The sequence below is a fragment of the Marmota monax genome, unplaced genomic scaffold, assembly GCF_021218885.2.
Source record: "Marmota monax isolate L192 unplaced genomic scaffold, Marmota_monax_Labrador192_F-V1.1 WCK01_AAM20220418_F8-fsc00117, whole genome shotgun sequence".
In the NCBI taxonomy this organism is placed as follows: domain Eukaryota; kingdom Metazoa; phylum Chordata; class Mammalia; order Rodentia; family Sciuridae; genus Marmota; species Marmota monax.
In genome coordinates, this window is record NW_026693023.1 from 85,570 (window position 1) to 217,722 (window position 132,153).

At 39.5% G+C, this 132,153-nt stretch overlaps 3 pseudogenes; 2 read left to right on the forward strand and 1 right to left on the reverse strand.

Moving 5' to 3' along the window:
• Positions 1-22,108: 22,108 nt before the first annotated feature.
• Positions 22,109-24,734, reverse strand: LOC124098469 (E3 ubiquitin-protein ligase SH3RF1-like; annotated as a pseudogene).
• A 179-nt stretch (positions 24,735-24,913) lies between these two features.
• Positions 24,914-31,174, forward strand: LOC124098471 (melanoma inhibitory activity protein 2-like; annotated as a pseudogene).
• An 18,682-nt stretch (positions 31,175-49,856) lies between these two features.
• LOC124098472 (neurofilament light polypeptide-like) lies at positions 49,857-101,290 on the forward strand (annotated as a pseudogene).
• The last annotated feature ends 30,863 nt before the right edge of the window (positions 101,291-132,153 follow it).

A 132,153-nucleotide genomic window follows, 5' to 3' on the forward strand; every position in this document is an offset into this window, starting at 1 on the left:
TGGCTAGCTTCACTAAGCATAATCTGCTCTAGTGCCATCCATTTCCCTGCAAATTCCATGATTTTGTCATTTTTTAGTGCTGTATAATACTCCATTGTGTATAAATGCCACATTTTTTTTATCCATTCATCTATTGAAGGGCATCTGGGTTGGTTCCACAGTCTAGCGATTGTGAATTGTGCTGCTATGAACATCGATGTAGCAGTATCCCTGTAGTACACTCTTTTAAGGTCTTCAGGGAATAGTTCAAGAAGGGCAATAGCTGGGTCAAATGGTGGTTCCATTCCCAGCTTTCCCAGGAATCTCCATACTGCTTTCCAGATTGGTCGCACCAGTTTGCAGTCCCACCAGCAATGTACAAGTGTACCCTTTTCCCCACATCCTCGCCAGCACTTGTTGTTGTTTGACTTCATAATGGCTGCCAATCTTACTGGAATGAGATGGTATCTTAGGGTGGTTTTGATTTGCATTTCTCTGACTGCTAGTGATGGTGAGCATTTTTTCATGTACTTGTTGATTGATTGTATGTCCTCCTCTGTGAAGTGTCTGTTCAGGTCCTTGGCCCATTTGTTGATTGGGTTATTTGTTTTCTTATTGTTTAATTTTTTGAGTTCTTTGTATACTCTAGATATTAGGACTCTATCTGAAGTGTGAGGAGTAAAAATTTGTTCCCATGATGTAGGCTCCCTATTTACCTCTCTTATTCTTTCTCTTGCTGAGAAAAAACTTTTCAGTTTAAGTAGGTCCCGTTTGTTGATTCTTGTTATTAACTTTTGTGCTATGGGTGTCCTATTAAGGAATTTGGAGCCCGACCCCACAATATGTAGATCAGAGCCAACTTTTTCTTCTATCAGACGTAGAGTCTCTGATTTGATATCTAGCTCCTTGATCCACTTTGAGTTAACTTTTGTGCATGGCAAGAGGAGGGGATTCAGTTTCATTTTGTTGCATATGGATTTCCAATTTTCCCAGCACCATTTGTTGAAGATGCTATCCTTCCTCCATTGCATGCTTTTAGCTCCTTTATCAAATATAAGATAGCTGTAGCTTGTGGATTAGTCTCTGTGTCCTCTATTCTGTACCATTGGTCCACCCGCCTGTTTTGGTACCAGTACCATGCTGTTTTTGTTACTATTGCTCTGTAATATAGTTTTAAATCCGGTATCGCTATACCACCTGATTCACACTTCCTGCTTAGAATTGCTTTTGCTATTCTGGGTCTTTTATTTTTCCATATGAATTTCATGATTGCTTTATCTATTTCTACAAGAAATGCCTTTGGGATTTTGACTGGCATTGCATTAAACCTATAGAGAACTTTTGGTAATATCGCCATTTTGATGATGTTAGTTCTGCCTATCCATGAACAGGGTATATTTTTCCATCTTCTAAGATCTTCTTCTACTTCTCTTTTTAGGGTTTTGTAGTTTTCATTGTATAAGTCTTTCACCTCTTTTGTTAGGTTGATTCCCAAGTATTTTATTTTTTTTTGAAGATATTGTGAATGGAGTGTTTTTCCTCATTTCCGTTTCAGAAGTTTTGTCACTGATATACAGAAATGCCTTTGATTTATGCGTGTTGATTTTATATCCTGCCACTTTGCTGAATTCATTTATTAGTTCTAGTAGTTTTTTTGTAGACCCTTTTGGGTCTTCTAGGTATAGAATCATGTCATCTGCAAATAGTGATAATTTAAGTTCTTCCTTTCCTATTTTTATGCCTTTAATTTCTTTCATCTGTCTAATTGCTCTGGCCAGTGTTTCGAGAACTATATTGAATAGAAGTGGTGATAGAGGGCATCCCTGTCTTGTTCCAGATTTTAGGGGGAATGCCTTCAATTTTTCTCCATTGAGAATGATGCTAGCCTGAGGCTTAGCATATATAGCTTTTACTATGTGGAGGTAAGTTCCTGTTATTCCTAGTTTTTCTAATGTTTTGAACATAACGGGATGCTGTACTTTGTCGAATGCTTTTTCCGCATCTATCGAGATGATCATATGGTTCTTATCTTTAAGTCTATTGATGTGGTGAATAACATTTATTGATTTCTGTATATTGAACCATCCTTGCATCCCAGGGATGAATCCTACTTGATCATGGTGCACAATTTTTTTGATGTGCCTTTGTATCCGATTCACCAGAATTTTATTGAGGATTTTTGCATCTAGGTTCATCAGAGATATTGGTCTGTAGTTTTCTTTCTTTGAGGTGTCTTTGTCTGGTTTTGGAATCAGGGTGATGTTGGCCTCATAGAATGAATTTGGCAGAGCTCCCTCTTTTTCTGCTGAGAGCCATGGCCGAGTCTGTATGGCCCCTGGCATTTTGCCAACAGTATTGATTGACAGGCGAGGCATTACTATCCGCCTCTGCCGCAACTTTTGAGTTCTCGCACTATTTTGGAGTTCTCATGGGGATTTCCGGGGATTCCCCGAGAGTTCCCATTGGTTGGGGAAGTGCAGGAGGAGGGATTTCCGGGAGAGAATTCTCCAGCTGGGGGTTCCTGGACAAGCCTCCTGGCGCGTTCGGGAGGATTCCCCGGGAGCTGTGTGAAGTGTTTTCCTGCAGTTTAAAAATAAAGTTTGTTCCTGCTTCAGTGGCTCGTGATTTGTGCCCAGCCAGACTGTGGCATTTTTCTATTTCCTGAAATACCTTGAAAAGTATTGGTATTAATTCTTCCTTAAAGGTTTTGTAAAACTCCACTGTATACCCATCTGGTCCTGGGCTTTTCTTGGTTGGAAGTCTTTCGATTGCTTCTTCTATTTCATCTATTGATATTGGTCTGTTTAAGTTGTGAGTATCCTCCTGATTCAGTCTGGGCAAATCATATGACTTAAGGAATTTATCGATGTCTTCACTATCTTCTATTTTATTGGAATATAGGTTTTCAAAATAATTTCTAATTGTCTTCTGTATTTCTGAAGCGTCTGTTGTGATATTGCCTTTTTCATCCCGTATGTTAGTAATTTGAGTTCTCTCTCTTCTTCTCTTCATTAGCATGGCTAAGGGTCTGTCGATCTTATTTATTTTTTCAAAGAACCAACTTTTAGTTTTGTTAATTTTTTCAATAGTTTCTTTTGTTTCAATTTCATTGATTTCCGCTCTGATTTTAATTATTTCTTGCCTTCTGCTACATTTGCTGTTGTTTTGTTCTTCCTTTTCTAGGGCTTTGAGATGAAGTGTGAGCTCTTTTATTTGTTGGTTTTTCCTTTTTTTGAGGAATGACCTCCAGGCGATGAATTTCCCTCTTAAAACTGCTTTCATTGTGTCCCATAGATTCCGATTTGTTGTGTCTGTATTTTCATTTATCTCTAAGAATTTTTTGATTTCCTCCTTTATGTCTTCTGTAACCCATTGATCATTCAGTAACATATTGTTCATTTTCCATGTGATGTAGGATTTTTCCTTCCTTCTTTTATCATTGATTTCCAGTTTCATTCCATTATGATCAGATAAAATGCATGGTATTATCTCCACCCCTGTATATTTACTGAGGGTTGCCCTATGGCATAATATATGGTCTATTTTTGAGAAGAATCCATGTGCTGCTGAGAAAAAAGTATATCCACTTGATGATGGTTGATATATTCTATATATGTCAGTTAAGTCTAGGTTGTTGTGATATTGAGTTCTATAGTTTCTTTATTCAACTTTTGTTTGGAGGATCTGTCCAATGGTGAGAGAGGTGTGTTGAAGTCACCCATAATTATTGTGTTGTGGTCTATTTGATTCTTGAACTTGAGGAGAATTTGTTTTATGAACGTCGCAGCACCATTATTTGGTGCATAAATATTGATAATTGTTATGTCTTGTTGGTGAATGGTTCCTTTTAACAGTATATAATGTCCTTCCTTATCCCTTTTGATTAACTTAGTCTTGAAGTCGATTTTATTCGATATGAGGTTGGCCACCCCTGCTTGCTTACGAGGACCGTGTGTGTGGTATATTTTTTCCCAACCTTTCACCTTCAGCCTGTGTATGTCTTTTCCAATCAGATGTGTCTCCTGGATGCAGCATATTGTTGGGTTTGTTTTTTTAATCCATGTTACCAGCCTATGTCGCTTTATTGGAGAGTTTAAGCCATTAACGTTTAGAGTTACTATTGATATATGGTTTGTACTTCCAGCCATGTTTGATTATTTATCTTCTTTTTTTTATTTGATTTAGTTTGTTTCTCCATGGTTAGCTTTCCCCCCACCCTCTGTTTTTATAGAGGCACTTCCCACTGATGGTTTTGGTTATTGTTTTTCATTTCTTCCTCGTGTAGTGTTTTGCTCAAGATGCTTTGCAATGCTGGTTTTCTGGCTGCAAATTCTTTCAGCTTTTGTTTGTCATGAAAGATTTTTATTTCGTTGTCATACCTGAAGCTTAATTTTGCTGGATACAGAATTCTTGGTTGGCATCCATTGTCTTTCAGTGTTTGAAATACGTTGTTCCAGGATCTTCTCGCTTTCAGCGTCTGTGATGAAAAATCCGTTGTTAACCTTATTGGTTTACCCCTGAATGTAATCTGCCTCCTTTCTCTTGTAGCTTTTAATATTTTCTCTTTGTTCTGTATATTGGATATCTTCATAACAATGTGTCTTGGCGTTGGTCTACTGTGATTTTGTGTGCTTGGTGTCCTGTATGCATCTAAAATTTGTATATCCGTTCCCTTTTATATTTTATAATTATGCCTACAAATATTATACTAGTGTCTTGTCCATTATATAACAAAGTTTCTGTTTGCCAATTGGATGGTGAATGAAATCATTTTCTGTTGAACTTGGTTTTGGTGAAGACTCAGTTTCTGTTACAAGTGAATATACCTGGAACAGTGTAAAAGCATGAAGGTATTCAGTACTTATATTGATGAGTACATCTTTAGATTTATGGGTGGTTGATACACAGATCACATCAGAATTGATTTGGTTGTTTTGGAAAAGTTAAACAGCTTGTGGGGGGGGGGGGCAGTGTTGCTTTAGAGTTCTATCAAGTGAGCCTAGGTTTAACCCATGTACTTCTTCATTTGAAGCAACAATTATATTTGTAGCATGTGCCTTTAGTAATTTATTTTGCTTGGTCTTTATAGTGTGTTGGATGATGTACTTCCCAATTCATGTTCACCTTGAACTTAAGAATGTGAGGTTCATGGTCTGCAGATGTAGTTTATTTAGGATTATTAAGGCTGTACCCAAATTCAAAGATTAGTAACCTTCTAAATAAAGAAGATGACACAGAGAGACAGAGAAGAAGACCAGGTCAAGATAGAGGAGGCCCTGGGTTTAGCAGCACCAGCTGAGGACAACTAGCCAAAGAAGAGACCAGGAGAGATGAAGAATCCACCTATGATCATAGTCTCTAAGGATCAGATAAATGGCAGCCACCAGGCATTCATGTGAGAATAACCAGGAGATATAGAACCATGTGGTAGCCAGCCTTTCCCAGGAGAAAAAACATTATCTGTCTTTTTTGAACTATTTCTAATTTTAAAAATAATTTTATGCTATACATGAAATTATACAGCCACATAACAGAATAGATGAAAAATGAAGGGGAAGAAAAAGCCCCCATTGTCCCACATCCTAACACATGGTGCAGTTCCTCCTCCTTCCAGACTTTCTCCTCATCTCTAAGTTCTGCATGGTGCTTGCCATTTCCCCCTTTTCTCTTCACTTGATTTGTTTGAATATTCTAATTTGTTGAGGTGCAGAGGAGGTGTATCTAATATCAAGTGGAATGGAACCTGCCCACCTGCCACGGGGCCTCCTCTTCCAGCCTTGCTTGCCCACATTGGTCTCACACTGCACCAGAAACTCAGCCATGTTTCTTGATAGTATTTCTGGTAATTGCTTCCATAACTCTAAATGACATGTTCATGACAATTAATTTTTTTATATTTTTTTATTAGTTGTTCAAGATAATAAAATGATCTTAACATATCATACATTTGTTTCAAATGGGGTATGAATTCTCATTTTTCACCATGTAGAGATTGCAGGATCACATTGGTTATACAGCCACATATATACATACAGAAGTACTCATGTCTGTTGTATTCTGCTGCCCTCTCTATCCCCCAACAATTTATTTTTATTATGAATTATTTTTAAAAAACACATCAGAAGTGTGGTATAACAACCACCCAGCTCCACAGGAATGCTAAAATTCTGTACCTGGATTTAGTTTTAAAGAAAAAAGTTTGCAGATCCATGTGAGCCCTGCCCTCCACTCACAGACCCTGACCCCAGTGACTTTACTGTGTTCATCTTTCCCAGGAACACTCCTGTTTCAGCTCCTCCCAGTCCTGCAGAATCCCTTCACATTCTTAAAGATCATAAGGACCCACAAACTATTTCCTGTGAGTGGATAATAACTATCAATATTTGCAGTGAAACAAAGATGGGAAGTTTTAGAAATATTTATTAATTTGTTTTAAGTTATTTTAAACTCATCGCACATTAGAATGGATATTTTATGAAAAATAGATTTATTTCCAGAGTAAATTAAGAAGGATGAAGTGTTGTTGTTGTTGTTGTTGTTGTGTTTTTTTTTTTTTTTTTTTTGGTTTTTTTAATGTCTGGCTTTCTGCAAGATAGCTGGCCTCATAGGTCAGCAATGTTACCCAAGTGCTGTCACGTTCAGCTCCATGGCATTTGGAAAACAGTCCCACGCTCATAGTAGAAGGAGAGTGGAAGAAAGGTGCCTTAGTCTCCTGATGTTTTCCTCATTGTTGTCTTTAGAGTAAAATTCCTGTATCATAATGCCTGACTAGAACCAACCTTTGTCCCATAGCTGTGGAATGGCTGCCCACAGGTCCTGGAGTTTGGGTGGCAAGCTGCAGCCAGATGGAGCCCATCACATTGGTGTGGGCCTGAGACACCAAGACCAGGCTTAGACCAGGGTGGATGCTGACTGCACACAGCACTGCTTCCAGAACTCCAGCCTCTACAATCCGAAGACCTCAACTTCCTGCTGGCCAACCAATAGTGAGAAAATACCATTGGGGTGAACTATAATGGAAATTCAGGCTTCAGTGTGGTGACAGTCACATTAGTACTTTTCCAAACTCTTGATTATCATGAGTCTGAACCAATATCACTGACCCAAGTGCTAGATAATCCCCTAGACTAGCTCACTTTGACTGAAAACCTGCTGTTGGATTCCTTCTTGCCATTGCAAGAGTTCTGTTTCTATTTTTCATACTTAAATAAATTCTACTGCTTTCACACATATCTTCTGGGACATTCTTTGGATTTGTGTGAGAACAACCTGGAAATAAGTTGGTAGTAAATTTCTAGAGTCTGTGCAATACTGGAGACCCTCCCCAGGCAGGGAGTTCTAGCACAAAACTGAAACACACTGCTCAGTGGTAGTGGAGGACATGGCCTGGCCTGTTCTGACCCTCAGAGCTGACAAGGGCAGGCATCCCCTGCTGTGATTCACAGCAAACACTGAAATAGGCTTTCTTGGCTGAAGAGGCCTGCAGTGTGCACAGACTCATCCCACCAACAGAAGTGGTAGAGTTTCATCTCAAACTGGTCTTATGACTGTGCTAGAAAGGAGGCCATGTCCCCCTGTGATGCAAATGCAGTGACTGCAGTCCTCTTCTGGAGGTGATTCTGAATTCCAGCTTGATTCCTCCCAACACAGCCTTCCCAGAGCAAGATGATTTTCTATATGATAAATTCATTCCTGTAGATCAATGGACTTCAGCATAAGAAAATATAGTGAAATAACAATAAAATGATGAAGTAAACCACTACACATGCTGTCCATAAATTGCAGTTATACCACCAGGTTGGTTATTCAGGTGATGTTCAGCTTACTGGCACTAGGCACTATTCTGCTCTGGCTTGGGTATCAGGGGAGGATCTGGGGCTTCATAAAGTGTTTTCTGTAGTAATCCCAAGGGGCTGGAGCTACCATGGTCATTTTCTGCAAGGGTTTTAAGTACCCAGTGTGGAAAAGTCAACACAACAAAACCTAGCAGAGATCTTTAGGTCCCTGCATTCTGGTGCAGGGCTCCCTCTTAAAACTTGTCTTAAATCTCAACACCACATGCAGATAAGGTAGCCACTCATTAGAGTTGTTGTCTATACCCAAGCAACAATGATAGAAGTAACACAGCTAGAGTTTAAGAAGCTGAATTCACCAGTTCTGCTGGTGAGCAGTCTGTGAAGATGCAGATCACTGCAGCCAAGCTGGCTCATTTTAAGTGTTAGCAGCTAATCAAAGAGGGGATGCCTAGGAAACCACAGTTTTGAGGTGAAACTTAATTCACTTCTGCTGCTGCCAGGTGGGGTCTGCACAAGCTGCAAGCATCTGAACTCAGAAAGTGCTTACAGCTCCTAATGGCAGGCCCTGACCACCAGTGTTGCAGTATAACCCAGCAGCTCACCTTCCATTTTTCTTTTGTTTATTATGAATTCAAAGAATGAAATTCTCAAACCAGGATGAGTGAGTGTAATATTAGAATTCATTGAGTTACAGGAACACAACTCATGCCACACAAGAGAGGAACAGACAGCCGGGTTTCTCTGCAAAGTGTGCTAGTTTAGGGATTTATAGAGACCTTGGTTCACTGCTCTTGGTCCAAACTTATGCTAACTAGGGCTTGGAAAATCAATAATGAAATTGGTTAGTCCCGAATTCCATCCACATTTAGCTTTACTTTGCTCCCTGCATTGGGAAACAGAAGACTGAAGTCATTGACTGCACATGCTCAGTGGGTATCTGAAGCCATGGCACTGCTATAGAGTGCTATAGAGTGTGCTTATGTGGAATGTGTTCCCCCATGCATAATCCAGGCTTCAGCAGAGTGACAGAACAGCTTGCCCTGATCTACCTCAGCACTGGCCTGCCCTGCCTGAGGACCTCCTTGGCTACATAGCAGTCTCCTCAGGGCCACAGGCCACATGAGCTCTATATCTGAATTTTGACAAGAACAAGTAGGATGGCTTATTTGGCTCAGCAGCCAGGAATCCACATCATCTACAAGTGTCAGCTTTGAAGGTTGCAACCAGTAAAGTCTGAATCTTCTCAACTATGATTAAGTGGCCTATCATAGCTCTCAGTGTTATAGCTCTGAACGTCTGCTATGCTCTCCAGTGCTGCAATAAGGTCTAGCAGTTTACCTCTAATGTCTTTCCAGGTTTGCCTCACACATCCAAAGAATTAAATTAATGACATAAGGAAGGCAAGAGTAAATTGAATAGAATTTAATTGGAGTGAAAATAAAAGCAGAACTCCTGTAGAGACAAAAACATACCCAATATCAGGTTATCTCTAAGTGTGCTAGGCAAGGGTTTATATAGCACTTGGGTCAATGCTGTTGGTTCAAACTTATGCTAATCAGGGTTTGGAAAAGTACTGATGCTATTGTAACAATGCTTGAGCCTCAATTTACATTCATGTTCACCCCACTCCCATTTTCTCACTTTTGTCAAGCAGGAGGTTGAGGTCCTGGGATCATGGAGCCTGGAGGTTCTGGCTGCAGTGCTGTATAGAGCAGGTATCCATACTGGGCCCAGCAGGGCTGCCTCAGCTCAGTGGATCTATGTTCCCTAGTTTGCCTTGGTGCTGGCTCAGCCCACCTTGGGCCCATTGCAGCATGGTGGACTCCGGGTGGCAGCTCATGCTCACTGCCCATGCTGCAGACCTGGGGGCAGCTATTCTGCAGATCTAGTTTAAGGATTGACTTTAACAGTGGCTCTCTCCTGAGAGGCAGGCACAGGGAGGAGGTTGGATGGGAGCAGGAGCAAAGCACTGTGAAAACACAGAAGTCCCAGTAGGCTGTTTCCCCATGAGGGTTCACAAAGGCCCTCAGTGTCCCTGGGTCCTCAGAATGGGCCTGAAGCCTCTAAGGTGTTACACTTGGCTCCCCATGGCAGTCAAACAACCTTGCCTCTACCAGCAATTGATGTCTGTGGTCTTCCACGGCTGGGACTTTCATGGTCCCTGACAGGCCATGCTATTTGTTGATAAGCCTCAGACAACCAGGTGGGGCCATGTATGGCTACCATGTTCTGTGCTGTTTCAGGAAGGCTTCCTTCTCCCTGCAGCTGGCTTTGGTCACACAGGGCTCAAGGTAGCTCTACCTTGGGCTCTTTACTCCACTGCCTCCCACAGACATTGGCCCCAGTGGCGAAGGCAAAATGAGGAGCCAGAGTGGAGTCTGTGTAGCACATTTCCTTGCAGGACTCAAGCCGACTCCTTTGTCCTGCCAACATTGACTTTACCTGCATGGAACTGTGTGTGAAGGTCAGCGTCCTCTTGTATGGAATGAATCCTGCTGTGCCTCCAGAAGGCTCTTCATCATGGGGGCCTCTGGAGGGCCCACCTGCACCTGCCACCCAGGTAGCTGCCCATTACCCTGCCAACGGGAAAGCACAGCACACCAGGGACCCTACAAGGCCTTTGTTTACCAGTGGCCTTTGTGCACTGAGGAGAGTATCCAGGTGTATGCCCACCATGCAGGCCAGATTGTAAAAAGTCCAGTCTTATTTCTGATGTTTTGTCTTGTTTTAGGGTCTTGTTGGCTGGTTCTTGAACATGCAGTATGAGGCCGAACCCATGTGGTCTGGACTCATTTTAGTCCTCTCTGCCATGTACAAATATAACAGAATGTTGGGTGTGTCCACAATTTTTTTTAAAATTAATTTTTAGATAGTTTCCATGTGTGTTTTTATACCTGGCCTACAGTGTGTAATGATCCTAGAACCTGAGGAACCATTCATATAATTGTTGTGAAGATCTTCCTTTGTTAGCACCTTTTTCCATTATTTATATATAAAGTGTCTATTTTCTGCATTTTTCTCAGAATGTCATAGCTGACATCTTTCTCATGTTACTCCTTGACAAGTCAGTCTATCTTGTTAATTTCATGGCTAATAATAACCATTAATGCTCCTCTTCACTGTCTGGATTTGTATGATTCTTATTGGAGATGACTGGAGCTAGAAGGACCTGAGGCTTCCCACTCCACCTCCCACTTGAGATCTGAGGAAATAGGTTCAGAGTGGCTACCTGTCTTCAGGTGACTTCTAGAGAGTGTCTCTTGCTGAGTACACAGGGCATGGATTGGATACCATCAGCATCCTTTCAAAGGTGTAGACACTCCCTTTCCTGTGGACCAGAGAGCAGGCATAGAAGGCTCCAGGCACCTGGATAACCACTCTTCATTAATGTATCAGCAGCAGGCAAGCCTCTGCCAGGTGCTGGCACTTGAGGAATACTTCCTGAGGAGCTGTGAGCCAGGCACAATGTGCCTGGGACTCTGGAGAACAGAACAGTCGAAAGTCTCCAGCACACAGTGCACACGGATCTTAGAATGTTTTCAGAAGGCATGTTCCCATCATGGACCCAGGAAGGTCCCTTTTCTCACTCTGCTGTGTCCTCCCCGTCTGGCCTGGAACCTGTAAGGATTATAGAACCCAAGGAACTGTCTTCAGACTGCCAAATTCACATGGTTTCCATCTTTGCCATTCTGCCTACCTCAAGTGGGACCTTCATGGGACAGATGGAAATGTCCAGTTTAACAGACTCTTCTTGTTAGAGTCACAATATATAACATGTTTAGTGATATTTGTAACATTCCTGGTTACACAGTTTTGTGAAGTGCAGAGTTTCATTGAGTAGGTGAGACCTTGAGAGGGGAAAAGAAGATGCTTTAAAACATTAACATCTGCAACAGTTCCTCCCACCTCTGTACCTCCTCACTGGCATGTAATTAATGGCTTTGGACCACATCCAGAATCATTGGCTATGGTCTAATTTATGGGAATTAAAAGACTCTATCTCCAATCATCGAAATTACATTATATTCCACAGGGCAGTATTTATGGCCCACACAGAAAAGGGAATCAGAGCCTGGTGAGAGCGCAGCTGCTTGACGTGGGCATGGAGTTTCTTACCACAGTAGGTCTGAGTGGAAGAAGCTGTCCTTAGAGTCAGGTTCAGGCCTTGGGGGCTGACGCTAACTCAGCCACAGGGGACATATGACAGCCTGAAGCTCTCACTACCCCAGGATGTCTAGACTACCAAGGCAGTCTTAATGGTGACTATTTATTTTGTACTTTCTCCTGTCTTATCAAACTATCTGTGTTATGAGTTTGCATTTCTTTATCTCTTAAGGTCACACTTAATAATAAGGAACTTGCTGTGGCCATTATGCTTCCTGTGTTTTTGATTCACCGCATATGTTCATCAGTGTCTGAAGATCCACCAGACACTGATGGACATATGCGGTAACAAACAAAGTCCTTGCTCTCATTTCTGGGGAGAGAGGCTTAAGCAAGAATGCAGGTAACAGGGTAGTGTCTTCTGCATTGCTTAGTACTGTGAAGCCAGGTTAAATGTGTCTTAGTCTATTTTGTGCTGCTGTAACAACATGTAAACAGATTGAATAATTTATAAAGAAAATAAATTTAGTTGGCTCACAGTTTGGGGCTGGGAAGGCCAAGGCTAAGGGAGAGAAAGAAGGGTGGAACCTTCACAGACCAGTCAGCTCTTAACGATTTCTCATCCTAGAACTGTTGCCCAGAATGAGGTTTACAGCACATGAACTTGGAAGGACATAGTCACACCTAGGAAGGGGTCAGAGAGGGCATTGAGAGAGGAACTCAACACTTTCTAGGGATCCCTGATATGATGATAGATGATAACAGCAGAAACCTGAAGAAAGGTGTAGGAGGACTGTGGGTCCTGAGGATTCAGTGCTGAAGGCAGGGAGTCTGTGGAGCACAATGAAAGAGACAGGTGTCCTGGGGGACACAGTGCTGGTGGCAGGGTGTTCTGTGGGACACAGTTGTAAAGGCAGGAGTTCTGGGGGTCACAGGGCTAATCAAGGGACTGTGGGACCCTATGGAGCTCCTGAGTGAGGTTGTATGTGAAGTACTAGAGGAGCAAGGGGAGCCAGGGTGAGAGGCAGGTGAGTCAGAGACAGTCCAGTATGAGTGTGAGGCAGAGAGGGCCAGATCATGCTGTGCTCCAGAGGTCTTGTGAAGATTGTGGTGTGGTGGGGAGACAGTTCCTGGGAGGCTCTGACTAGAGAGTGACATAACAGGTTTTAAAGGAATCACTTTGGTTGATAAATGGAGCAGATGGTGGGAGGACCAGAGTGGGTGCTAGGGCAGCTGGGGCCTTTGCAGCAGTCCTGAGAGAGGCACCATGGTGGTGGCAGCAGAGGCAGAGTGATTGTAGTGACAGCAGTCTCTGGTGTGCCTTGGCCTTTCCCACCATGGGGCATTCTTTCCCTTTACAATGGAGTGTCAAGGCACAGTGCTTGGCTGGCTGCTTACTCAGTACACCCTGTTGGCCTTACCTGACTATGGGATCATGAGGAGCCTTTGGAGAACCAGGCTGGGTTCCAGGGTGGCCAGCAGGTAATCAGAGGGTGGAACTTTGAGCTCACCCCTGGATCTCCAGGAAGAGAGGGAACCAGGGATTGATATTCACTTCTCTCAGTGAGTCCCCATCCACACCACAAAATGGAACCTCCAGTTGACCCTAAAAGCTACAGTTCTGAGAGCCTCCAGAGTGGTAGACACAAGGGGCTGTAGGGCACCAAGGAGAACAGAGATGCCCCACCTCCATTAGTCCTGTTTTTATTATGTCACATCAGGGTAGACTATTCAAGGAGTGGAACTTGGGAGTTGCCATGTAACCCAACAAGTCTCCTCTAAGTATACACTCTGGAGAACTAAAGCCACACAATGAGATAATAGTGAGTGTGTAGCATCTATAGCTACATTACAAAACCTTGGCTTTGAGACAAAACCAAGCTCACTATCGTTGTTGGCCAGTAGAGCCATGAAGTGCAGCAGCAGACCCCAGCAGCTCACCAACACTTTTTTTCTATTTGGGCTTATTACCTTGTGCATTTGATGAATGGAATCCACAAACCAGGATGAATCAATGTAACCATAGCATTTATTGAAGAATGAAAACCAAACACTTGTCAGAAAACAGAAGATGCTGGTGACAGAAACAGCAGATTTGACCTGTCAGGGAAGGCATGTTTCAGGTTGTATATAGCTCTTGGGTTACTGCTATTGGTCCAAACTTATGCTAATGAGAGCTTGGAAAGGCAATAGTGCTATTGGTCAGCTCTGGAGTCCTGACTTCCATTCAGATCCGCCAACTTCCATTTCCTCAGGGCAGGTCATAAGGGGAAGGTTTAGGTGCTGGAATGGGAATGCAGCACTGCAGGAAGCAGGCTTCTGCCACAGGTCTCAGTACTGGGCCCAGGCCTGGCTGACCAAGGATTACAGGTGGGCATGGCTTGACTGGCCTGGGCTATGGTTAACAGTGCCAGGTTCACATGGCTTTAGGTCCTGCTCACCACCTGGACCCCAATGGGGCCACCACTCCTTGCTCCACTGCTCTGTTGCCAATTTGCTTCATGAAAGGGACCAGTAGACTGGCTATGCAGCTGCAGGGAGCCATGTCAGTTGTCCAGAAAGCCTAAAAAACAGAAACAACCCAAATAAAAATGGAGAGAACAATGGAGAGGATGAGGGAGGTGGAATATGGAATATTCCAGTTGAAGAGGAAGACAGTTGTGGTATGTGTCCCGCAGGGCTCTTCCACACATTGAGCTAAATAAAGACACCTCCATCAAAGAATAGGTGTGATCCCTCTATTTGAAATGTCAAAAACTGGTAAATTCATAGAGAGAGAAAGTAGGGGAGCTATTGGGGGATGGGGTGGGAGTTCTGGTAGTGACTGCAGAAGCTGTGGTCTTCTTTCGAAGGTGATGGAAGTATTTCAAATATGACATGGTGATGGTTGTCCAGAGGCCAGGGGTATACTACAAACTGCTTTCTCATTCGTGTACTTTAGGATGATGAGTTTTATCCCAGTAACTAATTTCAAAAAAGGAAAACACCTTCAGAGTCATACCTCTCTGGTCTTCCCTCCCCAACAATTATTCAATCTTGCAGTTCCCTGTCATACTTGGCAACCTCCTGAGAATTCCATTTCCTTCCAATTTCTGTGCCACGTGTTCAGTAATTGCCTTCTTGCTGCACGCCCTCCATCCATCTCTTGTTTTCCACCAAATAATCCAGCACCTTGCCACCAAATTTCCCCCCAATGCTCTTAAACCCAGCAGGAACTCATGCCTCCAACCAAATAATACCAAATAATGCAGGGTGTAAGCAGTTTGCAAATGGCATGACATGGGCTAGATATCCATTTATACAACAGGGCTGGTTGGGATGCCAATCCTCCATTGCCATAAAAATGATACCCTGTTGCAATTGGTTTTTAAGTGAATTAGGCAGACACATCTGTGGAAGCCAAATGTTTGATAGATACCTTGGTAGGACACCTAATTGATTTTACACAGCCTCTCCAGTGCCAGCAGGCCAGATACTGCTTTGAGGTTGGCTTAGAGTCTTTTCTCTTCCTAAGGTTGCATGATGTTTGTCAGGATGAGGAGAAGGGTAACCAGTTTGTGTTCTGAAAAGAGGAGGCACATGGACATTCTGCAAGGTGAATTTCTTTGCTTTTGCCACTGTCCACATGTCTGGATGAAACTGGTGTCTCCATAAAGCAAGCATGAACCACCTGTATACTTACTTGGGGCATTCTGGGAAGCTGGGCCAGACATGTACGCAGTCAGAATCACAGTGACTGAGAGTGAATGCTTTGTAAACCCTGAGAGGCAAGTGGCTATCTGTACTCAGCCATGGTGACAAGCTGGATGTTCTGCTGTGATCTGGGCATTCTGAAGAGCCCATTATGAGGATTAAGATTTCTTTCATGACTTGGGAAGCATGGTCACAGGGAGGACAAGTAAAGTTCTTCCAAAGTGAAGTTCTAAATATGAACTTTCTCAGTAATGAGACTGGAGGAAAAATTTAAAACTAAAGTTGATATTGTGCATGTGCTTGTGGGTTGTAGCTTCCATCATGGATGTCCACAAATGTTAGGCCTTCTCTGCTGTGTAGGTGCTGGGAGTCATTTGGGTTTGAGCCATTCAGTTGGTTTTGGTTAATGAACAGGATGCTTTATTTTCCAGTGACCATTCTGGTTTTTAGGAAGCAGAAAAAGGCTCAGCATCAGTGCTATAGTGAATATTACTGTAAACATGTCAAGGTTATTTGGAGGAGTATAGATTTGATCTGAGGAATACATTCCATAGTTGACTTTAAATGGAATGAAGTTGTGGAAATAATTCTGATGTTCTTGAGAGAAAGTAGACAGTGTCACAAAGCTCTGACTTGTATGGCTTCAAGTTTTCCTGGACAGTGTAAGTCTTTTACTGACAGCTCTTCTATTACATTTGTGTTGGAAGAAGGTTGTGGCCCAGAGAGAGGAGTCAGAATTCAAGTCTCAGAGCATTGCTTTTGAGGGTCACTGGCAGGTTTTTTCCCACTGACTCACATGTTCTGAGAGTCCCTGCAGAAGGCCTATCACTGTGGAAACATGAAGTTGGTTTGACAGGATGAAGTGTTCCAAACCTGTGTGGGGTTTGAGGATCTTTAAGAGATCATAAGCTGTTCAGGAAGTCCATGCTTGAAGAGTTTGATTCGAGTTAAAGGCATGAAAGAGTTCACAAATCCCCAGTGTGTGAATGTTTATCTAGAAATTGCCATGAAAATGCTAGAATATTCTAGATGATATGAGCAGGTGTATGATCATAGATTTGTGTTCTTTTATGAGTTGTCAAAATAGAATACAGATAAAAACAATTGCTAAGAAATGTGCCTCAACTAGAGAGAATTCATCATATGTGAGACCAGTGATGCCCTCTTGCTTATTTTAAATTCTCGCTGTGTTCTTGAAATCATGATAAGCTCTTCATGTACTCTGTCTCCTTATTTTTAAAAACAGCCTTATGAAGGTGGTATAATTTTTATGGTGTCTTTTTTAAGAGAAGGAAATAAAAACAAATAGAAAGGTAAGAACTGGTAAGTAGTTAGGCCAGGATTCTTTTTCAGAGGGATCATTTATATAGAAAATATGCACTTAGCTATTTTACTATGCTGACTTTAAAGAAATTCATGAATGTCAGTCTGAAATCATTCCAAGGACATGTTAGAAACAGCTTATCCAGAGTCTTGGAGTTGTTTGTTCAGTATCTAAATCACTTTATCAGATTTACCCTTAGAATATTCCTTTTATGGAGAAGACAGTCTGGGTTTTATTTTGTGTTTATGTATTTATAATGTCCTTTTGTTATGAAAATATCTTTTGAGCACCAGTCCATATTCAGTTGGACTATGTGCATCCTGGATCCTGGTTATATCAAGCAGAAGCTTGAATGATTAATAAGGCTCAGTTCACTAAATCACCCATCAGTTCTTATTCTGGTTCCTTCTTCTCTTTGGCAGTCACCTTTGGAGATTTCCTGAATGTATGGTTTTCATTAGATTGGAAGGTTAACAGAAAGAAAAAGGGAAAATGATTGATGAGAAGATAAAGCATCACACATGTGCAGAACGGGGAGCCCAATGACTATAACCCAGATTAAAGGCAAAATGTGACACCCAGTGAAAGTGTTTATCTTTGTGCCTAAGCAGAAGCAGTGTAAATGAATATTGCATACCAGTGCAATTCTATATTTGCTTAACTGCATTATCAATTTGAGGCAAGCATTTTTCCCTGTCCCTTAAATGTTATTTATTTTTTTGTGGAACATTAAATTTTAATCTTAAAACATTTTATCTAGTCTTCAAATTATTAAATAAAAAGAATGATAAATTATGATTTTAGTAACAAGCCCTTTTTGCAAAATTCATCTACTGTCTCAAAAAAACAATAGAAAACCCATATATGATATTAGCTAATGATCTATTTACAGATGAAATTTTATACAAATTTATACTAGTAAACTAATAAAAGATATACTTCAATCATATAGCTTAAAATATAAAGAGAAGACAGGTGAAAATTAACTCAACGTGTAGTAGTCTTTATACATTTTAAAATTCGTATAAAATACAATAATTTATTAAAATAAAGAATATTATGACATATTGATGTTAACTTACACAGATGAAAGCTGGCATCAATTTTTTTGCCTAACTTGTTTATTTCACCAAACTTCATATATTATATGGATATGCCAGTATTTTTTTTTTACTTCAACACACAGGAACATAATGTACAGTGTTTTATAAAATCAGTGGTTAGCTTAGGAATGATTTTATTTTCAACCACATCCTACATTTTTTTTAGTTGTTGATAGATCTTTATTTTATTTTCCATATATGGTGCTGAGAAACAAACCCAGGGCCTCATACATGCCAGTCAAGTTTGCTACCAGTGAGCTGCAGCCCCAGCCCCACATTCTACATCTTTTTAAGATGATGAACCCTCTTGCTATTGGATGAAGTCTTTTCAGTTCATGTTTCTATTTCCAAGCATTAATTCTTAATTTTTTTTTAAATTTGTTGTTTCAGTACTTAGTTCCCATGGTAAAACTGTGGTAACTACCTCACTACCAGGCTGCTTTCCCTAGTTTTGTTCTCAGGACTCTGAAAACCCATAACTATATGGCACCATAATGAAATTGGTGGAAGAGGCCAATGACAAAGAATGGATATAAATATTAAAAAGTAGGCTGAGCTGGATCCTGCCACAATTGTAAGGTGTGGGCACACTGGCTCCCTCCAAGCCTTCCAGAGCTTCCACAGAACAGCTCCTGGGTAAACTCTTCCTTTCCTTCTGTCTGCTGAGAACACAAAGAGCATTTTTATTCATGACTCCTCTGATGGCTGATGGACATCTTAGCCAGGGAGGGAGCGAGAGTGCTCAGCAGACCTTGGTCAGGAGTGGCTTTGGGAGTGACTGATGGCAAGATTAATGTTGCCTACTTTCCAACCAATGAATTGATCTGCTTCTGTTATAAAATTAAATATTATTTCTGAATACATTTCTAATCAATGATTTGAAATCATCACTTTATTGGTTTCATTATAGGAAAATTAAAAACCTATAAAGTTGAGGATTAAGTCTTTAGGTTGACTCATGATCAAACTAGAAAGAAAGAATCACTAACTTTTTTTTCTTGAGTTTTTCCTCCCTACCATAGGCCCTTACTGATACTGACTGAGTTGTATGTTTAGTTTTCCAATGAGGAAAACCCAAGTTAGAGTACCAACATTTCTGTCTTAAGGAAGCAAAATGTAATGATGGGGAACATGGGTGAGAGAAGGAAGATGCATTCTACAGCACAATGAATCTCTTGGCTTAAGTAGGAGATAATACAGCTTCTCCTTGGCTCTTATTTCATAAATTAATTTCTTAAAATCATAATCCAAAGAGTTTATCTATTACAAGAAAATTTCAGTTTTAAAGAATCAAATACATTAGCTAAGCCTTGTAAACAAGTGTCCATTTTAGTTATACATTGTAAAGACAAGTCCCATTTGTTTATTCTTGTATTTAACTCTTGGGCTATGGGCATCCTATTAAGGAATTTGGAGCCGGACCCCACAATATGTAGATCGGAGCCAACTTTTTCTTCTATTAGGCACAGAGTCTCTGATTTGATATCAAGCTCTTTGATCCATTTTGAGTTAACTTTTGTGCATGGCGAGAGAAAGGGGTTCAGCTTCATTTCATTGCATATGGATTTCCAGTTTTCCCAGCACCATTTGTTGAAGATGCTATCCTTCCTCCATTGCATGCTTTTAGCCCCTTTATCAAATATAAGAAAGTTGTAATTTTGTGGATTAGTCTCTGTGTCCTCTATTCTGTACCATTGGTCCACCTGCCTGTTTTGGTACCAGTACCACGCTGTTTTTGTTACTATTGCTTTGTAGTACAGTTTGAACTCTGGTATCACTATACCTCCAGATTCACACTTCCTGCTTAGAATTGCTTTTGCTATTCTGGGTCTTTTGTTTTTCCATATGAATTTCATGATAGCTTTATCTATTTCTACATTATCTATTTCTGATTGGCATTGCATTTAACCTGTAGAGAATTTTGGGTAATATCACCATTTTGATGACGTTAGTTCTGCCTATCCATGAACAGGGTACATTTTTCCATCTTCTAAGATCTTCTTCTATCTCTCTCTTTAGGGTTCTGTAGTTTTCATTGTATAAATCTTTCACCTCTTTTGTTAGGTTAATTCCCAAGTATTTTTTTTTTTGAGGATATTGTGAATCGGGTGGTTTTCCTCATTTCCATTTCAGAAGTTTTGTCACTGATATACAGAAATGCCTTTGATTTATGCGTGTTGATTTTATATCCTGCCACTTTGCTGAATTCATTTATTAATTCTAGTAGTTTCTTTGTAGACCCTTTTGGGTCTTCTAGGTATAGGATCATGTTGACTGCAAATAATGATATTTTAAGTTCTTCTTTTCCTACTTTTATGCCTTTAATTTCTTTCATCTGTCTAATTGCTCTGGCTAGTATTTCAAGGACTAAACTTAATGGAAGTGGTGAGAGAGGGCATCCCTGTCTTGTTCCAGATTTTAGAGGGAATGCCTTCAGTTTTTCTCCATTTAGAATGATGCTAGCCTGAGGCTTAGCATATATAGCTTTTACAATGTTGAGGTATGTTCCTGTTATCCCTAGTTTTTCTAGTGTTTTGAACATAAAGGGATGCTGTACTTTGGACGCCCATAGCCCAAGAGTTAAATACAAGAATAAACAAATGGGACTTACTTAAACTAAAAAGTTTTTTTTCTCAGCAAGAGAAACAATAAGAGAGGTAAATAGGGAACCTACATCCTGGGAACAAATTTTTACTCCTCACACTTCAGATAGAGCCCTAATATCCAGAATATACAAAGAACTCAAAAAATTAAACAATAAGATAACAAATTACCCAATCAACAAATGGGCCAAACACCTGAACAGACACTTCTCAGAGGACGACATACAATCAATAAACAAGTGCATGAAAAAATGCTCACCATCTCTAGCAGTCAGAGAAATGCAAATCAAAACCACCCTAAGATACCATCTCATTCCAGTAAGATTGGCAGCCATTATGAAGTCAAACAACAATAAGTGTTGGCGAGGATATGGGGAAAAGGGTACACTTGTACATTGCTGGTGGGACTGCAAATTGGTGCGGCCAATTTGGAAAGCATTATGGATATTCCTGGGAAAGCTGGGAATGGAACCACCATTTGACCCAGCTATTGCCCTTCTTGGACTATTCCCTGAAGACCTTAAAAGAGCATACTATAGGGATTCTGCCACATCAATGATCATAGCAGCACAATTCACAATAGCTAGACTATGGAACCAACCTAGATGCCCTTCAATAGATGAATGGATTAAAAAAAATGTGGCATTTATACACAATGGAGTATTACACAGCACTAAAAAATGACAAAATCACGGAATTTGCAGGGAAATGGATGGCATTAGAGCAGATTATGCTAAGTGAAGCTAGCCAATCCTTAAAAAATAAATGCCAAATGTCTTCTTTGATATAAGGAAAGCAACTAAGAACAGAGCAGGGAGGAATAGCATGAGGAAAAGATTAACATTAAACAGAGGCGAGTGGTGGGAGGAAAGGGAGAGAGAAGTGAAATTGTATGGAAATGGAAATAGACCCTCAATGTTACACAAAATTACATATAAGAGGTTGTGAGGGGAAAAGTGGGGGGGGACAAGGGAGAGAATTGAACAACAGCAGATGAGGTAGAGAGGGAAGATGGGAGGGGAGGGGAGGGGGGATAGTAGTGGATAGGAAAGGTAGCAGAATACAACAGTCACTAATATGGCATTATGGAAAAATGTGGATGTGTAACCGATGTGATTCTGCAACTTGTATTTGGGGTAAAAATGGGAGTTCATAACCCACTTGAATCAAATGTATGAAAGATGATATATCATGAGTTATGTAATGTTTTGAACAACCAATAAAAAAATAAAATTACATAAAATATAAAAAAAAGTAAAGACAAAACAAAATAAACAAATACAAAAATGGTTACTTAGCAAAAGTACACCTTACAATCCCAACTGAGTGGTGAAACCCAGACACCTGCTTCACTCTGCTGACTAGTGTGGCTGTGCTAAGACTCAGGAGCCACACACCAACCCTCTGCTCAGCTCCTGACCTTGGGGAAATCCACACATGTGCTCTTTCCATCAGACTTCTTTGTGCTCTTCATTTTTGTGATGTGATTTCAAGTCTTCTCAGTGTTTATTTCCTCTGATGTTTTCCACAATGCCTCCTTGGGAAAAGCCCAGTTTTCCCATAGTGTTGTAATGTGCCTTTGGACCAGCCATCCTCTCACTTTTTATGAACAAACATAATATCTCCTTCAAGTCCCCAAGTTCTGCCTCACTTTGGGGAGGATAGAAAACCACCACCTAGGTGAACAGGCTAGATTCATTCATGACAGGACCCAGTGAGGAACATGCTTGATGAGGAGGTGCAGCAATGGGCCTGCAAAGTCCAGGGAGCTAGTCTTCAGATGGAAAGCTTCTTGGTTCAGGGCTGTTCCTGCTGGTGCTACAGTGACTGGGCCATTTCCATCCATGGGGCTGTAGCCGGCCCTGCCATGGCCTCCCTCCAAATGGTAGCTCAGGACCCATGGCTCCCTGTAGGGGTGACTCATCACCATTTAGCCCTGCTTCCAGCTCCACTTCAACTTCAGCAATGCTGGAAGGGATACTCAGGGCTTCCATTTGGTGGCAGAACCAGAAGGCAGCTTCAGTAACCCTGTTATTCTATTTTACTGTCCTTGTCAAGTTTCCTTGCTGAACTGCTCCCACGAGCTGATGAAGAATCATGTGGAGTTGTGGGACGTCCAGGGAGAATGGTCACTGTCTAGCCACTGGGCTTGGTTTCATGAGAGGCAGCGATGATACTTGGGGAGGTCAATTAAGTGGCTGAAGCACAGGCCAGTGAGGTACCGGCTTGACTGAAACTGACAGCAGCAGCATGGGCAGCAGAGCCTGCCATTGGTGGCAGAGGCTGTGGGGGGGCCAGCAAATGGTGGGACAGGCCCACAAATGCTGGTAGCATTCTAAACCTGGATGGGCATCAGTGCTCCTGTTTGGTATTCTTGATTATGTGCCACAACTGCCATCACTGCATTGCAGGCCTGGTTGACTGTAATCTGCCCAGGAAGGTGCAACAGGACCTTACTTTGACCACTTATTTGGTTGTGAGCTGCTGACACCATAGCTGGAGAGACAACCATGGGTGTAGCAGCCACACCATTTCTCTGGAGCTTCTGGGAAGGCCCTCCTTCAGTGGAGGACTGACCTTTGTCATCCCCTAACTTGTCTGACCCACAGTAGACATAGGAAATTTAGCATGGGTAGCATTTATCACTTCCCTTCTGACAGATGCCACATAATTGCCAAGGAAAACCCCAATCTCAGTGGTATGCATTGACATCCCTTTGAACCAGCTATTCTGGCAATGATCAAACACTAAAATCAGCTCCCCTATTCCCAGTTCTAGCTCGTCTGCTTTCTGGGAGTCTATGGGTGGATAGCCACATACACACTGGGTGAGTCTGAGTTTGAAAATGTGCAATCTGTACAGTGGATCCATGGGTCCCATTTCAGCAGCAGGAACACCAACAGTAGTGTGGAGATGAGGACAATGACAGCCAGGATATGTGGTGGTAGAGGGGAGGATTCATAGTTCCAAGGGCAGCTGGAGGGGGGACATCTAACAGGAAAATGAATGAGGAGCCAATTGTCACTGGGCTGCTTGGGAATGAGGTCACAGTTAACTCAGTGGTATTCATATGAATTTGAGAAGGGACATTGCAGGAATTCCAGACAGTTCACTGATTCTCGCAGCAGCTGTGGGGTTGCTGGATCTGATGAGGACAGGAGGGCTAATCTCCATGGAGTGGCAGTTCTGGGATGTATGGGAAGACTTCTTTGCCATGGTGAGGGAAGTGAAGGAGTGCCACTTTTCATTGTTCTTCTTGGTGTCAGAGAGCTTTGGGGCAGTGCTGCTCTGGACTGTTGCTGAGGGACATTCTCCGCCATCAACTTCTGGCAGGGGATGCTTATCCCATTCCATCAGCTGTTTAGCAGCTGAGTTAAACTCAATGTGGGAAATCAGAAATATGCCTACTTTCTCTGCCAACATTCCTTCAGCCAAGTTTTCATCCACTCTGGGTATCACAGTCAGAAAAAAATATCCTTTGCAAACAGAAGGCAATCTTTGTCTACTTCTTTGTCTTGTACTTAAAAGTCATAAAGTTCTTTGCACTAAGGTGGGGGTGGAGGTAATGGTTGAACAATGTGCTAAAAGTTGGTGGGGGAAGAGCCATGGGTCCCCCTGACTTGCCCAAGTTACCAGATTTCATCAACTTGTTGCAAAATGATGATGTCATTTTGGTGAATTTGAAGTCACCAGGTTCCTTTCCCTCATAGTTATATAATGTTTTGGCACATGGTAACTGAGGTGTACCCCTTACTGGGGGACTCGAGGCTTGCACCTGAGGCTGCTGTCCATACTGGGAACCCTGTAAATCATTTGTGCTACAATAAGCCATAGTGCTGCCCTGAGCTGTGAATGCATTTGTGCAGTTGGTCCCACTGCCCCCACCAGGGCTAGGTTTCCAAGGCCTTTGCTTGATGCTCTCCAGAATCCTGTCCATCAGGATGTCACTGGGATACTCCTCAACACCAGAGTCAACAAGGGTCCTCCACTCAGAACAACTGAGGGAACCTAGAATCCCCAGCAAACATCACTTGCAAAACTTGTGCTGGCAAGACAAAACTTTTGCAGAAGCATCCAGGTACTCTAGACACACAGGACATTCCAAAGGATCCAAGAAGGCAGAGTCATCCATCTTGATTTACTGTGCTGAGAAAGAGTCTTCAGAAATGTCCATAGTTGTGTGTAGCTCTTAAAATGTTTTGTGTAACATGCATTTCAGACTTTGCTCTTGTGCCTTGAGTGCTCCCCTTTGTTTTTAGGCCCTTGTGCAGCCCAGTCTTACCCACTGTTAGCTGTGTCTCTGATGCCACGATGCCCTCAAGACTCTTCTATGCTGCCCCCCTTCATGCACACACACAAGTATGTCACTGCCTCCCACTTGCCAACCTTAAGTGTTATTTTTTAAATCAACAGAATGCTTGGTAGGTTTGAAACCAATATGTGAGAATTGGAAAATCCAACTTTTATGCCTGGCTTGATTATTTTGTGACTGTGTGACTTTAGGAAAGTGACATAACTTCTTTGTTTTCTTATTCTCTGGTGGTAGAAAGAGTCCGTGTTGTAGAGAACAACAGGAACTACAGACAAAGCTACAGTGCAGTGTGTGTTAGGATATAAACTCTAGACATGGCATGCTCTTAAACAAGAGCAGTAATGACAGTGTCTTGTGGTGATGGGCAGCTGACAGTGCAGAAATAGCAAGCACCATCACTCTTTCTGTGACAGCAGCTGGAAGACACCAAGGTAGATGGGCCTGGATGCTTGACATTTGTGACATATTTATGCCTCTCCCACTTTCCTTGCAGAACATCTCCCAGGACTTGTCCATCTGTACCTTTGTGCTAGAGCAGTTCCTCCTGGTGCAGAACTTGCAGGAGATGCTGGCTAACATGGTGGAGAAGCTGGAAGGGGCAAATACACTTTAGACTGGAGTTTTTTAGTGTGTTCAGCTGCTGTTGGATGGTGGCTCTTACAGGTATTGGAAATCATGTTTGTGGAGATAAGTCAATGACTTTAACTTGTGACTCCCTTGGGGTTGACCTTCTGCTTTACCCAGCACCCCATCATATCTTGAACATGAAAACAGAAATCCAAGTGCAATGTGATCTGTGCGGCTGCCTGTTGTGCTCATGGAAACAGCCTTTCTTGGGCATCTGTGTATCTCCCTGCATCTTCAGAGGTTTGTTCCTGTTTTGACCAGTTGTTTTGTGCATGGATCTTTGTTGTATACCATTATTGATTGTCAAATACTGTTAACTGTGTGGTTATGTTTTAAGCTGTTGTTTGATGAGGAAAATTTCATGACACTGTTACATACTTTTTTTTTTTTTTTTTTTTTCTTCCCTGGGGAGGGAGCATGGCTCCTTCTCCATTGTTCAGTCTGAAACAGAAGAAGGGAGGATGGGGACCGACTGACCCACCTCAGAGCGTGTGAGGGCGGGTTCTGGTCAGAGACATGGCACAGGTTGTGCAATGCCAACCCTGGGCTGGGCGCCTCTTAATGAATGTGATCACTCCTCCTGTCTAAGCAGGTGCCTACTGACAGGCTGTTACATACTTTAGATATTGAAATCATAGTGATATGGTTTTAAGGAATTGTAAATTTGCAAATAGCTAATAATTTTCTTTTGAAAATTAAGACTTTTATTTCTGTCTTCAAATGCAGATATTTTCCTTCAAAAATCTATCTGGTTATTTTAATTACTTTCCATGTGACAAACTCTTACTGACTGGGTAGTACCCATTGGTAACAAATTCATTGTTTAGAATTAAGGAGAAGGGTAAATGGTCACATTTTTTGGTCTTCTCTATAATTTTTAAGGGCATTATAAGTGCTGCACTGTTGTGTAGTTTAATAAACTGGAGTATTTCCTGGAGTAGAACCAAAATTTTTCTTTTGTCATTAATGATCTGTGTAATGCTATCATTGTTGAATTATTATTCTAGTTGAGATCAGAATAGAGATTAATAATACATGGTTCCAAAAAAATGAATGATTAATTGTGTTGTAACATATAGTTTTACACATGTACAAAACTTATAGCTCTATATTTTAAAATATATTAGCATCACAGCTTAGGACTTTTAATCAGGCTGTGAATGAATTCTAAATTAAATTTTAACATGCATAATTTGATGAAAACTTAAGATAGGAAAGAGATGCATTTCATGGAGCTGGATCTTTCTTTCAGATGCTAGTATTTCTTAGGAAGAAAACACTGTCAAATAGCTCAAGGGAAAAATGTATGAGTTTTTAGGGGTGAGAAAGATTCTTATTTAAGCAGTTTTGATGATACCCAGGAGATATTCAAAATATTTTACAACTGCTTTGGCATAAATACCAGTGAATCAGAGTGGCTGGCAGCCAGAGTACTGGAGGTTGGGTGGTCTGAGTGATTTGTGTAGGGTTCTTGGAGGACCCCTGGGGAGGTCCACTGATGTACACCAAGAAGGATAGTTATTTTCTACTGTAAAAATCATGAGAGCTGATTTTCCCTCCGTTTATATTTGATTAATGGATGCTGCTGGAACTTACAATAGCCATCTTTCAGATTCCCTAGATGCCAATATCATCTCTCCTTGAGTCTTCTTCTGTCTCCTTCAAACTCCTTATGGTACTTTGATGGTGGGAATCCTTTGTCAAGCAAATTGACATCTCTCAGTTAACAATTTATACACAGTACCTTCTCTGGAATGAAGATTCCCCATTTCCTAGGGTAACACGTGGCAAAAAGGAAACACTAATCTTTTTTTTTTTTTTTTTGGGGGGGGGGGAGCAGAATACCAGGGATTGAACTCAAGGGCACTCAACCACTGAGAAACATCCCCAGCCCTAGTTTGTATTTTATTTAGAGACACAGTCTCACTGAGTTGCTTAGCGTCTTGCTTTTTGCTGAAGCTGGCTTTGAATCACAATACTCTGTCTTAGCTCCTGAGCTGCTGGGATTAGAGGCATACACCACCACACAGAGCTTACCATTTTCTAAGTATAGGTGCTACTGATTTCCTACAAGACAATGCATACCTTTTATAAAGCAAAATTTTCAGTACTAGAATTTTGGTAGGAAATGAAATTATAAGTTGTAGAAAAGTGCACAAATAGCTGTTTCTGAACTCTGGAAATATTCAAGAATTGCATGGGGTACTGCATCTGTCATCATCATCTCTGGTGATCTGGAGAATGATTATATGAATGGTGCAAAACTTTCTTAAATTTAAATAAGTTGTAAGACCAGGTGCCCTTTCCACAGAGTGGAAAGTCTCAAAGGTAATTACCCCAGACTTCAATTTTTAGCTGGGTGTGGTTCAGTATCTTATTACTATTTGATATGCTATCAAAGTTTCTTTGCCATTTCAAAATTATACAATCCTTCAAAGAGAAATTATTTTTAAGAATTCTTCCTTTTTTTCCCCTCTAGTTAAAAACGGGTAAAGGAGAGTGGAAATGAATGGAACAACATTTGATGTCTGTTCTGTCTGTCCATTTAATTATGAGAATAACTCTATTAGTGAATATTATTATTAGCATTACTAAAGTGTGATTGAGCTGCATGTTCAGATGAGGAAAAGGCTCAGGAAGTTGATTTGAAAGTAGGTAGATTGATACAGGTGCAGTAGATGCAAAGAAGCTACTCTCATTTAGTGGCTTTTACATCCAAACAAAAACAGCTCTGGAAAGTTAAGAGGAATCTGCAGCCTGGTTTCTGTGTATTTCACTTGATGGATAACTGCTTCTATTGGGGTATAGAACTAAAGACAATTGTTTGAGTCCCAGAACTGTTGCTTTTTAGTGGTATGCATTGACCAGTAATCTCTCTGAAACTTAGTATGATTTGTGTTGCTATAATTAAATATCACCCTTAGTAAGTTATAGAAAAAAATACATTTATTTAGCTCTTGGCTCTGGAAGTTCAAGAGCATGCTTCTAGCATCTGCTGAGTCCTACTGGGTTATAAGGTGGTAGAAGATAGCACATGGTGTGGTGTCAGAGGGAATAGCCAAAGTAGCCTTAGTGTGATGGAGGGGCATTGGCTGCCCCTCACCCCTACATGGGGTGGTCCTGGAAGAAGTAAGCAGGGTTGTGGTGTGCATTGTTGGGAGACATGGAATCACACCCTATTCCTTATGGCTGTCTGTGGGAGTTGGTGATATGTACAGCTATTGGGTTTTTTGTTGTTCTTTTGTTTATGTGGAGAAGTTATCAGTCTCTGAGAAGCAGGTATTGCATAAGAAGAGAAAAAAGCTTGCTCTAAAACACTCTGGATTAAATGAAGAAAAATGTGATCTACTTGAAAAAGTTATCCTTGTTCAAAAAGAGTATGAAGGCTTAGAGTCATATTTAAAGGATGATATTGTGGTGAAGGAGTCAATAGAAGCAGAAAATTTGGAGGCAATTTATGAAAACTTGGATAGGTTGGTATTTAAACTTGAGGATGAAATACTCTTTCTAGAAAAAAGAGCTAAAAGAAGAGAAAACTAAACATTCTCAACTGGATGAATTGATGGTGGATATATCAAAAAGGATTAAGTTCCTAGAAGATGAATCAAAGTCCCTCAGACCACAAATACCTGATGATAAAACAATCTTGAGACTATTTCAAATGAATGAAGGAGGATTAAAGGAAGCAATAAAAGAGGTTTTGAATGAAAATTCCCAACTTCAAGAAAGTCAGAAACAGCTTTTACAAGAAGTTGAAGTATGGAAAGAAAAAGCAAATGGTCTTAATAAACAGAAAATGACATTTGAACACTCTAAAGTACATGCAGAACAAGTTCTAAGAGATAAAGAAAATCACATTAAGTCTCTGACTGAACACTTGCTGCAGATGAAAGCTTGGGCTTCTGTGGTTGGAGAAGACCTAACAGATGATGGTAACTTGGAATTGGAAATGAAGAGTGTTGGTGCTCACTTAGAGGGTCAGCCAAAAGGAGATTTGAAGGGATGATTTTATGCTTCTAAGTTAAAGACCTCTTTTAAAACCTTAGAAGGAGAACAAAATCAGGGCTGGGGATATGGCTCAAGTGGTAATGCACTTGCCTGGCATGCGCGGGGTGCTAGGTTCGATACTCAGCACCACATAAAGTAAAATAAAGATGTTGTGTCCACCAAAAACTGAAAAATAAATATTTAAAAAATTCTCTCTCTCTCTCTCTCTCTCTCTCTCTCTCTCTCTCTCTCTTTCAAAAAATAAATAAATAAAATTTTTACTTTATTTTCTGAATTCATTTAAACAAAGGAAGACCTTATAGAGAATATTAAAAATATTAAGACAGAGCAAGCATCTTTGCAGTCAAAAAATTCACAATTTAAAAGTGAGAATCAGAATCTGCAGCAGCAACTTAAAGTCATAATTGAACTATATCAAGAAAATGTAATGAAACTCCAAAGGAAATAAATAGTAGAGGAAAATTACCAGGTAGAGAGAGAGGAGACACTTCCAAAATGGAGGAAAACATCAGCTATGTGACTAAACAGCTGGAGAACTTCAGAAGCCAAGTCAAAGATCTTGAAGAAGAATTGGAGAGAACCATTCATTCTAATCGGGGGCTGATTATGTACTATGATAAAAAAGCATATGATAATGAGTTGGCAGCTCAGAGTGCTGAAAGATACCTCAATGATTTAAGGAAACAAAATGCCCACAACAGACAAAACTTAACTTAAAATGTTTGAATTTAAGCTTGTAGAAAAAGACCCTTCTGCACTTGATGATTCAGATACAGCTTTTGGCAGAGAGAATTCCCCAAATGGTCCCTCACCATTGGGTTGACCTTCATCTGAAGTGAGAGATCCTCTTTTGGAAAAGAAGTGTCCACTCAGACTCTTACCTTTGCTTCCAAGGATAGGAGGAAGAGGCTGAAGAGGCTCAGAGGATTCTCTGGACCCTCAGATTATCAATGAAAGAAGAGAATCAGGCTATGACGGGATAAGTGATCCTCAGAGAGTGTCTTATAACATTGGGTCCCTGTCAACTCCATGGGAACAGAACCCTAAGTTGATGATGGCTCCACCAGTCCAACCATATTCTGATCTACATATTACTCTACTAAGGCAAGATGGATGTTATTCCAATTATAGTAGACCATTTGGACAAACAGAACTCAGAAGTTCTACTATTTTGCCTTTGGATAAAATGGATGGGCCTATGTCTTCAGAAATGGAATCCAGTAGAAATGATACCAAAGTTGATCTTGGTGACTCCAATGTGCCTGATTTATCTCTCCCTGCTGAAAATGAAGCAACTGGCTCTGGCTTTGCTTTCTCACCTTTCCCTCCAATCAGAGGTCCATTGTTTCCAGGTAATCCAAGGAATGAGTTCATGATAAGAGTAACTTTTTTTCCTCCACCTCCTCCAGGAAACATATATGGAGCATTTCAACAATATTTTCCACTGGGCCCACCATCCACTCCATTCCCAATAGGATTGTGGTGTTTTCCTCATTATCTCCCCCCTGAAGAGCTGTATTTCCCCCCTCCCTCTCCCACATTCTGAAAGTAGAAGTGAGTTCCTTTCAGGGTTGATTCCACTTTCAAATGAGCCTGCTACTGAACATCCAGAAGCACAACAATAATCCTGACAATATTTTGTACCTGCCTTCAAAAGTACTTTATCTCTCATTTTTAGTTTAACTACTTTTACTCAAGTGATTATACTTTTGCTCCAATTGAAGCTTAATGGAATTACAATTATTAGAATAACATTTTGTAAATAAAGATGGTTTAAATATGAATCTTATTAGTCAATTATTTCCATTTTATTTTATTCTAGATAGTGTAACTTAATTTGATTAATTTACTATTACATAAGCAACAATGGGAATAATATATACATAATCTTGCAGTCAGGGATATTTTAAAATCTAAACAAAGCTTTTGCCTCAATATAATTAAATGTACTTATTATGATTGTAGCAAATGTGAACATAACTGTATGCTTATTGAAAAATTTTAATTGATTTACAGTTTTATTTGCCATTGATAATAATAATTAAAATCAGGTAGTTTTTCCATAAAAGAAGAATAACTAGAGCATATTAAGAGTAAAGAAGAAAACACAACTATGTCATGTAAATAGGAGATTTCAAATGTAAAAAAAAATCAGTTCTCAGAAAACTTTTCAAAATTGTAAATCACAATTTAAGTTCACTCAGCCCTCATTGTCCCTTATATCCTTTATTTTATGCCATTTTTATAAAATTAAGAGTTGTATTGTGCTCTGAGTTAGGTCCCCTTTTTTATTTTTGTATTGAGAGGCATGTCTTGAGGGTACAATGTGCTCATTCAATGAAGACTTGTGTGGTAGAATGGGGAATTCCATGGGTTAAAATTACATTCCCATGAGTATAAAATTGTGCAAAATACAGGTTGTATATGCAGGAATTTATGTGTCTTTAAATAAGTGGCCTTGTCCATAGTGGCAAAGCAGAGTAATAAATGAGAAATCTAAGCAGATACATTTTTAGATCAATAGGTAATAGCCAGATAAACCCAGAATGAGTATCAGTGGAAATATGAAAAAAATAAGGATGAAAGGAGGGAAATGTGTAATATGCACTTGTCAATGTGCATTAGAATGCAGGCTTCATGGATTGTCAGATTCGCACATAGGGGTCTGGAAGGGTGTACAGTAAAAACAATTATTGACAATGACACAAGCCTGTTTGGAAGAAATGGAAAACATCATCATTAGTGATTGAGCATTTTGATGAAAAAATCCATGAGATTCTACAGCATCTGAAAATAGAAGATAGAGTGATCTCACAGCTGTATCTGTGTGGGCATTATTCTCTATCAAAGGTCCAGGAATTTTAGTGTGGCTGTGTATATGAGCAAGGAAGATGGGGGACATATGATGCTGTGAAAAAGTCTGAAGGGTTAAAAAAAGAGACAGTCAGTTGGAATCCAAACGAGGGGATGACACAGCTACAGAAATATGAGGAACAGGTTTAACTGTATATTAAGAATCTGCAACAATATTTAAAGAAGTAGAAAATAATCTCAATGCCAGGATAATGGCAATCAATTCAGCTTGCTGTGGAGAGATCTGAGGCAGGATCCTGCTGTTTCTTTAACAATTGTAAAGAAAAAGGAGAAAGTAATTGGGATTCAGTTGTAATTTGTAATTTATTTATTTAAGAAACCATATTGATGAAACTTAATCCCAATTATTTTAAATTTAATTAACTTATTTTAATTATAAAATAATAATATCAAAACAATGTGATTAGCAGTATTAATAATATCTTCTCTGTTGAAAAATTTAAGAAGCAGTAGATGTTATATTACATTCTAGACATTTTTTAGAAATAAAGATTTTAATGTCTGACCATCTAGAAAAAATTTGTGAGCTAGAATTTTAAAGACATCTATATTTTTATTTAATTAATTGATTTGAATTGAATTATTTGGCTCCATTTACTTATTTAAATTTCAATTCATGAGTGCAAATTTGTTTAAATGCCAGTTTGATACCAAGTATGTAATATATAGACAGGACAGGCCTGTATAATTGGAAATGTGAGGTATAAAATCTAATAGCCATGATGGACACTGAAATCAATGGTGATCATAGACGTGGTGCCAGATGAAACTGCTAAGAAGCCTAGAATACCAACCTGTGGTCCAGTAATCATGAAGCTGATCTTTGCAAAACCAATTAATAGTAAAGAAGTTACAGAACAGACCAGTCAAGTATCACCATCAGTCATTGCAGATAGGGTTCTTTCAGAGTCTACCACTGGAACTCCATCAAAGACCATAACAAGACCAGCAGTTCCAGAGGAATTGGGAGCAGTTTCCAGAGGAATACTTGTCATAAATTGTGGTATGTTCACTGCTCCAAGAGTGGAAGTCTGCACAGCTGATTTCATTTCCTTATTTGGTGATTTCAGAGGTGAGATGGCTATTTTATTTGCTATCTGCATTGTAAAATTAAAAGTCAAATAAATAACAGCACATTCAGATATTGTTATCTGTCTTTGGGCTGAAAGTTATATTTTAAAATTGTGATTAACAGACAGTGGGCAGAGATTTCTGAGCCTCTTAAATAACATCTCAAGCCTGAAGTAAATTAAGTAAGTCAATTTTCTTTCCTGTGTCTAATCTTCGTCTCCTCTTAGTTTCAGCTGTACATAGTAGTCCAAGATCTGTGATTAAATGCTTCCAAATGCTGATTTTTCTAAAGATCTTAGTTTAGAAATTTCCAGTAAATTGAAAGATCTGTTTTTAGTAGGACCTTGTTAATATTCTTATTTTTATAATATTGTTATTATAAATACCCCAAATGTTGTAGTACTTTGTTGTATTTGATTGAACATAGAAATTGTTCTTCCAATTAATAGTCTATTGCTACGAGGTCTGAATGAAGAGCATTTATTACTAATGTGAGTTGTAGTATCAGCTACTCCACACCACTTTGTAGAATTCCTCTGTAGATTGCTTTGTACTCTCACAGAATATCGGGTTGAGTTGTCATTACAGAGCACTGGTTATGAGTTGTTATTTGTTTAACTGAATACATAGCTGAGGCTCTTTGCAGACTTTTTAAATGCTTTTTAAGGAGTTCTATAGCTAGTGTGTAGCATCTATAGTGCTGCAACCCAGGTTTTCTAATTTACAGTTGAGAACTGGTTTTCACTACAAAACTTGTCAAAGCATGTCCAGAAAATGAGATCCTTGCATTAACTAAACAACAGTTAGATGTTTGTTACATCAGAAAACACTTATTTGTTATCTAATTTGGTGTTGTGTGCATTGACTCTTAAAAATTGAGAAAGTGGATAAATGCTTAATAAAAAGAGCCAGCAGTTAAAATCAGTAGGAGAGATTGTAAATGTGTACATTGTTGATTGCCAGAGGAATTAGACAATAGTCACCAAAAGTTTCATGATTAAGGAAAGATGATTATAGGATAAGAAGATTGAAAAAAGAGCTCATGCAGAAAAGTAGAAGAGGAACTCCAATGCCCCTGTGGTAAGAGCAGCCATTCTCTGAGGCTGTGCTCAGTGACGAGACTGTCCTTTGCAAGCTCATAAATTACCTCAATGTTTATGCTTTGCAGTGAAGTGTTTGTTATGTATCTTCTTCAAAAACTGAGGGAAAGTTCCCATGACTGTTACTCTGGTTAACTTTGGTTCAGTTCCATTCAATGTCATAAGGGCTCTTCCTGCTGTATCCAAAGCACTCTGAGTTTCCAGATTCTGAAGTGGAACAGTCGCCTAGAGACACACACATATAACACATAGCCCATTGCCTCAAGTAACTATTTCTTGATCCAAGATGCTTTGAAGGAACTTGAGCTTCATGTGGCTCCAGGAAGAGATTGAGCCCTGGGTCCCTGAAGTCCTGCTGCCATCTGCCCATTTCATGGGCTGTGCTCATAAATACTTCCTTGTGTTTTCTCAGGACCCCTTCTGGGCAAATAAAGTATTCAAGTGTATGTGTGTCTTTAGGAATTTATGCTCAGCTGTCTGGTGTGTTAAATTGGTAGTTTTCTGCATAGATTTTGTAGTTGATCTGGGATACATTTCACAGGAGCATCATGTAAGGGCTCTGTGTTATAGAATAACACCAGGCAGGTCCCCTCTGTTATTTATGTGTCCCTTTAACATTTTTTGCTTGCCATCTGCTAGCTTGGCTGTGCTTGATACTAGGGAGATAAATTCAGAAAGACCTTGGCCTAAAGGTGCTCTGTTTACCTTTTAGGACCTTTCTGTTTAGCTCAGTGAAGACACACAAATAGTTACAGAGAGAAAAAGAATACATAGGACTTTTCTGAGAAACTAGGAAGTTTCCAGGAGATAAATGTTAGCCCTGAGTCCAGTACCAGTTGGAAGCAGTTGGTGCAGGACCAGATTGTGGGCCAAGGAACCAGCATTTGTAAAGTGAGGAGGGGAAGGAATTGGGCATTTGCACTGGCTTTTAAGTAACATAGCAGGGAGGACAGTGCTCTATGTACAAAGTAGTGGTAAGTCTAGCTACTCAGTCAGGAGCCATGTCACAGAGGTTTTGGGCAGTGTGCTTTTATTCTGTAAGGGGTAAGAGCTTGAATAATGCTGAGGAGGGAGGTAATATTCTCAGGTTACTACACTAGGCAAGCTGTACTGTTCTGCCCAGGGGATGGGCAGTGAGTGTCCCCACTCTGTATGGCCTGGGAACAGAGAGCATGATTGAAGGAGTTGGCTCAGAATTCAAGAAGGCTGCATGAAAGGGTAGGTTCCTGTTTCATTCCAGGCACCTGAGAGGACAGTGACATTCATTTTTCTCTGAAGCAGAAGTGAAGTAGTAGTTCCATGCAGGGATTACCTTGGGACTGACACACATTCACTTTTTATTTAATATTTAGATTTGAAGATTAGAGATTTCTAGAACTAAGTTTTAAAACTCAGTTTCATGTATAAGTCCTATACCTTTGTAATGATTGCAAGAAAGAAAAGAATGAAGACATTATTTCTAACTTGGTGATACATGAAGACTTTTTTTAAAAAAGTCCTCATTTGTGTTTGCAAAATTTTCCTTCAGCATTTAGAGAAACTGGTTATTATTCCCATGAAGGAATGTGTTTCCTAACAGCATATGGCTGTCATCCAGTGCCACTGTGGCACTAATGCTATAATTTTGGTTTTTAAGAAGATAGAAAATATAGTTACAAATGCAAGGATAGGGAATGTCTTCCTTACTCCTAAAATCTAAAATTTAGTTTAATGCCATGGCTGATAAGTTGGTCCTCTGTTATCTTTGGGTTCCACATCTATGGACTCAACCAACTGCAGATCCAAAATATTAAAGAAAAGTGATTTCATCTTCACTGAACATATGTGAACTCCTTTTTTTGTCATGATTTCTAAACAGTATAGTGTAATGACTATTTACCAATTAACTACTTTCTATCAGATTAATACAAGAATTTAGAGGTAATTTAATGTATCCAGCTGGGTGCTATCAGGTTATATGCAAACACTGCCATTTTAAAGAAGGAGCTGGAGCATCCATGGGCTTAGGTATACATGAAGAGGTCTGGAATCAACTCCCTGTGGATTCTGAGAGACAGTTGTATACACTTCAAGGATAACTATAAATACTGGCTTTGTTAAGCTAACTGGTTTTGTTAAGGCAGTAGAGTGATTTGTGAGAGTAGAGATGACTTTCAAGGGATGAAATGAACATAAGTTTAGTACAGGTTAATCATGTTTTTTATTGATGTCTCTAATCAGATTAGTGCTAAAAAGAAAAAAATTACAGCAAATTAAAACTAAGTAATTACCACACCCTCTTACACAGGATTTGTTTCAATTTATAAAACTTGTTAAGAGACTGCCATGCATCAGGCACCTTCTAGGTGTTTGGATAACATCAAAGAACAAAAGATTGTGGCTGGGATTGTGGCTCATTGGTAGAGCAGAGTGCTTGCTTAGCATGTGTGAGGCACTAGGTTCCATTCTCAGCCCACCACTTAAAAATAAAATAGAGATATAGTGTCCATCTACAAATATTTTTTAAGAAGAACAAAAGTTGCAAATTCTTGTTCCTTTGTTCTTCTCTTCCAAGTGCAGGGAGACAGACAATAAACCAACAAATAGTTAAGGATCTAGTCTGTTAAAGGTATTGAGTATTTTGGACAAATATAAAGGAGTATAGAGGGTGGGCATACTGCCCTGTGAGCAAGACCAGTGAGCCTCATGGAGAAACTGAGATCTGAGCAAATGCTGGAAGGAGTGAAGTGAGTGGCAGTGTAGGCATCAGGGGAAGGTTATGCATGGCAGAGTCCCACGGGAGCTTGAGGCATGGATGGGGGTTGACTGCAGGGAACACAGAGTATGGTGGCCTACTACTAACACATGATCTGACCTGGGCCAGGGATCCTGAGGCAGCTTCCCTGAGGCACAGCCCTGAGTGCTTCTTGCTCTGGCTCTCCACTTGCCACCCATTGAAGCACATTGCTTGTTTGATGCCTGAGAGTATTTTATTTCCTGTCATGTCCCAGGTTACAGATGACAATAAAAGACAGCACCCATGTCTGGTGGAGTTAATTTTCTAAGCTGCCTAATCAGGCACAGAATTACAACTTAAATCTGTCTCATTTTTCAATCTGACTTGCCTAAAAACAAACAAACAAACAAAAAAATAAAACAGAAAGAAATGTTTTAGTTTAAATTAGCTATGAAGTTAGCTGAATTCCAGCTAGAACTTTCCATTAATGTGTAGGGGGTTTGGATGGATATTTGTTGGGAATTTGACTCTAACCCTGTTATGTTCTGTCTTTTTGCTCTACATCAGCATTTACCAAAAGGTGTCCTACAGGTATTGATGGATGTTACAGAACATGGGAATTTTGTGATCCAATACAGTGCTACTCAGAGTATGGGCCAGGGACCAGGAACCAGGCCAGTCAAAACTGATTACTGGTCTGTGACAAACTGAGTAAAGATATTAAGAGTAAAAAATTAAACATTTTTTACCTGTTTAAGGGAAAAATTTAATGCCTGTTAAGCTAATAACTTGAAATGGTGGGTATGTATCCTTTATGACTTCATTTTGAAATGTTAATTCTTCTAGAAGTTTTATTGTATTTTATTAGAGATTCAGACCATGATGAAACTGGAAATTTAAAACTAGTCCCTTATCATGGATGGTTTTAGAAGTACTGATCTGAACTGTTTAAAGGGTGCTGAGTTAAAAGGGTTAAGTTAGTGACATTTTTACTTCACACTTTTCACATCTGTGTACTGTCAGTAGCTAAGATGGGTAGAGGCAGCCTTACCTGTGTCTAGGCATACTGAGTCACAGCACCCTTCAGAGAGTCCTCTGAGACTGCCTGTCTGAATAGTAGTCTTTTCTTTTGGGAAAAGTTCTGATGGGATGCTTTTTTTTTTTTTAATAATCTCGCAAAGGTGATTTTTGCTCATCACTGGCTTTCTACCTGTTGATCTCTTGAATTTTCCATCTTGTTTTGCAAAGGTAAAACTGGGGCTGGGTAGAATAAATGAATATATCTTCAAATTTATGTAAAAAGTTCAGAAAATGATTTTGAAAAGTCTGTGACTTTTTCTTTTGGCCCCTTTCATTTTTGATGACTTGTACAAATGGTTTTGTTCAAATAGATCACTTATCATGTACATTTTTGTTTGTTTTTTGGTTTCTGTTTTGCTAAGGATAAGGAGTTATTTTCACTGAAGCCATTTTACCAAGGATCCAGAACATAAAACTTAAACAGTGTTTCAGAATCTATAATTTGGGAAATAAATAAATTAGGCACAGACTGTGTATCTGTTCTAGTAGTTTGTTTGTATTTGTTTTGCTTTGTTTTGAGTTCTGGGGGTTTTACGCAGAGGCACTCTGCCATTGAGCTAATAACTCAACATTTAAAATTTTTGAGACAAATTCTATTTAAAGTTGGTCTTGAACTTGTGATCTTCTTGCTTCAGCCTCTGGGTACCTGGGATTAGAGGTGTCCCCAGTTTCTACTAGTAACTTAAAAGAAGGAGGAATGCATACCAATCAAGTAACTTATTTTTTTTTAATCACATTGATTACACATCCACAGTTTTACATGATGCCATAGTTTATTTTTGTTTTGTTTTCTTGAACTTCTGCTTGGTAATACGGTGGCAAGGAATAGAGGCAAAGTGTTCTATAATCCTATCAGTAGGTCTCATTCTCTAGGTGAGCCTGTGCACTTCACCTGTGCCCTTCAGTTTCCTATCTTGCACCTTAGGTGAGACAGGATGTCTAGGATGGACTAGAGTTAGATGCTTCCCTTCTCTCCAGTGGAAGAAAGGCTCTGACAAAACTTCAGGTTATATGCTGATTACAATTTTTTTTTTCCTGAAGGCAATTCAAGCAAGAGGTATCTAAAATGCCCTTCTGGCTATCTGAAATATTTCAAAATTATTCCTTTTGTACTCTTCTTGCTGGAAACCTGAGGGTTTTTTCTCTGGTATGCACAGTGGGAGATCTGGATGAACAAAATGTGAGTCTTTCCTATGACAGGATATCTCTTGAATTTTTTTATTGGTTAATCAAAACATTACAAAACTCGTGACATATCATATTTCATACATTCGATTCAAGTGGGTTATGAACTCCCATTTTTACCCCAAATACAGATTGCAGAATCATATCAATTACACATCCACATTTTTACATAATGCCATATTAGTAACTGTTGTATTCTGCTACCTTTCCTATCCTCTACTATCCCCCCTCCCCTCCCCTCCCATCTTCTCTCTCTACCCCATCTACTGTAATTCATTTCTCTCCTTGTTTATTTTCCCATTCCCCTCACAACCTCTTATATGTAATTTTGTATAACAATGAGGGTCTCCCTCCATTACCATGCAATTTCCCTTTTCTCTCCCTTTCCCTCCCACCTCATGTATCTGTTTAATGTTAACCTTTTATTCCTGCTCTTCCACCCTGCTCTGTTCTTAGTTGCTCTCATTATATCAAAGAAGACATTTGGTATTTGTTTTTTAGGGATTGGCTAGCTTCACTAAGCATAATCTGCTCTAGTGCCATCCATTTCCCTGCAAATTCCATGATTTTGTCATTTTTTAGTGCTGCGTAATACTCCATGGTGTATAAATGCCACATTTTTTTTTATCCATTCATCTATTGAAGGGCATCTGGGTTGGTTCCACAGTCTAGCAATTGTGAATTGTGCTGCTATGAACATCGATGTAGCAGAATCCCTGTAGTACGCTCTTTTAAGGTCTTCAGGGAATAGTCCGAGAAGGGCAATAGCTGGGTCAAATGGTGGTTCCATTCCCAGCTTTCCCAGGAATCTCCATACTGCTTTCCAAATTGGCCGCACCAGTTTGCAGTCCCACCAGCAATGTACAAGAGTACCCTTTTCCCCACATCCTCGCCAGCACTTGTTGTTGTTTGACTTCATAATGGCTGCCAATCTTACTGGAGTGAGATGGTATCTTAGGGTGGTTTTGATTTGCATTTCTCTGACTGCTAGAGATGGTGAGCATTTTTTCATGTACTTGTTGATTGATTGTATGTCCTCCTCTGAGAAGTGTCTGTTCAGGTGTTTGGCCCATTTGTTGATTGGGTAATTTGTTATCTTATTGTTTAATTTTTTGAGTTCTTTGTATACTCTGGATATTAGGGCTCTATCTAAAGTGTGTGGAGTAAAAATTTGTTCCCAGGATGTAGGCTCCCTATTTACCTCTCTTATTGTTTCTCTTGCTGAGAAAAAATCTTTTTAGTTTGAGTAAGTCCCATTTGTTGATTCTTGTTATTAACTCTTGTACTATGGGGGTCCTATTAAGAAATTTGGAGCCCGATCCCACAATATGTAGATCAGGGCCAACTTTTTCTTCTATCAGGCTCAGAGTCTCTGATTGGATATCAAGCTCTTTGATCCATTTTGAGTTAAAATTTGTGCATGGGGAGAGAAAGGGATTCAGTTTCATTTTGTTGCATATGGATTTCCAGTTTTCCCAGCACCATTTGTTGAAGATGCTATCCTTCCTCCATTGCATGCTTTTAGTCCCTTTATCAAATATAAGAAAGTTGTAATTTTGTGGATTGGTCTCTGTGTCCTCTATTCTGTACCATTGGTCTACCCACCTGTTTTGGTACCAATACCATGATGTTTTTGTTATTATTGCTCTGTAGTGCAGCTTGAAATCTGGTATCGCTATACCTCCTGATTCACACTTCCTGCTTAGAATTGCTTTTGCTATTCTGGGTGTTTTATTTTTCCAGATTTCCTGATTGCTTTATCTACTTCTACAAGAAATGCCGTTGGGATTTTGATTGGCATTTCATTAAACCTATAGAGAACTTTGGGTAATATCACCATTTTCATGATGTTAGTTCTTCCTGTCCATGAACAGGGTATATTTTTCCATCTTCTAAGGTCTTCTTCTATTTCTCTCTTTAGGGTTCTGTAGTTTTCATTGTATAAATGTTTCACCTCTTTTGTTAGGTTGATTCCCAAGTATTTTATTTTTTTTGAGGATATTGTGAATGGGGTGGTTGTCCTCATTTCCATTTCAGAAGATTTGTCACTGATATACAGGATTGCCTTTTATTTATGCATGTTGATTTTATATCCTGCCACTTTGCTAAATTCACTCATTAGCTCTAGTAGTTTCTTTGTAGACCCTTTTGGGTCTGTTAGATATATTATCATATCATCCGCATATAGTGATAATTTAAGTTCTTCTTTTCCTATTTTTATGCCTTTAATTTCTTTTGTCTGTCTAATTGCTCTGGCTAGTATTTCAAGGACTAAACTTAATGGAAGTGGTGAGAGAGGGCATCCCTGTCTTGTTCCAGATTTTGGAGGGAATGCCTTCAGTTTTTCTCCATTCAGAATCATGCTAGCCTGAGGCTTAGCATATATAGCTTTTACAATGTTGATGTAAGTTCCTGTTATCCCTAGTTTTTCTAGTGTTTTGAACATAAAGGGATGCTGAACTTTGTCGAATGCTTTTTCTGCATCTATCGAGATGATCATGTGGTTCTTATAGTCAAGTCTATTGATGTGGTAAATAACATTTATTGATTTCCGTATATTGAACCAGCCTTGCATCCCAGGGATGAATCCTACTTGATCATGGTGCACAATTTTTTGATATGCTTTTGTATTCGATTCACCAGGATTTTATTGAGGATTTTTGTATATAAGTTCATTAGAGATATTGGTCTGTAGTTTTCTTTCTTTGAAGTGTCTTTGTCTGGTTTTGGGATCAGGGTGATGTTGGCCTCATAGAATGAATTTGGAAGAGCTCCTTCTTTTTCTGTTTCTTGAAATAACTTGAAAAGTATTGATATTTATTCTTCTTTGAAGGTTTTGTAAAACTCTGCTGTATATCCATCAAGTCCAGGGCTTTTCTTGGTTGGTAGTCTTTTGATGGCTTCTTCTATTTCCTCCTTTGTTATTGGTCTGTTTAAATTGTGTGTATCTTCCTGACTCAATCTGGGCAAATCATATGACTTAATAAATTTATCGATGTCTTTGCTATCTTCTATTTTATTGGAATATAGGGTTTCAAAATAATTTCTAATTATCTTCTGTATTTCTGTAGTGTCTGTTGTGATATTGCCTTTTTCATCCCATTTGTTAGTAATTTGAGCTCTCTCTCTTCTTCTCTTTGTTAGCATGGCTAAGGGTCTGTCAATCTTATTTATTTTTTCAAAGAACCAACTTTTAGTTTTATCAATTTTTCAGTGTTTTTTTTTGTTTCAATTTTGTTGATTTCCACTCTGATTTTAATTATTTCTTGACTTCTACTACATTTGCTGTTGTTTTGCTCTTCCTTTTCTAGGGTTTTGAGATGAAGTACGAGTTCATTTATTTGTTGTTTTTTTCTTTTTTTTTGAGGAATGAACTCCAGGAAATGAATTTCCCTCTTAAAACTGCTTTCATTGTGCCCCCTAGATTCCGATATGTTGTGTCTGTATTGTCATTTGTCTCTAAGAATTTTTTTATCTCCTCCTTTATGTCTTCTGTAACCCATTGATCATTCAGTAACATATTGTTCATTTTCCAGGTGATGCAGGATTTTTCCTTCCTTCTTTTATCGTTGATTTACAGTTTCATTCCATTATGATCAGATAAGATGCATGGTATTATCTCCACACCTTTATATTTACTAATAGTTGCCTTATGGCATAATATATGGTCTATCTTTGAGAAGGATCCATGTGCTGCTGAGAAGAATGTGTATCCACTTGATGATGGTTGATATATTCTATATATGTCAGTTAAGTCTAGGTTATTGATTGTGTTATTGAGTTCTATAGTTTCTTTATTCAGCTTTTGTCTGGAGGATCTGTCCAATGGAGAGAGCAGTGTGTTGAAGTCACCCATAATTATTGTGTTGTGGTCTATTTGACTCTTGAACTTGAGGAGAGTTTGTTTTATGAATGTTGCAGCACCATTGTTTGGTGCATACATATTGATAATTGTTATATCTTGTTGGTGGATAGTTCCTTTTAACAGTATATAGTGTCCTTCTTTATCCCTTTTGATTAACTAGGTTTGAAATTGATTTTATTTGATATGAGTATGGCCACTCCTGCTTGCTTCCGAGGACCATGTGAGTGGTATGATTTTTCCCAACCTTTCACCTTCAGTCTGTATATGTCTTTTCCTATCATATGAGTCTCACGAAGGCAGCATATTGTTGGATTTGTTTTTTTTAATCCAGGTTATTAGCCTATGTCTCTTGATTGGTGAATTTAAGCCATTAACGTTTAAGGTTACTATTGATATATGGTTAGTACTACCCATCATGCTTTTTATTTATTTATTTTAATATGGCTAGTTTTTCCTTTTTGGTTATTTTTTTTCCTTCCCTTTACTGAGATACCTCCCACTGTTAGTTTTGGGTGCTGTTTTTCAATTCCTCTTCTTGTAGTTTTTTGCTCAAGATGCCTTGCAGTGCTGGTTTTCTGGCTGCGAATTCTTTTAACTTTTGTTTATCATGAAATATTTTAATTTCATTGTCAAATCTGAAGCTTAATTTTGCTGGATACAGTATTCTTGGTTGGAATCCATTATTTTTTAGCATTTGAAATATGTTGTTCCAGGATCTTCTCGCTTTCAACGTCTGTGATGAAAAATCAGCCGTTAACCTAATTGGTTTACCCCTGAATGTAATCTGCCTCCTTTGTCTTGTATCTTTTAATATTCTCTCCTTGGTCTGTATGTTGGATATCTTCATAATTATGTGTCTTGGAGTTGGTCTATTACGGTTTTGAATGTTTGGGGTCCTGTAGGCTTCCAGGATTTGGCGATCCATTCCATCTTTCATATCTGGGAAGTTTTCTAGGATTATTTCATTCAATAGAATGTTCATTCCTTTGGTTTGAACCTCTATGCCTTCTTCTATCCCAATGACTCTCAGGTTTGGTTTTTTTATGTCATCCCATATCTCTTGGATAGATTGCTCATGGATTTTAAGCATCCTTTCTGTGTTGACTATATTCTTTTCAAGTTGATAAACTTTGTCTTCATTTTCTGATGTTCTGGCTTCTACTTGATCTAGTCTATTTGTAATATTCTTGTTTGAGTTTTTAATTTGATTTATCGTTTCCTGCATTTCTAGGATTACTGTTTGATTTTTTTTTAAATCTCTATTTCCGGGTGGAGCTCGTTCTTTGCCATTTGAATTTGCTTATTTAATTCATTTTCAAAATATACTTTCATTGTTTGAACTTTCTGTCTAAAGTCTTCTCTAAGGTACTCCTTTTTTCCCTTGTTTTTTCATGGTTCTCAAGTTACTTTCCAACTCTGTTTGACTGCTGTGTTTCTCTTTTCTCCTTTAAATTTGTTTTGAGTTTTATAGTTCCACTATCTCTCCTTTGTGTTAGGAGACAATGTTTAGAGATGTTGAATTTAATTGTGATTTAAGCTAAATTCATTAGTTTCATTAAAGTCCTTCATATTTTGATGGCATATAGAGAATTGAGGTTTGGACTTAGGATTTTATGTTAAGGTCGGGCGATTTGATGGTATGGAGGTTAGTATATGTGAGCTTCTTTGGGAGGTTGTTCAAATGCAGGTGGATATTAACAAGAGAATAGACAGGAGTACTTGGGGGTAGTTAAGGGCTTAGGCGGACTATAGGCCTATTTGTAATATTCATCTATTTGCATTTAGTAAGTTATATGTAATCTGGGTGTTCATGCTTAAGAGGAAAGATGGGGAAAAGGTAAGGACGCAAACCAAGAAAGAGAGAGTGAAAGAAGAAAGATAGAGAAAAGAATAGAAAAGAAAAGAAATGATAAATAATAATAATAATAAATAATAATAATAAAAAAATGCAGTAAGATAAAAATTACAATTTAAAAAAATTACAATTGAAAAAAAAATAACAAAAAAAATTTAAATTAAAAAGTTAAAGAATTTTAAAAAATGAGAAAAGAGAAAAAAAAAAGGGCACTGTTAGGCTTCTATTTTCTTTGCTTCCAGTAGGTGGTGCTGTGCCTTCCGGGCCAAGATTTTGCCCTCTGGCTGTTGGATACAGTCCATGTGAGGCCACTCCCTCCTTCCCCCCACCATGGTGTCTCTCAAAAACCTGTTAACTTAGGTTTATTCCTGGCCTCTCGTCCCCTGGCATCTCCTGCTAGCCAGGCCTTCCCCAGTGTGATGCCTCTCAGCAGTTCTAACTGTACTCTGGGCCTGCAGTTTGCTGGGTGTGGAGGGTGGCTATTGGGAACCGGCACCTTATTGTTTTGATTTCTTCTGCTTGCCCCTCCCCCAGAGCTGGCAAGACAGGTTTCGTTTTCGACGCTGATGGGAGGGAGAGTTGGAGATCAGGTGCCTTTACCTTTCCCCACGTCTCTATTCAGGCTCCTTCTGATAATCCCTCCCCCGGAAAGCCGGGGAGAGATTTTATGCGAATTCCCAGCTGTATGGGAGATGGGCTGAATAACACACACCTGTTTTATTGTTGCAATCTGTCGGAAACTGGCGATGGTGATGTCAGCTCTCCAAGATGGTGGCCGCTGGCTTCCTTGGTGGACTGTCCGGTGTGGGGGATAGAACTGGACCGCTTCCTTCCCCCGTCTCAAACCCCAAACTCAGCCCAGAGCTCAGTGAGGGCACAGCCAGCAGGACTCCACAGAATCCACAGTGCCGTTTTTCGGCACCCCGCCAACTCTAGCTGCGGGGCGGGCCGCGGATCAGTCAGCCTGGATCTCCGGTCGCACAGTTCGCTTGCTTTTGAGACCCAGTAACCAGTCCTCGGTGATGGAAATCCTTCCTCTAGGTTTCGGTGCACCCCAATTTTGCTGGAAATTCCTAACAAGATACCTTTTGGTCGTTCTAACTCGTTATTCACTTGTGCAGTGATGCGGTACACGGGGGTGATGCACTCTGTTCACCACCGTCTTCCCCTCCACTTCCAATCAAGTAACTTAGGATTCTACTAAAGATGACATGTGACAGGTATGCCTGTATGAGGAGTGCACTGTGTCTCAACACTGGGCTTTTGTATGTAGCATGTACTACCTTTCCTTGGGTCATAGAACTTTGTCCATTATGCTTAGTAATTCATGGAAGCTCATGAGTTATTCATCTTTTACAACATAATTTGGTTAAATCTGAGCTACATCCCTGTCATTTTAGTGATCAACAGCTAGGATTAAAAAGAGTTCAATTTCATTTTGTGGCATATGGATTTCCAATTTTCACAGCACAATTTGTCAAAGAGGCTATTTTTTCTCCAATGTACGTTTTTAGTGCCTTTGTCTCATATAAAATAACTGTAATTATGTGGGTCATTCACTGTGTCCTCTAGTCTGTACCAATGGTCTATGAGGCAATTTTGATGCCAATACCATGCTGTTTGGGTCACTATTGCTCTGTAGTATAGTTTAAGGTCCTCAGCCTGCCTTCTCTCAATGCAGTGCAGTCCCAGTAGAGATTAGAGCTGTGAGGGGGTATCAGTGATGCAGCATGCAGCAGGGACAACAGACACCATGCAGTAGGATGTCCCTGTACTGGTCCATAGTGGAAATAACCCATATGAGTGTCAAGGTCAGGACTGTGTCTTTTCTGTTTATCTTAGTTGGCAAACACAGGGGTGCTGAACTCTCTTTGCTTTTGGATATAGAGTGACACAAGATTCCAGCAAAAAGCAAAAACAAACCAACACTTGTGAAATGACACATTTTATTCGAAATCTTTCCATTAGTCTGGTCTCCTATAGTTTCAGTCAAGGGACCATTCTCATTGCTCTCAGCATGTTTTCAATGGACTTTCTGCATCACAGGACAAATCATATTTGAACAGGACACATAAAGTGTTACAGTTTTCAATATGAGGTGTCCCCCAGAAGCTCCTGTGTGAGACAATGCAAGAAAGCTTTGAGGTGAAAAGATAGAGTTGTAGGAGCTTTAATGCATGCATAGGATTAAACGAGAGATAAGTGTAAGCAGGTAGGTATTGGCTGGAAGAAGTAGTTCCATGTGAACATGCCTGGAGGTTTCCATTTTGTGCCTGGTGAGTTGCTGTCTCTATGCTTCCAAGTGGCCATGCCTGAGCTGCTTTCTTAAACAACACTCTTCTGACATGATGTTTGGCCTCATATTGGGCCCAGAGTTAGGAACACAGCTGACTAATGGTCTACCTCTGAATCTAAGAAAGATAAATTGTTCCTCCTCTAATTATTCTAGTCATCTCTTTCATACAGACAAAAAAAACCACCTAGAAGAGAAATAGGTATCAACATGTGAGTTGTTTGCAGTGACTTGACTGAATATTTGGTTCAGGAACTTGTGGAGACTTTGGTAACTGGGATAGATCCTTTGAATAGTTTAGAGATGTAAGCTAGAAAATCTTTGAACATTGTAAGTGAATCTTATCAAGTAATTCTGGTGGAAGCTCTAAAGAACAAAATACTGATAGGATTGTTGCTAGGAAACACTGTGCTCATGAGTTTGCACAGGAGGAGGACTCTGCTGGAAAAGGGACTAGGAGACATTTATGTTACATTCTGGCAAAGATATTGTCTACTTTATGCATATGTCCTATCACATTCCTGTGGCTAAACTTAGAGGTGATATACTCAAATCTGATGGAGGAAATGTCAAGGAAGCACAGCATTCAAGCAGTGATGTGGATTTTTGCTAGAAGTTTTTATTCATGTTTACTGGGAGAATGTGGAGCACAAGGAAGAGTGTAAGCTTGCATTTTGGTCAGAAAAGGGGGAGTAATTCTGGGCCTCGGGAATTGTGGTTGTTAACGCATTACAGTCACTAAAGAAATTCTAAAGAAATTACACAGACACAGTAGAGAAGTAGCTTAAGGTCATTTCAGGAATCGGCCGGATTCACAAATCATGTTCACAAGATATGAAAATACAAATTCCACTGAGAAGAGAAACTACTAGGAAGTTTGTTCTCCATGCTCACTCAGCCACACAAAACTTGCCCCTTCCATGGTCCTCAGAGGCTTGGCCACTGCTTGAGATAGTGGCAGATACTGGCTTCAAGCATGTGGTGCTGGTTCTGCAGGAATGCAGGATCCTGGAGTTAGATGGTCATAAAGGCTTCCACAAGACTGCAAAGGTCAGCCTGGAAGGTAAAGTTTTAACAAAGTGAGAATTCATGTAAGTAGGCCCTAAGAGGGACATGTGTGCAGTTGGAGAAGAAGTTGAAGCTTCAGTAGTGACCCCTGGGACTAAGAGATACTGGCAATGTGGACTATATGTCAGGAGATGTTGCTGGCTAAGGATACAGTTAGCCTATGTGAGAGGATATGGGTCAGGGCTGCCCAAGTTCTTTGGAGCCCACTGTCCACAACATGTGCCAAGATGCTGAGCATGGGGAAAGAGGAGTTTTTAGCCAGCTGCATTTCGGTTTTGAACATAGACAGCTTTACTTTCTGTGTGCTTATTTCTCCCTTTGGAATGGAAATACATACTCTGTGCCACTGTTTGTTAGTTATACATGAGTTGATTTTGATTCATACAAGGTCTGAAAGCCAAGAGTTTAATTTGAGTCCCAGAAGAGACTCTGAACTTGCAATGTGGGGCAATGCTGAAACTATTTAGATTTGGGCATCTCCTGGAAATATACTGCACACATTTTCCAGGGTGAGATGTTAATAGCTTTGGGGGATCATGGGTGGCATATAAAATATTGAAGTTCAGTGTACTTCAAAAGCTGAAGTGAGCTAATATGGGAATTATCAGAGGTTGAAATTATTACATTATGATATGGGTGCCATAATCTATGAATAAATACATTGGGTGGATTCATAATTTGGTAGAAGTGCTGCATTGGGTGGTAAATGGAGAAGGTGCATGTCTGGAAGGAGGAGGTCACTGTGGGCACGTCTTTGGCGATTATATTTTGTCACTTGGTCCTCCTTTCTTTCTGCCTCATACAAGCCATGAGTTTAGAGGCTTCCTACAAAATACCCTTCTTCCGTGAGTGTCTGTCTCTTCCCATAGACTGAGACCTCTGAAACACAAAAGTTCTGCATTACCTTGGGTCAGAGCAGAGCAGCCTAACATAGTCAAGGAGATCTCTGAGAAATGTGGTCCTAGTAAACAGCAAGAATACAGCATCCCATCATTTCAGAAATAGATATGTGTGTATGTGTGAGTATGTGTGTGTCCAAATATATATATATATTTGGACTTTTTTCCAATCAAAATGTCCATATTTTTGCCTCAATCTAACATCAAAGAGGCAGGCACAATTACTGGTTCCTGAGTTCCTTTCACACACCATTCTAATCATTTTCTAAAACTATATTATTCTGGAAATGATTGAGTAAACATGAGTAGAGCTGTCCATGGGTAACTGGTGGCAGTTTTGATTGGGTAATTGATAAATCTAGATGACTTCCTCATGTCAAGCAGAATCCATACAGATATCATTTGGAGTCACATGGTATGAATGTCAAATAAGCAATAGGAAAGCAGCCCCAGAATAGTACTCTGAAGAGGTGAGAATCATTTGGTGGGAGAAGAAGCATTGCAGAATCTTACTGCTTGAGATAGTGGCAGATACTGGCTTCAAGCGTGTGGTGCTGGTTCTGCAGGAATGCAGGATTGGGCCTTACTCCCTATCTGGGGGCCTTCCTCTGACCAACAGGGCTTAGTACCAAGCCCTTTCTCTGTCATGCATTCCATCCAGAAGTCAGAATAGGTGAACTCAACAGTGCTCTTTTGGTCTCCAGAGGAACAGGTGTCCCAGCCAAGCTCCTTTGGTCTTCTCAGTGGTGTCAAATTGGCCCTCCCCAGCTGATCTGAATGGTCAATTTCTGAGCAAGTATGGTTGCAGGCCAAGCCACCTGTCCCTTTTGGACCATCAGGCATGCCTGACCCATAAGGCTTCCATTCCGTGGCAGGATCACCGAGCTGCTCCAGCAGCTGCCATCAAAACTGCCTCCAGGCACTTCTGCCAGCATCGTCATCCTCCCAGGCCTGGATCAGCTGCCTCAGAGGCCTTCTCCTACAGGTGCTGCCCTCCTCTCAGGGGATCCTGCCCCTGGTCTCCTGGTGCCTCCCTGATAAAAAAACAGTGCTGTCTTATACCAACTTATAGATGTTCATACCATCCAGAACAGTAAGGGTCCCTCCTCCTCACTGAAGACCAGTATTCCTGCTTTCAAGAGTAGAGAAAGTCCACCGGGCTGTGCAGAACATGACACCTACTCAACACCCTATTCCTCATTCAGAGAAAATGAAGCTGACAATCAAAGAGCAGCATGAAGAATTAGTGGTCCACCGGTAAGAGGAGGAGATTCCCAAAGAAACAGTCATGAGGTTCTGGAACCGCATGCCTTGAGAACAGAGGAAGAAACATCAGCAGAGCCTCTGAAGACCCAAGGAGACCTCAGTTCTCTGAAATCCAGTCCTGAGTCTGGAGAAGGAAACACATTTCAAGAGAAGGCCCAGGACATTCCCAAAATCTTCTGTGAGGGGGACCTGTCATCTGCAGCTCCCACAGACCTGCTGCAAGAGGGCTGCCCATGGCTCAGGCTGATGCAGACGCAGCAGTGTTGCCAGAGCCAGACCCCAGATGCTCCTCACTTCCAGACAAGTGGGCCAAAGAAAGGCTGGAGAAACACCATCTTCCCAGCTCTCCAGGCTCCCAGGGCGCAACCCATGTGGTGCATGGAGAAAATCATTTCTGTGGTCCCTCAGAAAGATGTCCTCAAGCCAGAGCTTCTACATGCAGGTCCAAAAAGAAGAAAGTAGACAATGCCTATGGCCCTGCCACTGTAGCAGTCCTGCCATCAAGATGGTCTACTGCCACCTGCTAAGAGGTCCCTCCAGTGTCTGGAAAAAACACAGGCAATCTGCTCACAGAGGTTCTAGGTGCAAAGAAGTTGTTGAAGAATAAGATGGAGGCCTTGGAGGTGAGAATAGAAGCTTTGGATGCCTCTACCACCACACTGCCTGTGTATTCATGTGCCCCACCTGGGGCCCTAGTGAGATGACTAATGGACCCCAAACCAGACCCCTCCCACATCCCAGATATCCAGCCAGCAATCAATGGCAACTAAGCCTGCTGGACACCTAAACCTCTCTGTCCATCCTCCTTCCCCCTCACTAAGTAATGATGAGTGGGGAATCCCTTCTTCTCTTCTCCTGCTTCATCCCACTAACCCTGATCTTCCATGAGGCCGAGTCCCAAAGAGGGAGTTACCCTCCAGTGTTTCATATCCCTCCTCACCTGAGAAGTACTGTGGCACCTCCCATTTTTCACTTTCCCACACCCCATATCCAGGTCCCGCTCCACTCCAAGCCTACCCCCTGCAGAATGGATCCTCAATCTTCAGGTGCCTTGACTGTCCTCCCCTTCTTCCTCCTCATCCATCTGTTCCACCTTCCACAGGTCCTCACCCTGCTCCTCCTCCTGGTCTTCTTCTATTATATATATATATATATATAATTCTAACATATATATAATTTATTCTAACATATGTATATATGTGTGTGTATACATACACACACACACACACACACACACATCTATTTCTGAAATGATGGAATGCAGTATTCTTGCTGTTGCCGAGGACCACATTTCTCAGAGATCTCCTTGTCTATGTTAGGCTGTCTGCTTTGCTCTGACCCAAGGAAATGCAGAAATTTTGTGTTTCAGAGGTCTCAGTCTATGGGAAGCCAGCTCCATTAGTCTGGTCATGAGTTGAGACAGACTATCATGGAAGAAGAGTATTTTGCAAGAAGCAAAATGTGGAATGTTTTCTTTGATATAAGGAGGCTGATTCATAGTGGGATGGGAGGGGGAGCATGGGAGGAATAGGTGAACTCTAGATAGGGCTGGGGGGGTGGGAGAGGAAGGGAGGGGGTATGGGGGTAATTAATGATGCTGGAATGTGATGATCATTATTATCCAAATTACAGGTATGAAGACACAAATTGGTGTGAATGTACTTTGTATACAACCAGAGATTTGAAAAATTGTGCTGTACCACATTCCACTGTCATATATAAATAAAAAATTTAGAAAAGTTCATCTTGCCTGACTGATCTGAGGTCAATTGGAATTTGTACACAGGTTAGTAAACCAGATATTATTCTTCCATGTATACAATATTTTTTAAAGAAAGTTCAATTTGCATAGCAACAATCAGAGTTAAGTCATTTACATAAGATTGAAAAGCATTTTTATAATGAATGTAAATATTTCAACATAATGGTACTTAAAATAATTTAAAAGAAAAATGTGAACTTAGACCTTCTTATGCTTCTTTTACATTTACATCTCCTTTCTGTATTCCCAATTGTTTAAGGAAGCTATTTCAAGAAAATCTTCTTTCAGAATAAATTGCCTTTTCCCATTTGTTATGAATTTTTAGACAAGAACACTAATATATGCTCTTTCCTTTACTGTGGAATAAGTGCTGGAAAAATAATAACAAAACTTTACTACATAATGAAGAGCATTTGTAGATATTCTAAGCATCTTTAAACTCTCTGATGAAGTCTGTATACTGGACTACCCCACAGGTTGTCTTACATTAATTTTGAAAAATGGAATGTCATATGGAAAACTATATAACTAGAATTTTAAAAATAAAGGGATATTGTTTTGTCTTCTGTAAAAAATAATATGCAATATTTTCTGTGGTAGTCATATTTTTGTCATTGTTACCAAAATACCTAACAAGAACATCTTAGAGGAGGAAAACATATTTTCACAATATCAGAGGTTTCTGTCCATGGTCAGTTGGCACCATTGTTCTGGGCCTGAGCAGAGGCAGAATGTCATGGCCAACACACATGACAGAGGAAAGCTACCCTGTCCCATGACAGCAGGAGTGCAGAGAGACAGAGCAAGCTCTCGGAGAAAAACTACAACCCATAAGGGCATGCTCCCATGGACCTCCTTCCTGCTGACTCACTTCACCTGCTGGCAGTTACCACCCAGTACCTTAGTCCTCTAAAATCATCCTCTCAAAGCCATCACAATTAGCTCACTGTTAGGTCACAGCACCCATAATCTAATCAGTTCACTGTGAGCATCTCTGCTTGTCTCCCATGAGCTTTGGGGGACAACTCACACCAAAACATAGATGCTGTAATTCTGTCCATCCTGTGGCCTGGTGAAACTGCTTTTTAATACTTGTACTAAAGCTCCTTCAGACTGAATCACCACAGCAATATGCTGGCTAATAAATACACCCAATTAGGTCCCATGTCAAGTACCACTTCCAAGGCAGTAGCATCAGGTACCAGTACCAGGACTTACTGAATGTAGCAGTTGTTCCTGTGCCCACTGGAGTCTTTGATGTGTAGCTGCATTTTTAAATGATGCTTCTCTAAATACAAGAGTTGTTTGCTGTTAAAAGCCCCACACTGCTTTGGGCTGCATCTTCACACTGCAGTGCCCCTTCGATTAATGCTAGAAAAACCAGCACTAGAGCTTCCAAAGTCCCCCAGAGCCACAGACAGCAATGAAACAGCCAGGTGCCGCATGAAAGTTAATTTTTCAAAGACTTAACAGATCAAAACAATCTGTTTAGAAGGTGGTGCAAAATCATAAAAATGCCAATTAAGCATATGGATGCCTTCTTTCTTCACAAGAGAAGTGTCTAGAGTGGGTTCACATACTCTTTCTCTTAGTGTAACTCCAAACCTCTTAAATTCTTCTGCAAATTTACCTGCATTTGCATTGGCTAGCTCCTGTGTAGTAAGGAATCTTACTTCATACACATGACATTCATTGGAGAAAAGATAGCCTCTTCAACAAATGGTGCTGGGCATACTGAAAATCCATAAGTAAAAAATGAAATTAAACCCTTATCTCTCACCCTGCTTGAAACTCAACTCAAAGTGGATGAAGATTTAAGCACTAGAACAGAGACCCTGAGCCCAATAGAAAAAGAAGTAGTCTCATATTGGCTGGGGAAGTGACTTCACTAACAAGACCTAAAGTGCAAGAAGTACAATCAAGAGTCAGTAAATAGGATGGATTCAAACTAAACCTTTTCCTTAGTAAAAGAAACAATAACATGAAGAGGGAGCCTACAGAATAGGAGAAAATCTTTACCACATGCACCTCAGATAGAGCATTAAATTCCAGAATATATAAAGAACTCAAAAAACCTAACACCAAAAATAAATAACTCAATTAATAAATGGGCTAAGGAACAGAACAGAAACTTCACTAAGAAGAAATACAATCAATCAACAATCTTAGGGAAAAATGTTTAACATCTCTAGCAATTAGAGAAATGCAAATCACAACTACTCTAATATTTCATCTCATTCCAGTCAGAATGGCAATTATCAAGAATACAAGCAACAGTAAATGTTGGTGAGGATGTGGGAAAAAAGTACACTCATACATTGCTAGTGGGACTGCAAATCAGTGCAACCACAGTATGGATATTCCTCAGAAAACTTGGAATGGAGCCAGCATTTGACCCAGTTATCCCACTCCTAGGTTTATACTCAAAGCACTTAAAATCAGTATAATACAGTAATGCAGCCACATCTAAGTTTATCAATTCACTATAGCTAAACTGTGGAATGAACCTAGGTGCCCTTCAACAGATGAATGGATAAAAAATAACTGCTATGGATACACAATGGAATATTACTCAACCTTAAAGATGAGGGAAATTACGGCTTTTTCTGGAAAATTGAAGGAGCTGGAGAATATTATGCTAAGCAACATAAGACAATCCCCAAAAAACAAAAGGCCCAGTGTTTTCTCTGATATGCAGATGTTAACTCACAACTTTGGATTAGAGAGAGGAGAGTGAAGGGAGGGAAGGAGGTATGGGCATAGGAAGGATAATAGAGTGAATCAGACATTTTTACCCTATGTGCATATATGATTACATGACCAGTGTGATTCTGCTTCTTGTACAACCAGAAGAATGAGGAGTTATATTCCATTTATGTATGATGTGTCAAAATGCATTCTATTCTCAAGTATAACTAATTAGAACAAATTAGAAAAACAAAAAAACTGACTATATATTATTTAATTTTCAGTCACAAAAGGGGGAAAAAGGAAGGTAAGTAACATACAATCCTGTTCCTTTAACCTTTCCATGTGAGCACTGCGTTTAACTGAATAGGTATTGGATTTGATTGAATGTGTCATATGTGCAAAACATGATATATTACATATCTATAAACACCAACTCCATCAGTCCTCAGATTGAGAAATGGTGACAGGGTGTCACCCAGGTCATAAGGGAATTCTCAGCAGCTGTGGGATTCCAGGACTGGGATGTGTCTCACTCATCCTTGAAGCCACAGTGCCCCTGCTTGAGGCCAGGACTGCTTGCCCACAGGGCTGCAAATCTGGGTGCAGTGGGTGGTCCTGCCTGCATGAGGAGCCTGGGATACTCTGAAGGCCAGGTTTTTCTCAGTCCTTTCACACCTAGTGATTCACTGACCAGGGCCCTGATGAGTTGGGGGATGGAAAGGCAGATGGTTGTCAGTCCCTGCAGAGTAAGAGATTGAAACTCTCTAATGGCATCTCTATCAGGGACACAGTGGGCAGCCCCCTCTGAGTCACACACTCTGGTCCCAGAAGCACCTGCAGCCTCTTAATCTGGATAAAGGAGACATGGAGCCTCAGCCTGGCAGCAGGAGGAGCAGCTATGGAGTGGTGATGGATTCCCTGGGAGAGTGTTCTGGGGCTGCTTAAATGAAATTCGTAGATTGTCCCATCCTCTTGTCTCCACTTGTGAGCTCACACAGTAGCAGCCTCTGCAGAGCTCCCTTCAGTGTGTCCAGTTTCTTCCTATGTCAACTCCCAAAAAAGTGAGCCAAGCACTTTAGAACACAGGCACCTATTTGTCTTACTCTGCATCCACCCCCTGAATCTCACACTTCCCCTCTTAGTATCCTTTCATCTCCTTCTTCCTATTAAACTGGATTCTGGTGCAGGAGGTTTTTATTCTCCCCTCATCTCCCCACAATGGTGGGGCACACAAACTCATCCCAGACAAAACATTCCTGAACTATCCAGTCCTCGCTATGCCCTGATGTTGACAGTGAGGAAGAGAAGGTGATGCTGCTGCACATCCTGAACCTGCAGAGAGTGGGTGCACTGCTCTCCCTCCACCTGGAAAATGACAGAAGAAGTTTGTCTCCTGGCTGCAGGTGGTGCCTGTGAGAATTCCACCCCCAAACCAGTGTCCTGTCCTCCTGCCTTCTGCCATGTGCAGACACAGCAAAAATGCCCTCAGCAGTCCAATGCTCAGCACCTGGATCTGTTACTCCATGGTCTCCAGGGCTGTGAGGAAGGAATTTCTCTTCTTCTTAAATGACCATCCCCAGGTAATTTGTTGCAGAGCAGAAAGAGTCTAGGCAGAAGTAAATATAATTCCAAATAAGATCTTCTGGGCTTGTTGTCCAAGAGGTCATCGCCAATCAGAGCCCAAATCTAGATGTTTGGGTGACAACGGGATAGTGAGCTCATCTACTGCAAAAGGTCAACTTTCCATGTAGAGCTAGGAAAGGTGGTTACAAACACAGCACACTCAAAGGCCATGGAATCAGATCTCATGACACAAGGTCATTAAGATATAAAAAAGATAAAGAGAACTGCATTCAGACATATTTTTGGATTCAAAACTCCTTCCCCAGGTTCAAAAGCAGCAGTGTCCTCCAGCAGTTATAGAGACCTTATCCCTTAGTGTCCTACCTTCAGTGTGTGACTGTCTAGTGGGTCATCCCATTCACTTCTGAAGACAAAGATGCTCTCTAGGATCCAACCATACAAAACAGAAACATAAACACGGTGTGGCTACTGGGTGCCTTTGCCATTTCTCCTACCTCTGAGTCCATGCTATGTGAACAGCACCTTCTGCCTTGACTTCCATGTTGTCAGTCCTTCCCTGGGTTCTGTGCAATCAGATGGTAGTTTGGGGAATCTATGCCTCTGATTTGGAAGCTCTTCAGTAAGATCCACAGGATGTTCTACAAGAACATAAAGTAAGTGTCAGTACTTGGGTCTGGTTGCAGATTTCTCAGGCAGCAGTGTATGGACACAGGGCTGGAGTGGTTGGAGGTGATTGAAAAACACCCAGAGATAGAGTTGCTTGGGACATGATCTGTGGTGGACAAAGAAAAGTAAAGGCATGGATCAGTAGGCATGAGAAGCAGAGCCTTGGCTTATCCAGCTAAAACCCTGCTAATCAACATGGGATAGTGAATTCACTAATGGGTCAATACATAATAAATGCACTGTACAATTCAATGACAGCATCTTACCACTCCTCCTGCCCATTGTAGAGTCTTGTCAACTCCCCACTGTTCTCTTTCAATGATTCATGATCATTTGGCTTCCTTGTATCTCCATCTGCTTCTATTATATCAATCATCTCTTCAAGGAGAACTTTAAAATTCTTGAAAGAGGTGCAATGTCCAGTGCTCACCTTGGCAGGATGGCCGGTGCGCTGCTGGCTATGTTGCCTACTGACCTGAGGCCCTAGAAACTGGTACAGACCTCGCTGGCAATGCATGCACTGTCTACCATGGTCTTCTGCCTTGCCAGATCCCACTGAGGTACTCGAGGAGGCTGGTCCCCAGCAGGATAGCGGCACTGCTGGGGCCGCCCTATACCCCTGCCTGGGCTGCCTGTGGCATGGAGGGCGCGGCTCTGGCTGCGTGTTCAGCCCGAAGCTAGGAGGTGTGCAAAGGCGCTGGTGGCTGCTGCACAAAGTTGGTGGCGGCCCCCAGAACGTAGGGTGCCTTCTGCCCACTGAGAAGCTGGCTGCAGGGCAAGAGCTCCAGGCCATGCAGAGGGTGGCAGGTGGGTGGCCTGCAGGAGGCACTGCTAGTAGCTACAGCAGGCAGGGACTTCTCATGGCCATCTGCGTCCTTCTGACCGTTGGTCCCAGTGGTGCTGGTTGTTGGGGACTGAATGCCGCAGTCCACCCCAACTGGCCTGCTGCTGGAGGCGCCCCGAGCTGGGTAGTGGTGGTGGTTGAGCGCGTGAGTGAGCATATACCCACAAGTACGCTGTTACCTCCAGCTAGGGATTTGCAGCTTTCCAGGGTGTACCTGTCTCTTCCTACATTCTGCAGCCACAGTAGCTGGTGCTATGGAGATGGCCAGTTCCTGGTCTGCGTGCCTAGCATCCATGTGTGTTCCATGCTGTCTAGCCTGTCTTCAATGGGGACCCTGATTGTCCCCAAGCCTCAGTGCACAGTCCCCCATAAGGTAGAAGAAGCAGTGTATCCAGTGGTTGGGCCACAGAGCCTGACTTCCCTGGCTAGGCTGAGGTGCACACCTTGGTGTTTCCCCTATTAGTGGAGCCATTGCCATGGCCAATGGCACAGCATGGGATCCTGGGGGCTACCCCATGGCATAGTATAGGAGGAAGTGGCAGGTGCATTCTGGTGCCCATGAGCAGCCAGGAGCACAAGTACAGCTCAGTGTCTTTGGTGGGCCCCTGAACCATCAACACCACCAACACTGAGTCCATACTTGCCCTACATGGCTGCACCACTGATATCTGCCTGGCCACCTAGAATCCTACTCCTGGCACCTGGGGTGCCCAGCACAGACCTGCTGGAGAATGTGGCAGAGAGCCCCTAGTGTGTGAATTGTGGCTTCATCCAGATGCTGCTGTGGCAACTGGAGGACACTTTCCTAACTTGTGCAAAGCCTGTGGCTTTTACAACAAGCTGAATGGCCTCAGCTAGCCCCTCATCAGCCAGAAGCACATACCTTTGTTATGGAGGCTTCCACTGTCCTGTGCCATCTGGCACACCAAGAACAAAAGAAGCCCTGAGGGTGAAACTATGTGTGCCATTTTTGGAATCTACTTGAAACTCATGGGGTGTCTTGACCACATGCTATGAAAAAAGGAGTTCAATCAGGAAACAAAACCTAAAGACCTAAATAAGTCAAAGACTTGCTCTGCTAATAAGAATTGTATTCCTATGACACCAACTTCTACCTCTTCTAACTAAGAGGATTGCAGCAAAAATATTTCTTCTCCAATGCATCCAACAGCCTCAGGTGCAGGTGCCCCAGTGATGGGTGGTGCAGGAGGGGCACCAACCCCAGAACAGCAAGCTCAGGTATTCCAGTCAAGATGGGAGGGCTCTACATAGTCTGGCCTTGCTTGCTGGTATTGCATCCTCAGAGCAACAGGATTTCAGGTATGCTCTGGCCCTGGCCTGAGCCCCTGCTGCCAGGAGGAAGGAGGAACACCACTGAAGAAGGCCTTGCACCTCTTATGACTGATTTTGTCCAGTAGCCCTGACAGTAGCAAACGCCAACAGAACATTGCTCCAAGGTGATTTCCTCGCCTTTGACTCTAAAAGAGATGTGTTTCTCCAGGAGACTTGCTGAAGAGTAAGAAAAGATGAGGCTTCTCTAGAGGTGGGCCAGTAAAACAGGAATGGCTCCATCTAGCCAGTGTCACCCCCAGCCAGCCTGCCTCTGGGTTGGCTCCTGCACTGCTTGCAGAAACTGGGAATGGGACAGGGGCTTGTCTGCTAAGGAAGATGGAGAGAGATTCTTTAAAACAAGGTTTCATGTGTATAACCTCAAATCTTGTGGTTCTTCTGATTGATTTTGGTTATTCCAGAATTTCTACATACCTGTTCCATATGCAGATTTCACAAGCATTCATGGAAAAACCATTGAAGGCCACTTGGGAAACATCTTGGAAACTGAGTGAGTTCCTGGATCTTTTGTGAAAATATTTCTCAGTTTTCAAGATTGCATAGATACTCTAACATACACTGTGACTGAAGTTTCTCCAAGTTCATCTTGCCTGACTGATCTGAGTGATATAAGCTAGAATTTGAACACAGGGTGGCAAATAAGATATTTTTCTCCCATGTATATAATAGTGTTTTAAAAAGTGCAATTTGCTTTGCAGAAATCTGTGTTACATTATTTACATAAGATTCAAGAGCGGTTTTATAACGAATGAAAACCTTTTACCTTAATGGTTCTTTCAATCCTGTAAAAGAAAAATATTAACTTAGACATTGTTATACTTCTTTTACATTTACATCTCCTTTCTATATTCCCAATTGTTTAAGAAAACCATTTCAAGAAAAAAAATCTTCTCTCAGGAAAATTGCCATTTTCCATTTATTAAGATTTTTATAGAAGAACACCAATATGTGCCCTTTCTTTTACTGTGGAATACATGCTAGAAAAAAATTGCAACAAAAATTACTACCTAATGAATAGCATTTGTGAATCTTCTAGACATCTGTAAACATGCCGCTCAATTCTGTATAGTGCGAGTAACCCACAGGTTGGTTTACATAAAATTTTTAAAATGGGATGTCATATGGAAAACAATTCCACCAGAGTTTTAAAAATAAAATGAGTGTCATTTTGTCATCTGAAAAATAAAAAAGAAAAAGAAAAGCAATTTTTGTGGTAGTCATTTTTTTTTTGTTACTGTGACCCAAATACCTGACAAAGACAATTTAGAGGAGAAAAAGTCATTTTCATAGTTACAGAGGATTCAGTCCATGGTCAGTTGGTGCCATTGCTTTGAGCCTGAGAAGAGGTAGAAGATCATGGTTGAAGGAAATGTCAGAGGAAAGCTCCCCCATTCATGACAGCAGGAAAGCAGAGAGAGAGAGCAAACTCATAGGGAGAAAATATAACTCCTAAGGGCATCCTTCAGTGACCTCCATCCTCCTGAGTCATATCACCTGCTGGCAGTTACCACCTAGTACCTTAGTCCTCTCAAATGATTAAGCCATTCGTATTATTGCCCTGTTAGGACATAGCTCTCATGATTTAATCACTTCACTGTAAGCATTGCTACATTGTCTCACATGAGCTTTGGGGAACAACTCATACCCAAAGTATAACACATTTTAATTGCTGAACAGTAAGAATATTTTGCCTGTGTCTAAGTCGGTTGATCATCACCAAAACGTACAGGGAGAAATTCTGCCCATCTTTGGCCTGGTGAAACTTTTTTCCAATACTCCTATGGAAGCTCCCTCAGATACATTGAGGACATCAACACTTCAGATAACATTAACAACCATTAGGCCCCATCTCAAGTTACACTTCCAAGGCAGTAGCATCAGGTACCATGACTTACTGAATGCAGCAATTGCTTCTGTGCAACTGAAGTTTTTGAAGCACAGCTGAATTTGAATGCAACACAGCTGAATTTTTACTTCATGTTTCTCCAAATATGAGAGTTGCTTGCTGTTTAAAGTCCCACACTGTCTTTGTCTTAGGGACGGTGCTGCATCTTCCATACTTCACTCCACCATCAATTAATGCTAGAGCACCCAGTACTGGAGCTCTCTAAGGCTCAACTGCAACCAGCAGTAATGAAACAACAATGTTGTGTTTGAAAATTTTTCAAACTTAACAGGTCAAAACTGATCTGGCTGGAGGGTGGTGAAATATCCACAAAAGTTCAATCAAGCCCATGAATGCCTTCTTTCTCCACAAGAGGAATGTCCTCAGTGACTTCACATATGCTTACTCTTAGGGTAACACCACACTTCTTCACTTCCTCTGTAAATGTGTAGGGAACTGAGGAAGAGGTTTGCCCCTTGAAGACTGTGATGTCATCATGAAGTGGTTCCTAGGGGAGATCACACAGGTGGCATTGGTGTTGTTGGCTGCAAGGCAGGGGTAACTGTTTTGTTACTGGGCCACAGTGATGGAGGTCACAGTGGGCCACAAGATTCACATGCAGTAAGCAGACCTTGGAAAGTGCCTCCCAGAGAAGGCCCCCAGTCAAGGAAAATATGCATGCCAAGTCCAAAATTATGTTTTTAGCAGTTTTTGTCAGTTATAAGTTACATGAGCCAGGCGGGGTGGTGTGCACTCCTATTATCCCAGCTATTTGCGAGGCTGAGGGAGGAGGAGAATAAATTTGAGGTCAGATGCAGGCAATTTAGCAAGAACGTGTCTGAAAATAACCAATAAAAAGGGCCAGGGATAAAGGACACTGGTAAAGTGTCCCTATGTTCTATCCTCAGTTTTGAAAAAGTAAAAAGTAATTTTGGGCAGGTTGGTACATGCATGTAATCTCTGCTACTGGGGAAACAAGCAGAAGGATTGCAAGTTTGAAGCCAGGCTTTGGAATTTAGCAATTCAGCAAGAAATTGTCTCAGTTAAGAAAAGAGCAGTGTATGTACCTCATAGGAAATTGGTAAATGGTTGAATCAACAAGTGCTGCCAGACTACTCACTAATTATCATCCTGAATCACACACTCTAAGGGTGGTAGGAAGAGAGTGTGGCATGCAGTTCAGGGACTACAGACCAGATCTCTTATTTGCATCCATGATTGTTGCTAGGGGTCCCTTGTGCATGGTGAGATGACAATACACCTTCACTGTTTCTGACATAGATTTCACCAGGTCATATCTGGGCACATGTATTTGCACAGATTGAGAGACTCCAGGAGCAGAGGCCATTTCTCTTGCTCAGTTCAAAGCATACTAACCATCTATGACTTTTTTCCAAATACAATATTAAATCTCTGAAAACAGGGAGATGCTCTGATGGTGTCTTTCTGGTAAAGACAAACTTGCAACACAGTAGCTCTGCATACAAAAAGTCCTGTATTTTTAAATTAATGGTCAATGAGTTCATGGGAATTTCCTTTCATGTGCATTTGACCCCAAAAAGGATAGGCTAAACTCTTCCAAAAAGTATGCAGATGTCCTGTCTGCCTTAAATATCTTTAAATACCCATGTGTCTGAAGTGTGGATGCATCTACTGCCTCATTCCCTGCAGAAGGATTTTGGTGGGTAGGTATTCTGGTGTCTCCTCTGACCTGTGATCTCTAGGAAAAAGGATATCATTGCCAGTATGCAGTTGGAAGGGCTAGTTTCCAAGATGGAGGAAAGAGAGGCTAAGGTACAAGTTGCTTTGCAGGTGAACCCAACATTGCAGAAGTTCCAAGGTGGGGCATCTGTATAACCTGTCATCTTGCCCCCACAGGTCCATGAAAAATCACCTGGGCATTTGACTGTGTATTCCTTATGGGGTCTAGGTATAGCCTGGCTCCTGAAATTTTGATGTTGTGGTGTCATTGATGGTTCTCAGGCCTGATAACACATAGTATCACCATGTGATCTTGAACATAAATGCGGATGTCTTGGAGTGGTTTAGACAGGGGATTCTCCACACTTAGAGTGCTGTGATTGCCTGAGGTTACTGGTAGGGAAAAGAGTCTAAACTGGGTAAGTCATTCAGGATACTGCAGGCTGTGAACCACACTTAGAGAATCAAACACAGAGCCACTAAATCTGAATTTCTCTGTGGTTGAGACATCCAAAAGTCTGACATGAAAATCTCTCAGTACCTACATAACTCAGGAGTGTGGCAAGGAATTTGCTTCCTGAATAGATCATTTGATTTGGGACTTTGCAGTGAAAGTTTAGAATAGGGCTTTATATTCCCAGTGTGCTGAGCTCTATATTTCTTTTTCATAGTGACTATGACCTTGTTGTCAAGTACTCATATGATAATGCTCAATTTCTTTCTTTAATTTAATTTAATTAATTTCTTTATTTGGTGCCAGGGATTGAACTCAGGTACATTCAACCACAGAGCCACATCCCCAGCCCTCATTTTATTTATAGACAATGTCTCACTGAGTTGCTTAGCACCTCACTTTTGCTGAGGCAAGATTTGAACTCACAATACTCCTCCCTCAGCCTCCTGAATTTCTGGGATTACAGGCATGCAGCACTGTGTCCAACATAAAGTTCAGCTTCTAAAGCAGGCCCAGGAAGAGATTAGCAGCAATAACTAATAGTGAAATCACACAGTAATAATAATACACAAAAAAATTAATCTGAATGTAGTCTTTCTCTCTAAGACAGATAATATTTTTGTATCTCTGCTGATCACAGGTAACTGAAGCCATGGAAAGCAAAGCTGTGGGGAAGGGGGACCTTGTGTACATTTCTCATTCTTGTCTTGTATTCCACGTGCAACACAGTACATACATAATATTCCTGTGGTGTAAATACGAAATAGGTCAGTTGGCTCATCTCATGGACTCTTTTTATTAATTAACCATTTATTTAGATGATGCACCCTGGAGACACCCTTGCTGTAGTGGGATTGGGTGATCAAACTGAAATGTGGGTTTTCTGTGTGTTTTGGCCCCAGTGATAGAGTAAAAGTAGGATCAACTATGGCTGAAACAGGGTTATTCACAGGGTTGGATCCCCTGCTCTGCTCTTCTGCACCAACTGAAAACCTCCAGTGGAGCTGTGGGAGCCTTCAAAGAGCATTCCACTGAGGGCAAAAGCTCAAGTAGTGGGTCTGGAGTTGACAATGAGATGTTCTGTGGCCAGTGTTTCCTTGTTTTCACCTGTTCATGGTGGAAGCAGATCAGCTCTCTCTCTCCAAGAGAGAACTGATGAATAGATAATCAAACCATCTGCAAGAGGCTTTCTTGGGGCCTATGCTGTAGCAAAAGTGAGCAGTGCAAGGGACAGAGGTGTCGGACTAGCACAATAAGCATAAAAGTCATTGTTCATTTATAGACAATAGGGTGGGTGCAGGAAGGTAGCCAGGCACCAGCCTGCTGAACCCCATTTGCACTCTCATGGCAGTCTGCACAGGCTTATTAGGCTCCCTCATCTTGGCTGTCATACGTGGGAGATGAGTTTCTCAAAGAGTGTGGACATCAGAAATACTTGGGTGGGGACATATAGAATACTTGTGGTCTAGCAAATGTCCTCAGTGCCCATGACTATTGAAGTGGCCAAGCAGAGTCCTCTGGGAAACCAAGACACCTGAAAGGACCTAATCATGGCCTAGTAGAAGCAGCAGCAGTGATGTGGTAGGGCAAGCTTTTCACAGACATCATAGATAAATAGTCTCAAAGCTGTGGGCAAGTGTCCTATCAGGAATGCAGGAGTGGCAGCAACTGCCACAATCCAATCATACTAGGGATCCAAAGGGGTGACCTTGACCACCTGTCTATGTGTTGGGGTTATTGGCAACTGTCAGTTGAGCCTATGGATCACTGTGACTGACTGTTGAGCAAAGATTGATAGAAATGTTTGCAAAACGTACAAAAATTTGATCTATGCCATATGAAAAAAATATAAGCCCAAATATTTGACAGTGACCTAAACAGACACCCATCCCTCCCTTTCCCATAATTCCTGAGGGGCTGGGGCCTGTGGCCTCTCCTTTCATCTTTAGCCTGCTTCCTCACTTTTGTCCTCTCAAGGGGGAGCATATAGGTCACTGCAGCACAGGGTTTAGCATAGGTCATACCTGGGTGGAGGTGGCAATGATGCATCAGGCAGCAGGGACACCAGACTACCCAGACTACCAGCCCCTATGAGGCCCCTAGGAGAGCATGTCCCTGTACTGGTCCACAGTGTAAGAAGCCAATGTGGGTGACAAAGTCAGAATTGTGTTTTTCCCAGTTATTCTTCATTTATCAAATACATTCAAGCTGAACTGTCTATATGGATATGGAGTAACCAAGGAATCCAGCAAAAATGAAACATCAAACCATCTGTTGAAAACCGAATCTCAGTTTATCCAGTCACATTCCATTAGACTGTGATCTTATAGTGTCACTCCAGGGACCGTTCTCATTGCTCTCAGTCTGGGTTCCGTGGAATCTTGTCATCACAGGACAAACCACATTTGAATAAGTCCAATATCAGGTGTTATAATTTCAAAATGAGGTGTCCACCAGAAGCTCATATGTGAGACAATGCAAGAAAGTTTTGATGTAAATGAATTGGGGTATGAGAGACTTAAGCTAATCTGTTCATTAATCCACTGATATGGATTAGCAGGGTGGGTAATTGTAGGCAGAAAAGAGTAGGTTAGAAAAAAAATAGGTGACTGGGGGGATGGCTTTGGGGTTTAAATTTTGGGGATTGGTGACTTTGCTCTCTCTCTCCTTCCTGGTGGCCAAGTATTGAACTGGGAACTTCTACACACTCTTCCGTTCACTATTATGTTTTGCCTCATTTTGGGTCCAGAGTTGTGGGGTCAGTTATCTATGGACTGACCTCTGAAACTGTGAGCCAAATAAAATTTTCCTCCTCTAATCTTGTCAGATCTTTTGGTGATGATGGAAAAAAGCTGACTACAACAGAAATTAGTACCCCAAGGGAAGATCCTTGTTTTTGTGAGTGTGACCACATTGTTCAGGAGCTTCTGGTGATTTGGGGTATTTGAGGTAGGAATTTTGAAACTTTTAGAGATGCAAGGTGGGAAAGAATTGAACATTGCAAGTGGAATTTATTGGGTGACTCTGGTGGAGGTGCAGAAGACCAGTATGGTGATAGTATTTTCCATAGGAAAGGCTGTGCTCCTGAGATTGCAGCAGAGGAGGACACCATTGCAAAAGGAGGCCATTTATGTTACATTCTGGCATAGAGATTATCTATATTTTGCACATGTTCTGTCACTGTTTGTGTGGCTGAATTTAGAGGTGATGTGCTCATTATTCTGCTAGAGGAAATTCAAGGCAGCCCAGGATTCAGCCTATTGTATGGATATGGCCACCAAACTTTTTCCAGGTTTACTGTGATCATGAGTAGAAATGAGAGGGTAAATGGAATTTGGAAAGAAAAGTCAGAGTAAAACTGGGTCTCAGGAAGATGTGATTGTCAAAGCATTACAGTCACTATAGAGATGCTGAACAGTTTACTCTGAGACACTAGGAGATATGGCTTGGGAACATCTCAGGAACTTGCAAGACCTCCCAGACCACTGCTCCACTGCTCCAGGACAAGAGCTTGAACTCAACTTAGTGCCTTTTTCATGTAGATTTTGTATCTCTTTCTCTGGCTTATATTTTTGGGGATCATACAGCATGGTGAATTTCTCTTCAGGCAGTGCCTATATGGGGTCTTATATGCTTCATGTACATGGATGTTCACATCCTTCCCAAGATGAGGAGAGGTTTTTTGTTTTTTTTTGTTTTGTTTTGTTTTTGTTTTTGTTTGTTTGTTTTGTTTTTGTTTTTGTTTGTTTGTTTGTTTGTTTTTTGCTATGACTTCAATGAATGGGTTTTATATGTCTTCACCTTGACTCTCTTCATATTCAGGTGTTCTGAAAATGTGAACATTTGTGCATTTAATGGTGTACAAAGAGCTCAAATGTTCCCTCATGTTTTCTATTTTGTTTCTCTTCTTTGTCTCAAGAGAGCTGCCTTCAAGGTCTGATTTTGTTTTGTTTTGTTTTGTTTTGTTTTGCTTGATGTACTCTGTTGTTGGGGATTTCTAATGCATTTGTGTGTGTGAGTTGTGATCAATATTGCACATGTCATCTATTCCAAACAATTTCTTTTTTTAGGATATATTAACATGAAAGTTTTGGAGCTTATTAGGTTGTATAATATGCAAGTTTTATATTTTATTTAAAATGTCTTTTGGAACTAATCCCAGTGAGACCTATAAAATGCATTTTATATAAAAATGCATTTCGGATATATCTAGGTATGTGTGGTAAAATTTTATGCCATAATGCTATGAGCCAATGTCCATAAGTAATGAACTGCAGTCAGGGAGAGAATTTTTTATGATTAAGAATCATTCATAATAGGTCAGTGGAAAAGTATAGTTACAGAGTCAAACATAGAGGGACAACTGGTTTTGAAGAATGGTACAAAGGAAGTTCAGTGGAGAAAGGGGAGAGTTTTTGAGAAGAGTTTCTGTGCACAGGTAGCATATTGGGATGGTATTTAGAGAACCATTCTCAAAATATAGGGATTTGTCTCCTACTTGATAGAGCCCAAATTCAAAACATACATCTACAAAATTTCTATGGGTCTAAATGTGGGACAAAGTCCTTTTGCTCTCGGGTGAGATGAAGATTACCTATAGACAGTATCATCACAAGAACAAGAAAGGAGCAAAAATGACATCTGAGATGACAAAGAGATATTTGAAGATATCTCTATAAGAATGAAAGAGCAGTAAAAAGATTGATAGAAATGTTTGCAAATCATATAAAAATTTGTTCTATGCCATATGAAATAATCCAAGCCCAAATGTTAGAAAATTAAAATAAAATAGAAAGCAGTGGCAAAATAATTTCAAAAGAGATATCATTAAGAAAGTTATACACACATCAAATAATCACATGAAAAATTACTTATCATAATGAAATTATTATCATAATAAAATTTGAGACCACAAGAAGACAAAACAGCATAGCAGTTGAAGGGCTAAAACTTAAATGTCTGACTATACAAAACGTTGGTGAGAAAGTGTAGGAAATAAAATACTTCTGCACCATTAGTGGTTTGGTACAATCCCTCTGAGAGCAGAAAATCCAGCCACTTAAAATTAAAACCTACTTCTAGCTTATGACATAGCCCTTCTATTCCTTTGTATATTCTTATAATATTTTTCAAGAGACATTCACACTTGCTTTACATTTACTAACTGAAAACTACAATATAGATATCCACGAATAGCTCAGTGAAAAACTTCCCATGGTACACTCCTACAATGGAATACTATACAGAAAAACACACACATGGGTCACTGACGCAAACAAAAACATTTCTTCCTCTCAAAATCATGGTTGTTGAAGGAAGACAAACAGATCACTTCATTTATACTCATACATTTAAAAAAGTATTGACACATCTGTAGTCATGGAGATCAGATGCACAGCACCCTGGGGATGTGGAGGTGTAGCATGGACAAAGGTGGAAGGCAGGCCACAGGAAAGAGCATGAGGAATTGTTCACTTGATGTAACTGCAAAACCATGGAATATAACTTATGCCAATTCAGTTCAAAGTATTTTGCTTTTCTTATACTCCTTCTCTCCTATGATCCCTTTCCTGTATTTTATTGATGTTTCTTTGGTTTATTTATTTTTAGTACTTTATGGATATGAATGAAAGTGATATTCACTGTGGAGTATTCATATATGTACATAGTAAGTTTGGTCAGATTCATTCCACTGTTCTTCTATTCTCTCATTCCTCTTCCCTCCCCTCAGTCCTCATCCTCTGTTCCACTGATGTCTCTTCTATTTTCATGGAACACGCCCCCACACACAATTTTTCTTTTCTTCTGTTTTCTCCTTACTTTGGTTCAGCTTGTGAACCAACTTAAGGTTCAGCTTTTTTCACTTAGCAAGATGATCTCCAGTTCCTACCATTTACTGCCAAATGCCATAGTTTCATTCTTATTTATGACTGAGTAATAATCCATAGTATGTATAATGGCTGTGTGTGTGTGTATATACACATTTATATCACATTTTCCTTATCAATTGGTTTGTTCACAGGCACCTAGGTTGGTTCCATAGCTAACTAATGGGAGTAGTCCTATAAATATGTTGTGCTTGAACCCTGCAGTATGCTGATTTTAGCTCCTTTGGTTATACATCAAAGAGTGGGAGAGCTGGTTGATATGGTTGTTCCTTCCTATTTTTTGAGGAAGCTCTATATTGCCTTCCAGACAAGAAACACTAATTAGCAATCCCATCAACAAATTATATATCTGTTTACTCTGTCTTTAAAAAATTAGGGACAGTAGTGTTTGGACCAATGGATATAACTTAAGAATACAGACATTGTGTCTGTTAGTTGGCATTCCTCTAGTGTCTTCTCACAGACTTCCATAAAGGTGACTGCTACATATACTTTTCCCTGCGTCCAGATTCTTGTGCAATTTTGGGGTCCACACATTGCCACCCACACATGCCATTTCTTTCTCCACCATTTAGTCAAAGAACTAGAAAGATGCATGAACAGAGACAGATGAACTAGAAAAAAGAGGATTGTATGCACATCACTGGGGAAAGAGGATGGCTACTGAGGCAAATAGGTGAGGAAAAGGGAGCCCCTGTCACTAGCAGAGGACACCCTAACCAGGTCCAAGGCCAGAGAAAATGGACCAGAGCTTCCATCAGCCAAGGCAGCTGACAAGCCATGTGTGTCAAGCTGAGTGTCCACAAAGTTCTCCTCTATGTTTCACATTGGTTTGCCTTAGATCCAGCCTTGTGCCAGTGGGGTCCAGAATTAGACCTAGATCCTGATGTGGGTATTGCAAACCCATAGTGCCCTCCACCTTTAGGAGCCCCAGTTCCCATGAACACCACTGGGCTAGGAATTGTGCTAGCAAAGATTGGAGTGCTGTCTCTGGAGCTTGTCATCCTGCTAGCATGTCCCAAGTCTGACCTTTTGGCTACACCATGTTCATAGTACCTCGGTTGTCAGGTTGTGGGCTGGTGTGCAAAATTGTCCACAGTGGTGTGATACCCATAGGTCCTGGATGCATTGTGCTGCCACTCAGCTGTTACCTGTGAGAAAGCTTTTGCCCATAGCAGGGGCTGGGCTTCCTGGGTTGCCCAAAGAGAAAGAGTTGTGCAGTCATTCACTGCCCACCAGCAGCCCTAGTTGTAATCCATAGTATGTATAATGTATGTGTGTGGGGGGGGTGCTGATAGGTGGTTTCAGCACTACTAGGATGCTGGAGAGTAGAGCTGGGTCCCTGCACCAGCTGTACATGTCAACTTGTGGATGAAGGGAGAGAAGCAATGCTGCCACTGGGTGAGAGGTTCCATAACCAGCGAGCAACCTGTTGTATGGGCTGGAGTAGTGCTGGAAGACAAGAGAGATTAGAAGATGGCAGTCTTGCATAGAGGGGTGGTATCCATAGCACCTTCGATGGCAGACTTAATGTTGATCATATAGAGTCTCTGTCATCTAAGAACACATCCAATGTATGATCCATAACTGGGAATAACATGAGCAGAGGGGTGTTGTAGAGAGGCTCTCCTTAGTTCTTCATGAGTGTTTTCAGATGTGGGCTGAAGAGTGGTGTGTGGAACAAAGGGATATTTATACTTTATACTCCCCATAGGAGTTGGGGCAGGAGACCCTAAAAGTAGGCGGTCTGGGAGAGACTGGTCCATTTTCCACCTGCCTATAATGGATAGAGTTATGGACCTGGGGGCATGTCAGGAGATGCTTATTTGAGCCTGGGACAATTATAACAATTTCTGCCATAGAAGAGGGTGTAGTGTCCATGGCAGGGACCTCAGATGGGCAGTTGGCTGCTGCATCAGGTATGTGGATGCATTGGTACTGGAGGTGGCAGATTTCCTTGCCAGAGTTAGGAGGCTGGCCAATGCTAGCAGGTTTGCTGGTGGAAGGGATTAAAGGAGAGCTGGAAATGAAAAAAAAAGAGAGAAGAAGGAAAATCCACAGACTTGATGGTTGGGGATTCCATTCTGTAGGAGGCAGGTTGAAGGGAAAGGCTCCAGAATATGATGTGTGAGGAGGAGGGAAATGGGGGGTGAGGCAGCTCTTGTCAAGTGAGTAGAGCATTGATACTCACTAGCAAGGACACCCACATTATGACTGAGCCTCAAGAGATCCAGAGAGTAGCAGGAGCAGACAGATGAAGACAACCTCCTCATCAATAATTGGTTTGATTTCTCATTGGTCATGCAGTCATTGTATATACATACAGCAATAATAATGTCTATTACACCCCATCTAATTCAAATGTATGATATGTCAAGATCATTGTACTGTCATGTGTAACTAATTAAAACAAATTAAAAAAATAAAAAAGAAATCAGTCAACCTGGTAATAATAATAATAATAATAATAATAATAATTGGTTTGAGGTAAGGTAGGCAGACAGGATCAGGGGAAGGAGCCTGGTTTGCCCACTGGTGGTGGCAAGAATAGCTGGGATCTGGAAGGCATCAGTGGGTGGAGCCATGGATTTATAGTCCCTGCAGGGACCACAGGTGGGTGTCGCGACCCCTTGCCCGCAAGGAAGACGCAACTCGGGAATCTTCTTTCAGCAGTTTATTCAGGCCCTTGATATTTCTTCTTCTCTCTCTCGGGTGCCCCTCCCAACCTTAATAAAGCATCCCAAGCCCCAATGCAAAGCTGCCGCGTGGAACTTTCTCACAGGGTGGTGAAAAATCATGTGCCAACTTTCCCAGATAAGAAGTTGTTTGTCACAGACCACAGCGGAGCCAGCGCCATCTTGTAATGGCGACCATAATCTGCAGAAACGGCAGAAGCGGCTCACCACAGTTCCCCCTTTTCTGTTTTCTTAAAACAATACAGGTGAGAGTAGAGGTCCTATCCCACTGTGCAGAAGTGGCTGCATAGTATGGCTCAGTCCCAAGGAGGGCCCTTCCCCAGATCTGAGGCCATATCAGCCGACGCCTTTTTTCGTGGGGCGGGGCGTGGACGCGTCTAACCCGCATGCAATAGGACATGCTCTCCTTGAGGTCCACGTCAAGGATCACTCAAGTGCAGTGCCTTGCCTCGCATCCTGTATCGTGATGATGGTGGACGAAGGGGGATAGCTGAGGCTGAACTGTGGCTGTTTATAATGACAAACAAGTTGACAGCACCCTGAAAGAAAGGCACGGACTTTAAGGCGATAGAAAAGCACTAGTGTGGAAACCCATCTGCGTGCAATGGCAGTAAGACCGGCAGAGTGCAAGGGCTTTCCAACACTAAGAGAATAACAAGGAAAGTCATGTCGATCCCAGTGCAATGTTATAATAACTTGGTGTGTAACGACCATGACAAAGGTTTACTGCTTAAGATGCGCAAGCCAGACTTGAGGTGAGTTGCCATTTTCTAAAGCTGCAAGAGCTTGTATGATCATAGCCTTTTCTTGTGCATGGCGAGTCTTAAGGCGACAGAGAAGCCACAAACAGAGCACAACACTGAAGCAACACATTGCACCAAAAATGCCTACTCCCACCCATTCTTTGAAGAAGGAAAAAGCAGAAGATATCCAATCGGTGAATTGACCCAAAGTCACTGGTTCAACACGGGTACTGTTCAAAACAGCAATCTGAGTTAGTTGAGACTGGATCAAGTTTTCTGCTGCCATGGACCAATTTCCGGCCAAATATTCACCAATGATGTGGGAGGCATTCCTGGAATCATTAAATCTGACAGAGGTTATGCATAAATGTGCACGTTGGTCAACACAACCCAAAAGCACCAAGTCTGCCAATTCCTCTACCTGAGCTTGGAGTAAATCTATTCTTTGGTTGGCAGCTAAAATCCCTGACAAAATATGTTGATTAATTGAATTTTGGGACTCAAGTATGGTAGAAGTTTGTTGAACAACTTGATTAATAGTGGCAGCAGTTTGAATTTGGCTGGCTATGGCTACTCCAGCTATAACTGCTGCAGCAGCAGATACCGCCACAGCTGTCACTATGGCTGCCATAATTCCAAAATCTCTACGGGCTCTAATCAGTTCAACAATAGGAAATGACTCTGGATCTGCAGTAACCGGAATCGGGACAAAGGTTGGAAATTTCATAACCATTGCCATAGTCCAGGAGCCATTCCAACACTCAGACAAATAACAGGTAATATTAGAACAATTAAGCATCCCCTGTAATGTAACATTAGCCAAAAGAAACAGGAACGGAGATTGGAGACGGACTGCTGCGGAGGGTAATGTAGCATTAGATAATTGTGAATTATTTGCAGAAATTTTAAGCCTCCTACCTCGCTCCGAGTCTTGGGTACTGCCAGAAACATTAAACAGCCAACTTTGGACTCCTAATATTTCCCTGGGGAAACACAAGCGCGGACTAGACTAGCCCAATCTGAGGGAGTCATGCAAAATCTAGTAAGTCCCTCCACCTGAGTGAGAGTGAAAGCGGCATCTATGCCATAAGTGCGGACAGATTCTGCCAAGGTTTTAATTATCTTAAAGTCTAAAGGCTCATGATATCTTCCCCTGTTATTGTCCTGAAATACAGGGTATGCAAGTCCCATATCTGTATTAACTGTCCTCCAAACTTGTGCATGAAAAGATCTCCCGGAACCTTGGCTCCCCCCCACATATGGAGGTGGGGCAATCGGCACCATATCTTCTTCTAGATATTCTACCTCCTCCTCCTCAGAGTTTTGTTGACCGATGTTAACTCCCTTCCCCTTCTTACAGTAGGCCTGCGTGCCCTGTGTCTCCTTTTTCTTCTTTTTCATTTTTATCTTATGTAGTTGTTGTAACAATATATCAAGGTCCTCAGAACTCTCTGAGTCGCTTGTGTTCTCAGGCGTTTTTAATTCGGTCAAGTCTGGGTAGAGCCTTCTCCTATTTTTATCTTCAGGCTCTTTTGCCTTCTCACTACTGTTACTTTTAATACTCTCTGCCACTTCACTACATGATCCTTCAGATTTTTCCTCATGCAGTTGCTCAAGAATAGCTTGACCCTCACTCACAGCTTCCTGGCATTTACCATCTGTTATACATCCTCTAACTAACTTCCAAAGTGGTATAATGCCACCCTGCAAGGTACCTTGCTCATGAGCGAAATCTAGATCTTTCCCTAATTTGTCCCAGCTAGGAATCGTAAGACTTCCTGAAAAAGCAAACCAAGGAGCCGCTATATCAGCTTCTCTTAAAAACATCTGCAAAGTACTCTGCTTTATCTTAAGTCCTTTTGAATGTAACAACCCATCTAGGGCCAACAAAATTGGGCTTGAAGAAGCAACGCCCATAATGTTTTTAGAGCTATAAAGAAAGTGAAAGTACAAAAGTCCCCGCTCTCTTCCTTTTACAGGGGAGCGTTCCGTTCTATGAATTCCCCGCTCTCTTCCTTTTACAGGGGAGCGTCCCTGTCATAACAACAACAAAAGAAGCACAAAAAACAAAAGCGAAAGTAGAAGCGAAAGTACACAGTGCAGCTGCAATAAAATGTAAGGCTCTCTCTGTGTTTACAGAGGAGCTGCCCCGCTTTGGTCGCGGATCCCACTTACCTGGGACTAACCCCGCTTTGATCGCGGATCCCACTTATTGGGACTAACCCCGCTTTGGTCGCGGATCCCACTTACCTGGGACTAACCGGTGCACCACCCCTGACTGCTGAAAGTTCTGGTTCCCGGGTTTCGGCACCACTTGTCGCGACCCCTTGCCCGCAAGGAAGACGCAACTCGGGAATCTTCTTTCAGCAGTTTATTCAGGCCCTTGATATTTCTTCTTCTCTCTCTCGGGTGCCCCTCCCAACCTTAATAAAGCATCCCAAGCCCCAATGCAAAGCTGCCGCGTGGAACTTTCTCACAGGGTGGTGAAAAATCATGTGCCAACTTTCCCAGATAAGAAGTTGTTTGTCACAGACCACAGCGGAGCCAGCGCCATCTTGTAATGGCGACCATAATCTGCAGAAACGGCAGAAGCGGCTCACCACAGGTGGGGAGAAAGAATTCAGAGTGGTGGTGCAGGCCATTGCAGTCGGTCTTACCCACCAAGGCCTCCATGTCATCCTCCATGATACTGCTCTTTTTTTGGAGACCAAAACTTCTTCTGCAGGGTGCCTAAGTCTTCCTCCATAGGAACAATATGACACTTAGGAGGTGTGGCAGCTCACCTCAATGCCACTGTCAGTGGTAGCTACAGGGGGGCCTGTTTCTATTGGGAGGCTTCCAGCTAGCAGCTATGAGTGGAAGATATCTCACTAATGGGTTAGTTGAAGACTTTCCCCTCCACCCCCTCTCCTGATTCCTGGGAGCCTAGAGAACCGGGCAGAAGGTCTTCATCCAACCCTTGCGTTACCCACTTCTCTGGAGGCATGGAGCAGTCTGGGGCTGCTCAGGGAGCCCTGGTGCCTCTGCATCAGGCTGCACTAAAGTCAGCACACCTGCAACAGGGCTGTGCCACCTGGGGCAATATGGCTGTCAGACAAGTTCACTGGAGGCACCTGGTCCCTCTCTTGTATGAGGCTGGACCCAGCAATGTCTTCCTGGGTCTCTAGAGGCTTGGAGAGTTCTACTCCCCCATTGTTAGGGACACCATTTCCAAATTGTCCTGTATTTCTATTTTCTCCTCTTCCTCCTCCTCGTTTCTGTCCTGTGTCACCACAGCCACTTCCACTGCTGGTGCCATCAGTTCCTCTGGCTGCTCTTGGGCCCTCATTTTAAGGAAAATGGAGATATGTGACCAGGTGTCCTGAGCTGCACAGCATGATGGACCTGCTTCAGTGGTGAAGGCAAGACAAAAGGTCTAGGCTCAGGAGGAGGCTCCTGAGGTTCTGGAGGGTCAGAACCTTCCCTTGTTAACAGTGGACAGTGCCTGCATTTCCCTGTGGTCCCCAATAGGAGGGCAGCGGGAGGATCCATAGAGAGCAGAGCGCCACCTGCAGGAGAGGGCCTCTGTAGCAGCCAGATGAGCAATGCACAAAATGACAGGTTTCTTGGTGGAAGTGGTAGATGTTGGGGCAGCAGGGTGATCCTGCCTAGGAGGCTGGCAGGTCAGGCTAATGGGCGGTCAATAGACCAAGATGGCTGGTTGGAACACGACATGGCTTGCAGAGGCTGCCCTTTCAGCGCACTTGGTAGGGTTTATTCTAGAGAGGAGTGTAGAGACCAAGGCAGCTGGGCTAGGACACCGCCAACTTCAGTTGCCCAAATGCGCATTGAGTCCAGTTCTTCTGACGTATGGCTGGAACAGGGGATGGGAAAGGGCATGCAGGGATCTGGCGGGGAAGAACAGTTGGTGAAGAGAAAGTCCCCAGGGCAAAGGGTGAGGCCCACTGTCCACTGCTGGGCTGCACTTCTTAGATACTGGGGACTCTCCACTTCCTCGCAGGCGTGTGGCTACTGGGATGTTAGAGAGGTGCTCTTGGTCTCTGCACCCACTGTGCCCACCACATGAAAGTCAAGGGGCCAATGCCAATCGTACCACTGGATGGCAGATCCCTAACCCATGATGCACATCACATCATGGGCCAGAGCTGCTCTGGGAGGCAGTAGGAGACTGGAAGATGACTGCCTTGTACAGTGGGTGGGTACCCACAGCATCATCTGAGGCAGTCTTGGGAAGAAGGGGCAGTGTGGGGGAGAAGGGGCAGTCTGAATGATGGTGCAGGCTTCCACAGCCATATTATTACTCTGCAAGGCCTACACATCATCCTGTGAGATCCAGCTCTTCTTCAGATCTAGAACCTTCTGCAGAGTGCTTGGGTTTTCTTCCATAGAAACCAAAAGATGCTGAGGAGGTGGTGGCCCTCTCCTCAATACCACAGCAGCCTTGGTTCCATTGGCATGGGCCTATTCCTTTTTGTGGCCTCACTCTAGCAGCTATATTTGACAATAGCTCCCCAATCAGCCTGATGAAAGATTTTCACCCAGCACTGCTCTCCTGCTCCTAGGAGCCTTGAGGGTGGGACAGATATTCTTCTTTCAGGCATTTCTTTCCCCACTTTTATGGCAGCGTGGAGCAGCCTGGGGTTGGCTTAGGGAGCACTGCTGCTTCTGTATCAGCCTGAAAAAGTCAACAGTACCAGCAGCAGGACTGTGCCAACTGGGGACAGCATGGCTATCAGAGCTGTAGTAGTTTATGGGAGAAAACTTGGACCCCAAATTTTTTTCTTGCATAGCCTAGCATTTACTTTTTTATTTTAAAATGTTTAATAGTGCACTATAGTTTTTCACAATAATGAATGATAGTGGGGCTCATTTTGGCAAAATCCTACATGTATGGAGTATAATTTGCTCCATTTTAGTCCTCAGTACTTACTCATCTGTCCCATCCTCCCTCTCATTTTGTTCTGCTTCCCCTCCTCTACTTGTATCCTACATATTCATTATTTTAAATGGTGCTTTATAGGTATACACAAAGGTGAAATTCATCCTGGTATATATATATATATACAGCATAATTCGGTCAATTTCATTAGACAGTTGCTTCTTTTCCTGTCCTTCTCCATCCTCTACTCCACTGATCTACCTTCTATTTTCTTTTTTATTTGATATTTTTAGATACCCATGACAGTAGGGTGTATTTTGATGTATTATACATACATGGAGTGCAACCTATTCCAATTTGGATATGATTCTTTTGGTTGTACATGATGTGAAGTTACAGTAGTCCTGTATTCCCATATAAGCATAGGCAAATATATCCAATTCATTTTACTGTCTTTTCTATGCCAAAAATCCTCTCCCTTCCCTTCATTTCCCTTTGTTTAATCCAATTAACTTCTATACTTCCCTCTCCTACCCTCTCTTGTCATGGGTTAGCATCTACATATCAGCGAGAACATTCAGCCTTTGGTTTGTTGGGATTGGCTTATTTCACTTAGCATGATATTCTCCAGTTCCATCCATTTACTAGCAAATGCCACAATTTCATTCTTCTTTATGGCTGAGTAATATTCCATTGTGTATATATACCACATTTTCTTTTTCCATTCATCTGATGAAGGACACCCAGGTTTGGTTTGTTAGCTTAGCAATTGTGAAGTGAGCAGCTATAAACATTGATGTGGCTGTATCACTGTTGTATGTTGATTTCAACTCCTTTGGGTATAACCCAGGTAGTGGGATAACTGGGTCAAATGGTGGTTCTATTCCAAGTTTTCTGGGGAATCCTTATTGTTTTCCAATTTGCACTCCCACCAGCAATATGTGTGTGAATCTTATTCCCCACATTTTTGCCAACATTTAGTGTTGCTGTGAGACTAAATCTCAGTTTAGTTTTAATTTCTCTGACTAATAGAGATATTGAATATTATTTATATATCCTTCATATATTTGTTGGCCATTGTATTTCTACATCTGTGAAGGGCTTTTGTTTTATTTGTGTACTGAATGATCCAGAACTCCTACACACATTAATATTTATTTCTCTCTCCTCATTTCTAGCATTTTTTTTCTTTTCATTTTTCTTTTTTTCCCCCTGAAGATGTAATTTTCCCCTGTTCTGTATTTTGAGGGTTAGCAATTCTGATTAGCTGATTTTGATTTTGTTTTATGTATCGACTTTGCCACTACTCTATCTCCCTTATCTCCTGTTCTCTTTTTTCTATTTTTGACACCAAAATCTCAATATCCCTTTCATCCTTTAGATTCTTCTGTTTTCTCTTCATTTTCTCATTAACAACATATCCTAAGTACCACTGCATCTGCCCTATTCACCCTTTGAAATTGCAAATAGTTTTCTACTCTCTTTTCTCTCCTTCTTTCTTCATACTCAAATCTAACCTTAATATTTGTTAAAACTAATTGAGATACATGACATCTACACCTACCATCAATGCCATAGCAATAATTAATATGGTGGAAACCATAGACAACATCTATTATTTGATTTTAAGCCACATATAATGCATAATTATTTATGGTTTTTACTAATGGAAGTTCTTAATCCCACTATCTATATATTGTACCAATTAACATTAGCAAGCCAAATAGGATCTAAGGACTTAGTCTACTGCTATACAATGTTTACATACATTACTGTTATGAGTGGGATCCCCCCACTCCAATCTGTGAGGTACTAATGACATAGAGGAACCACTATAAACTCATAAGGTAAAAACTCTACAGCATCAGACCCATCCAGATAGATGGGTAGACTATTTCAATAAGGAGATAGAGATCCTGAAGAAGAATGAGTCAGAAATCCTCAAAAGGAAGGAATTAATAAGCCAACAATATAAAAAAGCAAGGGAACAAATGATCCCAAATAACACAGAAACTATGGACAATAGACTCCATTGACACCACAGTGGAAGAAATGTCAGAGATGGACTTCATAAAATTCATGGTTAAGCTAATCTACCAGGTAAAAGATGGCATAAGAAATGAAATCAGAGAGAAAATTCAAGAAGTAATAGACTATTTCAATAAGGAGATAGAGATCCTGAAGAAGAATGAGTCAGAAATCCTCAAAAGGAAGGAATTAATAAGCCAAATTAAAAATTCAATGGAGAGTATCACCAACACACTAGTCAGGCAATGAAGTCCCAGGTCTTCTCTTGCAAGATCTTCAGTACTTTGTCTTAGGAATTGGCTTCATGGCAATTAAGTCTCCAGAGGCTTAAAGGGTGATATTCTTTACTCTTTGCCCAGCCCATCTGTCTCTCTGTGACCCTCCTCCTGCTCCTCACTCACCATGATTCCTCTGGCTGCACTTGGGCCCTCTGCTCTCCCTTTTCATTACTCAAAGGAAAGGGAGGTGACTGGTTATCATAGATTTTACAATTTGGAATACCTGTTCAGGACTGGACTTCCGTATATTGGTTCCTTGTCCATCTAGTATCTTTGAAGAAGATTGGATGAGCCAATTTAGGTGTCAATGCCAAGTGACAGATGAGTTTATAGTCATAACTGAAAAGGCCAAGACACAGTAGCCAATGTCATTGGGAGAGAAGGATGATGATCTCCCCCCTCCCCACCAGCACATGCATATTTTCATGAGAGATGATACTCTGCTGGTAGAACTGGGGAATAATTTTAGGCAAAAATCTGTGGAAAGTACAATAGAATGGCTCTTTTGGATCTGGGGCACTTGTTCTGAAGATATACTCTAACTAGAGTATATCTAACAGAGTAAGAGCACATCAGTCACCACCTGCCCTACATTAAGCTGAATATATTAAGCTGTAAATGAGGACACTGCCATCTCTTTACTTTTCTTGGTAATAGCTTCCTGAAACTATGCTTGGGACAATGTGGCAGAGTCAAACATGGCACCCTGTGATGGAAACCCATGGAAGAACTCCAAGACCTAAGGCAGTTAGGGATGAAGCGGGCCCTTCATGCAGCAACCTGCACTGGTCCTGATAATGAACCATTCACAGTAGAACTGAAGGACCACTCTTCAAGCATCTATGAGGCAGTGTCATAGATGTCTATAGTCATTCCTGAGCCCTTTACTGGCACTTCATATTTCTCAAGCTACACTAGAAGGCAAAAGAAATACAAGAGGTCCAATGAGGAAAAGAAGGTCAATATACTTCCACATGAGGAGTACAACAATGGTCTTTGTTTTTCCACAAGTGTATTTACATAATCTGATCCTATTTTATGTGATTGTGGTGGCAGCTGTGACGTGGACATAAACTGAATGAGCACTGAAATTTTATTATGTTGGTCATGTGGCTTTAATTTCTGTGTCATTACACCACCAGCTCAAAGTTAGCACACCTCCAAGACAGAGGATGGGGTGTAAACTCCTCCAAGTTGGAAAGGCTTGGGGTCTCTCTCTGGTGTTCAGGGGTTATTTGGTTGTGTCCTGCTGTTGTATATAAATTTTCTAAATTCTCAAACAGACCTTCCTGGATATTGAGAAGCTGACATCACTCTACTCCATAATTAGGATTAATCTTAAAGACATTGTGTGACTTAATAAAAGCTTGGTCTTATGTTACTGGGAATTGAAACATCTCAAGTGCTTTTCTAAACACAAATCATTGTAGTGGCATGGGGAATGGCCAGCATCTTGTTGGGGAGTTGTTTTTCCTGCTGAGGAGGGTGTAAGGCATCTGAGAAGTTAAAGTGTAGAATAATTAGTGAAGTACAAAAGATAAAGAATCAGAAATATGTTTTCAAAAGTGGAGCCCCTGATAGGTTTAGTCCACACAGGTGTTGGAGCTACACAAAGAAAATGGCTCCAGTGGGGGGTACATCAAAGGCAGGAATAAGGTTTCAAGGGCAGAGTCTTGCTTTATGTTGTCCTGCAGTCAGCAGGTTGATTGGCATCTTGGCAGGTAACACCCATCTCAGGTGCCATGTGGGACATGGAAGAGCAGGATAGAAATTCACAATGTCTCTGGGCACTCTTACACAGAGGAAATGTCCACTGGAATTTCATAGACACCAGATATTACTATCCACTAGGCTGCAATGCAGACAAAGTCCACACATAGCCCATGGATGGCTTGCGACATAGAGACATAGAGGAAATACATGCCTTGGGTATATTAGCATAAGAACATCCCTATACTTTTTTTTTTACTCCTGCCCTAATAGGTTTTGAATGAGTCCTATGGAACTGTAAGGGCAATAAATGAGTTCAATTTGGGCCTTGGTCACAGCTCTGAAAGAGGCCAAAGATAAGGAAAGACATTTGGGATCAACTGCCACATTAAAACAGACTGTGCTTTCCTATGGGAAGAGTGGCAATATGCTTTCTTCTTCTATACTGTATTTACAGAGCTTGACAATAGGTTGTGGGATGGTTGTGGCAGCTCTGACCTTGTGGACAAACCTGAAGCAGTACTTGTTGCCACAGGAGCTTCCAGAGGGAACCAACTGAGTCTATTGGCCATGGGAACGGCAAAAGGGCCTCAGTGGTGTGGGTTGCTAGTCCATGGGCAAAGGGATTAGACAAGGCATACAAACAGGAAAACATTACCAATAGAGAACTGTTCATCTCTGAGTGAGGTTGTCTTATTCCTTTGTTGTGTAACATCTCACTGTCATCATAATTTTCTTTGCCAAATCCATAGGGACAACTTGGACAGGAAATATGGTATTGTAAATGTGGTGATGGGACACAGGCTGGTACTGTTCTCACTTAGATTGATCAGGTTGCTTATGTGTTGCTGAATCATCCAATTTGTATGTATTCACTCCTGTTGCATTTTACGCTTAGAGCTAAGGTATTTATATAATAGACAGTATCCTAACAGATGTGCATAATAAAATGATTCCTTGTTGTACATTGAGGTGCCTCTGTCCTCCTCTTCTCATCTCCTGTGGCATCTTCAGTCAGCCACCTTGGTGCAGAGGAAGCAAATGTGAAAACTAGAGCCACAGCTGCAGCTCATGGACACGGCTGGACAACTGCCCTATGGAACAGAATGTATATATATATCTTCCTTTAAGGAAACCAAATAGCATGACTTCCATTAGATGTGGAAATGAATAACTATGACAAAGCTTTTTCTGGGGTCCACTGTGTTTGAAAGCTTGTGGTGGCTGCATGAAACACTGGTGTAAATGAGAAGGAAATTTCCTCCATGTATAGAAAGACACAATCAAAATAAACCTCCCTACCCTCTATAACTTTGGGCTGGACCCTGTCAATCAATAGAATTTAACCATGGTCCCAAAAGATACTGACTACTTAGCATGGCAAAGTCAAAACTATCTGTGGGATTAGCTGATTTGCTTGTAAAGTCCTTAAATTTGCCTATGCACTCCTTACCATGTCTTGAAGCCCACCTAGCTGGAACCTGGCAAAAGTCAGGCACAGAGTGATCTCAGCTGCCTAGTGGCTTTCCCTCACTTTACAATACATTCCATGAATTTATACATTGTGGTTCAATTCTGCTTAGAGAAAAAAATCCATCTAGTCAAATTCTGGTGTTTCTCTGGCCTGTCAGGCTTAAAAATCACTTTCTGCATTTACTGACTCACCTGCTGCTCCCACAACACACTGCTTTGGAATGTGCATTAAAACTACCCAATATGATTCTAAGTCACAGGAAATAAAATAAAAATAGAAAGTAAAGTAATTACAACTCTGTTCCTTTTAACCCTTCCTTGTGCATTGAACTGAGTTAAGCTGTTTGTTCTGGTTGAATGTGACCTATGTGCAAAGAGTGATATTTTGTATATCTATACACACCAAGTTCCTTCAGTTCTCAGTTGCTAGACCACAAGTACTCCACATGTCCCAACCCAGAGTGGAAGTACTTCTGATGTCTCTACTGCTTTCTTTGTTGAACACCTCTCCCATATGTGAGCCCAGTCACCTGTGCAGACTGGCATAATGGTGCAGATTTGGGACCAGGATGCAGGTGACTGATTATATTCATGGACCTTCCCTTCTGTTTATATGAGCACAGTTCTTTTCATACTAATCAAAAGAGGGTAAATGTGGATGTAGGCGGGTGTAAGCACAGTAAAACAAGAGGGGTTTCCAGGGCATGCCTTGCTTCTTCTTTTTTTTTTTTTTTTTTTGGCATGGGAATGAAAATGAATCTCAGAGAAAAGTTCTCAAATAAAACCCAGGGGAAGGCATCAGTGATTGATTTGAAACCTCTGTTAAAAATTAAAAAGGTGAAAATTCATGTCTTGAAAAGAAGAGAGACAATACTATGGAGTAGGGTTTTGAGAAGTTATATCCAGCTAGTTACTCAAGAAGGGAATGAAATGGAGAATTTTGTTATCTGCCTATGAATCCAAGCATTCATATATGGAGAAAGAATAGGTTTTAATTTATTTCCATAGAACTATAGTATGATATCAATTTTGCTTTTCATCTACTTGGAATAGCATAGTTAGTGAGCTCCTTGTACTTACATATTTGTACCTGGTATAATTGAACTTATTCTGGAAAGGTTGGGTTTTTTTTAAGATTCTCATTAGTTTATAATGGATTAGACTTAAGTGTAAAAAGTCTAAAGTGATATTTTACATAAGTCTTTAAAAATGACTTTAATTATGTTAAAAATTGATTCTTTACTGGAACCAGTAGAGTTGACTTTTCAAAGTCACATAGGAAAAACAATTGATTAATTTTGTATAATTTTAGATAGAGTATTGCAGTTACAAAAGGTCAGAATAGACAAAAGATCATATCAATATATAACACCAGTAAAGTAAGAATATCATCCAACATTGTTATAAAGTTCTACCCAAATCCCATTCAGAAACAGTTATGAAACTAATCAACCTATGTCTAAATGCTTGTACAGAGGAGACGCTGTATGAATAATATGTTAACAGCTATGGTGTCTTTGGTGTTCTAAATTATTTTGAGATACTTTGGAATCAGCTTGACTTTTTGAATTTCACTTTCCCACATAATACTTTTCCTCTAATGAGTACAAATAAGGCTTTTTGACCAAAAATATGGACTAAATGTGGCTCTCAAAGTCAGATACACAAAGAAGTTATCTTAAAAACATTATTGAGAGGTTGCTTCCATAAAATCCAGGAAAGTAAAAATAAATTGGTTATGTATAAATAACATAATTAAATTTGAAATAACATGAGTTTAAGTGCACTTGTTTTAAAAGATATTTGCAACTACTTTAACACTGTAGGAAAAATAAATGATATAAGTTAATGACAGGTGGACACATGAGCACACATTTTCCCTTTTAATTTGGGCTCCAACAAGATTCTGCTGGCTCTGGTCTGTCCCTGTAATGGGGGTCCACTTCATGCTTTGAGTATAAACTTTGCTGCTTGATCACAAGCAGCTTATTGTAAAACTTTTTCTTTTTCCTTTTCTTCTTGTTTTGCCTCTCACACTCCATATCAATAGGATAAACAGACCAAAATTGTTCCTGTCCTGTACTAAATTATACTGTCCTTCACTGTCCATGAGGAAGAGAGAAAGGGTAGAAGGGAGGGAGGGAAGGAGGGAGGAACTCTATACCTAAGGTTCAGAGCAATGAGTCACTCAAGGACACCTGATGGACATTAATGATTTATATCTACTGATAATATCTGGATTCCCCACCCTTGTGTTCCTCTTATAAAAGCCCTGTGTTACTCCAGGCACAGAAAATCACAGCCTCTGGAGTGGCAGTCCCAAGTTCCTCCTTTGCTAGCAAGTCAAGAAAACCTTTTTTCTTTTTCTCAAAACCTTGTCCTTGTTATTAGATTGGCAATGGAGACAAAGACCAAGCTTTTGATATCATCCCAACTCATTGACCACAGGTCCTGTAATTTTGTAATTTCTGAATATGTTGATCCCTTTCTGAATCTGTGTCAAGAGTTCTCCTAAAGACCCAGAGATTTTGATATGTTGTGTCTATGTTCTCATTTACCTCTAAGAATTTTTTAATCTCTTCCTTGATGTCTTCTGTAACACATAGTTCATTCAGTTGCATGTTGTTTTAGTCTCCAGGTGATGGAGAAATTTTAATTTTTTATTTTGTCATTGATTTCCAATTTCATTCCATTATGATCTGAAAAAATGCATGGTAGTATCTCTACTCTTTTGTATTTGCTAAGAGTTTCCCTGTGGCATTATATATGGTCTATTTTAGAGAAGGATCCATGTGCTGCTGAGAAGAAAGTGTATTCTCTTGATACAGGTTGAAATATTCTATATATGTTAGTTAAGTCTAACTTATTGATTGTGTTATTGAGCTCTATAGTTTCTTTATTCAACTTTTGTTTGGAAGATCTATCCATATTGAATTTTAAAAAAAAAAAAAAACAAACAACAAAAAAAAAACACAGCATGTTGATTTATGCCTTTTAACCCCTGCAATGATTGATATTTCTGTAAAGTAAGTTTTCATAAAATTTTCTGTCAGGAAGAAAAGGGTAACTCAATATGGAACATTCCAGAAATGAGATCTTCTCTGCAGGCTGTCAACAAATATCAGGGAAAAGCCAAGCAAACCCCCCTCCTCCACCAACTTCCTTTCTCTGCCATCGATGCTGCATACAGGAGATTTTTCCTCCAGTGAGCTCCCCGCAATTCATTCCCCAGCTGCAATGGATGGCGCCCTTCCTGAGGGAAACAGGCTCTCTGTCCTTGAAACTGCCAAGGTGGGTTCATGTTCTCCCTGCTGGCAGCCAGGGCATAGCACAGAACGCTCAGAGATCACTGTTGAGTTGTTCCTGACTGCCCCCTGTTGAATCCCCACTAAATGGTTGGACGTTGATACACAGGTGTTTAATGTCACAATTTTGTAAAGTGCAAGGGGAAATGCATCAAAGCAAGTATCCCGTGGTTTAGTGACGGTAGATGGAGCTAACAGGAAACGACCTACCATGTCATGACATAAAGGCCACTGAGTTTCCTTACACCTGCAATGAACAACTCACTTTAAATCTTTAAAAAATGCCATTTACAAAATTACTAAGAAATGGAACAGGTATAAATATAGCACACTATGTACAAAAATATATCCACAGAAAGCTGTGAAATACTGTGGGAAGGAAATAAAATCTAAATAAATGAACAGATCACCTTTTTCATTATTTATAAACTGAATATTTTTAAGATGCCAGTTCATCTCAACTTGGTCAATACAACATTCCAACTCAGACTTTCATTAACCTCTTTTATAGATTTTTCACAAATATTCAAAACCTAGAATAGCCTACACAATCCTGAATAACATATTTAAAGAAATAATACCTTCTCATTCCAGTACTTATTATAAAGCCCCAAGAATTTAGAGAGTGAGCATAAGAAAATGATAGTGCATCAATAAATAGAAAAGAATAGACTTCACACATAGATTCATGCAAAAAAAAAGTCAAAGGAGCAATAGCAAAGAGTGCTCATTTGTTTTTTTTATTGATTTTTTAAAAGAAAATCAATGAAAGTGGAATGCATTACAATTTTTTTTCTTTTTTTTTAATTTTAAATATTTATGTTTTAATGTTTTATTGTTTTTTTAAAAGAATAAGTGACAGCAGAATGCATTCTTATTACATATACACAGCAGAGTTTTTCATATCTCTAGTTGTATATAAAGTATGTTGACATCAATTTGTATCTTCATACATGCATTTTAGATAATGACATCTATCACATTCCACCATTCTTGCTAATCTCCTGCCCCCTCCCTTCCCCTCCCACCCCTCTGCCCTATCTAGAATTCATCTATTCCTCCCATGCTCCCCCTCCCTACCCTACTAAGAGTCAACCTCCTTATATCAGAGAAAACATTCAGCATTTGTTTTTTGGGGATTGGCTAACTTCACTTAGCATTGTCTTCTCCAATGTCATCCATTTACCTGCAAATGCCATGATTTTATTCACTTTTATTGCTGAGTATTATTCCATCGTGTATATATGCCACATTTTTTTATCCATTCATCCACTTAAGGCATCTAGGTTGGCTCCACAGTTTAGCTATTGTGAATTGTGATGCTATAAACATAGATTTTTATCTTTAGATGTGGCTGTGTCCTGTAGTATGCTGTTTTTAAGTCTTTTGGGTATAGACCAAGGAGAGGGATAGGTGGGTAAAATGGTAGTTCCATTCCCAGATTTCCAAGGAATCTCAATACTACTTTCCATATTGCTGCACCAATTTACAGTCCCACCAGCAATGTATGAGTGTACCTTTTTTCCTACTTCCTTGCCAACACTTACTGTTGTTTGTCCTCATAATAGCTGCCATTCTGACTTGAGTGAGATGATATCTTAGAGTAGTTTTGATTTGCATTTCTCTAAATGCTAGAAATGATGAACATTTTTTCATATATTTGTTGATTGATTGTATATCCTCTTCTGAGAAGTATTTGTTCAGGTTCTTGGCCCATTTGTCGATTGGGTTATTTGGGTTTTTTTGGTGTTTAGCTTTTTGAGTTCTTTATATACCCTAGAGATTAGTGCTCTATCTGATGTATGAGGGGTAAAAATTTGTTCCAAGGATGTAGGCTCTCTGTTCACCTTACAGATTGTTTCTTTTGCTAAGAAGAAACTTTTTAGTAGCTACACTAATGAAGAGAAGGAGAGAGAAAACTCAAATATCCAGCATACGTGATGAAAAAGGCAATATCACAGCAGATACTACAGAAATACCAAGGATAATTAGAAATTATTTTGAAAACTTATACTCCAATAAAATAGAAAACATTAAAGGCATTGAAAAATTTCTTAACTCATGAAATTTGCCCAGATTGAATCAGGAAGACATGCACAATTTAAACAGACCAAGTGATACCCAATTTAAACAGATCAAGCGTTGAAATAGAAGACACCATCAGAAGCTTACCAACAAAGAAAAATCTAGGACTGGATAGATACACAGCTGAGTTCTACAAGACCTTTAAAGAAGAACTAATACCAATACTCTACAATTTATTTTAGGAAACAGAAAAAGAGTAGCACTTCCAAACTCATTCTATGAGGCCAATATCACCCTGATCCCCAAACCAGACAAAGACACATCAAAGAAAGAAAACTTCAGACCAATATCTTTAATGAACATAGATGCAAAAATTCTCAATAAAATTCTGGCAAATTGAATACAAAAACATATCAAAAGGATCGTGCACCATGATCCATTGGGATTCATCCCAGGGATGCAAGGTTGGTTCAACATAAGGAAATCAATAAATGTAATTCATCATATCAATAGACTCAAATATAAGAATCCTATGAGCATCTCAATAGATGCAGAAAAAGCATTTGACAAAATACAGCACCCTTTATGTTCAAAACACTAGAAAAACTAGGGATAGCAGGAGTATATCTCATCATCATAAAGGCTATCTATGCTAAGCCTCAGGCCAACATCATTCTAAATAGAGAATAATTAAAGACATTCAGTCTAAAAACCGGAACAAGACAGGGATGCACTCTTTCACCGCTTCTATTCAACATAGTTCTTGAAACACTGGCCAGAGTGATTAGACAGATGAAAGAAATAAAAGGGATATTTATAGGAAAAGAAGATTTTAAATTAGCACTATTTGCTGACAATATGACTCTATACCTAGAAGACCCAAAAACTCCACCAGAAAACTTCTAGGACTAGTAAATGAATGCAGCAAAGTAGCAGGATATAAAATCAACACCCATAAATCAAAGGCATTTCTGTATACCAGTGACAAATCCTCTGAGAAGAAACTGAGGAAAACTACCTCATTTGCAATAACCTCAAAAAAATACTTATGAATCAACTTAATGAAAGAGGTGAAAGATCCATACAATGAAAAATGCAGAACCCTCAACAATGAAATCAAAGAAGGCCTTAGAAGATAGAAAGATCTACCTTGCTCTTGGATAGGCAGAATTAATATTATCAAAATGACCATACTACCAAAAGCACTATACACATTTAATGCAATTCTGATCAAAATCCAAATGGCATTCCTCATAGAAATACAAAAAGCACCATTTGACCCAGCTATTCCTCTCCTCGGTCTATACCCAAAGGACTTAAAAACAGCATGAAGACATGAAATTCATCTGGAAAAATAAGAGACCCAGAATAGCTAAAGCAACCCTAAGCAGGAAGAGTGAAACATATGGCATCACTATACCAGACTTTAAACTATACTACAGACCATTAGTAACAAAAACAGCATGGTATTGACACCAAAACAGACTGGTAGACCAATGTACAGAATAGAGGACACAGGGTCTAACCCACAAAACTACAATTATCTTATATTAGACAAAGGTGCCAAAAACATGCACTGGTGAAAAGATAGCCTCTTCAAAAAATGGTGCTGGTAAAACTGGAAATCCATACACAACAAAATGAAATCAAACCCCTTTCTCTCACCATGCACAAAACTCAACTGAAAATGGATCAAGGATTTAGCAATACAACCAGAGACTCTGTGTCTAAAAGAAGAGAAAGTAGGCCCTAATCTCCATCATGTGGGATTAGACCCCAACTTCCTTATTAAGACTCCTGTAGTGCAAGAATTAAAATCAAGAATCAATAAATGGGATGGACACAACTAGGATACATAAAGAACTCAAAAAAGTAAGCACTAAAAAAACAAATAACCCAATCAATAAATGGGCCAAGGATCTGAAGAGAAATTTCTCAGAAGATGATATACAATCAGTCAACAAATATCTAAAAGAAGTGTTCATCATCACTAGCAATTAGAGAACTGCAAATCAAAACCACTCTAAGATTTCATCTCACTCCAGTCAGAATAGCAGCTGTTATGCACACAAACAACAATAAGTGTTGGTGAGGATGTGGGGAAAAAGGTACACTCATACACTGCTGGTAGGACTGCAAATTGGTGCAGCCAATATGGAAAGCAGTATGGAGATTTCTTGGAAAATTGGGAATGGAATCACCATTTGACCTAGCTATCCCTCTCCTCAATCTATACCCAAAGGACTTAAAAAGAGCATACTACACAGCCACATCAATATTTATAGCAGCACAATTCACAATACCTAAATTGTGGAGCCAACCTAGATGCCCTTCAGTGGCTGAATGGATAAAAAAAATGTGGCATATCTACACAAGGGAATATTACTCAACAATAAAAGAGAACAAAATCATGACATCTGCAGGTAAATGGATGGAGTTAGAGAAAATAATGCTAACTGAAGTTAGTCAATTCCCCAAACCAAATGCTGAATGTTTTCTCTGATATAAGGAGGCTGATTCATAGTAGGATAGGGAGAGGGAACATGAGAGGAATAGACGAACTCTAGATAGGGCCGAGCAGTTGGAAAGGAAGGGAGGGGGCATGGGGTTATAAATGATGGTGGAATGTGATGATCATTATTATCCAAAGTACAGGGTATGAAGACATGAATTGGTGTGAATATACTTTGTATACACTTAGAGATATGAAAAATTATGCTCTGTATGTTTAATAAGAATTGTAATCCTGATTGGCTTACCCCTAAATGTGATCTGCTTCCTTTCTCTTGTAGCTTTTAAAATTCTCTCCTTATTCTGTATGTTGGGCATCTTCATTATAATGTGTCTAGGTGTGGGTCTCTTATGATTCTGTACATTCGGCGTCCTGTAGGCTTCTAGGATTTGGGGTTCTGTCTCATTCTTCAAGTCTGGGAAGTTTTCTCGTATTATTTCATTGAATACATTGCTCATTCCTTTGGTTTGAAACTCTGTCCCTTCCTGTATCCCAATGACTCTTAAATTTGGTCTCTTGATGTTATCCCATATTTCTTGGATGTTCTGCTCATGGTTTCTTAACAGTCTTGCTGAGCTGTCTATGTTCTTTTCAAGTTGAAATACTTTATCTTCATTGTCTGATGTTCTGTCTTCTAAGTGTTCTACTCTGCTGGTAGTATTCTCAATTGAGTTTTTAAGTTGGCTTATTGCTTCCTGCATTTCTAGGATTTCTGTTTGTTTGTTTTTTATAACCTCTATTTCCCTGTATAGTTGATCTTTTGCTTCTTGGATTTGTTTATGTAATTCATTGTTGAAGTGATCTTTCATTGTCTGATTTTGCTGTCTGATGTCAGGATAACAGCTGATCTTTCAACACAGACTCTGAAAGCTAGAAGATCCTGGAATAACATATTTCAAACACTGAAAGAAAATGGGATCCAACCAAGAATTGTGTTTCCAGCGAAATTAAGCTTCAGGATGGAAGATGAAATTAAAACCTTCCACGATAAACAAAAGTTAAAAGAATTTGCAGCTAGAAAACCATCTCTTCAAAACATCTTTGGCAAAACATTACAGGAAGAGGAAATGGAAAATAACAATGAAAACCAACAGTGGGAGGTAGGACACTAAAGGGGGGAAAATAATCAAAGAGGAAAAGAAACCATGTTTAGTAACATAAATAAACAAATATGGCTGGAAGAACAACCCATATCTCAATAATAACCCTAAATGTTAATGGCTTAAACTCACCAATTAAGAGACACAGGCTAGTAGAATGGATCACAAAAAAAGACCCAACAATATGCTGCCTACAGGAGACGCATTTGATAGGAAAAGACATACATAGGCTGAAGGTGAAAGGTTGGGAAAAATCATATCACTCATATGGACTTCGGAAACAAGCAGGAGTATCCATACTCATATCAAATAAAATAGATTTCAAGCCAAAGTTAATCAAAAGGGATAAAGAGGGACACTACATACTGCTCAAGGTAACCATACACCAACAAGACATAACAATCATAAATATATATGCCCCAAACAATGGTGCAGCTATGTTCATCAAACAAACTCTTCTCAAGTTCAAGAGTCTAATAGACCACCATACAATAATCATGGGAGACTTCAACACACCTCTATCACCACTGGACAGATCTTCCAAACAAAAGTTGAATAAGGAAACTATAGAACTCAATAACACTATTAATAACCTAGACTTAATTGACATATATAGAATATACCACCCAACATCAAGCAGTTACACTTTTTTCTCAGCAGCACATGGATCCTTCTCAAAAATAGATCATATATTATGTCACAGGGAAACTCTTAGACAATATAAAGGAGTAGAGATAATACCATGCATCCTATCTGATCATAATGGAATGGAACTGAAAATCAACGATAAAAGAAGGAAGGAAAAAGAATACATCACTTGGAGAATGAACAATAGGTTACTGAATGATCAATGGGTTATAGAAGACATCAAGGAAGAAATTAAAAAATTCTTAGAGATTAATGAAAACACAGACACAACATATCAGAATCTATGGGACACATTGAAAGCAGTTGTAAGAGGAAAATTCATTGCTTGGAGTTCATTCCTTAAAAAAAGAAAAAACCAACAAATAAATGATCTCATACTTCATCTCAAAATCCTAGAAAAAGAAGAGCAAAACAACAGCAAAAGAAGTAGAAGGCAAGAAATAATTAAAATCAGAGCTGAAATTAATGAAATCGAAACAAAAGAAACAATTGAAAAAATTGACAAAACTAAAAGTTGGTTCTTTGAAAAAATAAACAAAATTGACAGACCCTTAGCCATGCTAGCGAAGAGAAGAAGAGAGAGAACTCAAATTACTAACATACGGGATGAAAGAGGCAATATCACAACAGACACTTCAGAAATACAGAAGATAATCAAAAATTATTTTGAATCCTTATACTCCAATAAATTAGAAGATAGTGAAGGCATAGATAAATTTCTTAAGTCATATGATCTGCCCAGATTGAGTCAGGAGGATATAGAAAACCTAAACAGACCAATATCAATTGAGGAAATAGAAGAAACCATCAAAAGACTACCAACTAAGAAAAGCCCAGGACCGGATGGGTATACAGCAGAGTTTTACAAAACCTTTAAAGAGGAACTAATACCAATACTTTTCAAGCTACTTCGGGAAATAGAAAAAGAGGGAGAACTTCCAAATTCATTCTACGAGGCCAACATCACCCTGATACCTAAACCAGACAAAGACACTTCAAAGAAAGAAAACTACAGACCAATATCTCTAATGAACCTAGATGCAAAAATCCTCAATAAAATACTGGCCACTCGGATACAAAAACATATCAAAAAAATTGTGCACCATGATCAAGTAGGATTCATCCCTGGGATGCAAGGCTGGTTCAATATACGGAAATCAATAAATGTTATTCACCACATCAATAGACTTAAAAATAAGAACCATATGATCATCCCGATAGATGCGGAAAAAGCATTCGACAAAGTACAGCATCCCTTTATGTTCAAAACTCTAGAAAAACTAGGGATAACAGGAACATACCTCAATATTGTAAAAGCAATCTATGCTAAGCCTCAGGCTAGCATCATTCTGAATGGAGAAAAATTGAAGGCATTCCCTCTAAAATCTGGAACAAGACAGGGATGCCCTCTCTCACCACTTCTGTTCAACATAGTTCTCGAAACACTGGCCAGAGCAATTAGACAGATGAAAGAAATTAAAGGCATCAAAATAGGAAAAGAAGAACTTAAATTATCACTATTTGCAGATGACATGATTCTATACCTAGCAGACCCAAAAGGGTCTACAAAGAAACTATTAGAGCTAATAAATGAATTCAGCAAAGTGGCAGGATATAAAATCAACACGCATAAATCAAAGGCATTCCTGTATATCAGCGACAAATCCTCTGAAATGGAAATGAGGACAACCACTCCATTCACAATATCTTCAAAAAAAATAAAATACTTGGGAATCAACCTAACAAAAGAGGTGAAAGACTTATACAATGAAAACTACAGAACCCTAAAGAGAGAAATAGAAGAAGATCTTAGAAGATGGAAAAATATACCCTGTTCATGGATAGGCAGAACTAACATCATCAAAATGGCGATATTACCAAAAGTTCTCTATAGGTTTAATGCAATGCCAATCAAAATCCCAACGGCATTTCTTGTAGAAATAGAGAAAGCAATCATGAAATTCATATGGAAAAACAAAAGACCCAGAATAGCAAAAACAATGCTAAGCACGAAGTGTGAATCAGGCGGTATAGCCATACCAGACCTCAAACTATACTACAGAGCAATAGTAACAAAAACAGCATGGTACTGGTACCAAAACAGGCGGGTGGACCAATGGTACAGAATAGAGGACACAGAAACCAATCCACAAAACTACAACTACCTTATATTTGATAAAGGGGCTAAAACCATGCAATGGAGGAAGGATAGCATCTTCAACAAATGGTGCTGGGAAAACTGGAAATCCATATGCAACAAACTGAAACTGAATCCCTTTCTCTCACCATGCACAAAAGTTAATTCAAAATGGATCAAGGAGCTTGATATCAAATCAGAGACACGCCGTCTGATAGAAGAAAAAGTTGGCTACGATCTACATACTGTGGGGTCGGGCTCCAAATTCCTCAATAGGACACCCATAGCACAAAAGTTAATAACTAGAATCAACAAATGGGACTTACTCAAACTAAAAAGTTTTTTCTCAGCAAAAGATACAATAAGAGAGGTAAATAGAGAGCCTACATCCTGGGAACAAATCTTTACTCCTCACACTTCAGATAGAGCCCTAATATCCAGAGTATACAAAGAACTCAAAAAATTAGACAATAAGAGAACAAACAACCCAATCAACAAATGGGCCAAGGACCTGAACAGACACTTCTCAGAGGAGGACATACAATCAATCAACAAGTACATGAAAAAATGCTCACCATCTCTAGCAGTCAGAGAAATGCAAATCAAAACCACCCTAAGATACCATCTCACTCCAGTTAGATTGGCAGCCATTATGAAGTCAAACAACAACAAGTGCTGGCGAGGATGTGGGGAAAAGGGTACACTTGTATATTGCTGGTGGGACTGCAAATTGGTGCAGCCAATTTGGAAAGCAGTATGGAGATTTCTTGGAAAGCTGGGAATGGAGCCACCATTTGACCCAGCTATTCCCCTTCTCGGTCTATTCCCTAAAGACCTAAAAAGAGCATGCTACAGGGACACTGCTACATCGATGTTCATAGCAGCACAATTCACAATAGCTAGACTGTGGAACCAACCTAGATGCCCTTCAATGGATGAATGGATAAAAAAAAATGTGGCATTTATACACAATGGAGTATTACTCTGCATTAAAAAATGACAAAATCATAGAATTTACAGGGAAATGGATGGCATTAGAGCAGATTATGCTAAGTGAAGCTAGCCAATCCCTAAAAAACAAATGCCAAATGTCTTCTTTGATATAAGGAGAGTAACTAAGAACAGAGTAGGGTCAAAGAGCATGAGAAAAAGATTAACATTAAACAGGGATGAGAGGTGGGAGGGAAAGGGAGAGAGAAGGGAAAAGGCATGGAAATGGAAGGAGACCCTCAGAGTTATACAAAAGTACATACAAGAGGAAGTGAGGGGAAGGGGAAAAATAATATAAGGGGGACAAACGAATGTCAGTAGAGGGGGCAGAGAGAGAAGAGGGGAGGGGAGGGGAGGGGAGGGGGGATAGTAGAGGATAGGAAAGGCAGCAGAATACAACAGACACTAGTATGGCAATATGTAAATCAATGGATGTGTAACTGATGTGATTCTGCAATCTGTATATGGGGTAAAAATGGGAGCTCATAACCCACTTGAATCAAATTGTGAAATATGATATATCAAGAACTATGTAATGTTTTTAACAGCCAACAATAAAAAATTAAAAAAAAAAAAGAATTGTAATACATTCTGCAGTCATATATAAATAAAAAATAAATCCAATAAAATATTATAAAATAAATATTTGTAAAAGCTATCTGTTTTCTATGCAGATTTTTTAAGAGCTTAAGATATTATTTTTGTTTATGATCTTTACTTTAGAAAAAAGTGGGCCAAATAATTTTGATTTCATCAAAAGTGTCTATTTGAGAATGTAAGATGAAAAAAACTGCTGAAGTTTGTAGAAATATGTGCTTGGGAATTTATTTTTAATTATTGAAATTCAGATGAACTTTCTATAATTCTACTTTTAAATTGTTTCTAAATGTTATTAGATGTGACAGTAGAACCACCTCATCTACAAAATAAAACAATAGTCACACAGGCTGTTATCTTTAAACACGGATAAAGTATTGCTGGATTTTAGAAGGTTATCTGAGCCACTGATAGAAATTTCTAAATATTCACAATTGGGACATGATGGTAGTAATAAAAAGATTTTAAATATACATTTTAATGATTCTTAAAAGGATACACAGGCTTTAAATGAAATAGTAAACCTTCATGGTTAACTTTAAATTAATCTCTCTTGAAATGGAGAACTCAACAAAAAAATAATACAGGGTAAAGAATCTCCAGGCTGATATACAATTTGTTTATATATGAAAATTATGTCACAATAAAGTCCTGATATGCTCTCAGAAATGGCAAAAGAAGATTCTCTAAATAATAATCAATAATTAGTTGAAAGAAAATTAGGATCATATAGTAAGAACACCCTATAGGTTGTCTAACAATATGACAAATTCAGTAGCAACCACAAAGAACCAATTTAACTTCTGGTGCCAAGAAACAAGATGGTACTGCTGGAACGAATTATAGATATGGGCTTCTAACATAATTTTTTCCAAGGGAAGACAAAGTGGAAGAAGAGTGGAAGGTTCAGTGGATGGGGATAAGCCAATCACCACCAACCCAGTACATCCTTCCTATGACACTCTAATAACAAATTCTAAATATCATGCCAGCGAATGTTTAAATGTTTAAATAGTCCTAACATTAGTTGGCAATGATAAAATAATATTTAGTAAATAGTAAATTATAATCACAGTTTTTCATCATAAGCCTGGCAATAGTACATTGATAATGGATTCAACTGCATATGATCTGCCTGCAATAAACACTAAAGCATTTTTGTATAAAGATTCATAAAAATACACTAAAATATATTTTCAAATAAAAAATCAGATAAAAGAGAAATAATACAGGATTTAAAATAATGTTAATAGGGAAGAAATAATTTAGGATAACAAGATACCCTATTAATAAAGTTTAAGAGTAGCAAAACAGCAATAAATATACTGGGGAACAATTTTAAACTTTTTAAAAGAGCTATTACTATGTAAAACCCAAATATTGTTCATGTAAAGAAAAATGCTTACCTCTCATGCACTTTTATCATCAAAAGGAAAACTGCAGATATCAGTATTATTCAACCAAAGAATGAAGTCATTCTGAATTTCAAGATAATTCACATTTTTATCTCATTATTACTTTTCTAACAAAATATCCAGTTGATGGCTTTCAGGTTCACTTTGGTCAAATTCTCATATATTATTTCATTACTTTCCTATCATCTGACAGAAATAGGAAGCTAAATACAATTTATCCAAATAAAAATATCACTGAAATTTAACATAGGCCATGACACACATGAATCACCACATGAAAGTGGGTAAAGTAAAAAACTGAATGTTCAATTGCAAAAAGATCACAGTGTTGTTAACTCATCTTTTAGCTACTTACATTCTGAAATGTAAATAGCTATGATATGATTAAATGCAATATTTTTTAACACAACTTACATTACCTACTTTCAAACATTTTGTGACATTATAATAGATAAGAGCTAAGACTGGGTATGTCCTATGTGCTAGGACCTTCCTTATCCTTACTACAATTTTATGAGATAGTATAATTGTTCCTATTTTTATAAATTAAGAAATTAAGGCTTACAGAGAAAACACTTTTTCCAAAGTCACAATGTCAAATCTAGATTTTACAAGGTATTTATGATATAATAATCTGTGCACTTAGCCACAACAGTACAATTTACACTTGAGCTGATGAAATACACATTTTGTCTTCTTTAAAGTCCTTCAAAATATACAAACAGATATTAGAATTGTATCTGGTCTTCCTTGAATACTGTTTAATATTATTTAAGCTGCCAGAACAAGGCTTAGTAACATAACATGATGTCTGAATTGCAAAGAAGAGAATAATTAGACAATAAAAACAAAGAGAAAGGAAAAAGCTAAGTTCTACTGGCATTCAGATTAATGCCAAATAAATTTCCAAGATAAAGTGTATCCCTCTGGCTATATAATCGTACTAAGTGAAAGTAATTAATGGCTTCTAAAATTCTGTAACTTAGGATCATGTTTAGAAACGAAAGTGACAATTCTCCTGGTTTACCTGTGGGGAAAGTTGGAGCAGATGTCTCTATTCTGAACATTCTAAAAACAAGGCCCTTCAAAAATAGATAACCACGGTCATGATTATCACTCCCGTTTTCAAAATTTATAGCCTATGATTCAATTTCAATACGGAAAAAAATAAACTAACAATGAAGTTATAATCGCCCTCCTTTTCCCTCCCCCCCCCAAAGGACTCCAAGACTAATTTACAGTTGGGAGGTGGCAGGAACTCAGGCCTTCTATATCTATCTTCAGCTAGGTTTTTTTGCAAGTTGTTCTACTCACATTACCCTTGTTAGCCTCCCTAACAACCCAAAAAAATGGAATAGGTGTTAATTTATCCAACTTATGCATAAGGAAAAGAAGGCTCAGAGAATTTGAGTCTTAACCAAAAGTGCATAGTATGATCTGGAACCCAGGCACACAGCAATTCAGCCTTCCCTTTCCTCCCCTGTCCTTCCTCCTCTCTAGGCCCCCATCTCCGCCTCGGGCCAGGGGGGTACCAACCACCACCCTGAGTTCCTTAGGGAAGAGCCTTACTACTTATCCCCTACTAGCGGCGCTTTGTGGAGACGCCCTGGGCGCACAACTCTAGGGAGCGCAGCTGCTACAGCACCACGCGCTCCGCACAAGCCAGCTATTTGGCGCCTGTCTCCTAGCTCCCCATGCGCCACAGCTGCTCATGCAGTTCCGGCTCTTTGATGCACAGTCTGAAAAACCTAGACCTGAGCCAGGTAGCCGCCATTAGCAATGACCTCAAGTCCATCCGCACTCAGGAGAAGGCGCAGCTCTAGGACCTCAACGACCACTTTGCCAGCTTCCTCGAGCGCGTGCAAGAGCTGGAGCAGCAGAACAAGGCGCTCAAAGCAGAGCTGCTTGTGCTGCGCCAGAAGCACTCCAAGCCGTCCCGCTTCTGGGCGCTGTAGGAGCGGGAGACAGCGACTTGCACCTGGCGGTGGAAGATGCTACCAAGGAGAAGCAGGCGCTCCAGCGAGTACGCGAAGAGCTGGAGGAGACTCTGCGCAACCTGCAAGCGCGCTATGAAGAGGAGGTGCTGAGTCGCTGGGACGCCAAGGGCCGGCTGATGGGATGGCGCAAAGGCGCAGATGAGGCGGTGCTGGCCCGCGCTGAACTGGAAAAGCATATCATCAGCCCTAGGGACAAAATCGCTTTTTTGAAAAAAAAAGTGCAAGAGGAGGAGATCACAGAGCTGCAGATGCAGATCCAGTACGCACAGATCTCGCTGGAGATGGACGTGTCCTCCAAGCCCGACCTCTCCGCCATCAAGGAAGCTGGCCTCCAGGAACATGCAGAAAGCCCAAGAGTGCAAGAGCCACTTCACCATGCTGAGAGCACAGCCAAGAACACCCACGCGGTGCGCGCCGCTAAGAAAGAGATGATGAGAGGTGATGAGAGCCATCATTGCTTGCTCAAGGCCAAGACCCTGGAGATTGAAGCATGCTGGGGTATGGACGAAGCCTTTTAGCTGCAGGAGCTAGAGGACAAGCAGTGCTGTGCAGGACACCATCGACAAATTACAAAATGAACTGAGAACCACAAAGAGCGAAATGGCACCTTACCTAAAAGAATACCCAGACTCCTCCACACGAAGAAGGCTTTGGATATCGAGATTGCAGTTTAGAGTAAACTCTTGGAAGGCGGAGACCCGGCTCGGTTTCACCGGCGTGGGCAGCTAACCAGCACCTACTCCCAATGCTCCCAGCTGTTTGGCTGATCTGCCTATGGAAATGGAAGTCTGCAGACTGGCTCCTACTTGATGTCCGCCCACTTCTTCTCCTCTTAATGTCACCAGCGGAGGAGGAGGAGGAGGAGGAGGAGGAGGAGGAGAAGGAAGGAAGGAAGGAAGGAAGGAAGGAAGGAAGGAAGGAAGGAAGGAAGGAAGAAGAAACCAAAGGAGCCGAAGAGGATGAGAAGAAAGATGAAAGTACTGGGGAGGAACAAGCAACTAAGAAGAAAGATCCATCCAGCCCCCTTTCCTTAATTATTCCAGGAAAAATTCTCCTGAAATCAGGTCAACCTCACCACCATCCAACCAGTGGAGTTCCAGACCGTATATAAATTAAGAAGTCAATATATGTATAATTCTAAGATGACTTCGATTGGACATTCAATGTTGTACTATGAGTTTTCTCCTTAGGCAGAGTATCCTTTGGCTTGCAGAGTGGCTTTATGGCTTGCTGCCAGCCTGTGAATGGTCCAAGCTTATGAGTTCAGGATCTATGGTAATGTGAATCATTCAGAGGTTTACCATAAAAACACAACATGAATAAATGAATTCACTAATGTCAATGTTATATTCATGGAAAAATAGTCCTTTGAACCCTTGGTGGTTAGAAATTAAAGACCTTGTGTAATAAACAGTAAATAAAGTTACATTGAATGACACATTTCTTGTTGTGGTTGTTGACTTAATTAAAATACCTTAATGGCAGCATGATATAAACCATATACAAGTGGACTATTGATCTACAATTTTTTTTTTTGTAAAATCAAAATTTTAACAACTAAAATATTTTTTCTTCTTTAACTGGAAATTCTTAGTGCTATAATTAGGTCGTGACTATTCATAAAATCTTTTCTCTCAAAAATTTTATTGGTACTAAACAAGAGTAAGTAACAGTATACTTTGTCCCATATGTGTACTATATTATGTGAAGAATGGTTTCTAGGAGACAATTCTGAAATTATGTGACAAGTCTATCCTTTATTGTAAACTAGTATGTAATATCAAAATATGTATAGAATAGGAATTCTATATATTTGTCATTATTAACATTTTTCATCTAATTATCATGGTCAGAAGTTGAAATCTGAGCATTGATGTAGTCAAGAGGAATATTTTTTTTTAATTAGCATGTAATTTAGGGAGAAGAAAGAATACCAAAGGTCATTTGCCACTGGAAAGATGTTGACTGAAATCCCGAGCTCATGATTCAGTGTGGTGTTAGCTTCCTTCTATTGACTCAAATAGACAATATTTAATGCCACACAGTTTTAAACCCTATAAAAACTACAGATACCAGTTATGAAATTGTTATCAGTCACTTAGCGGGGAGATAATGTATTTGTATGTTACATTGGCATTGTTCTGCATGTCTTAATTGGGAAATACTTGGATTCCAGTGGTAACTTACCTGGTTGGAAGTTTCACTGAATGTACAATCCATCTGTCCACATGCACCTTAAGTTTATGAAGACTCTTGCGCTTGTATTTGGTGTGGAATAGAGATGAAATTTATTGATTATTTTCTGCTCTGCTTCTGTTTTTGAGCAATTGCTTTGTTAGCCAGTTTTGCTCAATATCTGTTTTTTAGGCCTTTAAAGGTTATGGATTTCACTTGAAACCAAAGTGGTCTACATTTAAAGTTATTTGATCTCTTTGCACTGTATCTAGTCAAACATATGTGACTAAGAAAATAGATAAAATATTTCTTTATCTACCATGATATGGATGGTACCAAGAAGGCTCTCAGCATATCAGCCTGGGTAAAGGTTAGGAGTCTCCTCAGAAACCAAGTTCTTCCCATTGATGCTGATGGGATGATGCATGTGGTAATTCTAAGACAGATGCAAAATACATGTTAAACAATTAGCGAAATGGAAACTGGTTTGAGAAACACTTGGTTGAAGTAAGTCCATTGTCCATCACTCTCTTGTGTGCCATAATAAAATATTGAAAAACCTAAAAAAAAGCTCTGGAACCTAGAGTTCCCATTTTTTGCCTACCCCACATACAAAAAGTGTAGATAAAACATTAGGGTAGGGATCAATGACCAGTGGCATAGGGTTACAGGATTTACTTAGTATGTACCTGTACTTTCCATCCACTTATCCTTCATTATCTGAGCCCCAGATCTCCTAAAAAATTAGGGTTAAGCATTCTCTTTCACATATCTCCAAATAAGTGTGCATCAAATGAATTGAGAGGCAACTTGATAGAGCTAATACATTCATGGATTCTTCCCAAGATATCCGAGAGAGAGGTATTTGTCTGTTTATACACAGAGTCCTTGCCTGACCCAAGGTGAAACACAGAGTAACCTTGCCCCCCCCAATTTATTGAAGATTCAAAACAAACCTCCAGAATAAAAATGTTAAATTATAGATAGGGTTAATAAAAGTCATACAGAAAATAATAAAAGTTACTTCCAGCTCAGCTGAATAGGCAAACTTTAAAGAAAGTATGGAATGAATGAGTATAATTTGGATATGGAAAAGGCCTTAGGGGTTATGCTGGGGTATTTGTTTGCTTATGTGTATGTGTGAATAATTTTTAATTCTAGAGTGTAAATTTTGCACAAGGAAGACTGAATACAGCAAGGGATACTAATCTGGCTATGAATAGGCTTGTAGAAGGAAAAACTGGGAAAATAAATCATTTAGAAAGTTATAATCCAAATTCAGCATTCAGGGTGAACTAAAGTGGTAGCAGAAACAATAAGGACAATAATCCTCCCCTGCCTAGCCTGACTCACACACAGGATCCTTGTAGAAACTGATTATTCCATGCAGTGATAATCATATCAACTGCTTTGTGAGGATCAGAGATGATATACGTTTAAGGAGGTATTTTTTTTAAGAGCTGAGCCACCAAATATACAGACTAGCCCTTTTCAAAAAAGCCCATCATTCCCTCTAAAAGGCAGCCCCTGACATTTTCATCTTTCTTATCTACCAAACCTAGTTTCATCAGTGTAAGAGAGAAAGGTAATTCCAGAGCAATAAGTCTTCCGTGGAGAGTGCTCTACCTCTGGCAGCTATCACCAAAGGTTCTGTTTTGGTAAGTTAATTGATGCTGTGTTTGCAACATGGTGATCACAAGGCATACTTGATATTTTAAAGAAATTTAGAGATAGAATGAATGCTGAATCAGTTAATTAACAATGATAAGACACAGCAAACAAACAAAAACCAGAAAGTCTAAGGAAGTTATAGAACAGCATAAACCTGGATACCAGTATCTCCACCTTTGATGAATTCAAGACAGAAATGACCCAAAAATATTGCCAGCGTTTCTTTTTCTGTTGATTTGTTTGTTTTCATTTTCAATCACACTAAGGAATTTAAACACTGCAGAGTCTGCAACACAAGAGATTTTCCTAATAGACTTACTTGTAATGTATACATTTAGCAAAGGACACCTTGTTTTTAAAGGAATATCTTCATTGGATAGTTTTTAAAGGATTTTGAAAATTTATTTTTTAGGGGTACTGGGGATTGAACTCAGGGGCACTCGATCACTGAGCCACATCCCCAGCCATATTTTGTATTTTATTTAGAGTCAGGGTCTTACTGAGTTTCTTAGTGCCTCGCTTTTGCTGAGACTGGCATTAAACTCATGATCCACCTGCCTCAGCCTCCTGAGCCACTGGGATTATAGGTGTGCATCACTATGCTCAGCTTTTAAAGGATTTTATATGCTGTATTTTCAACATGGCATCCTATACTAAAGCATCCTTGTTAAACTTTCATGTATAACATATGATTCGAGGATCATTACCACAGAATTAAATGAAACTGGTTGAATGTTCAGGTCAATGTTAAAAAGCCTCATATATTTCAGGGAACTTGAGCTCTTTTCCCCAAGAAACTGAAGCAATGGAAAGATTCATCAACTCTATGCAGTCAGGCATTTAGGTTTATAGTTGGACTCTGTGAGCAGTATATTTAGAACTCCGAATAAAGAGGCTGACTTTCAAACTTAAAAGCTTCCCTCATGTACATTTTCTCCCATATCCTTATCATACTATTTTGAAGTCTTACTGATTGCCATGCAAGCATGTGATTTAACTGTTAACCTAGCCTTCTAGGATTTCTTGGCAGTCTAGAGTATGTACCAATGTATAATGTAAGTACTTCATTTCTTATGTAAACTGACCTATGCTAATTTTCTTTTTTGGTATTTTAGTAAATAATCATTCCCTTGGGATCAGAGGTACGAATAGCATTGGTGTCCTCTTACCACTTCTCTACCAATAGTCTGCTCTATGAAAGCAACTCTTAGGGTAAATACTGCTAAGCCTTAAATGTTTATTTATAAGTAATCACAAAATAGGCATTATAAACCAAGGGAAGTCCCATTCTCTGTTGTTGGACACTATGGCATGTGCCTCATTAGAAGTGTTCATGTGGAGGCAGTTGCAACCATCTCGCAACATGACCAACCAGAGACATACTGTCAAGTTAAGGGGCAGACCCACCCATGAAATAGAAAATAAGGATCAATAGCACTTTGACTGTGATTATTACTTGATTCAAAGGTGCTGGTAAGTTGGGCTAGCAGGTTTGATGTTCTCTCTAGCCAATCAAATAATCTAAACATCGAATTTCCAAAATGGATATTTCATACATTTCCTAGGATAATTACCATGTCTTCCATTATGGTATAATAGGTAGAATTTTAAGTTGAATCCCAATGACCCATGAACCTGTGTAATTTCCTTCTTTTGACTGTGAACAGTACTTGTAACTTAATTCTTTTTTTATTGGTTGTTCAAAACATTACATAACTCATGACATATCATCTTTCATACATTTGATTCAAGTGAGTTATGAATTCCCATTTTTACCCCAAATACAAATTGCAGAATCACATCAGTTACACATTTACAATTTTTACATAGTGCCATATTAGTGACTGTTGTATTTTGCTGCCTTTCCTATCCCCTACTATCCCCCCTCCCCTCTCATCTTCCCTCTCTACCTCATCTCCTGTTGTTTAATTCTCTCCTTTGTTTCCCCGCCCCCTTTCCCCTCACAACCTCTTATATGTAATTTTGTGTAACATTGAGGGTCTCCTACCATTTCCATATGCTTTCCCTTCTCTCTCCCTTTCTCTGCCCCCACTCGTCTCTGTTTAATGTTAATCTTTTCCTCATGCTCTTCCTCCCTGTTCTGTTCTTAGTTGCTCTCTTTATATCAAAGAAGACATTTGGCATTTATTTTTTTAAGGATTGGCTAGCTTCGCATAGCATAATCTGTTCTAATGCCATCCATTTCCCTGTAAATTCTATGATTTTGTCATTTTTTAGTACTGCGTAATACTCCATTGTGTATAGATGCCACATTTTTTTTATCCATTCATCTACTGAAGGGCATCGAGGTTGGTTCCACAGTCTAGCTATTGTGAATTATGCCGCTATGATCATTGATGTGGCAGTATCCCTATAGTACGCTCTTTTAAGATCCTCAGGGAATAGTCCAAGAAGGGCGATAGCTGGGTCAAATGGTGGATCCATTCCCAGCTTTCCCAGGAATCTCCATACTGCTTTCCAAATTGGCCTCACCAATTTTCAGTCCCACCAGCAGTGTACAAGTGTACCCTTTTCCCCATATCCTCGCCAACACTTATTGTTTGACTTCATAATGGCTGCCAATCTTACTGGAGTGAGATGGTATCTTAGGGTGGTTTTGATTTACATTTCTCTGACTGCTAGAGATGGTGAGCATTTTTTCATGTGCTTGTTGATTGATTGTATGTCCTCCTCTGTGAAGTGTCTGTTCAGATCCTTGACCCATTTGTTGATTGGGTTATTTGTTATCTTATTGTTTAATTTTTTGAGTTCTTTGTATACTCTGGATATTAGGGCTCTATCTGAAGTGTGAGGGGTAAAAATTTGTTCCCAGGATGTAGGCTCTCTATTTACCTCTCTATTGTTTCTCTTGCTGAGAAAAAACTTTTTAGTTTAAGAAAGTCCCATTTGTTTATTCTTGTTATTAACTCTTGGGCTATGGGAGTCTTATTAAGGAATTTGGAGCCCGACCCAACAGTATGTAGATCGTAGCCAACTTTTTCTTCTATCAGACGCAGTGTCTCTGATTTGATATCTAGATCCTTGATCCATTTTGAGTTAACTTTTGTGCATGGCGAGAGAAAGGGATTCAGTTTCATTTTGTTGCATATGGATTTCCAATTTTCCCAGCACCATTTTTGAAGATGCTATCCTTCCTCCATTGCATGCTTTTAGCCCCTTTATCATATATAAGAAAGTTGTACTTTTGTGGGTTGGTTTCTGTTTCCTCTATTCTGTACCATTGGTCCACCTGCCTGTTTTGGTACCAGTACCACACTGTTTTTGCTACTATTGCTTTGTAGTACAGTTTGAACTCTGGTATCGCTATACCTCCAGATTCACACTTCCTGCTTAGAATTGCTTTTGCTATTCTGGGTCTTTTGTTTTTCCATATGAATTTCATGATTGCTTTATCTATTTCTACAAGAAATGCCTTTGGGAATTTGATTGGCATCGCATTAAACCTGTAGAGAACTTTGGGTAATATCGCCATTTTGATGATGTTAGTTCTGCCTATCCATGAACAGGGTATATTTTTCCATCTTCTAAGATCTTCTTCTATCTCTCTCTTTAGGGTTCTGTAGTTTTCATTGTATAAATCTGTCATCTCTTTTGTTAGGTTGATTCCCAAGTATCTTATTTTCTTTGAGGATATTGTGAATGGAGTGGTTTTCCTCATTTCCATTTCAGAAGTTTTGTTGCTGATATACAGGAATGCCTTTGATTTATGCGTGTTGATTTTATATCCTGCCACTTTGCTGAATTCATTTATTAGCTCTAATAGTTTCTTTGTAGACCCTTTTGGGTCTGCTAGGTATAGAATCATGTCATCTGCAAATAGTGATAATTTAAGTTCTTCTTTTCCTATTTTGATGCCTTTAATTTCTTTCGTCTGTCTAATTGCTCTGGCCAGTGTTTCGAGAACTATGTTGAACAGAAGTGGTGAGAGAGGGCATCCCTGTCTTGTTCCAGATTTTAGAGGGAATGCCTTCAATTTTTCTCCATTCAGAATGATGCTAGCCTGAGGCTTAGCACAGATTGCTTTTACAATATTGAGGTATGTTCCTGTTATCCCTAGATTTTCTAGTGTTTTGAACATAAAGGGATGCTGTACTTTGTTGAATGCTTTTTCTGCATCTATCGAGATGATCATATGGTTCTTGTCTTTAAGTCTATTGATGTGGTGGATTACATTTATTGATTTCTGTATATTGAACCAGCCTTGCATCCCAGGGATGAATCCTACTTGATCATGATGCACAATTTTTTTGATATGCTTTTGTATTCGATTCACCAGGATTTTATTGAGAATTTTTGCATCCAAGTTCATTAGAGATATTGGTCTGTAGTTTTCTTTCTTTGAAGTGTCTTTGTCTGGTTTCAGGATCAGGGTGATGTTGGCCTCATAGAATGAATTTGGAAGAACTCCTTCTTTTTATGTTTCTTGAAATAGCTTGAAAAGTATTGGTATTAATTCTTCTTTAAAGGTTTTGTAGAACTCCGCTGTATACCCATCTGGTCCAGGGCTTTTTTTGGTAGGTAGTCTTTTGATGGCGTCTTCTATTTCTTCTTTTGTTATTGGTCTGTTTAAATTGTGTGTGTCTTCCTGACTCAATCTGGGTAGATCGTATGACTTAAGAAATTTATCGATATCTTCATTATCTTCTATTTTATTGGAATATAGGGTTTCAGAATACTTTCTAATTATCTTCTGTATTTCTGTAGTGTCTGTTGTGATATTGCCTTTTTCATCCCTTATGTTAGTAATTTGAGTTCTCTCTCTTCTTCTCTTCGTTAGCATGGCTAAAGGCCTGTCAATCTTATTTATTTTTTCAAAGAACCAACTTTTAGTTTTTTCAATTTTTTCAATGTTTTTTTGTTGTTGTTGTTTCAATTTTGTTGATTTCTGCTCTAATTTTAATTATTTCTTGTCTTCTACTATATTTGCTGTTGTTTTGCTCTTCCTTTTCTAGGTTTTTGAGGTGTAGTGTGAGTTCATTTATTTGTTGGTTTTTTCTTTTTTTGAGGAAAGAACTCCAAGAAATGAATTTCCCTCTTAAAACTGCTTTCATTGTGTCCCATAGATTCTGGTATGTTGTGTCTGTATTGTCATTTGTCTCTAAGAATTTTTTTATCTCCTCCTTTATGTCTTCTGTAACCCATTGATCATTCAGTAACATATTGTTCATTTTCCAAGTGATGTAGGATTTTTCCTTCCTTCTTTTATCATTGATTTCCAATTTCATTCCATTATGATCAGATATAGTGCATGGTATTATCTCCACACCTTTATATTTACTGAGATTCGCCCTATGGAATAATATATGCTCTATCTTTGAGTAGGATCCATGTGCTGCTGAGAAGAATGTGTATCCACTTGATGATGGTTGATATATTCTATATATGTCGGTTAAGTCTAGGTTATTGATTGTGTTATTGAGTTTTATAGTTTCTTTGTTCAGCTTTTGTCTAGAGGATCTGTCCAATGGCAAGAGCGGTGTATTGAAGTCCCCCATAATTATTGTGTTGTGGTCTATTTGACTCTTGAACTTGAGGAGAGTTTGTTTTATGAACGTTGCAGCACCATTGTTTGGTGCATACAAATTGATAATTGTTATGTCTTGATGGTGGATGGTTCCTTTTAACAGTATATAGTGTCCTTCTTTATCCCTTTTGATTAACTAGGTTTGAAGTTGATTTTATTCGATATGAGTATGGCCACTCCTGCTTGCTTCCGAGGGCCATGTGAGTGGTATGATTTTTCCCAATCTTTCACCTTCAGCCTGTGTATGTCTTTTCCTATCATATGAGTCTCTTGAAGGCAGCATATTGTTGGATTTTTTTTTAATCCAGGTTACTAGCCTATGTCTCTTGATTGGTGAATTTAAGCCATTAACATTTAAGGTTACAATTTAAATATGGTTTGTACTTCCAGTCATGTTTATTTATTTATTTATTTATTTATTTTAGTTTGGCTAGTTTTTCTTGTTTGGTTATTTTTCTCCCCCTTTACTGAGATACCTCCCACTGTTAGTTTTGGGCACTATCTTTCAATTCCTCTTCTTGTAGTATTTTGCTCAAAATGCTTTGCAGTGCTGGTTTTCTGGCTGCAAATTCTTTTAGCTTTTGTTTATCATGAAAGATTTTAATTTCATTGTCAAATCTGAAGCTTAATTTTGCTGAATACAGTATTCTTGGTTGGAATCCATTATTTTTCAGCGTTTGAAACACGTTATTCCAGGATCTTCTCGCTTTCAAAGTCTGTGATGAAAAATCAGTCGTTAACCTAATTGGTTTACCCCTGAATGTAATCTGCCTCCTTTCTCTCGTAGCTTTTAATATTCTCTCCTTGTTCTGTATGTTAGCTATCTTCATAATTATATGTCTTGGAGTTGGTCTATTATGGTTTTCGATGTTTGGGGTCCTGTAGGCTTCCAGGATTTGGCAATCCATCCCATCTTTCATCTCTGGGAACTTTTCTAGGATTATTTCATTTAATAAGTTGTCCATTCCTTTGGTTTGATCCTCTGTGTCTTCTTCTATCCCAATGACTCTCAGATTTCGTTTTTTTATGAGATCCCATATCTCTTGGATAGATTGCTCTTGAGATTTAAGCATCTTTTCTGTGTTGACTATATCTTTTCAAGTTGATAAACTTTGTCTTCATTATCTGATGTTCTGACTTCTACTTGATCTAGTCTATTTGTAATATTCTCATTAGAGTTTTTAATCTGGTTTATGGTTTCTTGCATTTCTAGGATTACTGTTTGGTTTTTTTTAAAAAAAATCTCTATCTCCTGGTAAAGCTCGTTCTTTGCAGTTTGAATTTGTTTGTTTAGTTCATTTTCAAAATATACTTTCAATGCTTGGACTTGCTGTCTCATGTCTTCTCTAATATTCTGTTCCATCTGAGTTAGGTATGCCTTGATTTCTTTCCCTGTCCATGTTTCTGATGCTTCTAGGTCCTCCTGTAGATTTAAATTTTCCTGCATTGTTTGTAGTCCTTTTTTCCTTTGTTTTTTCATGTTGTTCACGTTACTTTCCAGCTCTGACTGCTTTGTAACTGCTTTCTCCTATATATTTGTTTTGGCTTTGTATATCTCTATTGTCTCTCCTTTGTGGTGGGAGATTATGTCTAGAAATGTTGGGCTTTATTGTACTTTAAGGCTGATTCATTCAATTCATAACAGGCTTCTGGATCTTGTATGCATATAGTGATTTGTTGTTTGTTCTTAGGACTATATGTTTAGGTTAGGTGCTATGATGGTACGAGGGTTAGTATGTCTTGGCTACTTTAGAAGATTGCTCTACTGAAGGTGGATACTAACAGGCAATTGGATCAGGGTGTTGGTAGTAGCTAGGTATTTAGGAGCCCTATAGACAGCCTCAAGACATTCACCTATTTGCATTTAGACAATTACACGTAATGGAAGACGTAATGCTTGGGATGAAAGTTGGGGGGTAGGGGAATGAAGGTGCTCTTAAAAAGAAAGAAGGAGAGAGAGATAGATAGATTAGAGGAGAATGAAAAGAACAATAAAACTTGAAATGGGAAAGAAAGAGAGAAGGAAAAGTGGAGAAAGGAACAGAGAGAGAAGAAGAAAAAGGAAAAAAAAATATTGAAGTCTTAGAGATCCATTTTCTTCTCTTCCAGTAGGCGGAGCTGTGCCCTCCGAGCGGAGCTTCTGCTCTCTACCTGCCCATGGCAATCCCTGTAAGGCATCTCCTGGTAGTCTCTTGGACTTGTCAGTCCAGAGCCGTTTCACTTCTCCGGCCCTTACCCCCCTTCCTCCTGTCAGCCAGCCAGCCAGGTCCTGTTCACCAGAAGCGGTTCCCCAGAGATCTAGTTACACTTGCAGCCCCCCCCCCCCGCGTATCCCATTTAAGCCCCAGTGCTATGGTAAATTGGCAGCTAAGACCTTGGGAGTCACCACTGGTGATATGGGGGGTTGGGGGTCGGGGATCCCCTCTGCTACCCTACAGACACGACCCCTGAGAGGTCCATGAAGTTTCCTGGCTGCTTGTATCTGGATGGGGAGGGAGTCACACACCTGCTGAAGTGGATTCTTCTGGGAAGGATTTCCATTGGTGACCTCTGATGACGTCACCTCTCTGCTATGGCGGGCCCCAGGCTCCTTGCCAGAGTGTCCAAAGGGAGGGGTGGGACTGGTCCGTCCCAGGTTGGCTTCAGCTCCCGGCTCGCTATTTCATGAAGGCTTGGCTAAAGACTTCTTCCTGCCAAGCTGCCTCTCGGAGGTTAGCGGGACCCAGTCACATTTGCTGCTGGCGGACAGGCCGGCAGCCACGCCACGGTGCGCATACTGTGGCTGGTGGAACTGGACCTCTGCTTCTCCTGGCAGGGATTCGCTCGTCTGGGGCAATCTGTCACTTCAAAAAAATCCTAGTAGCTCCCAGACGGTCTCTCTTCAGTGGAATTTTGCTAGGAGATCTCCGTTGGTAGAATCTAAGCGTTATCTATGCGTCTTTATGACCCCATCACTGGGGGGGTATTGAAAACGCTGCCTCTCCGCCCGCCACCATGTTGGATCTCCATAACTTAATTCTTAACCAATAGAAAATGGCAAAGGTGATGAGATGTCAGGTCAATTATGGCAAAGATGAAGATAGTGTGGTATGCCAAAAGTCCGTAACTATATTTAAAAGTCCCTAACTATATTTTTTGAGATAACACATCAATAAATACAAATACTAAAGCAATAAAAATGAATAAATAAATAAATGCAAATACTTAAAATCTGTTTTGTTAATTCACTCAAATATCAGTGGTTCACCCAGATGGAGAGCTTGTTAAAACATGAATTGCTGGACCATTTCCTCCAGAATTTCTGATTCAGTTTTGAGGTGAGCCCTAATTAATTTCTAAGTTTCCAGTTGATATTGATGCTGCTGATATATGGAGCACAACTTGATCACTACTCTTCTGGGTTTAGCTAGTTTTGTCTGCATTAAAAAGTTTATCTAAGGGGCTGGGGTTGTGGCTCAGTGGTAGAGCACTTGCCTCACACACATGAGGTACTGGATTTGATCCTCAGCACCACATAAAAATAAATAAATAAAATAAAGATATGCTGTCCATATGCAAATAATATGTTAACAAAAACACACATGCACTATATAAAAGCATGAGAATTCACTCAAATATTTTGCTAATAGGGGACACAGGTACAAGTTTGAGCTTGAGATTTGAAAACTGATAATATATTTCAAATCTGCTTTATGGAACTTGATGCCACACATGCTTTTGTGACACTGTAACTGCCCTATAAAATCAACAATAAGTGTCATGTTATTTAATATTTTCAACATGGTCAGTGTTTTGTAGTTCTCAAAGCACTCTTTGTTGTTCTATATCAATGGGAATGCCAAGAAGTCAGATGGGTATTTCTGTACTCACTTTCCCCTATTATAAGGCTGAAATTTGAGGACCCTGGCCATCCTGATAGATAACAGGAGTTAGACTTAAATATATGCAAAGGATGCCAGGCCTTTCCTTTGTAGTCTATTCCCACAACAGCCTTGAAAAAGAATGTAGTGATCCCAGGAACTGGTATAAATGGTAAGAATGTAGGCAATAATTTGTGGATGCATGGTTTATTTAATTTCTCCATGAAACTCCTATAGTTTTCATGAGGAATTTTCCACAAAGAAAAAAAAGAAAACAAATCGGGTCATCCCACATTTTTTTTAACCAAGAGCTATGGCATGGATGCTTGGATAGTTGTCAAGGTTTGACTAAAATCATTACTAATCATTCAGCACCAGTGGGTTCTGCCAGCTGCACTTGAAATACACTTTGTCATCCTAAAGCAAAATAAACTAAGGCAAGTGAAGAGTGCCTGAATTATTTCATTGCTATACTCACTGGGATTTCACTGACTAAACTTAATACAATTTCCTGGGAAGTGAGGGTCCACATTGGCTCTGAGTGGGCTTTGTACAATTTTAGGAAAGAAGAAATTACTTAATAATCTGGCTGCAGTCAGATCTGGCCTTTCCACTAAAATGAGAGTTACCAGGTATTCTACTTCTTTAGGGAATGCACTACTTTTCACAAATTACACTGTGTGTCCAACTCAAAGTAGGGTAGTAAAAATGCCTCTTTTTCTGTGACATGCCAGATTCTTCTCCTCCCTAGGCTTTGATTCATTGAGTATCCACACCTTTCATTATCTTTCCCAGAATGAAGAAGCCTAGAATCCATAAGCCCCATGAATCTAGTCTCATAGATTTCTATAGTAGCATAATGTGACCACAGAGAGAAAAATTTGCACCCAAAGTGCAAAGTGAGTCAAGCTCTCTAGGTTATATTAACAACCTCGGATTGTTGCTCCAAACAGCAGAATCAGGTGTGGCTGATCTGGCAATAACACCAGCCCAGCATGAAAAGGTCTACTGCATGATGAAGCTTAAATGTCACCTCCTCTAGGAGCCCTTTACCCATCCACCACTTGCTCTATACCACCCGGACTACAGGCTGGAATGAACCTTTCCATTTCTCTGTCCTTTCATAATTTTCCTTTCCTTCTACTCATAAGGAATCGTGGCAGGCTGTCTAGTATCTTAGACTCCAGTGGGACAAACTTCATGGTTCCTTCCTCTCCTTACATATCTCCGTGCATTTGCTTTTAAAATAGATTTTTTTTTCATGTTCAGTTCTGAAAGAAAATTAAAGATTATATTCAACTTACAAAGTTGTGGTAAATGTCCTCCAATTTACGCCATTTTTTTCATGCCTCCATACAGTATTTGAAGTCTCCTTCACAGTCTCAAGCATTTACATATTTCTCTATTATAGCACTTGCATTGTAACACAATAATTATTATTTTACATATCAGCCTTCCTCACTAGACTGTGAATTCATCAAGATAGGCTAAAACCAATGGCCTGTTTGTTGTGAGTGCTCAGTACAACTTAACAATAGAATCATTCCTAACCAGTATCAATGACAAATTTTGTGCTGTTCATGGTACATTGAGCAAGTGTACATAGTAGATTGTCCTCAGGTATAGCTGGACAGCAGAATTATCCATTAACAAGGGAAAGTATATTTATTCTCAAATCTTTTATGCCACTTTTTTGTAGTTATATTATTTGATTAAATATGATAAGGGCCAATGATGAGTGAGTATTTTAAAGGATAGATTTTCTTATGAAAACCAAGTAGAATGCTTTGTAAATAGTAGCAAATACTCTTTAAAAATGAATGTTATTTTGTTTAACTTTCTATTTTGCTGTGGGAAAGAGTATTATAAAGAATTGGGAGGCTTGAGTTTGGCTCAGTGATAGAGCACTTGCCTAGCATGTGTGAGGCCTCTGGGTTCGATTCTCAGAACCATATATAAATAAATGAATAAAATAAAGGTCCATCAACATCTAAAAAATATTTTTTAAAAAGAATTGTTATAAAATTTGGATGAACTTGCAATTTGATTGCCTTTCAACTATCTTAAAATAAATTAAACATAAATCATACACAGTGAGTATGATTTGAGCAAATATGAAAGCACAAGTAAGTTTGTCAATGATGGATCCTTAATGAAAAAATTTAATTGTTCTACTAAAATATAGTGAATAAAAGTACATTCACATATTTTAATTAAAATAAAATCTGCATTTATTTTTAAATTATTTAAAATTCCTGCTTTGACACTTTTATTGACTACCAGGCATATAATAAGAGATATCTTATTATAATTATTTTACTACCTTCCTGATTAATTCAATCATTAGTTTATTTAAATAAGTATTTGAGAAATCCTATGCTTCATTTCTTTTGCATTATTAATGCAGAATTTATGTCTCAGAGCATTCATGTGAGTGTTGGATAGAGTGGTGGCAAATAAGAGGTACCTAATCATTGAATAATTAATGAATGTTGACCTATTATCCCTTATTTTGATTCTGCTTTTAAATGAATTTCTTCTTTTGACACTTTCTTTTCCTCAGAAAAATGGGAGGAAAAGATGACAGGCATTTGTAGGTAACCAATAAAAGTCACAGAGAAGAAATTCACAAATTCTATACATTCTTTTCATATTTTAGAGCAGGCTGTGTTTGTATATGTTATTTCGCACTTAAAAGATTTCCTATATCCAGATAAATTTGATATGATTTTCATCCTAAGCTAAACAATAAAATAACAAAGATTCAATTTTAGAGTTGCTTATATCCCCCATCATGTTTGTCAGAAAACTTGCCACTAAAAACTATCCCCCAAAGATGGTGATTGTCATTATGTTTCATATCTTGGTAGAGTACAGCATTGCTCAAATTTAGTATACAACAAGGAATTATAATAATGACCATATTCATCTTATGACAAGGCCTGTGTCAAATACTTAAATGTGCACCATCTCTCTAGATGCACAGCTCTGACAGTTTCCTGTTAGATGTAGGTACTATTATTATCCCTATTTTACAAGAAAATAAATTTTTAAAGAGGTTTAACAATTTTCCCAAGGTCAAACTAAGTATGCTTACTGTCCCTTTCATGAATCTGTGAGGTTAATTTTGCCAGTCTGTTTGGCAAAACACTACTCAACAAAGGGTACAGAGTCACAGGAATCAAAGACAGTACTATCTGAGATGTATACGTGACCTGGGTAGGTGGTCATAATGAATAACATCTATAAGCATTACTCTCAATAGCAATTTTAAAGACACAAACAATGTATTCTTATATCCAGAAGTTAACTTTGGATGACTTACAGACCTAGTGATAGGCATCTCTGACCTCATAATGCATCAGTACATTACAAATCATTTGTCATTTATGTACTATTTATCAATGTTAAGTATTACTGACTTGTTCACTTTTTATTGCATTTATTAGAAGGTGTCTTGATTTGCTCTGTATATTATTAAGCACAGTTTTCCAAAGATGGTTGAAATTTAATGAAAATACAATGAGGAAGTCTGAAGTGAAAGATAACTATCAATTATGAGAATAACATACAACAGTCTCTAATAACTTTTAAAAGGAGGTGCACTATACATCAACATCATTATCATTCAAGAAGAATATAGAATATAAAATTTAATTCTCCTATAAATGACAAAATATATTCAATCAGCCCTCATTTCATCACCTAACTGGTTTTTACTTTATTTATTTCTTCACAATAGTATGACTGTATTTTGTCTGATCTCTTATGGGATAGTCTAGACTTTAAAACCTGTAGCAGAGAGATTTTTGTTAAAAAGTGAGATCATAAGTTCAAGGATTGGTCAAAAGTCTTTTGAAAATAAAATTTATTAAAAATCTTAATTTCTCATTGATTTCACATTTATTAATTAAAAAATGTATTTGGTTTGACATTTTTCCTCATATTAACTCTCTTCCTACAATTACTGTATTTTTGGTGTGTGGGCAGAATAGTTAAAAGCATTTTTCTATAGATTAACAACTGTTTCTTATAATAACAAAAGTAATTTCACAAGTTGTAATCAAGATCAAGGCCATTTCCCAATTTCTACCTTTAGTTCTCATGTTTATCTACTTCTTCCAAATTGATATAATACTTTCTAGCAAAAGAAAATTCATGCTCTAAAGCAATCATAAATGCATGACATAGTTTGATTCCTATAGTATTCTAAAGATCATTGCAAATAATATGGTCATTACTTATCATCACCTTTTTAAGGACAAATATGTTCCTACATATTATTGCAAATAAGAGATATGTGGCAATAACACTGGTCCTGAAGGGAAACCCCCTTTCTACCAAGATTTGATGAGCAATAGTCTTTGAGACATACCACTGTAATTCTAGGTTTTTCTTCTCCTTCAATTATCAGACACTTAAAGAAAATTCTCTTGAATACCAACTCTAACATTCATTTAGTTTTCCCTATCTTCCTATTTGAATCATGCTCAAATCAATATTTTCAAACTATCAATTATTTTTTGAGACTGTCAATTACTAAGGAAGACTGAAGGATAAATGTAGGTGAGAAGATTTATAATAAAGAAAAACACAGGGTAATGATAATAGCATCAATACAATATAAAAATAAGCATATTAATACAAATCAAAATATGCTGTGGGGAATTCAGTACAATACAAAGTTAATCACAGCAGGCTGCATCCACAGAAGCGTCTGAAGATGTGCTGTACCATCTTTCATCCATCTTTCTCAAGAGCAGTTTGCCAGTGTGAAACAAAAAGTTTTAAAATATATGCTTTTTGATCCAGTAAGTCCCCATACAGGAATCTGTTTTAAAATCATAATCTTGACATGCCACAGTCTGGCTGCAGCAAAATAACCGGGGGATGATGAACAACTTGTGTACATTGATACAGCAGGAGTGGGAGCCGTTTATTGTAGGACACGAGGGGTATATATACATTCCACACAGCTTATCTTAATTAACATAAACTAGATACAGCAGTCAACCAATAAGTAATCTCCACACTTAATGGCTCGCTGGCATTACTTCACAAACCACTCCCTCTGGCAAAATGCCAGGTGCCATCCTGACTTGTTTACAGACCCTAACATTCACACATACATAGGGACGATTAAGCAATAGTAACAGTTTTTAAAATTTAAAAACTCAGGAAATAACAACATACCATAAGACAGGAACATTGGACATAAACAGTGATCTACTTTATGATAGAATATTATCCAGCCAGTAAAAATATTTGGGAGGTAGATAGGGCATTCACAAAAATATAAAAATTCTGAATAAGATGATAAGTGATTTTTGTTCTATCTTTTTACCTTTTAACGTTCTTCAAGTTTTTTTTTAATTTCATTTGTACTCCAAATAAATTCTATCATGTGTTTTAAAAGAGTATTTAAGAACATGGAGGATACTCATGAGATAATTGAGATATGTTAACAAAAAAACAGAAAAAAAGAAAGTTTAAATGTATCCAGGCACATACATAAAAGGACTAGAAGGAAAACCTGGAATATTTAAGTTGTTATTTATTTTTAGTGGATTTGGAAATGATTTTTTTGAAGGTGACTTTTATTATTTTAGTTCAAATATTTTTCAGATTTCATAAGTTTTACTTATCCCCCCAAAAAAATTATTATTAAATGAAGGAAAATATATATAATTTTAAAAGAAGAAAGTCAATATGCCTCCCTAGGTTAGCCAGATTTCTTTTCCTTGGCTCAAGCTAAACCCTCTATGGCAAACCTGAACTTCACCTTGGTTAAAGATCTGATTGTATTAGATAAGATTCAATAAGTAATTGAAGTTATTCAAACTTGCCAAAGAACAATGCATAAAACATAAATCCTATAATTTAGATTAGGTTTTAAAAATAAACAGATGAAAGGGATGCTGAGCAGTGGACTAATATTTTATACCAAATAATATATTGGGTCTAATAAGTACAGCATCAGGCAATCAAAATCAGGAAAAAACACTGAAAAGGGAAAATAGTATAGTTTCTATATAAAGTTTTAATAAATATCTGTAGAAAAGGGCAATAATTTCAGATGTTCATGTAAGAAAACAAGATCCAGGTTAAAAGAACATAGGTTACCCTGTATTGGTGGGGGTTTAATGCATAAGTTGGCTAATTTTCTTCTTTGTTGCTTTGTGAATTTTGTTACTTGATGTAAATAACAAATCTGTCAAATACCACAAATGACAAACACTGTCCTCTTGGTTATCTTCTGTCTTTAGCATATGGTCATTTTATTTCAACAGATCACTTTCCACACAATTATCTTTAAACTTTCCCATAATGTACACTTGAAAAACAGGCCTGGAATCCCACATGTTACTTTCATCCCGAATACATTTTGGGGGGCAAATTGCATTAGTGAATAGGACTTAGCAACATTTATAAAGATACAAATAACTGATCGTTCATTGGAAACAAATGTGTTCCAAATATCTGTGTCATAGAGCACGGGACCTCAGGTCCAACCTCTATCTTTGTCTTTCTTTCCTTTGATTTTGTTCATGTTTATGCTATAATAATAATTACTTAATATTCTGTGTGTGTGTGTGCATGCACACCTTCTCTTTAGAGAAATGCTGTATTTGCAAAACCACCTTTATTTTAGCTTCCCATTTTTGCATCAGGTTGAAGAGCAGCAAAAGAAAATAAGAGTGGAATTGACACAAGGAGGAAAGGATGGAAGAAATAAGCTTCTTAAGAACAGGCTGAAATGCTCAAAACTCATATACTTTTTCCATATTTGTGTAAATATAACTGAAACCAAATATAAAACTTGGTAGCCAAACTTTGTTATAATTAGCTATGCTAATTATGCTGAACTAGGCTCTTACCATAATTACGTAGGGTACTTAAGAATTGAGATTGATGAGGCCCTAGATAAGGTCATTTATTATATCTGTTAAGTAATTTGGTCAAATTAATATATGTGTATAGATGAAATCCAAACTCCAGGAAGCATCTCAGATTGACATATCTAAATTGTTACTGGAAAAACACATGATTCCTCTTCTGAGAGAAGGACTGTTAAAAAATGTTTTCTTTTAGGTCAAATAAATCAACGTTTATGCCACTGATGAGTAGAGCCACTAGGAAATCTGCTTTAGGGATTAGAATGCTGCACTTGAGAACATAATTAAATGCATGAAAGTATTTACACATGAATTGCCACAAAATTTGGAAGTGATTCAGAAATGTTTTGTGTATCACATTAATATGTATATGACCCCATTAAATATAAAGCATATATTTATTGGTGCAAAATGTGTTCTGACTTCACAGAAGATGTACACATAAGCAGTATTTGAAAAAATGACTAATGATAGAAAAAATAATGACAAATACCCTTTCAATAGTAACTTAAAGTTCATAGACAGTATAGTATCATGAAAAGTTATGACACCTTGGTTAAGATTTTTGTTAAGCTCACTGCTTTCTGGCAATTTTTATTGGACATTTTCCTTTTCTAACTTTCCTGTTTTATTCAAAGGCTTGCACTAATTCAAATGATAACCCAAAGTGAGCATCACTCTTTTAGTGAGTCACAAAGCAAAGAGAACTCCAGCATGCTTTATGATTGTAATAATCAAGGTGATTTAGAAAGAAAGAGTATTAAGATTGTGAAGAACTTAGAATCAAAATCAGGGTTATATTTTATAAAACAACCAACCAATAATAAAACCAGACAAGAAAGTCATTGAAGACTTTAAGTTAATTATTAAATACTGAATGAATCTAAGAAATGATGAAGCCAAATTTTATAAAACAAAAAGTGGTTCCTAATCACATTATATATATATATATATATATATATATATATATATATATATATATATATATATATATATATCAGAGAATTGAACAGCCCAGGAGCCCTCTTTTAGTCAGCTTTTTCACTGTTGTGACTAAAGGGCCTGACCAGAACAACTGTAAAGCAGGAAAGGTTTACTTGGAGGCTCATGGTTTTAGAGGTCTTAGTTCATAGAAGGCTGTTTCCATTCCTTGGAGCTCAAGGAAAAGCAGAACATCATGGTAGAGGAGTGTAGCAGGGCAAAGCAACTCACATGGTGATCAGAAAACAGAAACAAATATATGAACCCCAGAGCCATGTCCCCAATGAACCATTTCCTCTAGCCACACCCCACCCTCTACTGTCTCCAGTTCCCACTCAGTTAATCCCATCAGGAATTAATTCACTTGGGTCATAGGTTAAGGCTATGAGCTAATCATTTCTCCTCCCAACCTTCTTGCATTGTCTCACATGTGAGCCTTTGGGGGACATCACATCTAAACCATTATAGGTCCTTGGCCACTGAGTCACATACGCATCCCTTTTTATATTTTATTTTGAGACAGGGTCTCACTAAGTTGTTTAGGACCTCATTAAATTACTGAGTCTGGCTTTAAAGACACGATCCTCCTGCCTCAGTCTCTTGAGTTGCTGATTACAGGTGTGTACCACCATGTCCAGCTAAAACTGTAGATATCTCATGCAGGTTTTTTGTATTTTTGCTAAGTGTTTGTGTGTGTGTGTGTGTGTGTGTGATGTTTACAATGATGGCTTTAAGTTTTACCTAAAATACTTCTATCTTATCTTTGATCATGTTGATAGAAGTATTCAACAGAGGCCTTGTGAGTAATCAATTTTGGAGATCAATGATTGGTAATATGTTGTAGATTCCTAAGAGGGTGTTCTGAATCCTGCATCTCCAATGTCCTGGTAAGTTCCTATGTACAAAGAGGGTGCTCTGAACTTCTGATTCTGAAACACTTTGATGCCTAGCTAAAACCATCAGTTCTCAGTATTTCCTCTTTATGATCTAATTCAAGTTTCTAGTATTTTCCTCGCCCTGAAAGACACAAAAGACACTTAAACATATTCATCATTAATGGTGAGTTTTAGCAATTAAAATCACTACAGTATGTTTGATACTAATATGGTTATAAAAATCCTTCTGTCAATTGCCAAAAATTCCAAGTCTACCACTTAGACAATTTTTATTTCCCACCAATACAGACATATTGTCCATGCCATGCAACTGAGAAGCTGTAACATTCCCCCAGTGTTCTTCATTTCTAACTACTATGTCAGTGTGGGGGTCTCATTCCTAGGTGTGGGGGATCAGAGGAGAGTCTATGAGAAATCTTTCTCCAGTTTTTAGAGGGAATGCTTGCATTTTTTCTTCAATTAGAATGATGTTGGCCTTAGGTTTCGCATGTATACCTTTTACAGTGTTGAGGTATGTTCCTACTATCCCTAGTTTTCAGATGTTTGAGCATAAATTGATGCTAAATTTTGGCAAATACTTTTTCTGTATCCATTGAGATAATAATGTGATTCTTATATTTAAGTCTATTGATGTGATGAGTTAAATTTTTGATTTCTGTATGTTGAACCAAACTTGCATCCCTGGAATGAACCCAACTTGATCATGGTACACTAACTTTTAAATATATTTTTGTATGCAATTTGCTAGTGTTTATTAAGAATTTTAACTATGTGCATCAGAGATATTGGTCTCAAGGTTTTTTTCTTGATGTGTCTGGTTTTGTATCAGGGTGATACAAATTTTCTGAAAGGGCAAGTAATAAATCCTAGAGCTCCCAAATGGCACTTTGTGGATTTATCGTGAGGCAAGTCTGGCATGTTGTGTTGCTGGTTCTGGAAAGATTATTGATAAGACAGATTGTATTATGGAAGTTACTTATATTTCTTTTTCATTTTTCCAAGTAGGAAAATATTGCTCTCAACAAGGGCTCTTCTACTAATCCTTCCTAGTAAGCATTCTATTTCATATGCACATAAGATTAGATATTTTCCGATTTCACCTATATATATGTATAGGTAAACTCAATTTGGGTGGAAAACCTACTTTGAAGAAAATCAGTTAATTTAATATTTAGCAAGGCAAGGTGATGCTGGTGTGTCACCAAGGGATTTGAATAAATAGAATCATGTGTCCTTTTGTGCTAAGAGCCAAGTATATGATGCATGGCATTTTTGGTTGAAAGGTGATGCCAGCTAGCCATTGAGATGATATGATTATGTTAAGATTTGCATTCATATGGATATTGGACTCCTGTTGTTCACCTTGGCCTGCTATGGGACTCCTGGAGAGTTCCCATTGGTTGGGGAAGTACAGTAGGAGGGAGTTCCAGGGGAGGAACTTGCTCTGGCGGTTGCGGGAGAATGCCACATGTGTGGATCGGGATCTTCCCGGGGGCATACAGAACATTGGTGGCAGTTTCAAAAAATAAAGTTTGTTCCTGCTTGAGTGGCTCGTGATTTTGTGCCCAGCCAGACTGCAGCAATTGGTGGCCCGTACGGGGAATGCCTGAAGCTTGGAGGTGAGTAAAATTGCTCGCCCCTGAGGAAAGGCGACAAAATGGGTGACCATTTCAAAAAACAATGTGTTTTTGTTTTGATTTATTTTGTTTTTGTTTCAAGCTGCCTATCCCTAGAATTTTCTCAGGCAAACTGGGAAAAATGGTTGGCTCAAGGTTTGAAGTTGTTTGGCCCTGAGAAAGAGAAAATTGATACAACTATTCTTTGTTCTGTTTTTGTTTCATTCTGTTTCGGTTTTGTTTTATGCTATCTTATTGGGTTGTGTTACCTTTATAGTAGATTAGAAACTAGTAAAAAAACAAAGTGAAAAACTGTTAAGTAAATTGTTAGAGGTCAAGACTATTGTAGAAAACATGTTAGGTCAAGCAAAAGAGAAGGTCTCTCGAGCTAGTCAGAGGAAAATTTGAAGAAAGAAAGCTTAGAGGAAAAACAACCATCAGGTGGGGAATTACAACAGGAGGCTGCTACTAACTCCGTTCTATCACCAGAGGGCATAATTCAACCAAAAGCTCCATCTACAGCTGAGCGGCCCTCAACTCCCATAGTTGATGGACGGAATCCTGAGGCAGGACCCCAAAGATTAGCATGCCCTGTACTTGAGCAGGCAGGAGGACAATGAATTCACCATGCTTTAGATTTCAAAACAGTGAAGCAATTAAAGGAGGCTGTAACAACCTATGGGCCGCAAGCATCCTTCACTGTGAGCATGGTGGAATCCATTACCAACTTAGACATGACGCCAGCAGATTGGACTAACATGTGTCGATCTGTGCTAAATGGAGGATAATATTTGTTATGGAAGGTTGCCAATGAGGAATTTTGCATGGAGACAGCTAGGCGAAATGCAGCAGCCGGTTACCCTCAAAGAAATCTAGATATGTTATTAGGAAAAGGACCTTATGAGGGTCAACAGCAACAAACTGAATATGATCCTGGCGTATATGCACAAATTGCTGTAGATGCAGTTAGGGCATGGAAAACTTTACAGGGGCATGGAGATTTACGGGGACAATTATCTAAGGTAATACAAGGAACTAATGAACCTTACGCTGAATTTGTAGATAGGCTTATTCAAACAGCTTCTAGAATATTTGGAGATACAGAACAGGCAATGCCATTTATAAAACAACTGGCTTATGACCAAGCAAATCGTTGCTGCAGGGAGGTCATTAGACCATGGAGACATGAAGATTTAAACACATATATTAAATTATGTAGAGACATTAATGATCAAGGGCAAGTCTTAGCAGCAGGACAACAGGCTTTAGATGCCAGGCAAAAACATGCTATAATTGTGATCAAACAGGACATTTTAAAAGGAGTTGCCCCATAGGAGGAGGGTTTAACAAAGCTAGGTATCAAAGGAATAGAATACCAGGTATTTGCCCACGATGCCAGAGAGGGAAACATTGGGCTAATGAATGCCATTCTCAAACCACCATAGAGGGTGTTCCATTATCAAAAAACAGACAAGGACCAAGTGTTTACCCATGATATCATGGAGAAAGGCATCTGGCTCCATTGCCAAAAAACGGACTGGAGGGCCCAATGCTCTGAGGCCCAAAACCACAAATATATGGGGCAATGGAGGAACCCAGCAGCACCATCAAGGTAGTGCCCAGGACGCATTATCCATTAAATTCCTCATCAGACAAATAGAGGGAGCACAGGGTTGGACATCTGAGCCTCTGCCAGAGCAGTACTAACTCCAGAGATGGGAGTTCAAATCATTCCCACAGGAGTAAAAGGACCTCTTCCCCAAGGAACAGTAGGCTTATTATTGGGACGCAGTTCTTCAACACTAAAAGGACTTATGATAAGTCCTGGGGTAATTGATCCCGATTATGAGGGTGAAATAAAAATTATAGCTAGTTCTCCAAGAGGTATATCAGTAATTTCACCAGGAGATAGAATAGCACAGTTATTAATAATACCCAGCCTGCATGATAAATTTTCCAGTTGTACTGTAGAAAGAGGTTCCAAGGGATTAGGCTCCACAGGTGTAGATTGGGCTATGCTGTCTTTAAATTTAGGTTCTCGCCCCATGCTAAAACTAAATATTCAAGGACATGACTTTAATGGGCTACTGGACACAGGGGCTGACCTTAGCATCATATCTCATCAAGAATGGCCAAAACATTGGCCATTACAACAAGCCACTCAAATGCTTCGAGGCCTAGGAGTGGCAACTAATCCCCATAGAAGTGCAATGGTATTAGATTGGAAGGATCCTGAAGGATGTGAAGGAACTATACAGCCCTATGTATTGGATCATCTTCCTATAAATTTATGGGGATGAGATGTCCTAGATTAATTAGGTTTGACATTAACAAATAACATCAATCCTAACGCGCCCACTACTAGGGCTAGACAAGGCTTTAGGAAAGAAAAAAGATTAAGAGAACAAGAACAAGGTATGACAGCACCAATTCAAATAGATCAAGAAACAAATAGACATGGATTGGGTTTTCAGAAAGGGCCACTGAGACAATCAAAATTACTTGGAAATCAGAAAGACCAGTGTGGGTTACTCAGTGGCCCCTGACTAAAGAAAAGATACAAGTAGCCCATGACCTGGTCAAACAACAATTAGCGGAGGGACATATACAACCCTCTGTATCTCCCCATAATACTCCCATTTTTATCATTAAAAAGAAATCTGGTAAATGGAGATTATTGCAAGATTTAAGAGCCATTAATAATGAGATGGTTATTATGGGACCTGCTCAATCAGGGATTCCCCAATTGTCTGCTTTACCAAAAACCTGGTATGTTTTAGCTATAGATATTAAAGATTGTTTTTTTTCAATTCCAATTCATCCCGAGGATAGTCCACATTTTACATTTACTATCCCTGCACTAAATCATGAAGGTCCTGATCAGAGATATGAATGGAAAGTACTCCCTCAAGGGATGGCTAATAGTCCAACTATGTGTCAAATTTATGTTAACAAAGCAATCCAGCCACTTAGAAATCAAAATCCTGAATTACAAATATTCCACTATATGGATGATGTGTTATTGGCACATAAAGATAAAAACACATTGCTAGAATGTTATGCCACACTTACAAATTTATTAAAAAAATTATAACCTAGAGATAGCAATAGATAAAGTACAATTAAATTTTCCAATTAATTATTTAGGAGTTCTATTATCCTCAACCATGGTCCGTCCACCAAAAATTCAAATACGAGTAGATCAACTCAAATCACTTAACGACTTTCAAAAGTTATTGGGAGACATAAATTGGATAAGTCTTTATCTAGGCATACCAACAGGAGAGCTGGGACCTTTATTTGATATTCTAAAAGGTCCTTCAGATCCAAATTCACCCCACATGTTGATGCCTGAAGCAAGAAAGGCATTAAAAATCATTGAAACATATATGGAAAATATGCATTTCGATAGAATTGATGTAAGTTTGCCTTTATTATTTATTGTATTGCCAACAAAAAATATTCCTAAAGGAGTATTTTGGCAAGAAGGTCCATTATTGTGGATACATTTATCTTATTCTCCTAACACTATTCTTACTAGATATCCTGAGGCTGTAGGACAATTAATACTCAAAGGAATAAAAGCAGCAAAGGGAGTGTTTGGGATTTCTCCCAATAAAATTATTACTCCATATACTATGGATCAAGTTGATGAGTTAGCTAATGAGTTAAATACTTGGGCAATAATCATGTGTAAATCTAATGTTTCATTTGATAATCACTTACCATCTAATCCTTTGTTGTCTTTTTGGTCTAAGCATCCTGTAGTTTTTCCAAAGATGACAAGAAAAACCCCTATCATGAATGCTCCAAATATATTCACTGATGGGTCAAATAACGGTACAGCAGCAGTAGTTACCCCTGATCAAACTTTTACATTTTTAGTACCCAAACAATCAGTTCAAAAGGTAGAGCTTAATGCAGTATTACAAGCTTTTACGATGTTTAAAGATTCTGTATTCAATTTATTTTCTGAGAGTCAGTATGTAGTTAATGCTATATTATCCCTTGAAGATGCTGGTAGGATTTCCCCTTCTTCTACTGTTTTCTCTTTGTTTTCCACTATACAAAGTCTAATCTGGGACAGAAAAGATCCGTTCTTTATAGGACATATCAGGGCACATACAGGATTGCCTGGAGCCCTTATTTTGGGCAATGAATTAGCAGATAAATCTACACATGACATACATATTTTCTCCACAATAGAAGAAGCTATAAATTTTCATAAAAGGTTCCATGTCAATGCTAATACTTTACAAAAGGGTTTTAAAATAACTAAAGAACAAGCCAGACATATAATAAAACAATGTCAAAATTGTGTGACATCTTTACCACAAGTTAATCTTGGAGTCAATCCTAGAAGACTGATACCTAACCATATTTGGCAGATGGACGTCACACACTTGCCAGAATTTGGAAAATTAAAATATTTGCATGTTACAGTTGATACTTCTTCCAGATTTTTGATGGGCTCCCTTCATGCTGGAGAAAAAACTAAAGATGTTATAGCTCATTGCTTACAAAATTTTGCCACTGTGAGTGTTCCAAAGCAGTTAAAAACAGATAATGGTCCTAGTTATGTGTCTACCACTTTTAAACAATTTTGCTCATCATTTGGCATTACTCACATAACAGGAATTCCATACAATCCACAAGGACAAGGCATAATTGAAAGAGCTGATCAAACTTTTAAAATGTACTTATTAAAACAATAGGAGGGAATTGGAAAGGGGTATATATCCCCCAAAGATAAACTTAAAATAACCCTTTTTACTCTAAACTTTTTAAATTTGGATTCATCAGGGCTTAGTGCTGAAGAAAGACATTTGTATCCAAAAAATGTACATAAGCCTAAGGTACTTTGGAAGGATATTCTAACAGGACAATGGAAAGGTCCTGACCCAGTGATAGTCTGGAGTCGGAGCTCTGTTTCTGTTTTTCCACAGGGAGAACAGCAGCCGATTTGGATTCCAGAGAGATTAACCAAAACAATTTCTACAGACCAAAAGGAAGATGATTTGACTCAAATCTGTAACAGCTGATATCCAGAACTCCAGCTTGGCTATTCTTACATCTGCGACAGTGATTAACCAGGATGCTTTTTTCAATATCGATTTTATTATTGCTTTTTTCCACATCGTAAAGTTCTATTTTATTTTTGAGCTCATACAGATCTAGGTTAATGTTTTTCTGATCAGTTTTATTTTTTGACTGTGGAGTTTTTAAACATTGCAATGGAGATTTTACCTAGGTAAATCTACAAGGCCTTTACTATTTTCTTATGTGTTGTATGTTACGTGTGCACACTTCTGTTTTGTGTTGTATGTCTGTATGTGCATATGTCCATATATCATATATGAGGAGCACTCATGATTATGGATCCGAATTTTTTTTTATTATTCACGTGATTTTAATAGTTTAATTTATTTGGGTAAACAGCTGTTGAGGATTGTTTTAATATATGAACAAATAGGAGGTTAACAGATCTGTTTGTTTACTTTCACTTTTCCTTTTCATTATATGTAATAATTCTGTTCAGGATAATGTAAATTGTTCTAAAAATTGTTTTCTTAGTACCTGTTGAAATGTTACATATTTTTTTAGCATCATTGTCAGAATTCCTATTTTCATCCCAGTGCCGGTGAAGACAAAGATGAAACCAAACTACAACTTCTTCGAGAGTTATCACAACAAACTGTATAAACTGATACATCAATGATTTATAACTCTACAAGTAATGCTCAATCAATGAGTAGATTTATTTTGGGAGGATATGGACATATTGGTAGATTCCTCTGCTTTGAACTGCTTACAGAATTTGCCTGGAATATGTATCACTTGTATGCTTTGTGATCTATCTGTTGATGCAGCGAATTATGGTAGTGCTAGTGTATCTTTGCTGATGTGTCACCAGTGATGCAATTTTTCCTAGGAGCCGTCAATTGACTTGGTGTCATGGCATTTCTGTATCCTCCTCCCTTCTACTAGTGATGGTCTAATTTGGGGGGCCAATAGAGGTGAGGCAAAGAACCTCACCCCCCCACACTGGTGCATAGGCCTATCCACAGTATGGCTATATGCTGGACCAGTAGTCAGTGATGGGTATGATCCAATTGCAGTGGTATCAACCTAAGACAGGAGGCTGATGCCTAGAAGTCAGTTTTCCGATGATGGGTAAGAACCATATGTTGAATTGGACAAACCTAACAGGCACGGTCCCTAGCCAAATTGCTTGTTGCTTAAACAGAAGGGGGGAGATGCTAAGAGCCAAGTATATGATGCATGGAATTTTTGGTTGAAAGGTGACGCCAGCTAGCCATTGAGATGATATGATTATGTTAAGATTTGCATTCATATGGATATTGGACTCCTGCTGTTCACCTCAGCCTGCTATGGGACTCCTGGAGAGTTCCCATTGGTTGGGGAAGTACAGTAGGAGGGAGTTCCAGGGGAGGAACTTGCTCTGGCGGTTGCGGGAGAATGCCGAGTGTGTGGATTGGGATCTTCCCGGGGGCATACAGAACACTGGCGGCAGTTTCAAAAAATAAAGGTTGTTCCTGCTTGAGTGGCTCGTGATTTTGTGCCCAGCCAGACTGCGGCACTTTTGAAAACAGCAGAGCACAGAACTAGAAATACTTCCTGGAAGCTGCACTCTTCCATTTTAAGAAAATCCAATTGTTCTGGCTAATTGTAAGTTAGGATCTTATAGCCCAATTTTTCTCCTTCTATTCAATTGGGATAGTCATACAGCCATAAAGAATTTGACACTTACCATAAAATCTTCTCCTATAAATCCCCAAGGATCTACAAGAGCATTATGTGTCATCCTCTTTCCTCCCAGAGTCTTTCCTTCAAATTCTCCTGGGATCAGGAGAGCCCTGAGTAATCATCCAGCCCCCACAATGTAGAATGCTTCATCATAGACTCTTGAATTACAGAACACAGAGGAAGTTTAGGGAGGACAGAAATCAAACACTTCCATTTGGCAGATGATAAAGTGAAGTAGGTAGATGAAAAAGTTTATCCACATCACACAGTGATCAATAGCCAGAGCTCCACTTCATAGAAAGCACCCTCAACTTCATGTCACCAGCCTCCATTTCTATCAATGTCATTGACCAAATGCCCTGATCGCTGGAAAGTGTACACAGAAATAAACCAAGTTCTCCATGATCAAGTTCAGCTTCATGTCTTCTGAGTTCCCAAGCAAAGGGCTGGTTGTCTTCTTCAAGGAAACAGAAGATTTTTTATCATAGCTTTTATCATAGAATTTCAGAGAAGAGAGATCAAGAGGCCATTTTATCTACCCCTTACAACTGGACATTACCAAACAGAGAATAAGACATATCTTCCCTGACTAAATATTTCCAATAAAGGATGTCGCGACCCCTTGCCCGCAAGGAAGACGCAACTCAGGAATCTTCTTTCAGCAGTTTATTCAGGCCCTTGATATTTCTTCTTCTTTCCCTCGGATGCCCCTCCCAGCCTTAATAAAGCATCTCAAGCCCCAATGCGAAGCTGCCACGTGGAGCTTTCTCATAGGGTGGTGAAAAACCACGTGCCAACTCTCCCAAATAAGGAGTTGTTTGTCACAGACCACAGCGGAGCCAGCGCCATCTTGTAATGGCGACCATAGTCTGCAGAAACGGCAGAAGCGGTTCACCACAAAAGGACAAGTGCCCTGGTGAGTTAGGGCACCTGAGTGTTCAGGCTCATTTACTGATAAGCATGAGCAAAATAAAATTGCCCTATAAATCTAAGTAATGCTGTGTAGAATCATGGGTGTGTGAGGCTGGCATCAATCCTCTTACACAGTTCTATCTGCTACAGACCTACCAAATTTGCTTTTGTGCTTTTGCTAAAAGTGTCTTTGAAATACCCAGAGCTTTACAAGATTTTGTAAGATACAACCTTTCCCTTTTCCACATAGCCTCTTATCTATTAGTAATGAAAGCTGATGATCACAGTATTTAAAGAAAAGATAAGAAAATGAAGAGGGACAAGGAAGGCATCATGGTTAGGATCTGTAGAGCAAAGAAGGGCTTTGGGCATTAAATTCTACAGTAAAGTGAAATGTATCCTATGGCTTTTCACTGGGTTCACTTATTATTCCCTTGATGGATTTAAATACTTATTGTTTATTTTGTTTTGAGAGGGGGTCTCTCCCTAAATATGATGCTGGCTTTGAACTTGCCATCTTCTTCTCTCAGTCTCTTATGTCTTTTGGTATTATAGGTGTGCACGGCCATGCCCCACCCACTCTCTTTATCACCATAGCAAAGTGAAAGGAAAACTTCCACGTATTACCCTGGAGTTGTCACTCAGCTACCCACT